At 36.1% G+C, this 144179-nt stretch overlaps 1 protein-coding gene across 1 annotated transcript; it reads left to right on the plus strand.

Annotated features, from left to right (window-relative positions):
• Positions 1–11861: 11861 nt before the first annotated feature.
• On the plus strand, positions 11862–100194 carry CDH7 (cadherin 7). Its single transcript, XM_027723117.2, has 12 exons — positions 11862–12436; positions 21282–21677; positions 52461–52755; positions 60046–60165; positions 62725–62892; positions 64118–64305; positions 77466–77719; positions 81488–81624; positions 83508–83629; positions 84988–85105; positions 87124–87375; positions 95886–100194. The coding sequence occupies exons 2-12, from the start codon at positions 21468–21470 to the stop codon at positions 96377–96379; spliced, it is 2358 nt and encodes a 785-aa protein (XP_027578918.1). The 5' UTR covers positions 11862–12436; positions 21282–21467; the 3' UTR covers positions 96380–100194.
• The last annotated feature ends 43985 nt before the right edge of the window (positions 100195–144179 follow it).

Raw genomic sequence — 144179 nt, forward strand, 5'->3', positions numbered from 1 at the left:
TCATTACTGAAAGGAGCCCCATAAAGGACTAGAGAGGGATGAAATGAGCATAATTTGCTCTCAGGGGTTCCCATGGATCCATGGTGGGCTAAATCTCTGAATTGTTGGCCAGTCTTCTTGACAGTCCTTGATTTGCCTGGACTTGCCCATGTACCAAATGTAGGCACTTCATGTAAACACAAAATTAGGCAAGTGATCATTCCTGCTTGCAAACTACTGCCAGTGAAAACTGAGGCCCTGTGGAGAAAGACACAACTTCAGATCTCAACAGTTTCATCAGCCTGCTTCAGATAGAAAGACTGCTAATCTTGAAATTTCCCTATTACTTCTTTCTGCCAGGTAAATGGTGAAGAACAAAACTATAACTCATGGTATCCTTTGGACCAGAAGATCACTGTATACCAGTTATAGTGAAAAAGGAAAGAAGGAAGTTTTTAAATAGTGGTTTGATTTGTTTTTCCTTTAATTTGTAAGGATACTGGAGAGCAATGAGTGCAGTTTTGTGCAAATAAGGCTTGCTTTGGCACTGCTGTGTAAAGACAATCACTCACTTCTGGGTTGTGAGCTGGAATACATTCCTACTCTGTGTTCTGTCTCCTAATTAGTTTTTAATCCATAACATGACTGTGCATCATCCCCTCTCATTGCTTAATATCCTCAAAAGAAGAAATCTTTCAAAAGGCTCTTGAAATTCTAAATCAGTTATATTGCCTGCTTCTATTATGTATTTTGTTAACTATCCCAAGTATTACTAACCCTTTAACAATGTAAAAATCTCTGTAACAATAAGCTTTGTAGTTTTTTTTCCTTTTCATGTTGTACTTACCAGATATTCTTATAGACCTTTGGTCAGTGATACCAATTAGGAGACATACAAATACAGGAACTCAGACTTAGATCAGTACAGTTCTTGCCTGTTCCATTCAGTATTGAAAGTGCCTGAAGTACAGCAATGTGATATGGGTAGTACCTTTATTAAAACATGGCAGAGCAATAACCATCCATGAATTCACTCTAATGGGGAGGTCTTTTAAATTTCTTTTCTTTAGTAGCCTATCTGCTTAAATTTTGAGGACTTGAGTATTTGAGTTTAGGCTACATTCTGCTGAGGCATATATAAAGATATATACCATATGACTTTTTTTTATATCACCAAAAATTTTACACACCTGAATATTAAGTCCTGTACCCTCGAAATGAATATGTTGGAACTGATATTATTTTTTAAAATAGGATTTGCTATACAGAAAGAGCAGGCACAAGCTGTTGCACACTCACTATTATTATTTTTTTTTTTATGCACAAGAAGAAACTGTGTAGTTCCAAAAGAGCACTTGCTTCTATCAAACATGAATTCAGTCCATACCCTTGTGCCTAGCTCATTAAAGCCTGTATCATGTCAGACTGACAAATGGCAAATGCCCAAACCTCTTCTACTGTTCTCCTTGGCAGTGTTTGACACTGTCAGTCATACATTCCTGCTTACATGCTGTATAACTCTGGTAAGTATAGGCAGAAGCATGCTGAAGTGACTCTGATCTTTTTTGTCAGATTAACCCCAGAAGGCTCCATTTCCATCTCCAGAACTTGCCACTGAAGAACTTGGTAAGGTTCAATTCCTTCCCTTTTCTCATTCAATATCTATATCTCAGGAAACTATGACTTGGCAGAGGCTTGGAAAAGGAGTAACAAGAACATGCATCCAACTAGCAGAATCAGATAAAATCCAGCTAATATAAGTGCAGATGTGCTCAAATACCTTTAACGTTAGGCTTCCCAAAGACATATGTATAAAATTACTGAAGGAAATTGAAAGTTTTAATTTGCTTTCTTCTGCCCTCTCAGTCCTACTTTTTGTTCTGCATAGTTACATATGGGCTCATCCTGTGAAGTTGTTCAGGAAAGCAACCCATGTCAAATAAAATGAATTTAAAACTTCTCTTTTTTTATTGCTTGATATAATTTCAATAATTGAACTGATCAATTTTGCAATGTACACTCTCACACATGATGTCACCCTAGCTCACAGGAGAGTGACAAGTAGCCCGGGGGATAAGAAGGAAGGAGAAGAGGAGTGTCTCAGCTGGCTTTGTTGCCAGCAACACCAAAACACACGATCCCACCCCTTGCCTACCTAAATTTTCTATTGAAGATACAAGCTGTTCCTGGCCTTCTTTTAAATTTTTTCTTTGAACATGGACCTTTTTTTTCCCTATATGACAACAGGAGCAAGTAATAGGATGAAATGCTAACAAAGGAACATTGAGATGTGCCTCAGTTTTGTGTCTGTAATTCTAGGAGATAAAAGATATTTTTAATTTTATTTTTGTTTTTGTGAAGCCATGTATCACAGATCCTAGCATACCATTTGGACATTTTTTTTTCTACATCTCAATTTTTCTGAGTTAACAGGTAGATTTTTGCATATATTTTCCCTTAGATTCTGTTTCTATACTGGCTACTTGAGTAAATAGTAAGATCTTTTACCTTTCTTCTTCAGCTTACTAAGCTACCTCTCAGATAACTGTACTTCAAAGGCCATGTGTTATACTCAGTCATTCCATCTAAATGCAGAGCCAGAGTAAATGCTGTAATTTCTAATTTCCCCTGATCTTAAATCCAGAGTTTTATGAATTAACATTAACATACATTTTTTGACCAGTCTCGTAAGATTACCTATATATCTGTAGAGATTTTGCTTTCCTTTCAGAGGCATCAAAGTGTGTTTCCTTTTGAAGTGGTAAGGGCTTTGGTATCGTGGCTTAATGCAGTACTGTATTGTTTTGCTTGGCCTTGGACTCAGAGAGCTGTTGGTCTGATCCTTCATACAGCAGAAAATATTGCAATTTGATATCTGGGACTGAAGCAAGTAATGCATGAGCTTGGCTGCACCAGGGAAAGAGGGAGGGATATGCCTTCATCTTTCCCTGCTAATGCTTGCTGTGTGCTTTTATCTCATTTTGTAGATTAGAAAGAATTTATAAAGACGTAAATACCAAACCTTTATTTTTTCCCTTTTTTTTTCTTTAGGTTTTTTTTTTGGATAACAGATATATAGCATCTTCCAGTCACTGAAACAGGTTGATAATATGGTTGGAAATGGTGCTGTTGATTATTCCTCTCTAAATTGATCATAGAAATAGTTTAGAGAACTTGCCTTCAATGTTTCAAACAATACTGTGAAGGGGATGGTGACACAACTTATCTTGAATCCCACTTACTTCAAGAATATTCTGCCAAGGGTTAAACAGCAAGATGTTCCTGAGCCTGAACTGCTAGTGCTACTATTTTAAATGTCCCCCAATTAAATAATTAGGTGTAACTTAATAAATGTTCAAACACCATTTTCTCCTTCCTTCTTTCAGTCAAAATGTCTTGTAGTTTATGTCACTATGGCCTACTTTTCAGCAAGAGCATGTCTTAATATTGAGTGTATCAAATCTAATCCTACGGTTTATTGTAGGCAGCCCCAGTTGGTCCTGTTCTAAGGCTTTCCCTCCCTTTCTGGTGAAAAGCACTTGCACCGTGGCCCTGCTGGTGGCCTGAATCACCTCAATTTGTTCTAGCAATCAGAGGCAGCTGCTCCATGTGAAAGGAGTGTGGACCACTGAACAGAGCATTAGGACTGACCTCAGGCTGAATGCAAAAGGCTCAGCCTTTTCTGTGAGGCCAGTCAAGCATGTGCAAACAGATTTGCTGAAGTACAAAATGGTCCAGTGATTTAAAGCAAGTTTTCTTCTCCCTTTCTCTCTTTTTCCCTTTCAGAAATGAAACAGGATAGAGGATAGCCTGGGTACAATCTTAGCAACATCTGTTGCCTTTCACTAGGGTCTTGGCCAAGGCCAATAGCTATTCAAAGAGCTACTGACACTTTACTGAAAGAGAAAAAAGCCTTAAATAGAGAAGCATTTGGACATGTTTCCCAACACACACAGTTGGGTCTTTTTGTGGGTCAGAATGCTTTCGGAGAAACACTTCTCCATCCCCTCCCCCACTCCCTCCTTTTCTGGTGAAAGTGTCAGAAAACAAATCTTCAGCAAGTTACAGAGCTCAGTGAGCTTACAACACTGAAGAACAGACAAATTTTCACTTCTTTGCTTTTATTCTCTGAACTAAAGGGTGCTCGACAACCAAAATCTTAACCACAGTTAATAAGAAGTGTGAAGGAATTTATGCTTAAGATTGTTTCACGTCTCTCACTTTCTAATTTTCACATTAATTTATCTTTTAAAGTAACTAGTAATAGCAGTGGAGCAAGTGTAGAATCTTGGCACTATTGAGATGACCGATACTGTATGAAGATATATTTTATAAAGTTATTTCTTATGTTTGTTTTCCTGTGTGCTCTCCCCCCCTACACCATAAACATTAATTTCACCCAGCACTTAGGAAGAGGCAGTTACCTGTTTCTCTCTCCCTTTTTTCTTCACATAGCTTTTCACAGGCAATTTTGCTCTGTCCAACCATGACATGTCTTCATAAAAATGACAGATGAAGCAGCTGAGTAACTGGTGGGTATATTATCCTCCTGCAGGCATCTGCTGCTCAAAAGGCACCTATTGGCCTTGAGACAGAGGATGTATATTGCATCCCATACGTGAAGTCATTCTTAACAGCCCTTCCCTATTTTGAGGATAATCACAGTAAATTAAATAAAAACTACTTAAAGGAAGACTAGTAGAGATATTCAATTACATATATTAGCAATAGAGCTTTATATAAGTACACATTGGTAGACACAGAAGATACTTCCAGAATCTTCAAGGAGAAATCTTGTGGAGCCTCCAGTTTTACTGAATTTTGTTTTGATCAGGCCATGGTCATTAAGTTCAAAGCAAGATGAACATAAGCTTTATGATATGGGTTGTCTTAAACTAGCTGACTCGTGTGTAGCATATGCATGTGTGTAGTACATTATTAATATTTATCTGCACGGTAGCACCTCATACTGAGATCAGGGTGCTTGTGCTCTGTGTCCCATGACTGACCTAAAAAACCCCTTGTATCAGAAAGTTTACAACAGAAATATGTATGACAAACCTCAGTGACTCAGAGAAAACAAAAGCAGTACTTCTGCTGAAAAACCAAGGCTTGCACAACTGGTAATACTAAGGCCAATGTTGCTGAATGATTAGACACAGCATCCTAATGACCAGTGCCAAATTGGAGGAAATATGCTGACAGTGAAGGGGATTGAAAGGCTTTAACTTCTGATGCTAGGGCATTATACCATTAACCCTGTTAAGTGTGTGAAGAAGCAAGTTAAAGAGAAATGCTATTTTTTTTTCACCTGCCCTCAGCCATTTTTTTTCCCTTATATAGACAGACATGGGTAGAAGTAGGAGGAAATAAGGATTGATCCAGCTCTTTCTTTATTCTTGCAACACAACCATTGGTGTAACATCTTGGAATCTGCATCTTCATACCAATGGGCAAAGATTTCCATCACTTTCTGTAGAAGTGGGACAAATTGCTGTTCTCCCTACCCTGAGCTGGTTTTCAAACTGACAATGACTAGATATTTCATAAAACTTATCTCTTATTGACTCGAACAATGTTTTCCTACTGATTTTAATGAATAGAGAACATATTCCAAGAAAAGGTAGAAGCTGAACAGGATCAAGGGATTTATAATGTTTTTAACATTTTAAGTATAAAAGTAATGCCTGGGTTGTCACTCCTAAAGAATAAAAAATTTGATGGATACATTAGTCGGGTGGAAAATTGACATATCAAATTTTGTCTCTGTCGGCACTCACACCAAGTAATTTTGAGAGTGGGCAGTTCAAGATGATGAAGACAGTGACATTTTTCTGTCTAGCTCGCTTAGAAGACATTTCCATCTGCTTCCTATACAACTGCTTACATACCAGTGTAGAATTTTTTCTCCATAAACATTCAGGTATAGGAGTTTAGCATTTAGGATAACATTCAGACGTGAAAATTTGATTGCCTGAAGGGGAAAAAGAAGGGTCAGCAGCATGCTCCTTGCTTGTACTGCTTCTTGTGCTTATAATACTCAGATTTCCTATTTTGAAAATCTATAGTGCTTTGGACTTGTTGGGGATTTATTGTCTTGTTTTTATCTTTAGTTTTAGGAGGGTTTTTTTGAAAGAGAGACCACCTGTCCAATTATTGCTGTGGTCAAGGGAAAAATATACAAAATAATAAAAAATATTCTTACTTAGCTAATGTTTTCACACAGGGGAGTTTATGAACATCTTGAATAGCAGTCATGATGCAGAAGTATACATAATTTGGGCCATTTATTCAGAAAAGACTTCTAAAATTACAGCTGTAGTTTCTGATTTTGTTTGTGCAAGTGTTCAAGCTTGTATTGACAAAGCACACTGGAACACTGAAATCTGGTTTGGGTTTAGAGGTCAGTGGAGGAGTTAGTTATTCACATTAATTTTGTATACTTGGTGTAGCATATAGAGTCTGACTTGAAGAGATACATCCTGATATGTACGGGCAGTTCCTGGTTTAATTGCATATATATTAGCATTTTTCATAAGTAACTTAGCTGCAGATTTCTAGATGACTGCTACACAGTAGCAATGCCCCTGAAGCATGCAAAACTCCCTGAAGTCAACTGGACTTCCTATGTATAGCTTTTCATAGGATGAGAGAAATGGTTTTGTTCTGTATTGTAATTCCTCTGAAAAAATGACCTTAGTTGTGCCACAGTGTGAATGCCCTGCCGAATTTAGCTGAATATCTGGCACAAATGTATCTAATCTATTTTTTCAGCATACATCAAAAAAGAGAGTGAGTGCTGATTATAAGATGCTTCTTCTCCACCAGCAGGATCTTGTTGGCATGAAGCATCAATCTGAGACCCAAGTGTTTTTTTTTACAATTTGAATGATTGCGTTCATCAAGAGATGCTCAAAAATGTATCTATGTGAGGTCTGATACAGAGCTACTGTTTAACTTAGTATCATTGCAATGTTAGTGCAGGTACAAGGATCTACAGGTAGTTGGCACTTTGCTTGCACTTCTCAGAAACTGGATTTTCTTCTGCTCCTGCCCCAGCTCTGCCTTTTCAATCATTTCTGTTTGAACAACATTCTTGAATGAAACAGAAAAAAAGAGGGTTTTAATCATTCTGCTTACCTTTTTATCATCTCTCTTATTCCTAGCCTTTTATTCTCAGCACCTTTCTTTGGCTGCTGCTGATTTTTTTTTTTTTATTCCCCTATTGGTAATCCATACTTCTTGCAGGGCACTCACTGCACCATACTGTTAGCTTTGTGATGCTATATCCTATCTCAGTGCTGGCCAGCTTGGTACATCCACTTATGATATGATGAATAGCATCTGAAGCCTGGCCACACAGTCTCCATTCTGGTCTTAGAGCTTTTTTAAGCTATCTATCCTTGCTTGTACAAATAGCCCATTCCTGTGTGGCCTTAATGAAATTCTCCATTTCTCTTCTCAGTCTTCTGACAGCCTACCTGCCATTTGCCACTATCGTCTTTTGATATTTTCAAAATTCTTTCCATGCAGTTGTTTTTCAATTGATTTATTCTTGTGCTGTTCTTACTGCTGTGTGACTAATAAATTACACTCAGTGGTAAAATATTTTTCTTTTAATTTTGCAGCTTCCTTGTGATTAAACAAGCCTATTTTCTATTTACAGTTTCTTAACTCTACAGGTTCCTTTCCTACAACTCCCTCTGTTGCTTTTCTCTGTTCTTCCTGACAACGTAAACTCCCATTTTTAACTGTATTCACATTTATTATCTTAGGCAACAGTAAGTTCTTATGACTTTTACAGTTACTTTGCCCTAGATTAACTAGATTTACTTTTGAAAAATACCATTCTTACAAATATATCGGTTACTCAGATTTGCCAAATATGTCATCAAAAGATTGTGGAAACTCAAGGGAACATACAGAGGAACCAAAGAGGAACAGATGGAGCCATGATGGCAATGTTGAATTGATAAGGTAACACTTCCTAAGCAGAATAGGAGGTTGTGAATATACAAAGAGACCTCATAAATACCCCAACTGAATCACCACTATTATTTACTATACTTTAGTTCATATTATTATGTCTTTCTGGCTGCCATACCTTCAGAGGATATTCTGCAAAATATATTCTAAAGAACAAGTTGTTGATCTTGTTACTATTAGGCAGGTCCCCATATTACTGTCTTTCCACGTGGGGCAGAAAAAACTCCTCGAATATAGACAACAATGTAATTGTCTCAAAAATCAGTTTAAACAGGGAATCAAGCCATGACCGTAAGGACACAGAAGGCAGAGACATTCCTGTGTTGAGTATCTTGTTAAAGGCAGTGAGTGTCCTCAATTTCAACAGGCCTTTTGTTTTGTCTTCTGCTATTTGTAGAAATGAGAAAAAAAAGAAGATTAAAGAAAAACAATGCTCAGTTCCAGATTGGAATCAGAATTGTAGCCACCTGTAAATAATATACCTGGATGGTTGAAGTCCTTACATTAGAATAACTTATAGAAGCATTAGCACTTGTACTGGGAAACCATGTGTTAATGGTGTTAAGAGGTGTTTTCTTTAAAAAAAAATCCTAAAATGTAAACTCTCCTATTTGCCTCATGAAAGACTAACACACATATAACTTTTTAAGAAAATTAAGGAAAAGTTAGCATTTTGCCTCTGAGAGTAATACATTTTCATATGGAAGGAACTGTGCAAGCTTTTTCTGAGTGCATAATGGAAGTCGTTTCTTCCCACACAGTGAGTTACCAGGACCCAGGTAGCAGTTACCAGATATTGTTCTTTTACAGAATGTATTTAATGAATGTATAGATAGAAATGGTAATGTCGAGAGACAGTCAGAGGCTCGGTGCACTGAAAACAGGCACGAAACTTTTTTTTCTGCTTCAGGTCAAAATCCTCCATAAGCAATGGCTACCAAAGCTCTCACTGTCTAAGAAGCATTTGAGAGTATGTTTTGAGAGAGTATGTATGGTCCTAAATCTGTCTATGGATCAGCTGTACAGAACAGCAACATAACTTGTACTGTGCAGAGGCATCCTTGATGCTTTCAGAAGTCAAAACATGGGAAAGGGTACCAATGCACCCTTTGATGCCTGCAGTCAGTCCTTACAGAGCCCAGCTAAGAGAAAACCTAGCATGGCCTGAGGTTTGTTTGTACAAAACATAGGCTTTCCTCCGGAAAGAGTACACCTGTACCTCTCAAGATGAGCAAATGCACTACAAAACATATTAGAAAGAAATACAGCATCACTGTAGGTATGGATTACTGCCAAAATGATCCAGTCAATGCACTGAAATGGACTGATTCATTGGCAAAACCCCACAATCGAGATAGTCAAGAACAAATTGTATTAAAAAAATATACATTTGCTTATGTTACTAAAAATGGTAGATTGCCATAAGTGACTAAGAATAATTGCTTCTTTATATTTCATTCTGCCTGTGCAATGAAATTAAATTGGTCTGCTTAGTCACACATTTTGCTTGGAGTCACTGTTTTGCTCCCACGAAAGTCAAAGGGTTTAATACATTTTCTTTTGATATGACAACATAAGCATTTAGAAAAAAAAAAAAGACAAAAATATCTATCCTATTTTCGCCATAGTAAAAATAAGTTCAAATGTTTTCATTGACGTACAGTTTAATGAAAGGTTTTGCTTGAGACTAGATTTTTGGAACATAAAGCACATCCTTGAGAGAGGTCTGTTCAGTTAGGAAGAACATCATGAAATACTGTGTGAAGGTCTACAAGTTTTTTAATTGGGTGATAATTGACTGCTCCAGTTCTCCATTACTAATATCTGGATCAGAATCAAAATTAATAAGAAACAGTCCTTCCTTTATAAAGATTTTAAGTGATCACAAAACTATTTATTCCCTATTTTGAACCTGAAGAGAAAAAAAAAATAAAGTTTGAAGATGTTAGGCAATGTTTATGAAGGTCATGACCCCTTGTAGATACTTTTTTTACATCACCCTATTCCCCAAAAAAGATCTTTTCTTCTGTTTTTAACTCTTCTGTTTTCACCATTGAAATAATTGCTACTGGATTAAGTAGAAAAAGGTAAGTTTTCCAAGTACTGGTTACACCTCCAAGAGAATTTGAAAGAAGACAAAGCAGAGGTGTTTGCGATATTTCATGATGAAGAAAAAAGATAATCTGTCCTTGAACCTTGTCCTCTAAGGATCAGTGCAGAGTCTTCTTTTGATTAACTTGTAAAAGATGAATTAGGGATTGGAGAAAGGAGAACAAAGGAAAGGCGAATCCTTAATTACAATCTTAAGCAACTGTGTGCAATCATGTTTCAAGATTTTCTTGCCTGAATACATCTTATTAAGTTGTACCCATGCACTCAGATGCTCCATAACTTGGAGAATGAAGATTGCTTCTAGTTGCTCTCTTTAAACCACTTCTTCAGTTCACAAATGCCATGATGTTGGGATTGCCTCGCTCTGATTAGAAGGGTGACATTGAAAATCAGGTCTGAAAGTGAAGCTAAAAGACAAGTAACATAGAGCAGTTACATATTACTTTATTTAAATAGTCATGCATGCTGCATTTGTGTATTCAAATAAATTCAGAAATTAAAATTATTTTTTAAAAATCCTTTTTGATCCAAACCAATTGTTTTGGGTTATTTTTAATGAAGTGTCTTTATCCTAACATTACTTTATTAGTGTTGACAACACATTTCGTAGTATAGTGTATAATAGGAATGAAAATTAATTATATATGCACGTTATTAGTTTGTTCACAGTATGTTGAGAATGCCTTTCTGATAAATATAAATCAAAAGACATTGGCCAAGGTTCATCTCTTACAGCTGTCCTTGGTATGATCCATTGTTCTAAAAACAGTATGTGTTAAAAATATTTTTGTCCTTGAAAAATGTCAGTTCAGCAGCTCTGCCGACATTTGGAACCTCTTTCTTTTTTTTTTTTTTTCCCAGGACGCGTCCTGACTCCTGGATGATCGCGTTTCAGTTGTAGATCTGTTTCGTTCTGCAGACCCAAACGGCTTCAGCACTGCTGAAATGAGGCAGAAAGTTTGTGCTGCCGCTTTCCCAGCCGGACCACGTCCAAACAAAGCAGGTACTCATTTCCCAGAGCGGCATCCCCGGCAGCGCCGGAGTTGCGGGGCTGTGCGTGGCTGCTGCCGGCCCCCAGCCCCAGCGTGACACTGCGCCTTCTCCTGCTGCCGGTGCGCAGACTCCCCTCTCTCCACCCTTTATTCTATGAAAGCACCTGGTTTAGTTATTCCACTTTTTTTTTTTTTTTAACCTTCCTCTCCTAGCTCCCCACCAGCTCCCCCCCACCCCGCGGTTTAAACAGTGGCCTGGTAGGAGTGACAGCAGCACTAGGGAGACAGAGGGCAGCAGGGGTGCGAGGTTTTAGGTCCCCCGAGCAGGTCGGTGGTGGGTCCGTGCCCTTGCGCCGGGAGAGCCACCCCGCGGCCAAGAGACCAGGAGAGGGGACCCCGGTCCGGCCTGGTGCCCCCGGCTGCCCCCCGCCAGCCAGGCGGACGGGCCGGGCCAGGGAGTGTGGGGTTCGCAAGTGTCAGGCTGTGGAGGCTGAAAGGGCAAAGCTGTACAGCAGGGACTCCGCAAGTTCGGATTAGTTTTGCGACTTTTGTCTCCACGCCTCGGGAGCTCAGTCGACTGCAGCTTCTAGGACAAATTGCGTGGTGGGTTGCGGGGGGAGAAATAATAATAAAAAAAAAATCTTAAAAGTCTCTCCCTTCAGCTCCGCGTTTCAAATGCAAATCGGGAGAGAGATTGGTTCCCGCCCCACCCCCTAGCCCGGCTCCTGATTTTTATCCAAAGGACTCCATCTGTATATCCTGTCAAGGAGGAGGAGGAGGAGAGGCGGGGGGGGCGGGGGGGGGAGGCGGTTGGAGCCGGGCAGGCTGCTTGCTCCCTGGATCCCTCTTCAATAGCCACCGCTGGGTCTTCGGGAGGTACAAAGAGTCCCTGTGCCGTCTCCGGGCGCCCTCGAACGGAGCTGGCAGCCGGCTCGGGCCGCCGAGCGGTGATATCCCCTGCCCTGAGCAGCATCCCCACCTCCTCTGCCTTCTCCCTCCCTCCCCGCTCCTTCCCTCCCTCCCTCCTCTTCCTCCTCCTCCCGCAGCCACGATCCGCACCCAGTCGGAGCTGGGCTTGGCACAGACACCCACTTCTCCCGCCGTGTGCCCAGCGGCTGGCCGCGCCGCGCCGTGCCGTGGTGGAGGAGGAGGAGGACCGGAGCGGCGGCGGCAGCGCTCCTTCCTCCGCGGGTGCGGGCGAGTGTGCGGGCGGGCGCGCAGCCCTCATGCCAGGCGGGCGCCCCGCCGCCCGCAGCCCGACCCCTTCCGCCCGGGAGCATCCCGCCAGCACTTCGCCGCGGAGGAACCGGTGGCCCTTGGGATTAAAATACTCACCGCGCCGGGAAGCCGAGGGAGAGAGGGAGCAGGTAAGTGCCGGCTGCACCTGTGCCTTTCCCTGCCTTCCTTCCCCTCCCGTGTAGGCAGAGGGCGGTCGGAGCAGTTGCGGAAAAGGGCTGTTTGCTCTTCGTCCGCACCCGCTCGCCCCGGAGCGGCTCCTGCCCGGAGCGGGGCCGCGGCTCCGCGGGGCCGGCGCGGCCGCGGGTAAGTTTGGCATTTCCCGCGCTGGTGGCGGCCCGGGCAGCGCGGCGGGGACCGGCTGCGGGACCACCGGCACCAGAGGTGGCGGGGAGACCGTGGAAAGTGAGAGCGCTGGGACTATAGGCGTGTGCGCACCTTGTGAGAAATTAGAGAACAATAGCATCACTCTTGACTCTTTGAAGAAGTCTCACAGACAAGAGGAGAAGTGGGGTGGGGGAAGGGAGGACCACGGACTTCTGCAAAATACAGGCAGCACAAAGTCCTGACTGTCTCAGTCCTTTCTGCCAAACCAAAGCGGCTGTCTTGCTTGGCCTTGAAGTCCGGCAGTGATGTTACAGTGCAAAAGATTACTGAGGCAAGGAAATTTCCTGAGTTATTTCCCAGAGCTTTCGTCCTTTTATGTCAAGGGTGTTCTAGAGTTTGCAAACGTTGAAATTATGGGAGCTATTTCTTTGATTAGTATTCAGCCGGTAAGGCTAGCTCTGCAGTGCTTGGGTGATACTGACCCTTCCCCCTCTGCCCCGTCGTCCCCCCCCCCCCCCCCCCCCGTCCCCCCCCCCCATTATCCACATCTCCACACACACGGGCATGTCCTGATGTCCTGCTTTCCTACAATAGGCTGTGTGCACCGATAGCAAGTGGTTTGTGATCTGGATCCTCAGACTTCTGCTTGCTAATGGAGCAAAAAAAAACCAACAAAACACTTTTTGAGATATGATTTAGCTTTTATACTCATGCTTTCGAAAGATGAGGTAGTTTGGGTAAGCCAGGATTCTGCAAACGGTGTCTTCCCCGGGATTTAGAGAGGGCTGGGAGATGGAGACTAGTGAGGTGCTCTGATTCTGGAAACTGAAATGCTGATACTTTAATTTTTTTCCCACTGCAAGGAAAAATCTTGTGTTCTGATAGATAACTTCTCAAGTCAGAGACTTGAAAGGGCAGAGAATGCTTCATAGTCTCTTTAACAAGACATACTGCCTTGCCATTTTTCAGCTAAAACATAGGTGATTGTGCAGCTTTGCAGAAAATAAATTGCTTTTCCAGGACAAATAAATAAATAAATACATAAAAGAGCCAAACTCTTAAGCATGCCAGTTTCTGAAAGTCTCTGGCATTGATGTGTGACTTGACTTTTCTATACTTATTACATATACTAATAGTTTCTGTGTTATTATATTTGAAGTTTGCAGGGAATTGTTACTGGTAAAAGCTGGGTACTTACTCTCTTTCTGAAAAAGATAGGTCTACATAATACCGGGTGCAGAGCTGTTCAGATGGGCAGTAGCATGAAAGTTGCATAACTAAATTAAGTTTGCTTAGAATATAGCTTCTGTAGGTACAACAGGTCAACAGATAAAGATCAGCTGTAAAGTCATGTTGATTTTCTCTCAGCAATATCATAAAAGTTTTAAAGATGCAGACGTGAAGTGAGGATGTTTAGACATTATATGATTGTGCCTCATTAGAACTAGTTCAGGGCAACGTGTGTATTATTATCTTTGGAGAAAAAAAAAAAGAGCAAAAAACCCACAAAACAAACCCAAAGAACTATCCAGGGACCAAATGTGTCATCCTGTTTAAAGTCCCTGTACACAGTTTTATAGCTTTCCAGTCTGTACCAACCAGGGCATCTACCTAGGCATCTAGACACTTTTTTTAGAATCATGAAGAAGGGCTAAGTGAGATTTAAAAAACAATTGCAATAAAATCCACAGCAAGGCAAGAAAGGCAAAGGAGCTAAAACCTGACTCTGACAACTTTTAATATTAAGTATGTACAATATATAGGGTTTAAGTACTTAATAAAGACTTAAAACTACCTGGAATACTAGGAAAATGTTAAAAGTAATTATCTGATCTACCATTGCATGTTATAAGTGCATGTCAGTTAATGTTAATGAAATTACAAACTTCAGTAATACAGACTATTTTCTTGCAAAAAGCCAATAAAGATTGCAGTTTTAATCAAGGGGCATTTCAACCTTATAATGGGAGACTTTACTGTAATTAAAAGCTGATGTAGGTCATTAGAATTGTGCTAAGAGTCAGATGACAGTCTCACAACTCTCTTAAGTCTACTTTCATTGATTTGATAGCAAAGCACTCTTGATTATTTGCTATTGATTTAATAGCAAGTAATTCTTATCTTTTCATATAAAAGGGTAATTGTAAAGCATTTGTATAACTGCAGATTAATTGTGAATTATCTGATGTGAAGAATGGATGTAGCATCCATGTAGATTTTCACCTATCCTTTTCATGTATGACTGCGTACGTGTGTGTCCACATTTTTCTGTGTTTCTTCAGCAATCAGAGAGTGACTGAAGGAGATCATTATTAATGCAAGACCTTACGTTGTTCTAGTCCAACTTAAGTTCCTACTTTGCTATAAACCTGGCTAAGCCTTTTCTCAAAGGGATTCAACTCATAAATTGACTCTGATGTGTGATGGAAATAGAAAATATTTTAAACTTCAAATGGTTTACAGATGAGTATACTGCTTGGGAGTCAGTTTGAGTGATGGGTTGGCTAGTAAGTTTCTGTGTGTGCTTTTTGGCTATTGCCTTCAGTATCTGATGTGTTCAGCAGTTCTTCAATGAAGGCCTTTCTTGAGGCATTCAGTTTCCTTTAGTTTATCACACACATTTTTTCATGCTACTACTGGGTATTGTTTTCTTGTGACAATAAAAATCATTAAATTCTAGCTGAGGAAGGGTGCATAAAATAGATGGTTACTTCGGTTCTTCCTGTCAAACCAAGTTTAACTCTGAGCAGTAATGCAGGAGTGCCTCCTCTGGGAATTCAGTGGTTCTGCAAGAAAATCATCCCTAGGCATTATGTGAAATTCCTCAGCTGAAATGAGGCTGCAGAAATTGAGCTTGTGCAAATTTAAATATTTGTCTTGATTGGTCCCAGATCCACAAATACTGCTGGCGTTTCTTTTCAATAACTGATCAAATTAGCATAATCCTTCTCAGCAACTTAGATGTTTCAAATATACTGTTGCAAGGTGAAAAACTAACAAAGCACTTTCACATGGAGAAAATGATATTAGAAAAGTATCTCTCTTTTGTAAATTTTTCTTGGGGGAAAAAACCCACCTACCAACAACCCAAACAATTTAACACTCTAGCCACATTCTGTCTTCTGATCAACTGCAGAGCTGTAAAAAAGACCGAAAGCTGTTGCCTGGGGGTTTTTTGTGCATTTTTTTAAGCCATATCATTAATGAAGTGTGCCTAGTGTTTTTCTGTTGCCTCATCAGGTCCTTTCACCTGAGTCAGAGGGTATTGGAGCCAGTTTAGTGTAACAGCGCCATATGTTTGGAGCAGTGATAGTTTTTTGCTTGATAACCAGATGCAGACTGCAGGATGTGCACTACATTTACAGATCTCCCATGTGAATATTTAGGCCAGTTAGCGGCAGGAGGTTGTGGTCTGTAGATGTAATGTCATCTGGCACAGGGAATTAATAGGTTTCGTTGTACTGCCTTGACTTGCAGAGCTTTATTTCATCGAAGGGTCCCCACTTCACTTGCTCCAAGGCACCATCATTGTTTGTTTTTTTTTTGCTTTCCCTGAAAGAAGTGATAACCAAACAATGGAACTGACACCATAATTAGATATGTTATCTTCTCTAAACCTTTTTGTCTCAAGGATCACATAATTCCTGTGCCTATGAAGGAGTCTCCTGTAATACTTAGGATGTGTAACATGGATGAGCTGCAGGCTTGTAACAAAGGGGAATTTTCTCTGCCACTGAATGTAACACCCTGTCCAATGGACATTGTAAAATTGAATGTCAAAACATAAATATTTCAGTGAGGCAGTTCAGCTGTCAGGAGGCTCACCTGCTGATTCCACTGTGTTTAAGGCACCGTGGTTCAAGATCCAGTGGCAACAGTCATCCTCAGAATTATTTGAACACCCAGGGTCTGATTTTACCGAATGACTAAAGTAGAGAAAAAACAAACAAGTGTGGGATAACTGTGCATTGTTGACCAAGGAAAGCAAGATTTAAGCAAGCAGGTGATGGCTGTGGTGCACTTTCAGAGTCAGCGAGGTCCAGATTTATGCAGTAAATTTTGCAATGGTATCAAATATTGAAGCAGTTTGATGAGAGGAGGATAACGCGGCAGAGGGAAGGAAGAGGGAAGAGTAGGAGTGGTAAACTCTTGAGTTACATCTTCAATGAGTGCCCTGGGCTGACAGCAAGACTTCAAAATAGAGAAATGCAATCCAGACTGGTGGAGTTCAGTAATGGAAAAGGTTTTGGATTTCCAGTTCTTCCTGAAGCATTTTGCATTGGAAAGACATCAGGACAAAATACGCTGAAGGGCAAAATTCCCTATTGGGTTGAGGAGATTGACAAGGAAATGATATGGTTCATAGATTAAGCTGGCACTGTGACACTGGTAGCAATGTGTGAGCAGAAGTCTGCAGGAATTTGCATTTTGGCTGCAAAGGTTAGGTGGTGCAAAAATGATCTCAAAAGCCTTCAGCAAACTGCCCCACAGTGCTGGGGAAATCTCAGCGGTGGGGAAAGAGGGCTTCCAAGAGGATATCTCTGAGACTGAAAACTTGTCCTTATCTACTGCTGCTCATTGCTACACACAAACAGGGAAGACTAGTCATGATGTGTTGTTTTAGGAATTATAGAGCGAAGCAAAATATTCAGAGAGATTTTCAGTGGGTGTAAATTACCCTTAATTGCTTGCAGTGAGGGGGACTATTCCTTAAAGCTGAGGATCTTATTCATGATCTGAATGTTTTCAACAAATCAAGATTGCCCCTCAGAGACAGTGCATAATAGTGTCTTAGTGTCTTTTTGACACTAGCAGATTGTTTTGGTGAAGTAAAGTAATAACATTTTTCAGATTAGCAGTGTACACCAGAACACTTCTCCTACTAGACTGTGGCTTAAATGTAGTTTAATTTTTTGTACAGCAGATGGAAGAAAATGTAAGTTTTATGCTATATATTGAATAAAGAGATTATTATTTTTTCAAATGTGTATATTTTCCATCTGATGTTTTATGTATCAGCCTGCTATTTGAGAACATAAATATGAGAGTTTAGATATCCAGTGGATTTTTTAGTTTTTATTCTTACAGCGGTTCACATGGACAGCATTTTACTGCTCAGCAAAGACATGCCATGTACACGATACAGATCACATAACATACTCTTCAAATTGCCCACCAGTTTTTTTGCTTTATATTTTTCATATTTTTGATTGCCAGGACTATATGTAAAGAAAGTAGGGAATACAAGCTCAGATGTGAAAGCTATAGCCTAATGCTTTAAACATACCAGCAGATAAATTAATTTTATTTTTAAAACCTAAATTACTTTTTAATGTTAGCAACATGTGAATGAAGAGACATGATTGAATTCTGCCCCTATTTGGGGAGGGGAGCAGCATTTTGGAGATCAGAAACAAGGTGTAAAGGTGCAATTTTGTCCTAGGGTAATTAATGACATCAATTAAAAGTGCAAATATTTCTCAGTTCTGTGTAATCTGAGTCTTACTTGTGCAGAAGTGATATCATTTCATAAAAAAGCATCTTTCAACAAAAAGTACAAAATAGTTGCAGGTCAGTTTTGCCTTCACTTGACACTCAAATGTGTAAACACAGATGGCAGTGAAGGCATTAGAATCAGAGCCCTGAATACCCTCTATCACTGTCACTGTTAGTCATATCCACTGTTGCAAGTGCATCCCTGAACGCTGAAGTTATGCCTTAATGAGGAAAAAATCACCAACAGTACCTCTTAGTTTTCAGTTTTATGAAGGCCGTGACATTGCTAATGTGGACTTGTGGACTTCATACTTACAGACTTCATAGAACAGGTGATGTTGAAGTGTTAGTTACGCTTGGACAAAACCCCAATTTTTTTTAAATTAAAAAAATCTGTAAAAATATGTATGTGTGTATATATACATACACACACACACACACATGTATATATATAAATATTTAAGTAAGAAAGGTAATGAAATGCAATTTAATGAAAAGTTATTCCCAAAACAGAAAAGGTTTTTAAGTACCAGAGACTTCTGCTTTTGGAGGTATCACACTCAAAAGGCAATGCTCTGAAAGAACTATAAATAAAAACCTAAAAAAAGGGCTCTAAGAGGAATAGAAAGACTTTTCCCGAAGAAGAGGAAGAAGGGAGGGAAGAACGTTTCAGAGCAGAAAGTGCTGCCACACAGCTGAATAAAAATAATTGGAATTTTGGAGTCTGTGTGGTGAAAGTATTTGAGAATGAGTAAACCACAACAATTTTTTTTTCCAGGAGGTGTGAGTATTCTGCTTTTCATCAGATTGTGCTGTCTAGCATATGGACTGTTTTTCAGTTGGTATTTTGGGTGCGTTTTTCAGTTCTGTGCTGTGGCGTGTGGCTGGGGACCATGGCACTCCATATGGTGGCTTTCATACTTTCCTGCAGGTGTAAAAGAAAGGATATAAGAGAACACTGTTTGAGATAAAGGTTAGAGCAATTCTAGGTTTGGAATGTCTGTTCAGAGCAAGAACAAGACATTTCAAACTGCTTAGTGAAAAGACTCTAACATATTGTAAATGTTTTACTGACATTTCTTAAGAAAATCCATTTTGTATTTTTATCTCCATTAAATAACAATCTGCTGCCTCTTTGAAATAAACTGACAGTTTATCAATATCAGATGTCTTTAACATGATGTAACTTAGACACAGAGGGGGGAAATCAAGGATGTGTAAACAGCCTCTACTACAAACAACGCTTACAGTAGTTGAACAGAGCGGTGGGAAGTTAACATATCACAGAGGAAGCATAGCTACTCTCCTTAACACACTCTCAGTAATAACTGTCATATGGTCATGATTTACCCAAAGGGCCAGATCAAAACTGAGCTATGACTAGTTGGGATTAATCATTTCAAACTAGGCTCTGCTAGCGAGGATGACACCTGCGTGTTAATCCCGCCGTGAAAAGTGTCTTGGTCCATGTTGGAATGATGTCTTTTATAACTATAGCATCCTGTTTTCAAAATTAGGGTCTTTAGGTAAGACATTGCCTATTCTCTTTGGTTTGCCTGTAGGGAGACACTGGATTTTCTCATATGGAAGCTTTCAAATTGCTCCTGCTTAGCAAACACGCTCAGTGGGTTTGTGGTTTATCCCACCAGCCTCTAAGCAAAGCCTTTCTGGTGCAGGGCAGTACCCCAGAAGGGATTACTATAAAAAGGCTTTAAATACAGTCTGTAATCAGAAGAGCTTTTTATTTGTTTCATGTTTCTGCCCTCTAGGTACCTTTGGCAGCACGATGCATAGGCGTTCAGCAGCTAAAAGAGCCTGACATGCTGAAAACAGATAGCAGATATCACATTTCACTCAGTTTTAATGGTAGTGGGTAGGGATATAATGGTAATCTATCTGGAATGTTTAATGTGTGTGTGATTTAATGTCTAGCCTTTTTAGATTAATTAAATGTAGAAAGGATGAAATCTTCTTTCTTCCATGGCTTCCTAAGTAGCAGCAGTTCACTCCAAATTAATGCCTTGTTATCTATTTTAATTTCACCCTTATTTTCACCTCATGTTTGGCCCTACATAAATGCTTCTTGTCTCCCTCATTGCTCACTCAGACAAGGAGGATGCCCGTTTCAGAGACAGCATTGTTTACCTGGCGATTTCCCCAACAGGCAAAGCTATGTTTGGCTCTGACAGAATTTATACTTTTAAAAACATTATACTAAGTATACATTTTTACTTGAGTAGAGAACGCTCACAGTTGTAAAAGGCAGAAAAAAGTGTCCTTTAAGTACTGAAGTTTGAGGGGTTTCTTTCAAAAATATATTTATATATTTAGTGAGTTCTACCAGTTATTAAATGATTAAATTTCAAAATAAAAACAGATGCACAAAAAGATAAAAACTGTATTTGTTAGTGCTGAAAAATCATTCGTCATTATATCAAGGTTTCATTGAAAACACAAAATCACATTACCTTCTGATCTTTCTCAGCATATTTCTATATAAATATACAAACTAGTGTAACATGTTTCTTACAATGTCTGACATTTGCTTTAGGAATGTAGTAAAAATGAGTGGGGAGACTCAGGGCTTTTTAGCAGGTCAGGTTCAGATCAGAACAAATCATAGCGTCTGGTGTGCTGTGACTAAGAATCAATCAATTTTTCTGATTAATCTTATACTCCTTTATTTTACTTTTGAGTTATATGGGAGAGAGTTAAGCTAGGATGTGTCCCTGCTGTTAATACGACTTCCTGCCTGTAGCCAGTTTGTAATTATGTTATAGTAATGACAAGCAAAGCAAACCATAGCAGACAGAGGAGAAAAAAAATAAAATCAAATGACTGTAAAGAACTACACTTGCTTTGATTATTTTAAAGAGAAAAAAAATTAGCATTTGTTCGGGGAAAAAATAGTGTATTAAGAGAACAGTCAGGAAAAAACTATGAATATAAATACATCTGTATCAGCAGTAGTAATGCCATCCAAAGAGTTTGCTGTAAACTCTGAAACTTCTTATGTAAGCTCATTGGTATTGATGATGAGAAAAGTAATAAATAAACATTTTTCATGAGTGACGTAAATGCTGTGAAGAATTATTTGCATTCTTTAAAAAAAATAAAAATTCTGACAACGGTTCTTATCTTTTTCCTGGATAGGTACCTGTTACAACATTTCTTTGGTGAAGGCTATTCAGCAGTGGTGACGTCTTCCAATCGACCACTCTGCAAATTATTATCTCTGGACTCCCAGCTGACACCCTGCCAGACGCTAGAGCTACTGAGACAACTGGAATTGTGCCCGCTTTGGTCAAGGTTTTTTCTTTCACGGAGGAAAAAAAAAAGATGAAGTTGGGCAAAGTGGAGTTCTGCCATTTTCTGCAGATACTAGCTCTTTTCCTTTGTCTTTCTGGGATGAATCAAGCAGAGCTCACAAGGTCCAGGTCAAAGCCCTACTTTCAATCAGGGAGGACGAGAACCAAACGCAGCTGGGTGTGGAATCAGTTCTTTGTGCTGGAAGAATACATGGGTACAGACCCACTCTATGTAGGAAAGGTAGGGGATTTAAACAAACTTTGGAGGGTACAGATGCTTGCTTTTTCATGTGTTTATATGGTGCAAACTGAAAATTTTAATTCCGTCAGCATGGTTGACTTAAGCCAGGATGGGACAAAGTTTTGTAGTTTGAAAAAGAAAAAAAGGTTTAATACTTCAAAACAGCAACACGCTACATTCCTATAAGAATGCAAGATTCCTCTCACATTTTTCTTTAAGAACTCTACATATTAGCACTACTTCTTTAATGCAATACAATAATGAAAGTGTTTTACCACCACTGACAGAAAGAAAATATTTATTACTTATATTAGATTTTATTTCTTTTACAGAGAAATAGAGAAACGTAATGATGAATATTCTTTTTTAAGAGCTAACAGCTAGTCCCAGAAAACAGAAGTTATATATTATTTTGTTTGCTCCCTAAAAATCGACATGACTGGAGGCAAGAGAGAAAGAATCAGGCATCTATGGGTATGATGAGTAAAAAGGAGGGCATGTCTGTACTACTGCTTTGCTTTGACTTTGCTTGGCTGGCATATTGGCACCTTGGAGGCCTTGCTGTCCTCTGCACATAGGACAGCTTTGTGGCTTTACCTCTGATGGGCACGGGTCCAGTACAGAGCAAGCCTTTACATCAGGGCATCCCAAATGGTTCATTCTGAGCGCCCGTTGCTGCACATGGAGCACTGTGAGCACAGCTGTGAATCTGGGACTTAGCTCATTCACTGCCTTGTGCTACTAGGTAATATGCTTCCTTCAGCAATGATGAAGGGAAAAAAACCACAAAACAAAAAACAAAACCCCCTCTGGTGTTTCTGTGTAACATTTATGTGTAATCATCTTACTGAAAGGAAAACCCATTTTTCTCTGAAATATCAGAATCAATAAATAGAGTTTCTTGTTAAAATATAGCAAATGCATAGAAAACTAGGGAGTGACAGCTTTTGGCACAACAGCATGCCTGCAGAAAAGGAAATGAAGTAATCTGAAATTCACCGCTTCAAATATGCAACTGCAATGAATTTCAACTTACTTAATGCATTCTACTGAGACAAAACCTTGATGTTTGTGTTAATACAATAAGCATTTAGAATTTAATCATGCCAACTGAATAATCAAGTTAAATGGTGAATTGCTTTCGTGATTGCAGCTATGGTTGCATTTAGGTGCTTTTCTGAACTGGGACTGATACTTTGCACAACTGAGCCTTTAAGAAAGATGTATTAGAATCACAAATGTGATCTGAAATTACAGCAGTCCTGAAAGTTTTGGTAAAGTTTTAGGTTATGTAGCAGTTTCCATTCTGATGCCATGCAGCTGCTGGTTATCTGTGTGAGTTTGTCTTTTAGGCAAATTTGTTCTCAGGTTGGAACTTCTCTTCTGCTTTTGAAAATGGCCTTTTTGGCATTCTTGCCCACTTATAAAATAGAAAATGTGGCTTGCAAATTTGAATTCCTCCCCTAGAAGAGAACTGTCTCCAAATATTCGAGTGAAGGCTGGTTTTGATCTGTAGTAATTCTCATATTCAGTCAAATGCTGTATTATGGCCAAAAATGCTGTGGTAGCGCTACAGTACATGATATTTGCATGTATGTCGTTATTTTTAGCTTCACAGTCTGCTCTTTCCTGTCCTTTACGAGAGTCCTAGCATTCATAAGCAGATATCTTTTGAAATGCAAACCTTTTTTTTTTTCTGAAACCGTCTGTGCCCAGCCTGTTTTTGTATCAGCAGTATGAATTGTTGGCTCAGGAACTCACAGTTGTACCAGCAATCCATTTTGTAGGAAAAGCAGATAAAAATTTGCACTTACAAGAGGAAGCCCATCTTCTTGGAAACAGAGTCCTTGCTGAGCATCTTATAAGATGACATGCCCAGTTCCTAACCCTCTCACTGGAGAGGCTTTTCACTGTGTGGCTCCTGAGGTGCAATCATGACCGAAGCTGCATTCCCACACGTGGAAGCAAAAAGGTGAAGAAGTGATTTTCTTTTCTGTGTCAACATAATATGTGTATCACCACTCTGAAGTGAGCAGCAGTTGCCTTCCTCCCCCTCTTCTCCCCTTAAAAATATTGCTGTTCTTGTTTCAAATCCTTTGCAGCTAGGTAGGGACTGAGAAGACTGAGATTTGGGTAGGAAGATTGGGTTTTTTTGGTTTATTTTTTGTTTTTTTTTTCCCCCTTGGTGAGGAAGCTAGAGGAAGCAAAAAACTGGCATAACTCACTTCTCTCGTCAAGTGAAGTGGAAGCAGCAACCAGACTCTGCCTCATGCTCTGCAGAGTGCTCTACTCCCAGGGAAGGCAGTTCTGCACTGCCTTACAATGCTTTGCAGGGTGCCAATCTAACTGCACATCCAGGAAGGAGGGACCTTTTTCCAGCTTTTAAGGGCTGTGAGATAAAAAGGCTTCAGAAATGCTCAAGCAAATGGAACTGCAATAGGGAATATTGTCTCCCCACCACTATTCAATTTTATAAAGCATTAGGCAATTCTGGTTGGAAGGCAACATTTGGAGAATATTAGGGTTACACAGCAAATCATTCAAGAGCTGTGAAATACCAATGTTAATTCCATGTTCAGCATTAACTCCGTGGTCGCGGGTGTCTGCATTCTGACACTTTACCTGATCATGCAGGGTAAAATCCTATTCCTTGTAAACAATGTAGCAGGATTCCTCTTCACCTCAGTAAGACAAGTCTTAATTTTTCAGTGCTTTCATGTTTTTTTAACAAGGTTTCAGATCCATACCTGAGGTATATTGCAGCCTTCCTTCTGGACATCCATTTATTGGTAGAATTTTTTTTTTTTTTTCCTAAATGCATATGTATTTCTTTTCTTAAGGTAGCAGGGCCTGTTTCTCATGTCGCTCTGCAGAAACCTTTGGAGGAGTTCCTTTAGTTTTACACTAATAGGAGTCAGAGGTGGCAGAAATTTTGTGCCTTTGCTTTTTGTTTTGTGTTCTTTTTAATGTAGGTCTTTCCTCTCCATGATACAAATTTTAATCATCTTGGCTGTAATTCTGAGCACCTCTTGGGAGGTGCTTGGCATGTAATCACGTTGTGGACTGAACCATATACAATTTCTTTCTGTCCATCAGCACAGCATATGTTATGTTTGCTTGAAGGGTTAAAGCGTTTCACTGTTTAGCCCATTTACCTGTTTGGATAAGCACTATTCTCTTCCAGACATTCTCTGTAGGAAATGAGGCAGTTAACTGTGGTGCTAATTGAGCTAGAAGCATAGTTGGCTTCTGATTTCTGGAAAATGTTTACTACTGCTTGGTAATATGTTTTGTGAAATGCCTTATTCTGTATTTTCCATATAAATGGCTTTAATACAATCTATTGGGCAAAAAAGTAATAGTATAGAGCAGTTTTAAATGATTCCATTTAAATTTAGGAAAAATTGTATTCTATTACACTAAATATTTGAAAAGCTGTATACAGTCTTGTAATTGAAGTTTCTATGGGTACACACTGGCAAAAAGGGATGCAGTTAAAGTAGAACTTGAAAATTTTATTGATATCTTTTTTGGGTTTTGTTATATAATGATCAGGCATCCAGTTTTGTTTGTTTGGTTTGGTTTTTTGTTTGTTTTTTTATTTGGTTGGTTGATTTGGTTTTGGAGTGGTTGTGTTGTGGGGTTTTTTGTTTGGGGTTTTTGTTTCGTGTTGGAGGGGGGTTCATTTCTTGTAATGTGTTCTGCTGCAAGAGTGTAAGTCTCCTCAAAAGCATTATGACACAAAGTCTCAACCAACAATACTTTCATTTTTCTTGTTAAAAAGTTAAAAAAAAATCAAAAGAAGCCACAAATAAACCTGAGGAAATTAAACAAGGCTGTGAACTCCATGTGAGATGCTGATTGATGGCTGACTTCTCTGTTTTCTTTTGGATCCAAACCAACACTCTTTTTCCAATGGCTCTAAATTTAGGTATAGTTAAAATGCAGTTTCAGGCTTTTTGCTGAGTTGAACTCTTCTTTTCCCCTGAGATCTCACTAACATATGAAGGACTGGAAATAAAAGACACAGACTTTTGGTTGAGCACAAACCCATTAAGCTGATATGTAACTTTGAGAGGCTCACTGGTAATTCTCAAAAATAACACTTGGAACTTGTAAGATGTCCTGCATGTAGTATTATTTATAATGTATGGGAAAGGAAAACGTAAATTCTAATTTGCATTTTCTAGATTGTAAATTCAAGAAAAAAGGTTAAATGACTAAACTGAGTGTATAGTTTCCTAGAGCTTCCAGTCACTGCCTTCCAGTACAATTTTACCTACCTTTTTGTTTTTACTCTAACTGTTTTAAGATAAAAAAGCTTGTTGGATTCAATTTTCAAATGTCGATAGAAGTGCATAGAAGCTAGTATTTGTATTATTATATCTATAAGATATATAGTGCAGAATGAGTGAAGCATGAAAAAAATGCAGTGAACTTAAACTTTTTCTATAAAATTGGGTCATTTAAGAGAATTTGCAGGTTTTACAAGTTTTAAGAGAACTTCAAGGCAGGATGGGGTAAAGGTTTTTAAAGTAGAAAAAATACCAAGAAGTGTATGTTATTGTTGGCATAGAGAGTGGGTGGGTTTTTTTTCAGTCTCATCATTTTGGAGGGAAGGAGGACAGACAGGGTGGGATACTGGGTTTTTGTATTTATTTTTTGTTTTTCAAAGGTGTTGGTGAATGTGTCAGTAGGGCAACATAATTATTCACATACTATATTTGTCTGTGCTGTGACCTTATATCAAGCCGTATCGATATAGTCAGCAGTAGAGTTCTTTTCACAGAATTGTAGCCTGACAATTTCAGATGTTGCTGATGAATTTTGACTGACTTGGATAATGAGTGCCTTTGCTAAAACACTTTAAGTCACTGAGTGCTGTGGAAGTGCTGGCCCCTCAGTCAAACTCTGACCAATCTGCGGGAGTATCGGCTGCTGAGAAACTGTGGGAATTTCATCTGCGATGAAAGAGCTGAGGATTTTTGCATAGAATTAGCCCAGACAGCTTTTCATCTCTCTACAGCAGTTTTACTGACACTTTGGGAAATGGAGAGGAGATAAGGTGATATTACAAAGGCTGAATGTAGGTAAAAAGAGGCTGGGCTGCCCCATTTGCAGATAGCAAAGAAGAAGGTGGGTTGGGTGCAATTCCCTGAAGGGATTTGTCCCTCTTGCTGCTTCTGGAGGCAGCCACAGGAACCTGGACTCCGCTCAACTTCAGCCCTGGGGTCTTGTCCCTCCAAACATCCTGCACAAATGTCCTGTTCATGTCTACTCTGCAGGTCAGCTCCTGGTTGAGAGTAGCTACAGCTTTTCCTTTTTTTTTTCCCACCCCAAGCAGTTTTGGAAAAAAAAAATTCCAGACAAATCAAACTCAAGCCAACTATTTTTTATCTGTCTTTGTGACCTCTCTGTGGAAAACGAAGATGGTATAATAACTCAGAAAGAAACTTCCTCTTTGTTATATTTTTTTCTCATTTTCTATTTGTGTTATCTTTACTTTTATCATAATCTTTGAAGCACTGTTGTTTTATATACTCCCCAAAGGCCGCTTATGAAAGGGAAGAAGCAAATCTGCTGTATTTCTGATATTTATCCATCTCAGGAACTCTTTGCTTTTCTGTGCTATGAAAACTGATAACAGTTGACCTTTTAAGTAAAATGGGACATGCCATTCCTGGCAAATGTTTTTATACCACAAGTGCTGTAAATGAAACAAATGAACAAATGACAAAATAGTCAAGTCCTGCTTACTTGCTCTGTGGATTGGATAGGTCTTGGTGAAGAGATGCTTCAGTTTTACAGCAGTGGTATGAATTTACCATCTCAACTTGTTCTATCCAGTCACTAGTAGCACACACTTTTCTTCACTGGATAGTTACTGGGGGCTTTGCATTATTCCATACTATACTTTATGTGGATTACCCCGAGTAACTGAGAGCTGACTGACAATCTGAATTTTTCCTACTTAGCATGCAGGGCTAAAGTGTCTCTGGGGAGAATGGTGAGATTAAGGCTCACAGGAAGAATTATCCAAAAGGATAACTTAAAATCTACTGCTTTTTCCTGGTTGATTTCATTAGCCTGCCCAGCTATTGTGTAATTTCTTCTTTCCCTCTTTACAGGAAGTCCTCACATAGCTGCATGGATACAGAAAAGGGTTTTATGCCGGGGATTTAAAATGATGAAAATTTCACATGCTCAAGCACTAAAAGACAGTTTGTATGCAATTTCATTATTAGAAGTGAAAATAGAATTGAGAGCCTTACAGTAGGATACTGAACCAGAACATGCAGCTTTTTGATCTCTTAATATGGTATAGAACACTGATCCTTAACATGTACTATTACAGAAGAGGAAGGTTAGTGAAGGTGATGACAACATCTGTAGATGAAGTAACCCTCATCGCAGTGTTTCATTCAATGGCGCAGACGTGCTATTTATATAATCCTGTAATACCACTTCTGTATTTCAGTAGACTAATGGGCTCTACCTGCAGTGCTCTGCTCTGAATTTATTTTAGGCATTATTGAAAACTATATTTTATGGGTCTCTGACAAAATAGAAAAGAAAGAGTAAAAGCTAATTTTACAAGAATATGTAGATGCAAGTCTCCTGTATGCTTGGCTGGTTATCAGAAGATGCCTTATTTTCATGAGAGCATGAGACGTACAGTTTTGATGTCAGTCAAGCTGATGCTGCTTGACTGAATTCTTTTGTTGATGTTGTGACATTCCTTCTCCTTTTCATCTCCTGAGGTTGTTCTTGGTCCTCTAGTTCTTACTATTGGCTGTCATTCAACATCCAGTTTTACCTCCATCGTCTGGTCTCACAGTTGTGTATTAACAACATTGGAGATAAAGTGCTATAAAACTACGGCTTGCAAGAACTGAGTATTTGCTAAGGAAATCCATTCATGAATTATTGTGCTAGGCAAAATTCAAGCAAACACATCCCCTGCTCTGAGGCAGTGGTCTTGTAAGGCAAGAAGCAATAGCAGGGTAAGAAGCAATGACAGAATTCAGAGAAATCTAATCTTAGTCAACATCTGAAAATAGTTTGAGAACAATAGGTCACTCTTGTTCTTTGTCATGGAGATAGAATATTATTTTTTCTGAAAATGAGATTCATCCAACATTTTAAAACATTATGAACAGATAATAGAGAGTTCTTTCCTGCCTTTACTTGCCAGTCTTTATGGATGACAAGTCAGTTGAAATTTCTAAGTACAGACCTATTCAATGTCTATGTCAGTACAAGGCTGCATCTCCTTTCAGACTAGTGAAGATAAAGGGTATTTTTCAATTGCTTTCAAAATATTGAACTGCATGAGCTTTAAAGGTTCATATCTTGTAGCCTGCTGTCACACTACCTTTTTCATGTTGCCTTTCTTATGCTCCTTATGTTAGCCATAAGTGTCTGTCTACAGACTCATTGGACATTCATTCAATATATTAAGTATTTTCCATGTGTCATAATCTAAAAGTGCTGCCAGGACTATTACTGCCTTGTTATAATTCTTCTGCTGAATTTCTTGAATTTCTTCTTTGCTCCACATTGTTTTTTAAATATTATACTGCACATCCTAAGTTCATTTTCCTTTTTTTCTTTTCTTCAAGTAATCACTAGTACCTGTGTACATAATGTCAGTGCCTCAGTGCTAACTTGAACCAGTTAAAGGAAGTACCCGGGACAACATATTTAGAGATTCTGAAAAAATCAGGGAATGGTTCCTTCACATGCAGTTACTTGGCTTTTACATAAATATGCTGGTAATAAGTCCTGGAAAATCTCTGTAGTATAATCTTTTTCTTTCAGCATTATGCATTTCCTTGGAAGAGATAGCTGAGCTAAGTACTAATGGTGGAACTGCTGAGAGAAGAAAGATGTTAATACACTAGGTTGCTCAGTTCTTTCAAAATAACTATTAGCTACCTTATACTAAGAGAATCTTCTCTGTCACTTTTGCACTGGAAGAGACACTTACTGTCATGTAAATTAGAGACAAGTAGCTCTTAGAAAAGAAAGTGAAGTTCATGCTGTTGAGAGAACTCTAATTCTGTCCCAGCTGTCCAAACTATGGTCATGCTATGAATACCAGCCTATACCAGGAGCAGAAGTTTGGGGATGTCAGAGTGCTTAATCTCTCCTGACTTCAAGGCTGTAAAAGGAGGATCAGCCAGTTAAAAATAGGGACAGGGGTTGTTAATATAAATAAATGCTGTGAACACCTAACTATAGATCACTTTACCTCAATCTGTAAATGGGAACCACCTTCGCATTTCCAGGCTAAGTGTAAACTTAACCAATAAAGAAACTCCATTGACAACAGAAGAATACATCATGAAATGAAACTGATCACTCAAATCAATAAATGTGCTCATAAAATTGTAGAATATATTTATTATTAATTCTTGCAGGTGTTTTTGACTCCACTAAAAAATTACTACCATTAATAGTTCTGTCTGTGTACAAGTATTTGCTGGTGTTACAAAAGTAAGATTGTTGTTTATGTGGGTGTAAGTCACATAGTATGGTAGAAGCACTCTTCAAGTCATAAACATAGAAAAGAATAAACTACTTTTTTTTTAGATAAATAGGAATACCAGGACAAATATAGCTCTTTTGCACACAACATTTCATGTGCAATCACTCATGTACCAGAAAATACAAAATATGCCTTACTGGCTTAGTCTTAAGCTGTCTTTTTCAGAGTGCTCCCCTGGGAGAAGAATGTAATTTTAAACATTCAAGAAGAAGGCAAAAGTTTTTTAATATGTTTTGATTATTAAGTTGTGCTATTTATAGAGTAACTGAAGATTTAATCCAGAATTTTGAAATCAGTTTTATTGACCCTAGGAAACCATTGGAGAATATTAATGTTGGAATACGATTATCTGGCCATTTTAAAATTGAATTTTAATGGCTATTTTATTCTATAGGTTAGTGAAAGAGGAATACTGAGGAATGATTTGCAACAAGTATCAACATATTCCACATTTTGACAGTGAAAAAATAGTGCCTTCCTTTCAAATAGTCATATAGTATTCTTGAAGCACTGAAGGCCTGCATTGTGGTGTTTCAACATGGGTGAATAGGGTGTATGCTAAGAACTGTTGCAAGTAAGAGTGGTCTGACATAATGTTCTACCTACATCATAGGTGATTCTTTGTCCCTCTCTGAGTAGAAAGAAATACATTTAATGTTATTTTCCAGGTGATATGAATTCCACAAAATGCTGCCATAGTCATATTGTCTCATTTAGTTTTCCTGTTTCTGTAAATCATGAGTAATTACCTTAAGGATTACAGAGACATGCAATTCTGTTGCCGTGGAGTATGTGTGAGAAGAATTGAACCCACAAGGTTATTTTCCTTTTGAAATGTTTCCAAAATATGGAAAATCTGGTACTTGGATACATGTGTAAGGGTGATAAGCTGCTTAAACATTTCATACTGAGGTACCAAATCGTAACCCTGCTGACTAGGCAATGAAGCAATTCATTTTCCTTACGAGGTAGGCAGGTGCTGTATGAAGCAAAGTTTAGCTTGTTATCCTGTAACAATGAAAAGTTTTCAGACACAGCTGGGAAAAGCAGATGGTCATTTCTTAAGTTTCCATAATCATGGTATATAAATGGAATGCCATAAACTAGCAAAATGCTTAACTTGTCTTTCTTATACAATTTATACACATTATATGGGCAGAGTAGGCATTTGGAAAAGTGCTTGGCATATTTTTATGTTTCTTTTTTATCTTGCAGGGCTATAATGTTGCATAGTGTTTATATTAAAAACTTAAATAATTCCACTTGCTCCTGGATGTTCATAATTTCATGTGTATGTAGACCGTTATCCTCCCCACCCATCTTTTACCCTTTACCATTTAACTGTTGCTTAGCCAAGCGAGACTTCTAAAAGGTTTCCCTTCTCAGTCAGCACTGCAATCTTGTGTTTATCCATACTGCTATTTTATTTGTTCCCTTTCTTTTTTGAGTATGTTCTTGACAATACAGAGCTGTGAACAAAAGCACTCTATTATACCTTCTTCTAAACAGGAAATAAGCCAACTATTACTTCCTTTCTCATTGTATGATTCCAATTCCACTATTCATGTTTGTTTCTTTCTTTGCAAGTTCTTGTCCACAACCACTCTGAGGATCTTAAAGACGTATTGCTTTTTGTTTTTTTCTTTATGCTGAATTCTGAGTGAGTATCAGTCCCAAAACAAAGGAAATATTAGTTGTTTGAAAAGTTGTTTCAGTTTATCTGACTGATAAACTAAATGAAGCCATGTCCAATGAGGTTTTAAGGAACAAACATGCGGGAATTAGAACAATAGCAGTGATGAAGCATATGCATAAATGTGTCCATAGGTATATATGTATAGGAAACAATGGAAGGACCTCACATTGAGGAATAATTGCTGCTTGTACAGACACATGTAATCAATTCAGATTTATCTTAAGGTTCAAAGAAAATGTAAAAATTCTAGTCTTAATGCTTTTAGTACAGGAAAATAGACATTGAAAAAGTTAAAGAGAAGAAAAAGTATCTCAGAGTGTCAGCGTGAGAAGGGAAGTGTAAGAAGGGAAGGATGAAGTATTTTACTGTGTTTTTCTCACTCTGGAGGTTCATGTAAAACTGAAAAGATCATACCAAAGCAATCAGTGAAAACATTAAGTTAGATTAAGGTATAAAAATCCAATCACAGAATGGGTAAGGTTGGAAGGACCACAGTGGGTCATCTGGTCCAACCTTCCTCCTCAAGCATGGTCATCCCAGAGCACATTGCACAGAATTGCATCCAGATGGTTCTGTAATATCTCCAGTGAGAGAGACTACACAACCTCTCTGGGCAGTCTGTTCCAGTGCACAGTCACGCTTACAGTAAAGAAGTTGTTCCTCATGTTCAGGTGGAACTTCCTGTGCACCAGTTTCTGCCTGTTGCCTCTTGTCCTATTGCTTGGCACCACAAAGAGGAGCCTGGCTCCATCCTCTTAGCACCCTCCCTTTGGATACTTATACACATTTATGAGGTCCCCTCTCTGTCAACTCTTCCCTAGGCAAACGGACCCAGCCCGCTCAGCTTTTCCTCATAAGAGAGATACCCCAGTCCCTTAATCATCATTGTTGCTCTTTGTTGGACATGCTCCCGGAACTCCATGTCTCTCTTTATTGAGGAGCTCAGAACTGGACACAGGACTCCAAAAGTGGCCTCACGAGGGTTGAGTGGAGGGGCAGGATCACTTCCCTCAGCCTGCTGACAATGCTTTTCATAATGTAGTCCAGGATCCCGTTGGCCTTTTGGGCCCCAAGGGCACACTGCTGGCTCATGGACAGCTTGTTTTCACACCAGGACCCCCAGGTCCTTCTCCACAGAGCTGCTTTCCAGCAGATCAGTCCCCAGCCTGTCCTGGTACATGGGGTTATTCTTCCCCAGGTGCAGGACCCTGCACTTGCCTTTGTTGAATTTCAGACTGTTCTTATCTGCCCACCTCTCCAACCTGTCGAGGTCCTTCTGGAGGGCTGCACAGCACTCCAGCATATTGGCCACTCCTGAAGTTTTGTGTCATCAGCAAACTCGCTGAGGAGGCCTCTGCCCTTTTGTCCAAGCCATTGATGGATAAGTTAAACAATACTGGGCTCAGTATTGAACCTTGTGGGACACCCCTAGTGTCAGGCCTCCAACTAGACCATGTCTCATTGATTATGACCCTCTGGCATCTGCAGTTCAGCCAGTTCTCAATCCACCTCACTGTCCACTCATCCAGTCCACGCTTCCTGAGTTTGCCTATGAGGATGCTGTGAGAGACAGTGTCAAAAGCCTTGCTGAAGTCAAGCAAGGTAGACAGTATGCACTGTTCTCCCCTCAGCCATCCAGATAGTCGTTTCACTGTAGAAGGAATCAAGTTTTTCGAGTGTGATTTACCATTAGTGAACCCATGCTGACTATTCCTGATCACCTTCTTGTCATCCACATGGATAGAGATGGTGTCCAGAACAAGGCACTGCATCACCTTTCCAGGGATTGGGGTGAGGCTTACCTTATGTGTACATCTTGACCCCTTTGCTCTTTGCTAAGGAAGCTATATGCACCTATATGGCTCGCACATTGGTTTAAGTTGCATCAGTCCACCACGTGGGTTCTAGAAAGAAGGCATTATAGGTACCAATGCCAGCTGACTTGGTTATGTTAGCACAGATGGAAGAGGAGGGCAGCTGGCCAGACATCCAGTAACACCCAGGTTTGAGAAATGTGCAGGGGACTAGGTCTGTTAACTAGATGCATTTGAAAGGGACAAAAAGGTAAATAAAGCTCATTTGTAATCGAAAGAGGAAGATACCATGTGCAGCAAGGTAATCTGTGACATAAGACAGCAGCAAAACCAAATATTATCAAGAGGAAAACTAGTAGAACTAGGTTTATGTTTCTTTTATGGGAACAGGGAAGCAATGGATAGAAAATGAAAGATGTAAATATTTCTTATAAAATGTTTCTTGAGAGGGCTAGAGAATTTGGAATTTGTTCAAAAAAAGCCTAAAACACAAGCAGCATAGTGCCAAACATCATAGGACAAGACAGAATAGCATTCCATACATAGAGGTTCCAAGAATTGTTGTGTCAAGGTAAAGCGTGCAATAGCAAAAAAGCAACATGCAGATCTGGGGGAGTCCAAGCAAGTCTGAGCTCTCAGAAGACGGATGGAAGGATGCAAATATGTGCAGCTGTCAGGGCAGCAAATGGATCATGTCCAGACTGTTTAAAAATAAGAAAATTATGAATTTCCTGGTCTACCACTAAAGAAGGCAGCTTTACAATTTGCCTTACAAAGCAAATTTTTCTTGGGAGTTAAAAGGATGAAATAATGACACCTTTCTTTCTAGACCGGTATTTTGACATTCATCATTTCATGTAAATATATTTCATGCCATCTGTTTGAAGAGTGCACGAGAATTTTTTCCTGCAGACTAATTTCAATGTCCTGTCAAAATTAGACATTGCTCCATACTATGTAAGTCACAGTATCACATTCAACAATTTCCATTCATCTATTATTTTGGTAAGTAGAGATGGGTAGAAGATGATGGTCCATTCTGCTAGTCTGATGGTAAAATCATCTTTCCAGATTTTTTTTTCCAATTTTACTTCTAATAGCACAAAATGAAGTCAATGACTGCTTTTCACGTGGGATGATACAGACTGAGGGCCCCAGGTGCTTTGTCATGCTTCCAAAATACATGCCAAGCAAGCAATGAGGCTGTGAGGAAGATGGAGAGATTAAGATGTCCACTTTGATGACAGATCCTTCTGATATCTAGAGATATAAGGGTCTGTGTCTGCATACTACACTAAAAATTAAGTGTACCTTTGCTTCTGAAATTATATTATCATCTGTGTATTAGATAGTGGCCCACCTTTTAGTTCTGACTATTTGATGCCTGCTTTGTACTATACTTTAAACTGGAAATACCAATTCAGAATACTGTTTTGAACTGTAGCTGGATGTGCTAACAGTGGATCAGATTAAATTCTTTGGAAAATTACTTCATAAAATAATTAGCAAGATAAAGGGGAAAGGCACTGCAACTTAACCATCAAGGTTAGAAGGGTTAAGTTTATTACAGTGAAGAAAATGATCTACAATATTGCAAATTTTCCTGCAGTCAAACACTCTTGTACCTGTAAATAACCTTTACTGATAACAGAACTCCAACAGAATCTATACAAGTGCCATTGTTGAGAACGATGGGATGAAACCAGATTTTTTTTTTCCCCCACATAATAACTTGCATCTGGTGAAAATATAAATACAACTGAGGATGAACATTACATTCAGTCTAAAACTCAAAGCACATTTTTGTTTTTGTTGGTGGCAACAGAACTAATGCAAAAAAATAAGATAGATTTTTTTAAAACATTAAGGCACTGTTTGATAATGTTTGGCAGAGAATAATATTACTTTTTGATTGATGTTTTGGAAGGCAAAGTAAGAGTTGTTCTGTTCATATTCCTGAAGTTGTGTGTCTCAGTAATCAATAGACCCTCTCTGATGTTTTGGTGTAAAGTTGGGCTCAAACATTAAATGTTGTTAAATTTTTATCTCAGTATTTAAATGCCTTCAGGGTGAAGTGTGGAACTGTCAGAAGCAGCAGCAGGTTGTCTCATGGGGAAGGCCACTCAGGGCCATGAGCCTTCACATTGGCATAGGAACTGTGTGTCTTCACTAAAAACAATGCGATGGTGTGATAAGTGTCTGATTGTTTACAGACTAGCAGAAAATTTACTCTGAAAAGTGACTGCATAAAATTATACTGTGTTACTCAGTAGATGAGTTAGTTCTGTGTGTGAGTCACACCTGCCTGTTCTGGTGATAATTTATTTCTACTTATTATTGCTATTAGTCCTGCTGAGTGAAGACAGCTGAGAGAGCAAACTGAGTGTTATCCACAGATGTGTTTCTTATGTTCCACTGACTTACACCTGCAAAACCCGGTTGTAAGCTATTGGACCATACATTTTTAAAATGAGAACAGAATCTGAAGATAGCAGGAGTTTTACTTCCTTATGTAACTAGAGGCATGTCCTTGAAAGAGCTTGTCTTTTTAAGGCTCAGCCAAGATTGTGGTATGAACAGCTTAACATATGACTTGTCCACTGAGTCTGTTTGAAATGCAAGTCAAAGAAAGGCATTGCTGGTTTTATGCTACTACTTTAATTGTGCAGCACATTAATAGAAAGTCTGTTTACTGTCCTAATGCCTTTCATATGATTAAATTTGTTTAGTTGGTTAATTCAATTTTTTCTTTGCCAGTTAACATTGAATTCACTAGATTTGCTATTGAACAGCTACTGTCCTTCCACTTGCACCACTCTTTTTGGGTACATATGGACATAAAAGCATGGTTATATTACTGAATTGGCATGCTTTACCTTTGAAGAAAATGACAGAATTTATAGTGTATTCTGGTTCCTTTATTCTCTTATAAAGCCACTGGTTTTATCTTCCCGTCTTCCACTGGGAAGCAGCTGCAGAGCAGAGCAGACTGAAGGGTATTCCTTATCTTTTGCTGTCAGGAACAGTGACCACCAGTGACTGATCACTTCTGTGAACAACATGGTTTAGAGTTTCTCATGTATTTTTCACTGAAAACAAATTTAAAAAAACCCCAAACAATCTTTTCGCTTTCTCATAAATTTTGTTGAGCAAATAGGAATAGACATTAAGGGAGAGAACAAAAGTGGAAGAAGTGATAAAAGGGATGTATGTAGCAAAAAAATAAGCCAATATTAGCCAACTACAGGTTCCCAGAAGAGCAGAGGTACCATGTGACAATGGATTCATCAGTTAGGAATGCATGGAAGGAGTATGGTTGAAGAAATGCAATGTCCTTTGAAGATTTATATAAGCTAGAGGCAGGTGGGGGATATAAATTCTACCTGTGAACTACAAGTGAGATTAGGGAGCAGAACTTTCAGTTCTCTTCAGAAAGTTTGATTTTAGTGATATATGAAATTTCTAGATCCTTCATTAATTTAACTAATTTGTTTGTGACTTTTCTTTGCAGAAGCTCTTAATTATTTGTGTTATTTTCACAAGGTAGATTTCATCTATTTGTAAACAATATAACTTTTTACTAAACTGTCATCATGTTTAAATGGCAATTTGCACATTTTTGAGCGGAAAAGGTACAGCAAAAGAACATAAATAAGAGATTTGTGGTTCATGTGCAGAAGCAGTTACTGTTTGGAAAATATTAATTTAAAATTTAAAATAAGATTTTCCTTTTATAATACATAAAAGCTTTGGCACTATCTGTTAATGTAAGAGGCTCAGAACTTTATGAATGGAGATATAATTAATTATTTGTCTTCCCTTAAAAATACAGTGTCCTCAATTAATAGAAATTGTACCCTTGTAGTACACAGAGCTCTGCTGGTTTACACCAAGCGGTATAGAACTTCCCTAAGGGAAGTTTGTGAAATTAAGTGATCATTTTAATGGACCACACAGAAGGTGTGAGACAAAAGTGAAAACGCCTTGAGTTTAAAGTTCTGAATGTTACAACTAGTGACAGAAGGCCTATCAATGAGACAGTAATCCTGTAAAAATACAGAAAGATCAGATTGCTTGTCGAATTATAATTGCTTTAATATGGATGTATGCAAAGGGATAGTAAAGGAGCTGGAAACTTTCCATCTGCTTTGTATACAAAGTGATTAGATTGTGATCATTTAGTCCAAGAGGATAGAAATGATGCACAATTCTGCCAGGATGAGACATGCAAATTGGATCAATTAGGCTTTGAGAGTGCTCAGACAATCTGGTAGAGAAGTTTACATGCTGTGTCAAGTGAAACTTAGCAAAGATCAGTCTTGAATGCTGGGGGCAAGCATTATAGTGATTTAAACTCTAATCTGCAAGAGCAATTCATTGTTTTGAGATTTAGTTATAAAATGGATCAGATACTCTAATATAACAATCAGATACTATAATAAAAGATCCCTTAAGGAGTTATTTGATGGTGTATACACAAGAAGTGTGACAGACAAATTAGTAACAGTCGTTTGAATTGAAATATTTGAAGTAGATGAAAGTAAATTCAGATGATTAATCTTGTTTGCAGCTAACGGAATGCACAATACTAACAACTCCTGTACCTTCATGTTCACCACAGTGCTTCAGAGGGAAGGCGTGTTCTCATAAGGAACCCATTGTGTGCACTGTTTTTACTGAACCAGAGCTCACTCAGAAGGGGAACAAATGATCATAAAAATGATCACTGGATAAGAGTGCTCTAATTTCATTGGGAATCACCTAAGAGTTTGAATTATGTACCCTTTTCAATGTCTTTTTTGTGTCAAATGGACATGTTGTTTCACATAATCAAGGGGGTCTTTAAGTAAATTGAAAATTTTCAATATATGTGAAGTACTGGAACCTTCAGAAATGAGTTTCTGAAGGCAGACTTTTAAATTTTCAATAGAATCCAAATAGCTTTCAGAATGAGAAATAGGTCTGCACAATTTGAATTTTAATTTAGATTTAGCAAGTATACAAGACCAATGTAAAATAACGCCTGCCATTTCACTATTTTCTAATAATTTTTTTATCAATTGCACATAAATTGACTGTATTTCCAGCATTTAATGACAGTGAGTAAGAAACACAGAAAGAATATGTAATGGTGAAAACATGAAGAACAGATGAAAACATCCTGGGTTGGCATCAGCACTGTACGTGGCAATCTCATATCCATGGATTTTATTTATTTTTTTTTAATGAATGAATTTCAATCTTAACTCATAAATAGCTTCTCACATAATTTGAAATTTAAGGAAACAAAGCATAATGACTGCATAGGAATTTGATGAGATTGTCTTTGTTAAACACGTATTGTACACACCAACATAGAAAAAGGCACTAGGAGAGCATTGCCCTTTTGATAAAGCTGTTAAAATCCTTCTAGGCTGGAAGGCTTTACAATTAACCTAGTATTGTTCATGGGGTTTTTATGGGTTTGAAATACTAACACATTATCCTCCCCTTCAAATATTTTCAGATAATCAGCACAAAACATGGACATTAAAAGCATTTATTTCCCAGCCTTTAATCCTGTGGAGTTAAAATGCCTATCAAAATATGAATTACTGTCTTGAGATCAGCCTGGTATGAAAGCCCTGGCAGACCTGCAAGTTTGAATGCTTAAAAAAAGTTAAGGAAAAATCAAACTTTTTAAAGTATTTATTCAAAAGGATCATTTTAAATGATCCAAACAGTTTAAAGCAGACTTTCAAGTGTCTGTACTTACTGTGCATACTCTGCTTCAGCTTGTTCTGAATGCTGAACAGCTACAGTGTGAATGTATATGATGGAATCACTTAATCTTTCAGTGTTGCTTCTTACAATTAGTCTGTGTGATGCACAAGTTCATTAAAGCAACCTTCCTCTTCGAACAGGAGTTAAGGCCTTATTTTAGAAAGGTACTTAGGCATATGTAACTTTCATGCCTGTTAAGTGATATACATGGATAAGGATGACTTCCTAACTTAGAAAATTCTGAAACAAAGATGTAGGTTTATGTAGCACACGGTTAAATTTCCCTAGGTTTTGAAGTGAATTTTGAAAAATGGGCTGTGAATTAACTAGCCAGTATATATGGATGGATGCATTTGTGAAACACTTTTGGGTAAAAATCAATGTGACAAACTATCTTGAGAGAAATACATAATAGTAGGGGAAAAAAGAGAAAAAAAAAAGTATTCATCCTATAGCCTGCTGAAAATAGAACATCTTATTTGTCATTCAGTGTTTTACCTTTGCTGAATTACAGTGTTAGAAATTGGTCATAGTAGTTAATAGAAAACACTACAGAAATGTTAGGGTGTTTAGTTAAGCCAGACTGAAAAAAGAGGTTCTAAATGAAATGTAAACACAGTAACAACAGTAACTTGTGCTTTAAGATAATAGGTTAACCAAGGGATTCTTCTGCTCTTTTTTAAGAGAAATCATTTTAAGGCACAAGGTAAGTGTCCACAGGAAGATATCTAATACTCCACTTTACTTGATCGTGCTGTATTTCATGTTATATTGTCATACTAGCAATGAAACTGTAATGCTTTACTATAGATATTCATTGCTGCCCTTTTCATATGAAATAATTTACTCATATTAAAATGTTATAGTAAAATTTTGTGTTCAAATTATCTGTTCTTATTTCCTTGACCCACTGTCAGCTCTGAGAAGTTCTGACTTTCTTCCCAACATGCCTTCCAAGGTACTGACTATGTCTGATGTGGGCATGTATCAAAATCTTAATATTGCACTTGAAGTCTAGGAGTAATCCCATTGATATTAGTGGGAAGACTTATGGAATTAAATTTGTGGAAATGCTTTGGGAAATACCTGGGTGGTATGAAATATTTTATAACATATAACCAGTTTGTTCATATGAAGAATTATCAATTTCAAGTTGACTGTATATCTTTCAGGAAAGTCATCACCAAGTATTGCATTATTCCAAACATATAAAACTTTATAAAGAAAAACAGTAGGAATTCATTTTTTAAGAAGCAAAACACAGTAATAAACACCTTATACTGACATCTGTATTATCATTTTTGTTAAAGGTTAAGATTTCGACCAGCATGGGAATTTTGCTTTGTTTCACCAGTTTCATAAATATTAATTAACTGTTTTCAGGACATTATAGGTTAGTGAGGATGTGAACCCAGATAATTAAATTTTTTATGTATTGTAAGTCTTTCATCACTAAAATTATCAGATCATACTCTCTTCTGTAGTGCAGTACTTTATAGGCTTCTACAGGCACAATTAGTAATTACTTAAACTGCTTTACAGTTATGTATTTTACCATTGTCTTCTAGTCTGTCAGGGTTTCAGCACTACAAACACACAAGGTAAGATTATGGGTGCATCTTTAGTAGCATTAAACTTTCAAAAGCAAATTAAATGTGAGGAATTGATACAACATAAAACCAGAACGAAAAGAGAAAAGCTCTACACCCTCTGGGTGTCTATTCCTTGGTACTAATGTTCTTTGGAAGCAGGTTCCTATGGGAAAAATCATTATCAACCAAGCAATGCTGCAAGCTATTTTGGATAGTTGAAGCAGAAAGAGGATAATCACTCTAAACTATAGATCAGTAGTTTGGCAAAGAAGAGACAATATTGGAGGTATAATTTCCACTCTAAAATAAATACATTCAGTGTAAGTACATGTCATTTTTGTTTATAGATTTGGTATTATTGATATGGTAGTCAAACCAGAAGTGTGTATGATTATTTTTCCTGCTCAGTGCTGTTACAGGTAATTCATTAGATTAGAGAGTTAGAGATGAAAAAATAGATCCTCTAAATGCTCTCTTTCTCCATGGTTGAAATCCTAGGCCCAAATTATTTTGACTAAGTAGAAAAGGCTATAAGGAAGACATAACTTTCCAATCACCATATTTGTATTCTAATTTATTATTTCTATTTTCGAGATCAGGTAAAAAAGTAAAAGCATTCATTTTGCATTATTGCAGGTAGATAAATACTGTTACTGCCTTTCTTGTTTCATCTCCATCCTTTCCCTTCTTTCTATGCCATAAGGGAAGGTACATTCATACATTGTCTGGTCCTAAACAAATGAATAAATAAATAAATGAATAGTACTGAAATAATAAATAATTAATAGAAATATGCACAGAAGAGAAAATATATTACTGTAAATATATATAATCATGCATCTATATATGTGTTCTGTTCAAGAAAAATGTATGCTCAAGAAACAGTTCTTTACTATATGTGTATCAATATTGAACAAGCAGAGACTGTTTCATGTGTAGTGGGGACGATATTTGAGAAAAAGAATGAGTGAAGTTTCTTGGAGGTTCTGTTTCTGCAAGCTGCTACACATACATAAACTTTTCAAGTCCGTGGACATCTGCTAGCCCAGAGATATTCTTCTATGAAGTATACTAGGTATACTAGGGTCTTCGGTATTTATTAGCTGTACTGTATTCTTTAAGTCTGAACACTTTCATAGAAGCCATACGTGGGGAATGCAGGCAGAAAGCATCCTCACACAGTTCTGTTACACTGCTGAAATAGAGTGTAGTGACTTTAAGAGAATTTTGTCTTACAGCTTCAGTGATTCTTGGCAACAAAATAAATCAAATCACTGGACCAGTAAATACATTGGTTTAGTATATAATGGCAAGTTGCATGGTGAATTATGAATAGATATGGATCATGTGAAAATACTGTTGGTATATATGGAGGGGAACTTAGTCCCTTTCCTAGAGAATAAGTAAGACCCAAAGTAGAGCTGGTAAGAATAAACATTCAGGAATTTGTAAATAGAATTTCACTCCAGTGGTGTTTTCACATGATTTAGTTGTTTTAGGCACTTGTATAAATGAGGTTTGAGTTATTGGTTTCTTTAATCAAAATTTAAATCTACCAGGTAAAAGCAGAAGCAGTTTTTCTGCTTCTGTAAGTCAGATAGCAAATCCACTACTCTATGGCTTGATTTGTTAGTGATGCAGTTTTGTTACTGAGATACTCAGAATGAGTACTCCAAGGAATAAATACTTATAGACTAAGAATGGTATGGGGAAAAATAGAAACAAAGCAAAACCACACCACCACACCCCCCCCCCCCCCAAAAAAAAAAAAAGACCTAAAGCTGAATATTGAGCAGGTCTATAAGGATTCCAATGTGCATATTGTGTACAAACACTGTGGTCTGTTTCCCCATTCTAAGAAGTTGATTTCTTAAAAGCTTGAAGCCTGAATGTGAGGGGAAAGTAGGTCTTTTTTTTCTGGAATGCATGTGTTATGTTGCCTGTAGGCTCTTGGTGGTGCTACAATACAGTATTGTTGTCCCCCCACCCCCAGTAAATACTATGCAATTAGTACATGATGATGCACAGTATACAGATGGTTTTTACCTCCCAAAGCTGCCAAACTGTCTTTTTAAGAGTCTGAATGACAAATAGTCATTTTGGAGAGTGACATGTCATGATGATGGCCCATTAAAACTCCTCAAGAATACTCAGCCCTCTACATATGCCCACTCAGCTCCATCTACAGCAGCAGCTGCTTCTGAGTTCCTCCTGTAGCTGCACTAAACTTAATGGGCTGGTTGCACAATTCCCTGTCGCCACAGGGCATTTCATGTTCTTATTAAAACTGGGGAGGGGGGAGAAGGCACAGATTTGTGAGTACAGAATCTGCAGAGATCGGAAAAGAAGAGGACAGACTAAGGAAGAATATGTGTGTGTGTGTCTTTGCATGCATATGTATGTATACATACATGGACTTAAATGTATACATATATACAGGCACTGTTTATGTAAAGAGCTACAGTATATAAGTATGCACAGGGAGAGAGAACACCATAGGCACAATTGAGTATTATTAAGGGGAAAAAAAACATTAAAATGTGACATAGTTGCTCTTATCACATCAAGTTTCCAGTATTTCCTATTAAGTATTCAACTCACTAGCCTTTAGATGGCAATATCTGTTATTCCTAGAGGAACTTTTCATCTGAACTTTGTCTTTGACTTAAAAGCCTTGAGGACTTACTTAGATACTAACTGAAATGTTATGAAGCGTAAGTTTTAGAATTTTAGTACTTCTGTTTTCAATTTTGTTTGCACAATAACCGTCAAGGAAATGAAGAAGTTTCACCGTTCTCTTTACCGTTTAACCCCTTTTTTCGAAAGGTTGGCAAAATTTAATATTCACGTCATGTGGCTGATGTGATAAGGTTGTTATCCTCCTGGAGCACTGATCTGTCAGGGCTGCATAACTAAAGTATAAGGTATAAAGTATAAGGGCTTTCACTAAACTCTTCCACCAATACTTCTGAACCTTTTACTGGGGAAACAACATGGAGGAAGGAGAGAAGAGTAAAACCTAACTGCTTATTCTAAGTGTGATGATGGGAGAGAATAAGTATGAGTAAATTAATACAAATTCTTACCATTTCGATTTCTTAGGCACTGAAACATGCATTCTGTAACATAAAAAAAAGTTCAGAAACTACATTAACAGGGGAAATAAGGATTTTTCTCTTTTTTAAAGTAAGATGCCTATCTTATTCGAAGAAAGCTGATGTTATGCTACTCTTCCTGCCCATCAGTCATGTTTGTTATGTTTGCTCCTCTGGTTCCAGGACTTTAAAATCAATGACATTTTAACTTTCCCCTAAACCCCCCCACCTCCTCCAGAGTAGTCTTTTTTTTTTTTGTACACTTGGAATAGTATTACACATCCTCAGTAAAATGATACCTGACTAGATTCAGGTTATCAGCTCTTTTAATTCCTGTTGCATTAAGTGGAGTATGAAAAGAAGATACTGATAAAGTTATACAGAGTTACTCTAAAATACTGTTCTCTCCTAACACCCATCACTTGAGATCAGCTCCACATAGAACTACAGTATTTTCTTTCATTTCTATTTTTTATTTTTTCCTTGCTGTTTCCTCCCATCTCAACTTGTCATTCTTCCTTTTCCCTGTCTCCTTTTGTCCCATTTCCATATTAATTAGAGGTTCTTTATTAGTCAACTTCTCATTCCAGTTCTCTCCTGGTCCTTCAGACTTGTCTGTGTTCCCATTCACGTTGATTTTGGTTTGTGGATATTTTTATCTTTTGGTTTTTTTAAAACTTGTTTCCCTGATGATCATTATTATTTATTTTATCTCTTATCCTATGCTTTCTTAATCATGCATCTGCATGAATACCTTGATTGTAGATGGAGCTTTGTTCTCACTGGCTTTATATACTGTTGAATATGAAGGTCTTGGAGGTCAAATTTTACCAAATGTCATATATTTTGCCTGCAGGAGGCCTATTGAGGATAAGTTGTGAGATAACACAACTGGTATACTACCAAAGGGGTATGCCTTGGTTTTACCTTGAATGTGAAATGTGGTCATTTGATAGGTAACTTCTCATTATGCCATTGCATTTTGGGTGATCCTGGGTACATATATATACACACATACATACATAAATATATATATGGCTTGTGGTCATTCGTAGGGGTTTAATATTACCTGTAGCAAGACAAAAGATAATTCAGAGACAGTCTGAGTTCAGGCAGCCTATGAGGTCAGTGCTGGATGTGAAGAGATCTCAGGAATGTCTTGGCCCTCAGTTTCAGAAGCTCTTAGGCCTTTGGTCATCTCTGAGCACTCCAGATACTATTTTGGATATTTTAAATCAACACAGAAGTCTTGTCTAGGCTGACTGGGTTTTTAGTAAGCCTGTCAGCCACTGCTTGTGCTTGATAAATATAACGTGGTTATACTGTGGTCTACAGCATGAGACCTTGTTATATTCCCACATGACTATCTCTGCACTTGCCTGACAAAGAGAAAGTCTGGAGGCAACAAAACAGTGCATGAAATTGCTAGTACGTCAGCGTGGCAAATTGTGCCACTGTGACACAGATGTCTGTGCTGGTTCCCTACTATACTGACAACACTGCTGAGACAAGGAAACTCTGGCAGCATTATAAGCATACTCCTTCTTTTCAAACTCTAATTAAATATGCTGGGGTTTTGGGTATAGCCATTTGTATTGACTGGATCTCTTGTCCTCACTATTATCTGTTATGCTGAAAGCACAGAATGTAGACCAGCATATTTCTTTCTGAGCCTGTACTATAGTTTTACATAAATTAATAAAACGAAAAGCAAACAAACGCCCTCCAGGAGCTCATTTATCACTTTCTCAACATTTCTTGGAAAATAGACTTTTATAAGAAAATCATTATCTACTGAATAATACTTTCATTGATGCCTGAGTATGAAGACAATTATATGAATCACAAACCTTTACTGACATCAATAAAATGTTGTGAAACCTGTTTCTTTCCCACATGACTTTTGTACTGAGACTGCAAAAGAAATCTAAAATGAGGTCTTAAGCTGTTGTTATTGAAATATGGTTTCAGTTTACAAGAGTGAGAGTTTCATGGTTCCCTCTGAAAACAACAATCACATTAATAACTAATGTGTTCGCGAAGCCCTTAGACACTGTGTGTGCACACTGGATTTTACTTAAATGTTAACTCCATTGTCTATGCTGAATTTTTAATATTAGTTATTATTTGCATTGAAATTGTTCCAAATCAGCAACATTGAACCCTTACTTATCCTGGTGGTTGAGAAACGTAATGGTGTATTTTAAACAACCAACCAATCAACCCTGTAAATATCGAGTACTTTATGAGTTATTACAAGTCAAAATACATACTAAGAGTGGTAATCTGAGAGGAAAGGGAATTTCAAAACTTCTTTGTCCAACCACAGTAAATACTGAATCCAAGAACAGAGTAAATGATGAATACAAGAACAGAAGTTTTAAGAACCTGGCTGTTTTAATGACCAACATTTAATAGAAATGACCAAACTATATTTTTGTTTCAAATCACCAGTTTTCTTTCATCTTCTGGAAATTACATGTTAAATCTCTATACAACCTTCTTAAGTTTTCCCAGAAAGCAGGAAGGGGAGGAGGCGGCATGAATACACGAGTGTCTTCCTCCCACAATCAATTCTCGTTTGTTTTGTGATAGTAAATTGTGGTTATAAAAGGGACAGGAATATTGCTCCTGTCTTGGTGTTCTTATTGGTGGTTTTTTGGCTTCCTAATGCTGCCTTGCTTCTAGTGAGAAGGCAGGAATAAAGCTGCATATCACCAATAACTATGGATGCCTGCACAGGCATGAGGAGGCATTTTTCATTCCTCTCCTCCCTTTCTAGTTACTTTCATAGCGAGAAAGGAAGAGGTGCATGCAAGGTAACTCCTCCTTGAGAAAACTCTTCAGTTCTGCAAAGGAGTGCACATTTCCTCTGATCTCAGGGAACTATGAAGCTAGGTTTTATTGAAGCATCTAATGTTTGCCCTGTCCATCTCTTTCTCTCCATTACCTTTGTGATCCTGCTGGTGTCAAAAAACTATCCGCTCCTCATGTTTTCAGTTTCATTTTCTTCTTCACCAAGAATCTATAAACTTTGCAATTAACCATGTTGACAGGGGGAGGAACAACTAAAAAGATAGATCTTTGGGAAAGGAGAAGCAGAGAAGAGAGGCATATGAACACTGCACCTGCTTTAAAGAAACCTGAACCGAAAATATGAAAAACAGCAAACCTTTCATTCAGGCATAAAAAAGATCAATCGTAGCCAGATAAACTGCTTTTAATACTTTAAATGCTTTTAATAATGCAGTGCAGTATCTCTGCTTACTGATAAAAATGAATGTCCTTTATTGGAAATACTGCATTAGCATACTTTATTGGCAAGTGATACAAAATGATATCGTCTTTGGTTCTACAGATTTTAACATACAAATGAACAATATCCACAAACTATTGAGTATTAGGAATTTTGAAGGAAATGTTTTATTTAGGTTTCCCTAGAATAATCCTCACCCTAAAGGTCAACATATACATAAATGCATTAGGGTAGACCCTATACTAAGCTATATTACTGCAGTGCCAAAAAAATGTGATAACAAAATTGGGTTTATTAAAAGAGTTAGGATAATAATATCTTTGCTGTTGAGTGAAGCTGACTGCTTCCTTCTCTCACACATATCCGAACAAGCACTTCTGAAAACTGAGAGGAGTTTTAGGAGTTGGACCTAAGATTAAGTGCCCTCTTTTTTAGGTTCAGTTCAGAGACAATATAGGGCATTCAATAAATTATCTTCTAAAAAACAACAAAAAAAGATGCACTTCTTATACACACTGTCCCTCTCTGCCTCCACAAGGCTTCGTGTTAGATCTCTTCCCTCTCTGCTTTTTCCCAGCACATCAAAAGTTATCATCTTGTTAAAAGATACATCATCTCTTTGTAGAAAATTGCTGTTTCCTTTTCCTGTTCTCATGTACTCCTTCTTGTACATGGTGTGATGCTGGGAACACCCAACCCCAGAACTTGTAAAATCTTTGTGTTAAATGTATGTGGAATATAACAAAGAAGCAACAGGATCAGTGTATAATAATTGAATCATGAATCTTATACTGTAAATAAGGTTACTTGATAGCCAGAGTAAACTGGAGTGTTACAATCATGGATATTGTGTGGAGGTGGCAATGGATGAAATGAATTGGAAACATGCAACTGTCTCTTATCATTCCTCTTTCCGAAAAAAGGGAGTTTTATTTACAGTATCTATTGCAAGCTGACTCTGAAAGAAAATTTGTCTGGAAGGATTCAGAATGGGATCAGATGAGATTTACCCGGTGAATTCTTTGTTTCTTGAAATAAGAATTTGAAACTGCTTTTGTCTTGATCTTCTCTACTTCAGAAGTCATAGTCCCCACGTGCAGCTACAGACTGAACTGCAGGTCTGTCTCCTGCATGAATGTCACTGCAGAAAGTGGGAGGAGTGATAGACAAGGTAGCAGATGGCACCATCATAGATGCTTTCTGGAATCTTCCTGTCAAGTACAACTGTCCTGGGGACTATCATCATTCCATATAATTGTCATCAAAGCAATAACAAGAACAAATAAAAACCCCACGTCTTACTCTTTAATGTATTTCTTCTATTAAAATAGGGGCACAATCACCCCCACCCCCCAAGTAACAACAACAGAATGAAACAAGAATATCCAACAATAACAAAAATGTACAAAGTGTTTTCTAAAGCCAACCTTATAAGGGAAATAGCACTTCTCACTTCCTAGAATGTTAATTTCAATAGCTGGAACCGCAGGTAGTTTGAAATCACATTTGATAGTAGCAGAGCTGTAAATATGGTATAGTACATTCAGAAATTTTTTTCATAGTTGCAAATCATTGATGCCTCTACAGTAGTGACTTTGAAGATCACTGGAAGAATTATATGATGTGAAACTGGAATATAGGTGATCTGAACACTGCACCAAACTTCACAATTTTTTCAGCTAGTATTTTTTTGCATTGTTCTATTGTATTGTACTTTTAAATTATATCAGATTTGCTTAAAATACATACAAAAATGTTGAAAAAAGCTCTTCAGAGTGCTTTACACTGAATTGACAGTACTATAGTGCCAAAGATAAACTAAATCTCAAGATTAACCTTCCTGGGGTTAAGTAGGTAGAGAATGGTACATTACTAATTTGAGCGTGGGCCAGCAGAGTTTTTAAAAGTTTAGTAGAACAAAATTTTAATAAAAGATTCAAAGAAGTTTTGCATTTTCAGAACCTTAACCTTGGAATAACAAAGATCCTCGCTAATCACTTTACTAATCCATGCAGTAGCAGTTTTCTTACCAAGGCATCATTCAAAAAAAAAAATCGTTCTCTGTTCAGCATTTCACTCCAGGTCACCAGCCACTGTAGTGTAATCCATGAGGAGATTTATGGACCTCGGAGTGGGACTCCTTAAAGAACAATGTGGTGTTAATCAGCAAGCCACTAAGGGAGCAAATGGGAAATGCTGAGGCTACAGATTTTTTTTTTTTTCCCTGGGATTTGAAAGCCTTACTCAGTGAATCTTCAAGGATTTACACTTCTGACCTCTCACTTGAAGGTCTCTTTTCTTTCCAAACACTGCTAGTTAGTTATTCAGGATAGGGGTGGACCTAAATACTAGGTGAAAGGTAAACTGTGCAACTCTGCAGCGTGAGTCTACTGTAGTGTGCTCAGCTTCATCCCCATGAGGCAGTGCTATGTTAATCTCAGCAAGTTGAGACATGGAAACCTTTCTCTGCCTAAAGAGATCTACTTGTATTTCTCTAACCTTCAGAAAACTGCTCTGCCTGATAAAGTGCTGGGTGTGCTCGTGTCATCTGCTTTTCTGTCATCCAGCATATCTTCAAGTATGCCACAAAAGGTAGAATAACTTTTACGGGGAGAATGTGAGAGTCTCAACCAGCACAGAAAGACCAGTACCCTGCCAGTATGTGGGATATGGAGAAAATTGAATCACTTAAGGCAATCACAAAGGCAGTGAATCTTTGTATCCTGTAGCTTCAGTTCTTGAGTAATGTGATGCTCAGCATTTCAGTCTAGACTGTAGGATTATGGCTATGTAGGGGAACCCACACAGTACCTCTGTAGCACATCGGAGACTTTTGCACGCTGAAGTATGTCTCAGAGAAAATCAAACACAAGCCAGACAGATTCTTAACTTACACGAGCCACTGCTTCTCTGTAGGGAAGATGGATACTTCCTCCAGTCAAGTTTGAAAAAGCACTGAGGGCCCTAGTGACCAGATTTGTCAGATGAACAGAGGTATGGTTTGTTCAATAACCCCCCAGCCATTAGGGCTGAGGAATATGTAGTGCTGTGGAAATTGAAAGAGCCTGAATGTGAGATATATTTTACCGTGACCTGCTCACAGTGTCAGCATTGACTATTCCTGAGTGTGCAGAGAAATAGGGTTTTAAATGCTTGGGGAACTCTACTAAAGAAATCTCAGGCTTGTTTAGGTATCTCTGGAGTTAGGTAGTAGGAGTATGAAGATAAGCCCTATTTTTAAATAATGTAGCTAATCTTAGACACCCTAGTTCTTTTTTTCTGATCCAGTCCAAAGCTCCAGATTCCATTTCTGTCTTAAAAGAAAGAGGGAGAGTACTGTAATTGCATATAGTATGAGATACCCAAACAGTGTAAGTGAAATAATGTGTAAGAAATAAGCAGCTTTTTATCCAACTGAAAAATTCAAAACTGATCACAAATACTTCCCTGTTGAAATAGGAAAAGGTTTTGCAGCTGTGCTAAGGTATGCCTGAGATAGCAATTTTCTGCATGCATTCTGGAAGTGATTACTATCTTGGCGATACTCCTACCTGAGAGAGAAAAAAAGGTTAGTGGGAGAAATTGTGATGATTATTACAGTGGAGTTCAGCACTGACATGGAGTTAGGACAGGTACAAAGTAGATATGAGATACAAAGAATCCAAACATTTTTAATATTGTCTTCAGCTATGTGTAGGTATTAATCTACTTTTAAAAAGCAAGAAGGTACTTTAAATTTTACTGATATTCTTTTCACTTGTATCAAATATATCATATGTGTGTGCTACTTTAACATGGTGTCCAGATGAATTACATTGCTGATACAAGTTTGAGAAGTATGTGAGAAGAGTCTGTGTTGTGTAAAAGGAAGGTGAAACTCAGTGGATATAAAAGAGTTGAAAAACCTGTGGAATATTGCTCATTAAGTTAAAATAGCTTGAGTGATGAGGAAGAAATTTTCTTTCTGTAAATTGGTCTTGCCATTCTAATGGAAGATATGTTTTGACCTACTGAGGTATATTTGTTATGTGCCTGCTATAAGTAGTCCCAGGGAAACTACACCTAGCTTTCAATGCTGTGTAATTCAGGCAGCGCCAGGACAACTTGGTCTTTCTCAGACTCTGCATTTTCTGAAATTAGATAGTGAAAAGCAAGATATGGAAGTGAAGAAGTGAAGTTACCGGCCCATCAGATAGCAGTGAGCAATTTATCAACCAATGCATTTAACTTCATTTTGTAGATTCATAGAATATGCTGAGTTGGAAGGAACCCATCAGGACCATCCTGGTCCTGCGCAGGACCATCCCCAAGAGTCACACCATGTGCCTGAGAGCATTGTTCAAATGCTTCTTGGTCTCAGACTGGCTTGATGCTGTGATCACTTCCCTGGGGAGTCTGTTCCTGCGCTCAACCACCCTCTGGGTGAAAAGTGTTTTCCTGATATCCAACCTAAACATTGTCCAACTCCACTTCATGCCATTTCCTTGAGTCCTGTCACTGGTCACAAGAGCAAAAAGAAGAGTACTTGCCCCTCTGCTTCCTTTATGAGGAACATTTGATATGTTTTACTGCTCCACACAGTAAACACTGAGAAAATTGTAAACACACACAGCAGCAAACACACACTGACATTAGGTTTATAGTGACATTTGTTTGAAGTCTCACCCTTCGGTAAGATAATAAGCTGAAACAAACAACATAGTTAAATTCAGAGAGGAATAAAGTCCCGGTTATGATCGTATCTGTGCATGCATGTGGATATATAATACTCTGGCATGAGAAGGTTGTAAGGAAATGAGACTGTTTGCAGGAAAGAATGAAATTTTCTTGCTTAAAAAATCAAATTGACAGGTTCTAATGGTCCCTCACAGACTGTGAATGATAAACATTCAGCTTATCTTTCCAAGAACAAGGAAATTTCATGTACTACTGCTCAACATAAGAATTATTTTTACATATCTCCATGCCACTGAACCTCTTGTAAGTTAATCTCATCTCTCATCAATTTTTCACCAGCTTCACTCTGATGTTGATAAAGGAGATGGTTCCATCAAATACATCTTGTCAGGCGAAGGGGCAAGTTCCATTTTCATTATTGATGAGAACACGGGGGATATTCATGCTACAAAGAGGCTGGATCGAGAAGAGCAGGCCTACTATACGCTCCGAGCACAAGCACTAGATAGGCTGACTAATAAACCTGTGGAACCAGAGTCTGAGTTCGTCATTAAGATTCAGGACATCAATGACAATGAACCAAAATTTCTGGATGGTCCCTACACTGCTGGAGTTCCTGAGATGTCTCCTGTGGGTAAGTGCAAAATACACTGTTGGTGTTGTGGGAAATTTGTTCCTATTGCCTTTTTAAAAGTTTCATTATTTTTTACTGTATCACACTCAGCTACTTAATTATCTATGAGGCACCTGCAACAGTTAGATATTTCAAGACTTAACTGGAAATAACATGCTAGATTAAGTATTTAGCCTTTCAAAAATATTGTGAAACTCAAATTGCTATGTAAGGATTCAGATAACCGTTTTATGGTGTCTTTCCCATTCCAGTGCCCAGAGGCTTTGTTTTATAATTCCCATTAACAGTAATAAGTTTCACACCTATGTTATGGTACTCAGAGGGGATAATATATAATTTTGTTCAGATAAGGTCTGTTCATAACAAACTCTTCAAATTCCTACTAGTGCTTAGCATTATTTTTTTGGAAAGTGTTGCATGTATCAGTAATAGCTTACTGAATATTTTTTTTCTAATGCTGAAATCCCATTTTCTGGGAAATATATGCAAGCAGCAGGTATTGGGGTACAACTTGAGATAGTTTCAAAGTTCCAATGGAGTGAGAGAAGAATGGGTTTTAGAGACTTCAGACCCTCTGTTGGAAAATGAGAAATGCTGATTTTTCCTGAGTTTGAATTAGGGAAGAATTTCAGCATCAAATCCACTTTAAAGAGACCCAATGCTCATTGGTTATCAGGTGCCACTGTTCCTTTGAAAGCTGACTCTTTCAAACCAGATTAAGGCTTGACCTAGAGATATTTTGGTAAATTTTACCTTAACATGAAATTATAAATGCAAGTATGAAGAAAAAAAAAAAAAGAGCAGAACTTAATCAAAAAATTCACTGGAAATATGTACATGTGAAGGCTCACTTTAGCTTAAGAGAGTTATATGGTGATTGAAATAAAGATTTTCTTTGCTTGACTGATTTTAAACCATATTAAAAATTGATACTCTTACAGTAAGTCTGCACATATAAATTTTTCTGTAGTTTCCTCAATATGATCTCCTGTGTTTTTGAACGTTAAACAATGCATCTAAATTGGATCTAGAGAGAGAAAAAGAATATTCCCTACCTTAGTGCCCTGCAGCAATTAGTAGTCAACATTGTTTTTGTATTCAAAACTCAGCTTAGGAGTCAATGGGAGATAAGTAAAATATTGGTAATAAGTTTCCTATACATTTATTCTACTAAACAGTGAACTTTGACACTGTTTCTCATTGATGCTTGGTATTCATTGTCACTCAAACGCTATATGGATGGCTGAAGAGGCAATAACAACCTTGAAAGAAAGATAGACATAGACACCACAGCTTCTGTGGAGTAACAGGAAGTACCTGAAGTCATCATACTTTGCTGAGAACTTTTTATTTCTGAACTTTGAAAAAACAGAGATAATCTAAGACTGTAAAACCTAAATAGTCAGCACTTCAAAAATATATTGTGTTAAGATATATCTGTTTTTTTAAATGAAGTTGCCGTTTTATTTTAGAATTAGATTATTTAAGATGTAGCATGCAGCAGTTGTTAGATTATTTTTCATTTTTGTCTTATGCCCTGAAAAGCAATTATCTCCATATTTCTCTTTTGCATGAGTTACTTCTGTCCTTTCTTACACTGGCATACTGATGTATGGACAACTCATACAGATATATGAGATTTACCTACACATACAAATCCATGCCTCTGTCCCTACCCATGCTCCATTTGTTCCAAAAATATATTGGAAATCTATCTGTGAGGAGTGCACTGTGTGCAGGGGAAAACATAAGGACTGTTCTTCAAAATGAGCTGCTTTTGCATATTTTGTTGAATCTTTGCCTTATAAATGAGTAAAGAGAATTATCTCCCATACAACACCAAATATATTTCCAAATTAGGTGAAATGTTGTGCAAAATTATGAACTCAGATTGTGCACTGTGAGATTTGTGTCAGCTAAGAGCAGTTTCTTGTTCATGTTCATGACCTTCCTGAAACTGCACATTTTAAACATCTTCATGGTTAGTATCACACAACTACTGAATATTGCATTGTTACAGAATTAAGGATTACCATGAAATGCCTTTGTTGCACTTGTCTTACATAGTTATAGCAATTCATAGTTTATTCATATAACATAATTTTTAATTAATCACCTAGAGCATTCATTAAATATTAAGGAGATACAAAGTATCTCTCTCCTATTTTGCTTAAAATTATATCCATGACAAGGATTTTTAATTGGATATTAAAGGAAATGAAAGAGATCACAGGATTATAAACCCAAATTAACTATAAAGCTAGGAAAACTATAACCTTTAACCTACAGGCTGGTTATGCAAGTATAATGATTCTGTATTTTACTTGACAAATATTTTAGGACATTATCTAAGGCTAATTGAAGTCAATCTTTTCTGTTATTTGAAATGACTTTGGGTTGGGTTCAAATTATATTTGGGTCAGGCTCAATTATATTGATTATCCTGGATAGGGTAAATATCTTGATGGCTTGTAAATCTATTCATAGCAAAAACCCTAAAGATATGGCTTATCTGAAAATCATAAAACCTTTTTTTTTTAACTGTATCTCTTACTTAAATCCAGCAATATTATATTTTAAACAAAAAGATTGCAAATTATAGTTCAAAGTCTGTTTCTGTGATGTTCACCAGAAAGATAGCTGATGTGAGATACTGGTCTGTTTGACTTACAGCCAAGAGAAGTGGGGATGAAAATTCTAATACCCAACACAGTTTTGGTTGTTTAATATTTTCTACTCTCCAACCATATCAGCAGCTTTGCTTGTTACCCAGCACAACATGCCACGTTTATTATCCCTGATTGAGATGGATAGAAACATTTGAATTTTATAACAAAGAAAAGGAAAAGAAAGCAAAAACATTGTGTCATGCTTAAATTTTTGATACAAGTATGTAGTGCATTTGGAGACCTCGCTGCTTGTCTGAGACCCGACTTGATCTTTGTCCCAGAGTGAAGGCGACCTAATGAGGCTCTGGGAGGGAAAAGAGGAGGTGAAGAGGATTCTGTCTGTCCCCCTTCACACTCCTGGAGGGGAAAGGCCGTGGAGGTGTTGCTGCATCAGTGGTGGGTTAGGGCCAGTGGCAGAAGCACAGAAATACCAGATGGTATTGAGTAGAACCAGGCTGGATTGTTGTATGTAAGGATTAAGCAGGAATTATGGATAACTTTATAGTAAAGGTGTTTAATGTTCCTGGTAGCAGCTGATACCATGTAGAAGTGTGATGCCTTTGGTTTGTGTTATACGTATTACACATCATTAATTGATATCAGTTATTACCTTTAATAACTGACTTCCTTTAAAGGTCTATTTTTTATTTGTTAATGTGGCTAAAATTCAATTGATAAGGGTTTAGGCTGTTTCAAAATTATGCATCTGTTAATATGCATCTAGTTTTAGGAACCATTTTTCCCATAAATGTTCTCACCAATGTTAAAACAGAAGTCATACAAGCATTTCTTATAAAAAATCTTTTTAAAGTTTGATAAAATACACACAAGGTACTAGCAAGCTTTTTGAAAAACTGCAGAGGTTTCTAAAACAATACATTCAGAGATTCAGAAATCCCTTTGAAGGATCGCCAACTCAAAATGAACTTCAGCAACTAGCTTTATCTGATACTATCCCTGGAAAGGCTGATCTCTGCACCAGGTCAGGAACATTTGTCAGTCTTGACTTCGGTAAATTAAACTACAGATAACATTCTAAGTTCAAGGTCCTCTCTGCAAATATCCTCCCTTCCTTTTGCCCTAATATCAGAATAAATAAGTCACATTCTGAGATTACTGCGATTTTGTAATATCTACCAATATATATTAAAGTGTAGGTTAAAAATTGTCTTAAGCATTCTGGAAAATAAAATCAGAAATCTGTGCCACCCTCATGGAATTCAGTGTGTTACTAGCTAGTATCAAAAGAAGAAATACGGGAAACACTTTTAAGCAGCACAGATTTTTCCTCAGTATTTGCTACAATTGCTGAAAAAATTTTTGAAGTTGCTACATGTAGAATTCTTTTTAATGAACTTTTGTTCAAGCTTCATTAGAAACATACTTGTAGAGGAATCCACATCTAAGAGGAAAAGACAGTTTTTAAATAAATAACCCCTATTTATTTTTTCAACCCATGTCAGATACACAAACTGTAAGTAATATTTAAAGTTCTAGTTGTGAAGTTGCAATTCATAATAAGTCACTAATGAGTGTGTGGGGTGGCATTAGTGTCCTGTCTACACTTGCACTATAGGGCTCTGAACAATGCTGACATAAATAAGATTTACTGGCACACTAGTTTTATTAGATGGAGTGGTGTCATTTGTTGACTGCCCATGTTACCTGTGAGTCCTAATCTTGGATGCATAAATGGCAGCTGACTGTCTGTGTTAAAAGGTACGGCAAATTTTTCACCAATAAAAGGAAGACAATTTCAACGCAGGAGCACAAACTCTTCTAAGATGGTGTAGTTGGAACTATGATGCAACTACCCATTTTTCCTCAACCTATAGGTTTAATTACTGTCCATGAGTATCCCTACAGGTTTCTGGGTCATTTTTTTTCAAAGGACAGTAAGTATTCGAATTTGATATCAATCCACTGCAGAAAGATTAGGACAACTGTGTGTTGCAATGGTCATCCTCTGAAGGAATTCCTGTTCTTCAAGAGCAGTCTGCTTCCTCTGGAAAAATCTCTTGAAATCTTCACATACAGATCTTTCTGTGCATTAGGTTTCCTTGGAACTGATTTCCTACACATAGGACTTTTCACATAGTAAGAATATCTTCTGTTATCTTTCATATTCTTTTTAAAAAATATATTGTGCAGAAATCTTTCTCTCAGCATGGGACTCTCAGCCTCTCAGAAGCTCAAATTTTTTTGTGTGCAATTAGTAAAGAAATAATGACAACAGCAGTTTTTTTGTTCTTTGGGTTTTTTTAAGATCTTTCACCCATTGAGATTTAAGAGAAGTTGATTAGCATAAAGGGACTAGAAAAATGTCATTGTTTTTTAGTTACTGATTACACTCAAGTGGAATTATAGCAGAAAGACTTGGTGTTAGAATTTCTATCTAAAAACCACCCTTTTCTAAAGGATCCATGTGTTTTAGAAGAGAGACAATTAGATTCAGATAATGGCTTTATTCATCTCATGGAATGTAGAGGGTTTGTTTGCTACATCAATATATTTTTACAGCAAACAAGCACTTCTAAGCTTGCAGCATTTCCAAAATGTCTGTGCTGAGATTGCAGAGCTTGTAATTTCTTTGATCTTGTATTGGTCTGGAGTCCTTGAAAGCAGCAAGAGCAGGGAGCAAAGACGTAACTTGTGTGAGGTTTATAAGCACTTTCGCCAATATTTGCAGATGTTGTAAGCTTCATTGGCAGGGCTTAGGGTCTGTGTAAATGTGGTAATCCTGGCTTTCACAAAGAACACAGGATGTCAAATAGTCATTATGATACCCTTGTTCTCAAAAGCTGGAGAGACTCTGGCAAGTTTAAAATAGGTCCCTGTATGAAATTACATTATAGAGTAATCTGTAAAATCAGTTTGACATACTGAATCAAAGCTCTTAGTTACTGGTGAACAGAAAATTGATGTATTTTAAGTCCCATAACTGATAAATGACTTGATGGATTAACTACCAATTTTCTTTTTAAACTTTCCATCTACTTAATAGTTGCATGTGAAATTTCAGGTTCAGAATAACCTTTTCCCTGTCCAAAAATATCAGACAGGCCACAAGAGAGAAAAATTGCATTTAAATAGAATTGCAATCATACTACTTTGTCATGGATACTTCAGGAATAGAGATCAGGAATGCAGGTTAGCTAGGCCATAACCTAAGTGAATAAAGCTATCTTATGACTGACCATTTCTGGTCAGAATTCTTTCAAGTAGGTCCCATCCTGTTCCATTTTATGGAGAGCTGCACTTAATCCTCTCTCCAAACCTTCAACCTAGTCCCAGGATCCATTTATGATGCTCTACTGAACTGAGAACTGAAAAGCTGAGGTAAATGGATGGGGGATCAGACAGGAAGAATTTCAGACTTTCTCCCACTATTTCCTGAAAAAATCCAAATAAAACTGACCAGAATACAACTTGGGTTAAGTTCACCCTGGACATTGCAGTTTGTTCTTAAAAAGAGATTTCAAGACTTGCTACTCTCATTTTCACATGTCAAAAATGTGTTCTTTCAGAAAACGAACACTGTCTTTAACAAATGCTTCTCTCTAATCTTGTGTCTAAATCCAGTCTGTGAAGCAGTCTGATCCTGTCTTGAAGACCTTTACTGAGCATCTGCCAAATTGCTACAATATTAATTTGCAATCTAACCTCCAAATGGGTCCCTGGGCTGTTGAATGGAAGGTCTGAATGTTCCAAACAATCTGTCAGTGAGAAAAAATAATCCTTTCTGGCTATCAAAGGGTGGTGACCATGGCCAAGGCCCTGGTTCCCAGGTGTTGTTTTATTCTGCTCTCAGCATACATCATGGAAGCTGTTGTATAGAACAAAACAAATGGGAACTGATGTGGAGAACATAATGAATAGAAACTGGATGCAGAATGAGGTTTTCACAAAATATACCCTACTTGCTAGCCAGTTAGACATTTTACTTTCTTATTCCTGTCAACATAGAGACATTTCTTGCTTAAGGAATCTTTATGCACTAGGTTATTACCACAGCTGATACTCAAGTATTTCATATTATTGAAGGAAATTAGTACCTTTTAAAGGACTTTTCACCAGTTTTTCTCTGAGTTGAAACAGAAACTCTTCATCCATCTCTTTATGAAGCAGTAAATAATTTTGTAGGCTAACATTAATTTTGTGTACAGTTATCAAAATGTATAAAACATCTATATGTATGTATGTTTGAATTTCTAATCATTCATTACAATTTCAGCATGCAGACTTCTCTTAAAAGGGAAATTATTACTATATTTCATACTCAAATAGATTTCAGGCATCACCATCATTACAGAAATATTCCTCTCATATCCTCCATCAACCAAAGGCAGAGATAGAGAGGGGGAGCTCCTGGGTGAGATGTTTTTTTATTGTTGTGAGTCAAAGGCTGAGATTATTTGGGAAGATGGAATTCTGTAATAGTTGATAATACTAGTTTGCAAAGAGAAATTTATACGCCAAGCTGAGTCAGCATGGAAATGATGAACAGTTGTGAAAAAGCCACCTCACACTGTTCCAGATATATATTGGAACAGCATATTGAGTAAGTGAAGTTCATATTTTTTGATTGTTCATGTACAATGGTCCTTTGAACATTTTACAGGGACCTCTGTGGTTCAAGTGACAGCCACTGATGCGGATGATCCTACTTACGGCAACAGTGCTCGAGTGGTATACAGTATATTGCAAGGACAACCTTACTTCTCTGTGGAGCCAAAAACAGGTAACTTTCCATAAACTCTTTGCAGAAATGCTTAGAAAAAAGAAAATGTGCATTAAAACTTGCTAGGAACTTACTAATATGACCTCTTGGTTAATTGAATACATTTGGATTTTGTGGATCTTTTAATCTCTTATTCTTTAGAATAGATTATGAAAACAATACATCTGAGCTATTTAATAAACAGACTTTGCTGGAATGGAATTTCTTATCTTGTCAATCTACCAGCTGCCTGGTCTGCTGCCTGTTGCCATCTCTCTGATCAATGAAAATTTCAAGATACTGTGAACTGTGATGACCAGTGACAGGACCGAAGGGAATGGCTGAAGTTTTCTCAGGGGAGTTTTGGGTTGGATATTAGAAAGAGGTTCTTCACCCAGAGGGTGGTCAGGCACTGGAACAGGCTCCCTGGGGAAGTGGTCACAGCACCAAGACTGACAGAGTTCAAGAAGCATTTGGACAATACTCTCAGGCACATCGTGTGACTCTTGGGGATAGTCCTGTGCAGGGCTAAGAGTTGGCCTTAATGATCCTTGTGGGTCTCTTCTGAGTCAGCATATTCGATGATTCTGTGAACAGTTTTTTTGCAGATGTTTGTCTTAGAAATATCTAAATGTCACACAGTCAGATTTCCATAACAGATTTATGGCACGATTACCTCTTCATTCTACTTTTTAAACTGAAGTTTTGTTGTGGGAAATGAATCTATATATTAATTTGAAGAAGAAAACACTGTGCTTCCTATCCTTATCTGATACAACATTTTGCTGCCACTTTCAAAATATATTACTGGTGAAATTTTGCTTTTACAATTTTCATGAAATTTTTTGAATATTTTTAAGTCACAACAAGATGCAATTTTTAATCCTTTGTTGCTTTAGTAAACATTACCCATTCTGCTGTATCATTTCATAAAGCAGGAAAATAGGTTCTCGCTGTGCTCAATTCAGTTTAGTGCCTGAGCCTTCACTTACACCAGCAAGGAGAAGAATTACAATCTTCATTTTGGAAATAGCCAAATTGAGACAAAGGAGAAAAAAAAGTATTTACCCTTTTTATTATAAATAGTCTTTGATGTGAATCAGACCTGTATCCCAATGCTATGACCAAAAAGCCACACTCAATTTAGCAACATCTAAGTTTGCAGAAATCAGTACTATAGTTATCTTCATATTGCAACAGGTCCATGCTCAGCAGGTATACATAGCACTACCTTTCTCCCTCCAATGAGTATGATTTATAGTGGTTTTCTCTCTGTTTCTCTCTCTGTCTCCATGTATATGCATGTACAATGTGTATTGCCAGAGTGAATGCAGTCAGCCCTTGAACAGTAATGCGGTAGTTTCTGCTAAATCAAAATCTTGATGAATTCAGACTGAAATGTTTGCATACATTTGTCTTTGATGTAATACTCCAATTTCCTTTGTTCTTGACAGGTATCTTCCAAATGATTGGGTAATATTGCCTGGTAATTTAACTATGATAGAAAAACAAGCAGGCCAGGAAAAGCAACGTAGAAACAATAACACTATGAAATTGTATATTAATTGTATTTTAACATGTCTTGTAAAATGGGTGAAATAGTGCCAGACAGTTCTGCTTGTGACATAAATGTTTCAACACAGAGGTGATTAATGGCAAGTCCTGCATTCGTAAGGGAAGAAATAAAACTCTAACTAAACATTCAACAAATAGCAGATGAAGAGATATGTGTCCCAATGTGCCTCTTCTTTATTTAGTTTGTTTATGTTTCCTTCACTGCTGACACTAAGTGCTGGTGGAGTAAACGGCTGCCTCTCTGGAAATCAGAGTTAGCAGCTGTACTGTATACTGAGCATGAAATATTCATAAAATCATCGTATTTTGAGAGGGCATATTTATTTTTTGCTCTATATCAGCATAACTGAAAGGATGAAACATGGAATTTTCTTCCAGTTTTCATTTCAAATCAATTAATTACAAATTGTGTGCAGATCATCAAATGGATATAACAAAAACTACTTCAGATATCACAATATTTCCATTAATAATTAAAAATTCTCTTGATTATGCTAATGATTTAGAAGTGGGTATTGTTAAATCAAATATATGGAAAAATAAGACAATTTCATATACCTGCAAAGTGTGGCATGATATCAGTATTAGTAAGAGTTAATGTGGTGAATGACTATTCAAAACATCATTAAATGAATCTTTACCTTGGAATGTTAAAAATTAATGCAGAATATTCTGTTCTTCCTAACTCTAAAAGAGTAGGAAATCAAATACAGAAAAGGACATCTTCCAAGAAAGGGAGTGTTACCCAAGACATTATGAAGTCTAGTTCAGGGAGATGTTATTTGGAAAACACAGTTATGCACAGCATTACACAGTGAATCTAGTGCTAAATAAAAAATGGTGGGTTTTGGTGACTGCTTAAAATAAGCTTGTGATATTAGTGTTGAAATTAATTCATTCCACTCTTGTTGCTGTCATCGATCTGCTGTTACCTTCTAAAGGCAAACTCAGCTTTCACAGTAGCATATTTGCTTGTGCAGCCATTGACACCTTGTCGTACTGCAGGTGTTATCAAGACTGCCCTTCCGAATATGGATAGAGAAGCCAAGGACCAATACCTGTTAGTTATTCAAGCAAAGGACATGGTTGGGCAGAATGGTGGATTATCAGGGACCACATCTGTAACTGTCACCCTGACTGATGTTAATGACAACCCACCCCGCTTTCCACGCAGTAAGTTGCTTTGTAAATACATAACTTGTAATATTATTCCTGAACATTGCTATTTTCTTTACACACCTTGCTATTTCTAAACAAAAAGTGCTTAGTTTCCACGTTAAGTACTTTGAGAATCACTGATCACAAGTTATAATAATTATTATTATCATTATTACATCATTTTTCTTTCCCTAATGTGTATCAGATCAGTTGAAAAGAAGTGGTGTACAGCAGGGACATTCCTCTCTATGAAAAAGAAGAGCAAAAAATAGATCTCTTAATAGATATTGAGCTCTTGCCAGTTAGACTTCAGGATTCTTTAATTTGACTCTTAATCCTTCATATTCCTTTGACATTTTAACAGGATTTCTCATATGCTTACAGTGTTTCCTAAAGAGTTAATCACAAAAGAGCTGGAAAGTCACCTTCCCTCTATTTGCTTTCTTTGACCAAGGTGTCTCTCCTCCTAACCAAAGAAAGGAGCACAGTCGTACGCTCAAATCTGAAGAGCACAGTTTATTCATAGCATTCTGTCTAGGGTTCTTTTTTTAAATAAAAAAAACATAATTCTTAAAGTAGAGTTAAAATAATGTGAGGAATATATTCACGTCAACTCGAACCTCACCTCCAAAAATGAAAAAAATAGATCTGTACGTAATAGATTTCCTGCTATTTCAAGCCACCAACTACTTGAAATAATAAGAGAATAAGTGAAGTTATTTTTGAAGGTGAGGGTGATTGGCTACAGACTGCACTCAGATACCCTTTTGACAGCATATATATCATTTGGTACTTGAATAAAGAAGCTGCAATTTTCAAGTTGATGCACTTGCTGTTAAAGAAATGAATATGTATCAGTTTCTAGTGATGTTCAGATTGCAAACTACCTAATCAAGATACACAGGTATAAAATAATAAGATTTTATATTGATATTAGTTTACTTTCCTCTTCTCTAGAAAACAAAGTAAAACATTCTCTGCATTATCATTTTTGCATCTTTATGTTATACCTCTCTTGTCACATGAAGAAATTATGCCTATAGTACTTAAGGAAGAGTCTATCACAGAGAACCTAGCAAAAAGGGCAATTCAGTTTCAAAACTGAAGCATATATTCTTGTAGCCTGAGTAAATATCCAGGCACATGATTTAAAGCAAAGTAAATTTAAGAAAGCTAGATTTTTGGTTTTTGCCTTCAGCCCCCAAAGACTCTGAATTCACTAAATTTTTAAATTTCACAGGATCATATCAATATAATGTCCCAGAGTCTTTGCCAGTGGCTTCTGTGGTGGCCAGAATAAAAGCTGCAGATGCAGATGTGGGACCTAACGCTGAAATGGAGTATAAGATTGTGGATGGTGATGGTTTGGGAGTATTCAAAATTTCTGTCGACAAAGACACTCAAGAGGGAATCATAACAATTCAGAAGGTGAGTCTGATTTTATCCACCAATTCTATTTGGATCTCTGCAAGATGAGGGCAGGTAATGAGAATATGGGTTTTTCTTCTTAAGAGTCTGGTCTGCTGTAAAGTTTTTTTCCATTGGTATATTTCATCTTGGCTTCACTGTATGATTTTGAGGGTTTTAATGAGTTACATTGAAAAATATTGTGCTTTTTATTTTTTGATGAGGATTTTTTTAAAGCACCTGTATTTGGATGGGAATATAAGCTTTAGTCTTATTTGTCTTTGTATTAAAGAGAAAATACAAAAATATATTTCACAGTGAAAATGCAAGCTCCAAATAAGAAACGGATCCCAAAATTAATTTTAAAAATAATTATCTAATTGTCTTTGGTTGATGTGGTTCTATTCAGAACCACATCTAACTTTTAAATTATGTAACAGTGAAAATAGTTGTTTTACAGGTTCATATATTATGAAAAATATTATTTTTAAAAAACTGAAAAAATTAAATAAATATTTTTTCTTCATAGATCTCTGTATGTACAGTTAAAAAAGTAACCTTTTAAAACTGAAAAATCGTGTTTATATAAAAATATTAAACCAGTTTTCTTACCTTCCTGCAACACATTTTAGACTACCCTCTAAAAAAATAAAAACGTGTTGAAATATTTTTCAAGAAAATTTAATTTTTGCAAACAGGAAAAAAAATGCGACACTGTAGAAGAATCTCTTAAATAATTTCCTACTCTGAATGTGTGAGTGCTTGGCAATGGCAATACCAAATCTATGGACAAACTCCGGTAGAGCAATTTTAAGGAAAATTCCCTGTCTCGCCATCCAGGAGCCACTCAGGCCATCACACTTGCAACACCTGACCTGGGCCCAAAGCCCATTCACAGCTACACACCCCATGCTCACACAGTCAGACCGGGTTTCCTTACTAGCTCGACCCCAGGTTTCCTATAGCAGTGTGTCAGGCATCCAGATCCTTAAAATGATTTCATTTTGGTGCAATAACAGTAACAAAATAGCAGCTCGAGCTGGTGCCTCCGGGGAGGGACTGGGAACAAAGGCACGCCCAGGCTTTTATCCCCTCACAAGTCTCAGCCCAGTAAGGTCAGAGGTTCTCAGCCCCTACCATGTTTCTGAGTGTTCGGTCCCCTGCTGGGCCACAGGCCCCTGTGACCGTAGTACTGCAAAGGGTCCGCATTTCAAGGCCTCTTGCCTGGGCCTCCAGCCACCTAGAGCTAAATCTGCAGCTGCCACTGCAACTCAGCTACCTGTACTGGATGTATTCCTCAGCAATTTAATATCCCTAAAATGTGGGAATCACTTGGCGTTTTAGAATATATGTGATTATGTTCCTAAACAAGGACTTAACGTTTGTACTTGATATGATTCTGTAATGAATTTTTCTTCCCTATATACTCTTTAATTTTTGTAACCTTCACCTATCAGTTGTGGAATTTTTGTCTTGTTTTATTGGGTTTTTTCCCCCTTCTCTGATGCATCAATTCCTTTCTAAAACAAAACTTCAGTAACATATCTCCTTTGAAAGAAGCTAAAACTGCATGATGTTGCAAAGCAATGGGCTAGTTCTCTGATGCCTTTAATAACTGTTGAGAACTAGTAAGAATCCACACGTCACAACAAATGGAGTATGTTCAGCACCATGAACATGCATATTAGATCAGGCTCTAATATGTGTAATGTGAATTATCTTTTTTTCAAGGTAAAATCACCCATCTTAGGTTTCTTACAAACTGTACTACCTTTGAATGAAAAGTTAGTAGTCTCTGTTCAACAGCCAGATTCAATGTGGCATCTTCAGTTTGCTCATTTAAGATTTTTGGCCAAAGATTTGAGAGAAATTTGCCTATCCTAGAGGGAGAGCATTTACTAGTGCCTCAGTGACCAACACTGAATCAGTCAGGTTCGTCAGTGATCTAATTTGAGAACTGGTGAGTTCACTTTAATTTTTAGTATACTTTTGTTCCTGGCACATCCTGATTGCAGTGCTGTACAGTGGACCAAATAATTGCCATTTATTATTTCTGTAATAACTTTAGCTGGGGAGCCGAACTGGACTTTTCAGTACTGAACATTTGTCCTAAGAAATACTCTGTGAAATAGCTATTGAACTACATTAAAAAGGTTAAAAATTGTTGACCTGATGAAATGATCCAATTTGTTAATAATCTTTAAACCTAGATGCTGCTATATTTTGACATAAGAATTGATATTTTTTTCTGTCCATCATTAGAACTTTTCACCAATTTTCCTACTATTATTAATTCACTTTACTCTGTGCAGCGGATTGACCTTGGCTGGGTGCTAGGTGCCCACCCAGTCACTCTATCATGCCCCACTTGGGGAGGGGGGGTAGAAAATAAGGTGGAAAAAACATTGTGGGTCGAGATAAGGGCAGTTTACAAAAGCAAAAGTGAAGGTCACATGCACACCAAACAAGGGAAAAAATACAGAAGATCTCATTCCTTATGGTGATGTCCAGCCACTTACAGGGAAGTAGGGCTTCACTTCGTGTATCAGTTGCTTCAGAAGGCAAATGCTGTAAATAATGAATGCCCCTTCCTTCCCCCCCATTATTTCCCTTAGCTTTTATATCTGAGCAGGCAGCCTATGGCATGGAATATCCCTTTGGTCAGTTTGGATCAGCTGTCCTGACTGTTTCTCCTCCCAGGATCTTGCCCACACCCAGCCTACTGGTGTGCGTGGGGAATGTTGGAGAGACAGTGCTGGTGCTGTACCAGCGCTGCTTGGCAGTGGCCAAAAATCTGGTGTGTTGTCAACACCTTCCCAGCTACCAATACAAAGTGCAGCACTGGGGGGGGCTGCTGTGTGGAAAATTAACTGCACTGCATCCAGACTCGATACACTCTGCCGTACCCAAAAGCAAGTCCTCATGCTGAGGGGCACCTCTCAAACCTTTGGATGTCCTTAGCTCTTCATTTTGACTCCAGAGAACTGAGTGTCTTGCCCAGGGCTGAAGGACCCTCCCTGCCAACCCTACAGAAAATACTGTCTAGGAGAGAAGTAAGTGAAGAGCTCAAGCACGGTGGCTACCGGGCAACTTGTTCTTCTCTGGAGAACAAATACATAGAAGACCATTAATAACAGTGTATGCAGGTTAAATGGGCTTCAACTACTGAGTCTTACCTGCCAGATCACTATGGAGCCAGGCAAGGGTTATCCCTGCGTGGTAATGTGTGCTCGTTGGTAGGAAATCAGGGAAGAAATTAAGTCTGTAGCCTGAAATCTGCCTAAACATTTTACTGTCCAGCACATGATGTTCTGTACTCCTCTGAGTGCAATTACCTCTCTCCTTTTCATGCCCTGAAATTAGCTGAGGTATTGAGAAACAGCTCAGCCTCAAAATGCATGCCCATCCTTTTCAACTTGTATTTATATGCTCAGATGACATGTCTGTGTACACATCAAGCAGTAAAATGCCAAGGCAAAGACTTCTGAAAAGGCACGCTTTGGTTCTAAATGCAAATGGATGCGCTAGCTTTGCATACTTTTGCTGCAATTGTACATAAAGCTCAGCAGGCTGGGCATGAAAATCACCAGCAGTAACTGTGAGCAGCTGAAAGCACTGCTCCATTCATTTTTGTGCTGGGTGTTGTGGATAAAGTTTGGCACCTGGTTATCCGAGTTCCACATGAACTGAGGATTTTTCATTCTGCTTTTAGAAGGATAACCGCTTTTGAAAAGTTGACTTCCTCACTAAAAACTAACACTTCTTTTAACACATAAGTAGCATTAAATAAAAAGAGTTTTTGTAAGAAAGAAAAAAAATTGTGAGAAGTAATATTTAAGAATTCACTGAGCAAAGCAGGTTTTTTATGCTCCAAGTGGATGGAATATGAAAGAAAATGCCCAAGAATGAGCGAAAATTGTAGGAAAATTATTTGGTTTCAAACAGAGAGATACCAGGTTTTGTGACATTAGAAAGATAAAAATGTTACATGATTAAGTATATCTCAAGATTACTTGTGTATGATGGACTTACACATGTATTGGTTTGAAAGGTGACAAAATTGGTGAATAAGATTTGGGTGTGTTTAATTTTTGGGTTGGTTTGGATTGTTTTCTATGCACATATAAACACATTTCTTCTCTGCACCCTATGACACAGAGACTTCAAAACATCGAAAGTCGGCAGAAAAAAAAAATTGTGATTTTACTCTAACAGGGTGATATGGTTTGAAGCTGGCTCCCTGCCAAGTCTCCAAACCTTACCACAAGAAGTCCCCCCCAAAACCTCAGGGAGAAGAGGGAGAAAAACAATCAAGAAAAACCGAAACGAGAGAGAGACAGCTAAAGCAATATATATATAAATATATTTACACTTATGTTACAGTTATATACAATTGAAATATATATACAATTTCACAAGGGAATGGGAAGGGGGAAGGGAAAAGGAACAAAACCAAAATAAAATATATATATATATATATATATCTCCCGATTAGTAGCCCGATATCTAGCAACTAAAAGAGTTAGCAAAGAAATACCTCACTACTCTCCTTGGGACATCCGAGAGTCACTCTGGACCGATCGCCGGCAACCTCTGCCTCCCAAGGTCAGCAAGGCCTTACCAGGCCTCGCTCCCCAACACGGCAGGGGGGGACTCAACAGCAGGGAACCTGCACCTCCAAGCCGCCGGAAGGAAAGAGAGCGAAGGCCTCTCCTCCTTTCTTCTTATAGTCTGGCTTACGTTAAAATCGTAGGGAATACTGGGTAAATCTGGACCCTTCCTTGGTTGCCAACTGGTCACCAAGGAAGGCCTAGCCCAAACTACTACACAGTGATATTCATAGAAATATAAGGAGAGTATTCTTTCCTTATTTATATCTCTTCTGCATTGCTAAATCCAGATATCTCTTTGGCTTGCACAGTCTATTGAGAATGGGTTTTTCTCAACACTTTGAGAAAAGTGTTGTTTTCTACAGTGTTGTTTTCTGGATAGTACTGGTAGTTCTGCTCATAGTTTTTATAGCCATGAAAGGACTGGCGATTCCAGGTTCCTCAACATGCTAGTACTGTTCTTACCTAGTGTCAGTATATATTAGCTACTTATCTAAACCTCAGTTCAAAGTAACTTTTTGATTGTAGTCTGGTACTCTTGCAATAACTCCCTTGACCACATGGAATCAGACAAGGGAGGAATGCTTTCTCTGTGTGTTTTTCTCCTTGATCTTTATCCTTCCAAGGAGTAAAGAATTGGATTGTACTATTTTATGCAGCACAATGAAGAAGCATGCATGCTGTATCATTACAGTGTTTGCTGCTATATTGCTTTTCACATGGTCATCACACCTTACTTCCATTTGTCCTGGTTATGATTTTTGAATTAGGATAAAATGAATGAGATGTGAAATTCACATATTCCAGGAAGTTGCTGAAGTTCACTCTAAACTAAACAAAACAACAATAAAACTCCCAAAGAAACAAACCCATACAACTTTTTCAAAATATTTGGGACAAGGGCTAATTTTTTCGTGAATTTATGACTTATATAATAACAGCAGGTTATGTCTGGGTAGAATTTTTATTTTGTGAGATCAGCGAAGCTAGAAGTTCACCTAATGACAGAAACACTACTGAACCATTTACTTGGTTAGTTGCACTAAAACCCAAAACCTACCCTCTTCTGCAATACATGAACTGAATTCATATGCAAAAAAATGTATCCAGTATGTGTCTAGGACAATATATAAAAGGGTTTAAGTTGTTTTTAGGATGCTACACTCTATTTCCAAGGTGCAGTAGGATATCAAAAATGCTAGAAGACAAACTTTGTGTTTCTTCTCCCTTGTCTTTCTTCTTCTTTCTTCAGAATTTGGTATAAACAAGTGAATGGGACCCATAAGAGATATTTTCAGCTTAAAGGAAGAGTGGGAAAGTGGTGGGAAAGCTAATTTTTTTTTCCTGTAACCTACTATATTCAAACAATTTGTTGCCCAGTAGTTTCAAGTTCCTGTGGAATTCTTCCCATTTTTTATTTACCCACTTTCTCTTTTGTTAAAAATAATAATAAATAAATGAAAAGTTTTCACTTGTCAAATGAAACAGAGGAAAACTCTATTTTTATCCTTTACAGAGCAGTCTAAAGATGCCATCTACTCAAACTTTGTGCTACAATTCTGATGTTGGAAATAATGTGAGAGTTTGGCTATTCTCCAAACTGTAGGCAGTCTCTGTAATGAATCACAGAATAGAACAGAACAGAATAGAATAGATTAGAATAGAGATCATACATTAGAATAATTAAGGTTGGAAAAGACCTTAACCTTGGGAAAGATCATCAAGTCCAGCCTTTGACCAAACACAGCCATGTCAGCTAGTGCCACATCGTTGTTTCTTGAACATCTCCAGGGATCGTGACTCTACAACCTCCCTGGGCAGCCTGTTTCAATGCTTAACCACCCTTTCACTGATGATGATGTCCAGCCTCAGCCTTTTCATGATGTCCAACCTGAATCTCTCTTGGCACAAGCTTGCGGTAGTTGTAGAGAACGATAAGTTCTCCTCTGAGCCTCCTTTTCTCCTGGCTGAACAACCCCAGCCACTCCTTTAGCCAGTACTCATATGACTTACTCTCTAGACCCTTCACCAGCTCCACTGCCATTCTCTGGACATGCTCCAGAGAACACCTCAATGTTTTTCTTATAGTGAGATGCCCAAAATTGAACACAGTACTTGAGGTGCAGACCCCTGTGGTGAGTAAAGGGGAGCAATCAGCAATCCCTTCCTTGGTCCTGCTGGCCACACTGTTTTTCATACAAGCCAGGATGCCACTCCAGGTGACCTTCTAGGTCACCTGGACACACTACTGGATCATGTTCAGCTGGCTGTCAACCACCACCCCAGGTCATTTTTGGGAAAGCCAGATCACTTTCCAACCATTCTTTCCCAAACTTGTAGTGCTGCATGGGGTTGTTGTGACCCAAGTGCAGGACTCGGCTTTGTTGAACCTCATACAGTTGACCTCAGCCCACTGATCCACCCTGTCCAGGTCCCTCTGCAGAGTTGTCTTACCCTCCAGTAGATCAACACTGCCACCCAACTTAGTGTCATCCATGAACTTACTGTGGGTGCATTCGATCTCCTCATCCAAATTATTTATAAAGATATTAAACAGGATTGGCCACAACACCGAGCCCTGGGGAACCCCACTAATGACTGGAGACCAAGTGGATGTAGCACCATTCACTGCCACCGTCTGGGCCTGACGAGCCAGCCAGTTTTGAACCCAACAAACAGTGCACCTGTGAAAGCCATGGTCTGCCAATTCAGAAGTTAAACTAAACTAGATGTGTAAGTTACCTTCAAGCTTGATTAAGGAAAATATACATCTTAAGTGACCTTTGCAGGAAAAGATCAAGAAACAAAATATCCTGAAAGAAGTATTGTACAGGTTTTGAAAAGGAATCGGGCATTTGTATTTCTTAGAAGTGTTTGAAAATTTTTTCTCTGTTCACACTGTGACTCAGTTCTCCATCTGTAGAGTAGGATCAATTCCTTCCTGTGGTTTCATTTGTAATTTACACTCTGCTATCAGTGCTCTGCTAGTAAAGGACTCACATAATTTGCATAGCTCGATTTCACAGTGGTGAGGCTGTTTGGAGAAAATGTGTAATTTTTCTGCATATATTGGAGTTTTAAAAAATGTGTCAGATTTGTCTCTACAGTAGCAATCTTAGAACTGAAGAAACATTTATGGAAGTGAATGATGATTCAGTCATTTAATACAACAAATTCTGAAGTAGCCATGCAAACCTACATGTGTACAATTTTGAAGTGAATTTGACTGTTCACAGAATTCTGATCGTAATACACATGAATGGAGTCTTGGTTTCACTTTCTAAGCAAACTGCATACACAAAACCTTATTTTTTGTGGTTTCCAAAGCACTGTTCCTAAGAATAGTATACTAAAAAGGGCGTCATATAAGTACAGATTTCCCTTTATTCGCAAAGTTGCAGGCTATGGTTAGACTTCAGTAATAGAAATAGCTTAGTAGCAAAGCATCATAAGATAAAAAACCTGATGCTCTTTATCCACCTACAACTTTATCAAATACTTGGTGCTTAAAGTAGCAATGGTAATTTAGTAATAAACTAGGCTGTAAGATATATTTTTATTTTATGTATCATATGTGACTTTTTGAAATGTTATGAAACCTGATTCAAGTCATTTGGAAGTCTATGGAGAGATTTTAGTGGATTTAAGAGGAAAAAAAAGATCAAAAAAAGCCTGAAGACTCTGTAGAGAGAGGAATGTAATGTCTTGCTGCAGCAAATGACAAGCATTAAGATTTCCCATGGTACAGTTCTTGCTCACTTTGCCTTCATTTCTCCCCCCAGTGCACAGCCCAGCCACCAATAACACCAACCAATTTGAATGTTAAAGGAAAAGATGTGAAAATAGTGTTGCGAAGTACTTTCTGATAGACAGTGACTGCTAAGAGATTATTTTAAAACCTGAGTTCATTCTAAAAGCAATACTGGCAATTATAAAATGGGAGGGGAGAGGGTTTGTGCATAAGCTTTTGAGTGAAAAGGTATCTTTCCATTACTGTTAACATTTTTTCCTGCTGGAAATTTTTCTTTCAATTCTGTATCAGAGTTTACAATGTAAGAACATGAGGCTTCCATGGTTCCTTTGAGAGATGGTGTGCATTTGTTTGATGTACTGCAGTTTTCAATATAAAACCTCAACTGAGCTTAAAAATGGGATTTTCACCCCTAAAACGTACCTTATTACAAAGTTACCATTAAATAAAAATGAAAATTACAAAAATGAGCTTTCCATGACTTATAACTTCATATTCAGCCTCTGTAACATAGAAGACTTGTTTTGTAATTTTCTTTAGAGAGTATAAAATTCTTACCCCTTAAAAGGAAAAACTAATAAAACCAACAGAGTTCACAAAGGGAAAGATTAATGGATCCTGCACAAGATCCAATCAGATAATATTAATGCACAGATATTAATGAAGCCGTCAAGCTCTATTCACTGTACTGAAGGACTGAAGTATACATCGTCCATTTAACCTTCAGCACTGATGTAGTGATTTGTAGTCAGTTAAGCTGGTGTTCCATTATTGGAATCCTGTGCCTTTTTTTATAGCAGGAAATAATAAAGGCATGATCCGAAGGCCAGTTAAATAATGCTGTCTGTTAACAGATGTCAGTGATAATTAGATAAGAAGAATTAAAAATCTTTTCAGTTCACTTTCTCAGTCTTTCATTAGTGTTTGTAGCATGAAGTGTCTTAATTATATTATGTAAGAAATGTTGAAACATTTCCACCAGGTCAAGAGCTCTTGCATATTAATCATACCTTAGGGGTTCTGTTTGTTTTCCAGAGTATATTCTGCCTTAAAACCTGATACCTCTGTATTCACCACAGGATCTGAGGTTGTGTATCTTGTAGAAATAGATTGAAGATGATGACTGTAGCTTTTGTAGACATTGCCACACCCCACAAGAGACAGGCTCTGCTACAAAGAACTGAAGTAAAACAACATCACTGCCACTACATAACACAATAACACTAGATATTGTAAAATTCCTTTGCCAATCCATACTTACCTTTTTCTAAACACCAGCTGTTCTCCACTGTGTATGTACATAAGTTAGATTTTTTTTTAATTTCTTTATTCATGTTTCATTAACAAGGATCCTTATAGCTTTTGGATATTGTCAGCAGCATTGGGTACCAGAAGATATCTGAGTAAATCCTAGGGCAGGATACATGTTGCTGAGAGCAGATGTTTACTTCTTCCAATTACTGATACTCCATTACTAATGACTGGTGAAAAACAGGCATTCATAACTAGACCAGTTGATTTTTTTCCTGGAAGAATTTTGGTACAATCACACTAAGGACATCATGGTGTATTTCTTAGATGTATACAGCTAAGTTTAAGATTAAACCTGCTCTTATTAAGGAACGCTGTTTAGAATATGAATCTACACCATTGATAGTTTTGCATCCTTCTCTATGAGGAAATACTTTTCTAATCACATTGTATTTTTCATGTATTCCCTACTAGTCTAAAACTCCTGTAATCCAGTCAAATGAAGAGTGTTCTCTTTTTTTATTACAAGAATGAAATATGATTATTTAAAAGTGCATCTCAGCCCTCATGATAAACATTCACATAAAAACTACATTTTTATTATTTCAGTTAATAAAGTTCTAATTTAGTCTTCTTTAATCATTATAGAAACATAGAAGTATCTTAAAATTAAGTAAAATAATATTTCTTCATTATTTTGCTAGTCTATGAAAATTAGAAGTTATATAATTTGTCCAGCTACCTATATTGTGCTGTATGACTTTGTCTGTTAAAACAGAATTTTCTTATTCTTTTTTACTTAGAATGACTGTGCTGTTGACATTAGTATATCAGAAGGAGATATCTTGTCTGCAGTCTCAGGATGTATTTCCATGTATTTAATTACGTATCACTGTAATCTCAATCACTCAATTTCAGCAGATATCACTGATTAATGAGAATAAATTAGCTTTCCCTTCTCCACTACATACTTTTGTACATTCTGACTGAAAATATACTGTTTGCTAAAGGTTTGGCGGTTTGAGGGTTTTTTGAGGGATGAGTGGTTTCTTTTTTAATTCAACAAATATTGGCCTTTTGTCTTTGACATTTTTCAGGTTATCATTTCTTTAGTTAATAGTTTGCTTTTATGGGAAAACGTGGAGTCTTAAGATATTTGTGTGCTTGGTTGTCTTCTCTTTAACCTCGCTGCTCGTCTGGTCATATCAGTTATCAGTTGTTATCACTATAGAATATAGTTTCTGAGACATTTTTCATCATCCTAACATCACATTACATTTGCATTATGGCAATGGGGTTTGTTTCATAACATATATATTGTACTTTAAATACAAAACCAGAGTGAAAATAAAAAATATTAAACACGCTTTAGTAATAAATACTAATTGTATCCAGTATAGTGACCAGTATGCAGACAAGCTTTCTTTTATGGCATATCTGTTTTAGAGAGCTATGGATACTACAGATGTGATTCAATGCAAGAAGTAAGCAGTTGCATAATGTGAGGATCACATGTATTCCCATTCAGAGAAGCCTTTTGCTGCCACACAGAGTTTGTAAAAGTTCAGTGCCTTTCTGAGTATGATGTGCTGCAGTTCATTTTTCATATTTAAATCTAGGCTGTTTACAGCTGTTTTATAGCATCAGCATAATCTCTGACTTTAGGATGCTCATTTGGGATTTATCCTACTGTAACTTGATGGAGAATGTAGGTCCTTGTAGGTCAACAGATGTATGTTTCACCTCTGCTGCTCCTTTGAGTGAATACTGGAATGTTTTGCAGATGCTGGCAGATTAATTTGCAAGCACATCTCAGATCCCTCTGATGTATTCAGTAGCAGAACTGCAGAAAACCATTTTTAATCTGTTTTATAGACTTGGAATTATAGTTGAGTAACCAGACTGCAGCTTTAGAAGTGTTTGGGTCTTTTGCTGCTGTTCTTAATGATTAAACTTGGAATTGAAAAGGAATAGTTAGCTGAATATTGGTGCAAGCTGACAAACTAAGACTATAGATATGGGGTAAATGGTTGTAACATTAACTTGATACTTTCTTTCAGTAATTGCTTGTGAGCTAAGATGATTTTTTGTCTCTAAAATAATTTTCTTTATGAGACTGTCCTCCACATTGCAGATATCTCTCTAGTTTTAGGGTAATTTTTGATTCTAATGCAGTATTTATTTGAAAAGAAACTGTAATTTTTTGCTGGTTTAAAGGTAAACCGGCAGGGGAAATGAACCCAACTCAAAAGAGAGATTATAAATCAGAATAACAATTTAATAAAATAATACAATAGGTATGATTATACAGACAAACAATTGGTTTTAACCCACAAAACCCAAATGTATAACCCAGCACCCTGGGGCATGAACAGAGTGGTGTTCTTTGGCCCCCCTGAGTCCAAAGTAAAAGGAGAGGGGAAAACCTGTTGGTGAGAGTGCTGTTGCAGTCTGGTTGAAAAGTGGTGGTTGCAGTCCAGTCGAGAGGGGTGGTCTCAGTCTGGTTGAGAGCGATGATCTGCAGTCTTCCTCTGGATCCCACGAGTGGTTAAAAAAGTCCCAAGACCCCAAGATTATATATCCTCCAGTTCAGGCAGGAATGCCCAGTACCTCCCTCAGGGCGGGGAGCTCCACAATGGGTGTGAGGACAGGAGCACCCTCCTATCTTGCAGGCCTCTTAACACCCAGTTTATAGCCTGAGGAGTCAGGCTGCTCTGGGCAGATGGTGTAAATAGTCTATTGATAACAGTTTCTGGGAAATGGCATGGAAGGCTATAGAATACACAGTTTTGGGTTACACCCATACAGTGATGAACTGGTCCCAGCTGTTCTAACTAGGACAAATTTCATTAAAGAAAATTATTGCAGAAGGAAGGTGTAAAAAAATAATGTACATTTTGCTTAAGAAGCAAAACAAAAGAGAACAATCTTCAGGATGCATCTCAATACAAAGTATTATCAGCTTATATAAAAAGTTTATAAGCAATGTCATTTAAGCAATTGCCACATTTTCTACACAAATTTATACAGAGCTTGGAGTAACAATTATTTAGTTAATCCCAATGCTATGCAAAAAACCCCCCAAAACACCAAAACCAAAAAAATTTTACCTACAATTTTCTGAACAAGATGCTTTCACCTGTAAATAACCTGTGAATATTATATTGAGTTCTTATGTCTGGGTACTGTGGCACGTAGTATTTACCGTGATCTTAGATAAAATATTAAAAAGACAAAACAAAGTATTCATTCACACTGGTGAACTAAAGGTGAGAATTTGGTCCTCAAAGAAGTCATAGAAAGTTTGGCATTATTTCAGAGAATTATTTCATTCACAGGGTAAACTATCTTTACCGTTAAAGTCATTGAGGAATATTCATTAGTGAGACACTGCAAATTGTGTTTTGAGAAAACTAAAAAATGAGCCAGCAACTGTGCTCTGTCAGTTGAAACTGCTGGTTGTATACAAATGGCAAAGTTCATTTTGTACTTACTAAAAATTGTAAGTGAAACAGTTTTGTGTCAACTTCACTGGATAATAAAATTTCCAAACAACTTTACCTGCATAGGAGCTGGATTTTGAAGCTAAGACAAGCTATACCCTGAGGATAGAAGCAGCCAATATGCATATTGATCCTCGTTTCCTGAGTCTGGGACCCTTCAGTGACATGACAACAGTGAAGATAATTGTAGAAGATGTTGATGAGCCACCTGTGTTTACTTCACGTTTGTACTCCATGGTGGTGTCTGAAGCAGCAAAAGTTGGCACTATCATTGGAACTGTAGCAGCCCATGATCCAGATGCCTCAAATAGTCCTGTCAGGTAATTGTAAAATGTCTTATTTATTTAGCCTTTGTATTGAAGTTGTTCATTTTGTGGTGGGAGGGTCTTTGGTTACGCTGAATCAATTAGTAAGCTTTGTTCCCTTGGAGAGGGAGATTGAGGTTTTCTATGAGTTTGCATGGTTTGGACTTTTATATCCTGAACTACAGAACCTTTGAAAAAATTATGTATTTAAATCTTTGTGAAACAAAGAAGAGAAGATATAGTTTCAGGATTCCAAGGGAAAAAACCCTCAAAATACTGCTCATATTTATTTTTCCCTAAAGTTAGGAAAAGCCTATTATTATCTTTAGGGAGTAATGTTCTCTTAAATCAACCAAGATCAAAAATTATGATACACATGTATGTGTATATGTGTGCGCATGTGTGTGTGAATAATGATTGTGCGTGCACTAGAAATAAGAACATAATAGGACATAGACTCCCACGTGGTAAACTGGAGCTGAGGTCCCACAGAAGGAAACATTAGTAAAAACTCTTTACATTAGAGAAGTGGATAGGACAAGATGCATGTTGTGCTAGTCAGGATGGCTAAAGACAATAATATTTTGGGTTTGTTAATTTTGCTGGAACCAAATACCTTCCATTCGAATGGGAAGAGATACAACCATTAGAGATGCATGAACTGTCAAGGCCTTCTTTCTTTGTCTTCAGTGTGTGAAGAACCTGCAAGTTTTCCACAATATAATGTCCAGGATCATGTTTTCTTGTATTTAAGGTCAAAGCTCAAGGATAAAGACTCACCACCTAAGTTAAACCACTAATGAGCTACTTGTTATTTTTCTTATGCAGAGTAATAATATTAATTCTCAAAGGAACATGCAAAGGGTCTCAAGAGTAGTGGTTATGACTCAGGAATTTTGTTAATTTAAACATCTGCAGGAGGAGGAGAAATGCATACACAATTAGAAGTTAGTACTTAGTTTCATTTGTTATTGTTGTTCGCTTAGGGCATACGTAGGAGAGGCCTTCGCAGGTACAGTACTTGTTTGAGTGTCACCTGTTTTGGTTAAGTTTTTACTTTCATGCATTGAAAATGAACTTGGGACTTTAGAGTAGCTCTCTAATTTCTACAGCAGGAATTTTAAGTTGCAAAAATAAAGCATGTTTCACTCCTAGAGATGATGCACATGTTCTCTCTATTTCATTATATACTTGCAACATATTGAAAATAGCTGATTCCTATAATGTATAAACAAGTCCTAGATGGATGCTTGCATGTATTTACTTGTGAAATTTATCTTTGCTGAGCTCTTCCTTTGCTGTGACACTGTTTTCTGGCACTGATGTTATCATCTGGTGTATAGTATGATTTAGCAGAGTCATTTAGAATAGGATTAAACATAGTTCCATTAATGCAGGCCGTGCTCAGAATACTTTTGACTCCTGCATAAACATAAAAATGAGTTTATTTGTCTTGATCTGGTTAATTTTTACAATTCCAGCATAAAAAATTGTTACATCGTCAGTGTAACTAACATCCTGAAGATTTCTTCTACTTCAAAGTTTTTTGGCATTTGAAGGGGAGGGAAAAGAAAAGTAGTGAGGATTTATCTATATGCTTGTGAACCTGCTACATACATTGTTGAAGGTTCTGAAAGACCACATAATTTAAAGCTGTTCTGCATCTGCTATGATACATCAGAGCCAGATTCACCTAAAATTGGAATGTGTTAAGGAGGATTAATGCATAAAACTTTTCAGGATCTGTTTAAGAAGTTTAAATTATAATCTATAAATAACTATTCCAACTTCCTCATGTTTGACTATATTCATACTGATTAAAAATTAGATTTGTTATAATTCAGAAAATGTTGAAATTACAAAATCAGATACAAAACCTTGACAATACTGGGGGTTGGGAAACATAAATACATGTTTTGGAAATAGGAGGTTATCTCGTATGGACCAGAGAACTATTGATGTTTGAACTAGCTTAAATAAAGGATTTAAAACTCCTGAAGCTCAAAGATTTTCAAGTATTAATGGCTGCAAGGAATTAAAGGATTAAAAGTATTTAAAATATTTTTTTTAGAATTTGAGTATGGATACAATACTTGTAAATAAGTTAAGGAAAACCACTTGCTTCTGATGCATAAAAATTATTTTTCTTCTTGTTTCATAAGAATCGGTCATCCAATTTATGTAACTTGTTTGCTTTCCCTCTCCCTCCCTCCTTTTATTGCTTTCTTCCTTTATTTTCTATTTTTGTCTTTCTCACCTCTCCATCTCCTCATTCTCCTCCTTCTCCTTCCCTTTCTTTACTATTCTTTAAAGAAAAGTCTTTGACTCTTCAAGTTGCATAGTGATAGTGTCAATAATTGTAAAATCTAAGGGCTGGCAGGAGATTGAGTCCCAGCTATGGGGCTGCCAAGAGTGACTACATAGCAGAGATGACAGGCACAGTCTCATGGGGAAACTCGCCAACCACAAAACAGCTGTAGAGCACTGCTGACCAAATAAACAACAGTGCTGGCACGAAATTAAGTGAAAACGACCTTCAGTTAACGTAAAATGGAAGAAGAAAAAAAAAGTGAAAGAGGGAAAGCCGTGATCCACAAAACCTGCTGTTATGGTTTCTCTCTTTGTTCTCTCTTTTACTGAGACATAATACAGTAAAACAATTCTAATTGTGTAACAAGTCTCTGCTCTTAGATTATGCAGCCAAGAGGGATAGATTAAAAAGACAGTAGCACAACAAAGAAAAAGCTGGTATATTACAACACAGAACAAAACGAATAGTTTCATGAGATCATTATATCTAGGAAGTCCCATTTTTTATCTGTCGTCCATAATTCTTCCTTGCCACGTCATTCAAATAATTTGGTTACTGTTATATCAATAATTTAATATATCATCAGTTTGACAGTAATTGTAATGATCACACTTGATCTGATTCAGACATTTTAACTCATCTCGAGTGTAGGGAAGTGCTCTGGAGTACATACTTAACCTAAATGAGAGTGCAAGAATCTGACCAAATATTAAATCAAATGTTGAGAGTATTCCAGTTGTAAATCTAAATCTGCCTAATAACTGTCCCTTTCTCTCAAAAAGTTTGTAAGCAAATCACCCACAGGCATTTTTTGACCTTTTCTCTTATGCTATATTCTGTTTGCTAAGGATCTCATTTCCCCTTCCTAAAACAAATTGAGAAGTAAAGATATGTTGAACCAAAGAGTTAAGGGCATGAGCCTGTGTTTGTCTAATGACAGTAAAGCATCGGGAGCTGACAGTGATGACATGTAATCCCTTGACCCTGTTCTGCATCATCTTTCTTTTTTCCCTCTGCCTGTTCAGCTCTGGGTGACTCAGGGGCTCTTCTGCTGGTGACAGAAAGCTCTGTGCTCAGACTACCAGTTCCCATGGGATCAGTGTTCAGCTGGTACAGCCTTGTAGCAAACTTCCAACTCGCTTTCTCCTAATCTGGCTTTCAGGAGGATGCTATTTCATTAATTCCTGAGTTTACCTTACAGTAGAGGAAGAAAGAAAAGACAGAGGACTGTGTCTCACCTCACTTAATAGGACACCGTGGGAGTGGAGCCTGCCACTGTCAGCACAGGTCACTGTGGAACTCTCAGCTTTGCAGATGGCTTTGCTTCCCTCAATGCCCCAGAGAAACTGGAGTGAACAATGTCAAACTAGGGAAACAGGAGAAACACTTTCCCTCAAATAAAAAATCAGTGAAATATTTTTACAAGCTCTAATTGAACATAAATAAAAGGTTTTCTTTCATCCTTTACCTAGGTATTCGATAGATCGAAACACAGACCTGGAGAGGTATTTCAATATTGATGCCAACAGTGGAGTCATTACGACTGCTAAATCTTTGGACAGGGAAACTAATGCTATTCATAACATCACAGTTTTGGCCATGGAAAGTCGTAAGTATCAATTGAAAGATTTTATTGACTGTTTATGTGTAAAACTTTAGGCTTGGTTGTGATGAGCTGCATTGAGAGAAATTCTGGCAGTTTCAAACCATGGCAGATAAAAATAGCTAATTCCTCAATGCAAAAGAAACCTATATGGTAAAAATTGAAAAATACAACACTTTAGGGATTTGCTCATTCTTTTACTTCACACCTTGTGTATTCTTTTGACTTCTGAAAAACGAGTACAAAGGAAGATGAAATATGTTAAGTCAGCAGTCTCAGACCAAGTGTCATTACAGGAAAGGTGATATGGAATATAGAGGACAGCGGTTACCCAATCTTAGTGAGGGCACTCAGAGCTGATTGCTGTTGGTCAACCACAGCATTCTTAGAAGGTATGAAGGAAAGGGGATGTGAATGCTTATGTGGTTTAATTTTCCTGACTCTAAAGTACCACTGCAGAGATTATTTTGGACTCGGTATTTTTTCTGGTGTAAGATGAAGTGTTAGAGAATGCGTACAAGAATTCTACTAATGCAAGTTTAAATCTAAACTTGTTCAGCTTTGAATACATTCAGTGGAGAACAATATATTTTCCCATTTATACTCAAAGAATTTATTTCTTCAAATTTCATCCTTATTAGTACTCTGTTGGGCTGTGATAATAAGTTCTCTGGCCTGCTGTTTTAAAAATCTTCTCTTTTTGCTTTCAGTGAGCTTAATTTAAGCTTAACCTGAAAGCTTACATTTATCATTTAGTGTCTGTATGAATTTCTCTTGTACTATCAGTAGAATTTGGGTCGAGGAGCCCAAAATGGAAAACAAAAATATTTCTGAGTAGTAACAAAACTGATGAGTTAGACAAGGGACATACCTGACACAAGCAAGAGTCTAAGAGCAAAAGCAAAACCTTACACTGCTTTAATGTATGTTCATATCCTGCTTGGTTTTCAATAAGCTTAGATCAGCAGAGGAAGACGTTGATATCAAAATTGTATTTCACATGTGAAATAAAAAAGAAAAACAAATGACAAAACCACTTTGTGATTTACATTTGGATGCATTGCTTTAAATACTTAAAATATTTACTGAAATGTGGTTGCAATACCCTATAAAAAGATAGATACATATAGAAGTTTTGTACAGATTTTAATTTGCCCTGCTCTAACACTGTCATCACCACTTCTGGTACAAGAGAAGCAAAATAAGTATTGCACTCCCTGATACCCTTTATACTTGGCTCAAAACACATATACTGTTTAAATTTTGACATTAGACCCTGAATATATTCATATTTTAGCTAGAGATGTGCATCAGTTTATGAATGATTCATATTTAAGGTGTTAAACTTGTTAATGACAGTAGTGAAATACTTTATTGTTTATGCACTTTAAATGTTTTGGGATTTGCTTGGCAATGAAGCCTTCTCTTTTTTTCTGTTGCACATAGCTGATAAAATTCTTGTTTAAAACTTCATAATAGCCTGATCTATCTGAATTGCAGCAAAATAAAAATATTTAACCCATAATAATCATGCTATTCCCAGTATAAATAGTGATGTTCTGGCTGGCCGTATGCCTTGGCGATGCTTTTACATAATTTTGCTGTTATCTGTCCGTGCGATGTGATTCAATGCTGTGATTAGTGAGTTAGATTTTCAGTTTATCCCTGAGAGTAAAACCTTAGTTTAATTGCAGTTGTAGGAACACATAAACATTGTTTCCACTAGGTCCAGAAGACCAAGCCAAGAGCTTCCTTTGTCTTTGATGGGGGGATTATAATTGATTTGACATGTATATACAAACGAAGAATGCAAATGAAAAGGATACTTACCCAAAGAATAACTTGCAAGGAGCTCTTCTTGATTGTTTTGTTGGATGTTTTTACTATAGAGAATCCAGCACAGATTGGGAGAGGTTATGTAGCCATTACTATCCTTGACATCAATGACAATGCCCCTGAATTTGCCATGGACTATGAGACAACTGTCTGTGAAAATGCTCAACCTGGTCAGGTATGGCTTGATAGGTTTAATGTTTATTTTTACAGATAGGCAGCCAATCGTTATGAAAGTCTGCCAGCTTTAAGATAAAGAAAAATCAGCTTTTGACAGTAAAAATGAGACTGATGTACACAGTACAAGCAAATGATGCAGGTGTAAAAATTACTAGTTGAAGGCACTTTTAAAATCTCTGTCTTTTTTACGGGTATAACTGACAGATTTTGCTGAAGTCACCTAATTTTGAATAACATTAAAAACACATACTTCCTCCTAATTTTGCTGTGAAAAGCAGAGAGAATAACAGAGGTTATTTTGAGACTAAAGGCCTACCCTCAAAAATGAGTATACACTTTATTCCCCTTAGGAAGTAGGGACCTTAAGGACGCAGTTTTGCAAGGGGGATGTATTCCTAGTGTTTTTAGTTACTCAAATATATTCCAAATAGTCTTAAACTCAACTAAAGCTATATGTTGTTATTTTTCCTTGGTGTCTCTCATATTTGACCTTTCCTCTCTACTTTGTAAGACCTCACAAAATATATATATTTTCTCATTATCTCTCTCTCATTCTCCCAGAAAACTAGTAGATGTTGTGCCTGCACAGATCCCACATTTTCCCTGGAAGACTTTGCACTTTTGTGCCTTCTTCCAATGTATTGGCCTTCCTGTGTCAGGTGTTGTTTATTGTACATTTCAAGATCACATTATAATTTAAATTCTTAATGGAAAACACTACAATTACTAGATTGTGTTCATGAGAAACACAGAGTATGTGTGCTCTTATACTTGTTTGTTTTCCCTGTGCTCTGGTCAGAACTGTTAGATTGGAGTATTAATTTTTTATGGATTTTAAGCAATGGTGAAACTTGTTTTAGAAATTTTGTAAGAATTTTAAAAAATGAAATCGAAAAAATAATAATGATAATAAAAATGAAATTCCAGAAAATATGAATATACTTATTATGTGCCTTTTTGGTTTTCATTATATTAAAAAGTATATATATTAATTTAAATGCTCAAAAGCATAATGGTTTCCTTGCAAAAGTTTACAGCATTGATTGCAGCCACAGATAACTACATTAAGAGCCATCCAGAAGATACACTTCTTTCACTTCTATGTAGCTCTGGTGAATGACAGGACCTAACTTTCCCCCAGGCCCTGTGGATCGTTACTTTGGCCAATAAATTTGGTACAGATAAAGTAAAAAGTCAGGTCATACTTTAATTTTAGTAGTGTTTATACATGCTTAGGAGATTGGAAAACCAAAATGAAAGATGATCAGGACTCAGGGGAGTATTGATACTTTGATAGGTAATAGAGGGGTTATTCAATGTATACTTACAGTGAAACCCTGATGTATTTCAAAACAGGTGATCCAGAAAATTAGTGCAATCGATAAAGATGACCCACCAAATGGCCATCAGTTCTACTTCAGTTTAACGGCAGAGGCAGCAAATAACCACAATTTTACACTGCAGGACAACAAAGGTAAGAAAATTTCATTTCAGTAAATATTCAACAGTAACACCTTTCATTTTCAATGCAGCATGCTCATTATGACCTACATAAACTTCTGTTCTAGTAAGGACATAAATTAAACTACAGTCAGCCTGGAAAATAATTTTATCTGTAGACTATTTGTCAAGGGAATTAAGCTGTGTTTTGAATCATTTAAAGCCCTGAGCCAAACAGAGTGGTTTCAAATCTTTAAATCTTTCTTTCTTTTTTTTTTTCATCAGTCACTCTTCACATTTTTTTCCCTGTATTTATAGGTCTTTATCTAAATTAGATTTTACCTTGGGGCAGTGACTGAAAAATGTCCAGGAATTCATGTTTTATTAATATAACTCAGGGCATAAAACAGGAGTGCACAGTCAATGGAGAGGTTTTGTGATTTGGTTTAGGGTTTGTGTTTTTTTAGAAAAACACGTCTTTTCAGTAAGTATACCCCCTTTTGAAGTATGCTTTTGGTAATGAATGCTGCCTGCAATATTTGCACAGACTTCTTATGACTGTTTCCTCAAAGACTCCCATTGACATCACATTTCAGTTAAAATATCTGAGAACGCATTTCTAATTAGTGCCCTCATTAGTTGCACTGCATAGTGCAGCAGCTGGGCATGTGTCAGTAAGTTTAGCTATTAGCTGAAGCAAATAGAACTAAATAGACACGATATTGCTCTTGCACTGCTCTTTTATGGATCAGTACTAAACCAGAGCTACAAAGTCATCCTATTAGTAAAACAAGAAAAACAGACGTGGTGGAGTAAAGGACACTGTTTGTAGAGCCAGACTGAATAATATTCACAAAGTATAACATGTGAACTAATAAAGTTCTCTCACTCAGGTCTTCATTGCCTCACCTTACAATGTAGTTACTGAAATGCTTAATTTTCTTCATATAAACTGCTTGCAGTTAGAAACTGAACACTCTAACAGTAATAATCATCGAAATAATAAAATTGCATTAGAATAAGACTATTCAGAAATCTGACATTACAAGTACTGTAAAGTACTTAATGAAAGTTCTCTTACAGAGAATTTATAATTTGAAAAAGTAATAATAGATTTGGGCAATGCCAGTAAAATCAGTGGAGTTGCAAGACAGAACAGCAGTTGCCTCTTTTGATGTTAGATATAGTTAATATAGTTAGATATTATTAAATGATGATACTTAATTCTATGCATATCTCATATGATGCTATAGGAAGAGGTGGTTGCGTATTTTGCCATAAATAGATAGGTAAGCAGATAGATAGACAGACCAAACGAACGAACTTTTTGGTACATCCTAGGAGATATAACTCCATACCTTGCAGGAGCTGTCAATACATATTGAACACAGTGAGTTTTGCACATATCTTCTAAATATATGGACTTTTCAATCACACAGCTCAGAGCAGCATCAAACTGTACATTTTAGGCTGATTGTGTTAGTCATCTTGATTCTTAGAAGAAACTGAAAACAACTGCATATCTTTGCTACATGCGCTATTACCTCTATTTGCACTCTTACTGGATTTTTTTTTGCATTCAAAAAATATTTTACTGATCTTCAGAACCTGTTCTATTAGTATTTTCATCGCTTTCATTAATATATCTATATCTTTAAATAATTAATATAGATGTGTGTAAATTAACCTGAAATATGTATGTAGATAATTAATCTGATCACTGAAGGATAATTTTTTTCTTTTTTATGATGATTTCATCTTCATCTGTCTATCAAGAGTGGGAAACTGTGAGCTTAACTAAAACCAGATTGGCCTCTGTTATTTTGAAACAGTCTTTCATGGAAAATAGAAATCTTTTTGGTTAGTCGAGTATCATTTCTCAGCTGTTCCTACCTCTACACCTTCAAAAAATATATGACCATGAAAGACAAACTTGCTGAAGTAATATAAATATGTTAATAAAGTTTTTATGTGAAAGACTATAGCATTTATAGGATTGTGTTTTAGAAAAGTCACATATTTTACAATTTGTCTTTTTATTCCTTTATCTAGATAACACTGCAACAGTATTAACCAAAAGAAATGGGTTTCGAAGACAGGAACAGTCTGTTTTCTACTTGCCAATATTCATAGTGGACAGTGGATCACCTTCACTTAGTAGCACTAATACCCTCACCATCAGGGTCTGTGATTGTGATGCAGATGGTATTGCTCAGACGTGCAATGCAGAAGCATATATCTTGCCTGCAGGACTGAGCACTGGAGCCCTGATAGCAATACTGGCTTGTGTCTTGACACTGCTAGGTACGTCTTCTTCCTGTTACCCTTATTTTCCATTCAATCCATAGTAGCAAAATATATGTGCATATAAGCTTCAACGTGTCCCTTCACCTTGATTTCTGTAAACAAGCACAGATAACATTCTAGGAAGAACAGCATTTTGTACCATAACCCACAAAAAATCCTTTATATTGGGACTTTCAGTTTCAGATACTTTGTTTCAGTTTCAGATACTTTGTTTCAATGTCAAACCTCCAGACATATATAAGAAATAATAGTAAAAGATAGCACTTGTATCAAATGCAATTTTTAAGAGATCCTCAATGCAGTGTATGGAAGCACTTGGTTTAGCATATTCACCCTATAGCCAGTATCAGTGTGTGTCCCTTTTGCATAGGCATAACTGTTTTTAAACATTTATTGATTTGCATGGAACAAAAGACATGCAACAGATATAATTTACTGATGAGAAACATAATTAATTGGCTTCTACAGAATGATCTTTTGTTTCTTCCATAAATGCTAGCACTGTTGAATTTTATGTTGAGCAGTGGAACTGCAATTACATAAAAGACAGTGGAAAGTAGTGGAACAGTGTCAACATCCTAGTTTAGTTAGCATTACTCATTTACTGCCTAGTCATTAAACGGAATGGTTACATGGGAGAGTAAAGGGTTGAATCAAGGAGTAAAGATGAAGGATCAGGTGAGCAAAAGTGCAGTTTTGCTTATTGTCTGAAAATTCATGTGTTAACAATGATACCGATCCAACGCACAAGATTTTTTTTTTTAAATGTTGTTATCATTAAGAGATTTTTCTATTCCCTGGCTGTACATATCAGCCTAAGGAAAGGGAGAAGACCACAGTCTCCTTATGTTGATATAATCCCAGTGGTGCTTTATCTGTCACTGTTATCCAATTATCCAAGTAATTTGGATAGGTCAAATCAAGAAACTTTTTTCCATACTTCTGTTCATGGCAGTATTTCCACCATGTGTAGATATCTCTTCCTTCACACTCTGATTCACATCACTGTAAACCACTAGAAGGAAATGTTCCCTCTGCTAAAAATATTTCTGTAGGACTCCAAAAATAAAAACCTGTTGCATATTTTTTTACAGAGTAAGAAAAATCACCACCTCTGCAATGAACCCAACCAACTTACTCAGTAGCTATATATAGGAGGTGGCATTTCTAAAGTTTTCGATCTGTGTGGCAAAAAAAGCTAACTCCATAAGACTGTTAAATCTCACTCAACACATGGTTAGGTTTAGGTTTAAGGGGAAATGGAAAGGATTGATTGCCAAAAGTTTTACTGAACATTTTTAAATGCCATTTTTCTAGTAGTATTTCTAGGCAATTTATATACACATGTGAACTTTATTTGGACATGAAGCTAAATGGTAGAGTTCAAAAAGATATGAAAATATCTCTCCTATCAACTGGCATTAACATCAGTGGAAAAACACCTATTTTAAACTTTAGTCCAACTTTTTTCCAAAGTTTGGTAACAATAGCAATTCATTTGATCCCAAAATGAAATGTCTCCATATCTTATATGTAAGAAGGGACTTTCTGAAGGTTACATAAGAAACTACTGTAGATACTACACAGCCTGTCTTGGTTGTAAGCTTTCCTTAAATAGAAGGAATATGACTTAAAGAAGACCATTGAATGGAGACACAGCATGTTACCAGTGGATAACTTGCTGGTTCTACTCAGTACACCACGGTTCAAATGCAACCAATAAATCAAGAAATGGGAGCTTTTGTTCCAGTCATTTTTAGAGTGTGCTGAACAAGTGTTTGAAAAAGAACTGAGAGTAAGTTCTCTGAACACAGTGTTTGAATAATGGGCTGCGCTATCATCACTTCCAACCTAAACTGTTCCTTTTGGGTACAGTTCAAAGATGCAGGCACAGTTTAGGTTGCATTTATGTGATAACCCTGCCTTTTAGTCCTGCATTTTGGTACTGTGTCCTGCTTCTGTTTTGTTCCCAGCCACGTACCAGTGCCTAAGCTTCACTGCTGCCCAGTGAAACCGCAGTCAAGTGTTGCTGCTTGTCTGGTCCCAGAGCCTTTCTTCTTCTATCATTTGTTCCTAGAAGATGTTTTCTGGAACCAACTGCATGTCAGTACTGCTAGGAATTTACTTTTTCCCTTTTGCTCTTCACATTCATTCCTGAGAAAAATCCTGAAGATCCACCAGCACAGCATAAAAAACAGGCTTCAGCTGTTGCCAGGTGGTTCCAGGACTGGGACCAAGGGATGCATGTATTTCGTAAGAGTTTATCAGTGAGAAGTGGATATAGGCTACTGGATCAATATCTTTTTCTGACTCAAGATTAACACGCAGTGCAAATCCAGTCACATTCATCAATGTCATCTTAATGTGAGTGCCAGTTGTAAAGCAGAGGAGGCATAATATTTGCATAAAATGAATGACTACATGCACTCTGCCACCAGTATCTTGAATTCTCAACTAGCTCTTATTTTCTTCAAGTTAGTATGATATACTTTGATAAGTGATGTTTTCTTGCCCCATACATGAGTTCGTCTAATAAATAACCGTTTGTCTTGACCAAGGCTCAGATTCTCTCAATGGGATTTCTTAGAGTTACTCTTTTTACTTAAGCCACCATTATAATTGCATATAACATGGTATAGACTACTTTTTCAAACTAGGATAATTTTGAAAAGTTATAAACATTCTACCAAAATCTTTTTCTATCCTCATGCTGACTGATAGACATTTAATTGTAAATTTTATTTCACAAGAAAGTTTCAGTACTTTTTTAATTATTCAAAACAGCTTTGCAATTATGCAGTAAGGCTATGTGTTACAGAAAAAAGAAATTAAAAAAAAAATTAAACCCAAATCCTAAAAAAAATATGCTTGTATTTTGTTCTGTAAAAAGCATGTGAAAGGTAGTTTGATTAATTCTGGACTGTACACAATTTTTAGAGAAGTAAGTAGAAATTTTTTGACTGCTCTGGAAATTACATGGTAATTTAATTCAAGATAATTTGTTTTTCAGTTAGCATCTTCCGGACACAATAAATGCTTTTGAAACAAGTGTTTGTAATAAAATACTTACATAAAATCACACACAAAAAAAAGAATACTCACCTGTAGATAACCTAATTGTATTTGAGAGGTTAAATATTTGTTTTGCATGGAAGCAGTGGAAAGCTAGATTGGCATAATACTTTGTCATGATTTTTTCTTTCATATTTCTGAATATAATGTATTGGTACCATCCATTTACTTATAAAGACTGAAGAAAGCCTCCTGTTGGTGTGGTACTAGAGTTTATAATTAAATTATACATTGATTTGACTTCAAAATACAGCTTTAAATAATTTTTTTTAATTGAAGACAACAAATTTTTTATTATTATCACAATACCTACAAGAGCTGAATTAAATCAGCACACATAACTGTGTGATTTGTAAACAAGAAAAACAGTAGTAGTCATAAGTATCTTATTCTCTAAATAGGTAAAATCTGTACAAAATGTGACTATGTAGTATGTGTGGGTTTTGGTCTTGCAGTTGTAAAAGTGATAAATGTATAACTCAGGATAAATGTATAATTGGGGGTACCCAAAGCAACATATTCAGAAGGTGGTTGAGTATGCGATGCAGAAGCTGTTTTCTGAAAGTTATGAAGCTGATTAGGGTCACTGAGTGTGGGCATTTAAAGGTCACAGTCACTTTGCAAATATCAGTCCAAACTGATTAAACAACAGTTACGGACGAAGCTTGTTAACTGGGAATTAAATTCAGGTTTCCTGAGTCTTGGCCTCAGTAATCCTCACATCTCATCTGACTGCAGTGTCAACTGCAAGGTATAACTAAATAGTTTATTAGTGTGCTGCTTAGATGACTGAGGATCTCCAATCATGAGCTTTATGAATCGTGGCACACCTAAGGCATAAACCAATGTGCACATCTATTTGCAGCTGATGTGTCTTACTGCTATAGTAAATGCCAGGCTTAGGGGTGTAGTGTGTACAAAGCATAGTAACACTTGTGATTTAGCTCTATTCCTTACTGTATAGCTATGCATGTCGTCTTCTCCCTCAGGTTGTCTCATGACTTTTATGACTTCCTTACAATTATGTTGCAGTTGCCTTGAGTACAAGAGGAAAGATTAACACTAAAATAGAGAAATATGTTCAGGTGACCTAAACCTGACTTTTTACCAGATCATGCCAAAATGGAAATTCAATGATAATTCCATAAAGCACACTGCAAAATGGCAAAGCAAAAATCCACTCTTGTATTCAAAGGTGTTTGTTAAAGACTGATTTAGGTGAACTGAAACTACCAATATTAGAGTTAAGTTTATACTGACATAAGGATAAAACTGTGTATTACCACAGCTAATATAAAGACAAATTACTTTTTTTTCTTGGCTATCATACCTGTTAAACAAAATCAATATTTCTAACAATTCAGGTAAATCAGAAGAAATAAAAGGTTAGTTGAGATCTATCTTTGCTAATTCTGGTTATTAAGTCTTTAGTTGTTTCTAATATCGATTGCTGTTTATTTGTTGTATCACATATGAAATCAGTATTGTCATTTCATCTCTTTAGCATGAGTTTGGTGTACCAGTATGGAGCCAAATTAGTGCTCTCAGTGTGCCTAAAGCTTTTCCACTGAATTATTTTTTCTCTAAAAATCATGAAATTAGGTTTTTAGAAGTTCAACCAGTCACTAATTACTGACCTAATCTCTACTTTTGTCATACATGTACTTAAAAACCCCTACTATGACTTAATGAGAGATGAATAAACTTTGAAATCATTTGCATTTGATTTAGATATTAGTGAAAATTGTTTAGGGCTTGTTTTCATCTCTGCAGCTCCTGCAATGCAGCTAAAGCTTTGTTCATTTAGAGGTTAAACTTTATTGTTCATAGCTGTTGGAAAGGCTAGAAATTAATGATCTTGTATAGTCATCTAAATGCTAAAATATTTAACCTTTAGAAAGACTCCATATTTTTCTTGTCTTCAAGCAAGTGTGAGAGGTAGAAAGAATACTATATAAAAAATTCATTGAATCTTGATTTTTATTGTACCTTTAGGCAGACTTTCCTACTAAGTTTCGTATTTTACACTTATTAGCAGGTCTTTAAGTTTCAGCATAAAGTATGTTAAGAGGGACAATGGAGTGAAAATGTATTTACACTTGAGTAAAATAAATGATTAGCAGCTTAATTATATGGCAGTATAATTTTACCAATAAATGTTAATAATAAGTTATGTGAATAGAAATCTTGGTTTAAATATATATTTGTATTGTGAGGAAGCTAATTTATCTTGCACTTTAAAATATATCTTTTACAATAAGGAAAAGCATTAAGAGTGGAGTGCAGTTGTCTCTGATAACACTTTTATGTTCTCTGCTGTATAATTTACAGTTTCATTTGTATTATACAAATATCAGAATGTTTTCAAATTTCATAAAAGCCACTTTAAAGGTCAATATCTTATATTATTAAACTGCTTATGTAAATATTGTTCAAAGCAAAATGCCCCAAACTACTGACTTCTGAATTAAATACATAAAGCATGAATCAGGTAGATGCCAGTGGCAAAAAAAGTGAAAGGTGCTGATTATGCAGTAATATAGTCACAACAAATCTCTTAGTAGATGGATAATTAGGTGTGCACCTGGTAGCTACTCAAAAAACAAAAGATTGCTGTCAATAGATTTGTCAAAAAGTTTAGGGAAAAAACCCACCTTGTTCAATTCTATTTTTAGGCGTGTTGCTCTAAAGGAAAATAAAAATAATACAGAAAGTCATTTCCAACTTTAACCAATTCCGAGTAGTACCATGATATCTGTACACTTATGAGATACAATTTTTTTATGTGTACAAATGACTGGTTCATTCTAGCCAAGTGATCCTAATATTAAATCATTCCTCAAAATGACTGGATTGGTACTGATTTTGAAAATTCCTCCATGAAAAGAAAGGCTTTCAGGAAAGGTAATCCAACATTATTAAAAAAAACTTGAAAGATAGCACAGCCATTGGTCACAGACAGCACAGCTTCATGAGAGGAAAGTCCTGCTTATTGAACCTGATTTTCTTTTATGACAAGATAACTCACCTAGTTGATCAAGGGAAGCCTGTTTTTGGATTTCAGTAAAGATTTCAATACCGTCTCTCATAAGATCCTTCTGGACAAAATGTCCATCACACAGCTGGATAAACACATCATATGGTGGTAGAGCAGTTGGCTCACAGGTTGAGCATAGAGGGCAGTAGTGAATGGAATAACATCAGGTTGGTGACCTGTCACTAGTGGGGTTCCACAGGGCTCCGTCTTAGACTCTGTTCTCTTCAACATCTTCATAAATGACTTGGACACAGGACTGGAGGGGATACTAAGCAAGTTTGGAGATGATACAAAATTGGGAGGAGTTGTTGACTCCCTCAATGGCAGAGAGGCCCTGAAGAGAGACCTTGACAAATTAGAGGACTGGGCACTCACCAACCATATGAAGTTCAATAGGGGAAAGTGCCTCATTCTGCACCTGGGGTGGAGCAACCCTGGGTGTTCGTACAGACTGGGAAATGAGATGCTGGAAAGCAGTGCCACAGAAAGGGACCTGGGGGTCCTAGTCGATGGCAAGTTGAATATGAGTCAGCAGTGCCCTGGCAGCCAGGGGGGCCAACTGTGTCCTAGGGGGCATCAGGCAAAGCATCACCAGCCGGTCAAGGGAGGGGATTGTCCTGCTCTGCTCTGCACTGGTGCAGCCTCACCTTGAATACTGTGTGCAGTTTTGGGGACCACAATATAAGATATTAAACTCTTAGAGAGTGTCCAAAGAAGGGCAACAAAGATAGTGAAGGACCTTGAGGGGAAGTTATATGAGGAGCAGCTGAGATCACTTGGTCTGTTCAGCCTGGAGAAAAGAAAACACTGAGGGGAGACCTCATCACAGTCTACAACTTCCTCTTGAGGGGAAGAGGAGGGGCAGACACTCATCTCTTCTCTGTGGTGACCAGTGACAGGACCTGGGGGAATGGCCTGAAGTTGTGTCAGGGGAAGTTTAGGTTCAGTATTAGATAAAAGGTTCTTCAAGCAGAGGGTGTTTGGGCACTGGAACAGACTCCCCAGGGAAGTGGTCACAGCACCAAGCCTGACAGAGTTCAAGAAGCCCTTTGACAATACTCTTGGGCACAGGGGAATAGTCCTGTACAGGGTTAGGGATTGGACTCGATGATCCTTGTGGGTCCCTTCCACCTTGGCATATTACATGATTCTGTGTGATCATGCAATTTATGGAGGCCACTCTTGAGACTACCTAGGGAATCTCAGGCTCAATTTTATCTATATTACCTTTTAGTTTTTGCTTTTCCAGATGTTTCCACAGCATTTAATTGGCATATCAAAAAGCTGTAGGTAAAGATTGAAAACCTTATGAATGCATATAATAACATAATCTTAACATTAAAAATAAACATAAAAGCAGAAGAGATTAATTGAATGTGGAATGACACTTTTCAATGTACTGTTATTTTTACAGTCATAGTGATTCCTGCTATTTTCTAGGAGTATCATTAACTCAGCAAATGTTATCCAGATGCTACAATATAGTATAATTATTTTCTAGGAGGATGATTCACACTCCATCATGTCCCACAGATGGGTGCAATATTCATATTATTGGTTCCATGTTTTGTGTGTCAGCACGTTTCCTTACCAAGAACTTCTGACGTTTCTTTACCAAAACTGTATTTGAACATGAGGAGCCTTGAGCTAGTTTCTCCCAGTGCTTTTGGCTGTCACTGCAGTTTAGCATTAGCTTTCAAGTTGAAAGAAACTTTAAGGATTAAAATTAAATAACCATTTACATTTCTAGCACTGGTTCATCCAATAAACTCCAACCCTAGCAGTTCTCATTAGATATAATTCATAAACCTTAAGTACTGAACTTTGCACTTTTCAGGAAAGCAAGATCTTTTATAGATGTGCTTTTAATCCATGAGCTAAGACAATCTCATTTTGTACATTGCTACACAGTTTTTTCCAATTTATAATTTTTTTACTTCATTTTTGTTCAGCAGAGATTGGTCATATACTTTAATTCAGTCTCTTCCCAAACTATGGTTGTCGAATTCTGTTCCATTAGTTTATGAACGTGTTTTATCACTTGGGCAATTAAGAGTTCAGGAAAAAGTCTTTTTTTTTTTTTTTTGCAATTATTTCATGACTGATTGTCATAGTCAGACTAAACCAGTCTTAAAATTTATGTTTAGCAGACAGCATAGGATATAGTGTTAGAGATGAAGATGATAATCTGGAATGATTTGGGAAATAGATTCTTTAATGTGTAAAAAGTTTATGGTTTAAAAGCTGTTTCAGAACATGCTAGGTTTCATATCTAACTGCATAAATTGCCTGCTATTTCCTTCAGTCTTTGCCATATAAATTAATGAGTACTTCCACCCCTAGTGAAAATATGAGGGAACTTCAGCACTGCTAAAACTTCAGTCTTTCTTTGTTCCAGTTCTTGTCTTGCTGATTGTCACCATGAGGAGACGGAAAAAAGAGCCCCTCATTTTTGATGAAGAGAGAGATATCAGAGAGAACATTGTCAGGTATGATGATGAGGGTGGTGGAGAAGAGGACACAGAGGCTTTTGACATGGCTGCCTTGAGGAACCTCAACATCATGCGAGACACCAAGACCAGAAGGGATGTGACGCCTGAGATTCAGTTCTTGAGCAGACCAACTTTTAAAAGTATCCCAGATAATGTAATTTTTAGGGAATTTATCTGGGAAAGACTAAAAGAAGCTGATGTGGATCCCTGCGCACCACCCTATGACTCCCTGCAGACATACGCGTTTGAGGGGAATGGCTCAGTGGCAGAGTCGCTCAGTTCTTTAGATTCCATCAGCTCAAACTCTGACCAGAACTACGATTACCTCAGTGACTGGGGCCCTCGTTTTAAAAGGCTTGCAGATATGTATGGGACTGGACCAGACTGCTTATACTCATAGCCTTGGAACCTTTCTCTGAAAATGCACTGAAGAATATTAAAATAGAAAACTCAACCTTTTGGACTGAGGAAAGTTGTAAATATTTCTCCATTTTTAAACTTTTCAGTTGTTTGTTTTTTTTTTTGGCCTTGGTGGAACATATCTTCATTAGACTTGTCCCAGGGACTGCACTGACCACACAGAATATGAGCATTTGGTGGCATTTTTGATAAAATGAAATGCTCAGCCACGTTCAGATAGATAGCAACACTCAAATACCTACAGAGGCATCTCACTTTCAGGAGTATGTTATGTACTGTCACATCAACGAGCTAGGGGTACACTGTAGATGCCTTCACAGTATTGCTATATCTAGAATACAGAGTCTCCCATATAAGAAGAAACAAATTTGCAAATATATAATTCAGAACAACATAACAATATATGGTATTTACATATGCAGAGTTTTTTCAGCAGATTTTCTTTACAGTGGGCATGAAGCTTGCTAGAACAAAAGCAGAAGGGCTGACATGAAAACAAACAAAAGCCCACGAGATACTATTTTTGGGTTTCTCTGTGTTTGTTCTCAGAGCTATTTAATTAGAAGTCTCTGTAATTTTCTGGGTAGTTTTTGAGAAATTATTGTTTGTACTAAGAAATTCCACAGTATTTGTCATCAATTTACAAAATAGCTTATAAACCACATAAAATGAGAACGATTTAGGTGTAGTCTTATGGTTGAAGAGTTTTGTGATGCCCATGTAGGTATAGAAAAGATGTTGCTATCTATTTGCTATTTTTTTATTCTCTCTTCTGATTTGTACAGGAGAATTTATCCTTTTTTATTATTGTTTGACATAAAGTGTTATATTTATTTTGGAGCTCCAATCTCCTCTAAATTCAGGTCCATTTTACTGCCTCATGGTATTAGACTTGTCAGAACATGCTGATTTTTCTCCAGTCTCAGATAAATGTAGGAAATGAAGCATGGAAATGGAAAAATTACAGTAAAGCAATGCCACCCACCATTCATCCCTCAGAAAGGAGAGCAGCTACAAGGATGTACAGTTGTTCTTCTGAACCATTACAAAGTCTGGGACATTTAAATAAAATATTTGTACATGGAATTTTTTTGACAGAAACCTACAGAGGTAGCTGGGAGTGTCTTTAATCCAAGATTTCATTTTCAAGGTTAAACATACTGTAGGCTTCAAAGACTGTAAACACCTTGCTTTTCTCCTTTCCCTTCTCTTTTGCTGCTGATGAATCACAGTAAAAGAGTTTTCAATTTCTTGAAAACATTGCATTGCTTAACATAAGACAAGCAATGTAATACTATTAACTTCAAAAGTTGTCTTTATATCCTGCTGCTCATAAGTATTTTTTCCCCAAAGGTGTAACCTCTCTACACATAATTTCTACACTGGTTCAGGAGTGCCAAAACAGAAGGACAACTGCTGTTGGTTAAAATGCTGTATGGTTTTGAAGTAGGATTTCTTAGAATAATCTGACAGGTTTTTTATGATTCTGACAATATTTATACTTCATCTTTCATGATTTATTACTAGATAATAAGGCATATATTCAAGTTAAATAGTGGTTTTAGGTCTATTACTTCAGATTTTTTTGTTTTGGATAAAATGTAGATGAGTTCCTAAATTAGAGTCTGCTCCTGCAAACTTTTTTTCTTGTACCTAACTTGAAATTACTTGACTTGCCTGCAATTACTGAGAGGTATACAGAATTGTTTGCAGAACTGTCTTTGTGAATAGAAGGTACTCCATAGAGAATGATGCTCACTCTAAAAGTCTTTCTTTCTGAAAGAAGGATCCTTGTACTGAAATCCTAATGTATGAGTGACATGAGGCTGGGAGATGGGAAAGTATCATTAAGGCTTTGTAATTTTTGCAGCCCAGCATTATCAATTAACTATGTGGAAGTGGCCTTCAGCTCCATCAAAAAAAGAAAAATAATTTTAATCATCTGCAACACATTCAATTTGAGTTACATTTTAATAGACAATCATTGTTTCATAATTCAGTAGATCTGCTTCTAGTTGTATTAAATATATATATATAGGTATATATATATATATATATGACAGATTTTGTAATGGAACTGAAAGATATCGTCCATGACTTTTAGTCACACATGTAAGATTTTCAATAAAAAGATTAAAAAAAAAAAAAAAAAAAAGAACCATGTGTATACAGTTTAATGAGAACGAGATATGCTGCAGAATTTAAGCAGGTATTAAATCAACAAGTTTTTAAGAGAACAGTTTTTTATTAATCTCCTTGTTTTTCAGAAGATAATTCATGCATCTGGATTAAGATGTCAAAAATGCTGATTTTAGCACATAATACTCAAAGGAGATTTAAATGTGGTTTAGAGTAAACATCCCAATTCCCTTGCTTTTCCACCTTCTATATCTTTAAAAAACACAAAAACCTCCACTACTAGGAAACTACATTAGAGTGGTTTTTTTGGTGTGCTTTCTATGGAAAAGATGCTCTTTATTCTGATGTCATGAAAACTCATTGCCTATATAAGTTTTTTGTTGCACAGTTCTAAAATAATTGAATAAGCTTGCTGTTACATTCTATATTCTTACCTACTGATTGTATTGTTGCAGTAAGAAAGAAAGGTGGAAATCCGTTATGTTTGATGACAGATGTTCCTATAGTATATATATAAGGTATGCATAGTACACGTAATAGATAATGCTCTCCATAAGTTACCATGACTACAGGCTTTCATTGTTCAGAATCTGATTCGAATTCTTTCTTTATATTGCACAGCCTGAAGTCGTAAAGTATATTCTGCTGACTAAATAGTGTAAAATGTAAGAAATATTTTCTCTGTCCTAGAAAGGTGATGAAATTATTTGTGCAATTTAATTAGAATGGCCCTTTAAAAAGATTTGCAATCTTATTTATTTATTTAACTTTCCGAAGAGTTTCAGTATCTAACTAGAGGCCACAAATCCTAATTAAAAAGTATATCAAACATTGCAGTCACTCCCATCTTATATATTGAAACATCTCTTTCCTTCTACCATATGCCAGTTGAATAGGGTTATTTCAAACTGATATTTCCAAAAGTTGGAAATACATACAATATTGAAAAGTACACAGTTTTAAGAGTCTTATTAAAAAAAATCAACATAAAATTAATCTATTTGATTAAGATTTATGGTAAAGACTCCTTACTCTGCTTTGACCAGTATGAAATCCACTGAATTTAACATTGGACATTCTGGCTTACATTTTTGATTCAAAAGAATAAACTTAGTGTACTTACTTTAAGTTATATCCCACTAAGACCTAGCATGAGCCTTCCTAAGCTTACTAATTCTGATGGCTAGGTTAATACAATCACTGTAGGAGTCAAGATATTTGATGCTACAAACTGAAAGTTCTCCTTCTCCCTAAAAATTAAGGGAGAATGAAAAAAAACCTTGCTTTTTACTGCTGCTTTTATATGTTATTTTGAAAGGGAGCAGGAGGATTCATTGTAATGTCCTTTAAAGTTGGGGTCTTTTCTCAATTATTTTTTCCTGTTTACCTTTCAGGTGCTGGCAGTAATCGATAAATATTTCCTGTCCTTTTTTTCTTTAGAGATTTTGGATGAAAGCATGTTATGAAATACAAAATAACAGCATCTTATTTTTTATGGGCAAATACTCTTGTATGATACAAAGAAAAGAAGTAGTTTGTCATTCTGAAAAGGAAATAAATGTACTATAAAGCATATAATCACATTGACTTTAAAGATCATTAAAGAGTTGAAAGAGAAACACAATTACCTATATCAAATCTAGTATTAAATTCTTGGTCACAGTCTGTCATGTAGTTGATTTAAATTTTTTGTATGTAGATTTTTTTCCTCTACTTTGAAATCTATGTAGAATAATAATGGTTTGAGACATCCTTGTATTCACCTCATTTGTGATATATGGGGTCAAGTATATATTTATTGGTCTGTGGCTCTAAAAATTAATTGCAAAAGATAAGAATATCACTTTATTTATTTGACAGAAGCAGGAAAGTCTACAAAATAACCAGAGCTCTACAAGTTGTTGTCTTTACTATAGCATTGCTAAGTTTGCCAGATCTATATCTAAGTTTTTGAGATACATCCTAAGATATATTTTCACCCCAGGATCATTCCTTCCAAACCAAGAACTCTTCCTCTACTCATTTTCAGTGCAGGTAAAAATGCATTTTGTTGTTTACTGAAGGTTTTTTTATGGATATCTGCCTGAACTTTTGTTCTTTGAACTAGGAGATTCACAATACACAACAGGTATAATCTATTTTCTAGACGAAGGGAATATGGTAGGCTATACTTTGCCTTGTTATGATAATATATCTTTTCTCACAAAAGAAAGAAAAAATGTTCCCCTGTGGTACATAAAATCTGCAAAACATTAGACCATATAGAATTGCATATAGAAATATATTGGTTGAAAAAACTTGATTTACCTAAGCATTACATGATACAAGATTGTCTTGAAATCTTTATGTGAATCTTTATATATCTAATCAAACACAATGAAAGAAGAAAATAGCATAAGAATTTTCTGGAAATCAGAAAAAAAATGTCATTTGAAGCCACAGTGATGTCTCACAGAGACAAATCTTATCTCATGTTAACACATATTTCCTAAAATTATATGTGTATTTAAATATACCACCCCCACAGTATTTCTTTTAAAATACCTTTTTTTAATCAGAAAATATCTACAAAAAGTAATCCTACTTTCAAAAACTTTTTCCATCTTCATCCATGTCTGATATAGAAGAATATAGTTTAGACTCAGACAAAACTTTTAAGATTGCCCCTACAATGAAAGGAAATTGGTTTCAAATTATGACCCAAAATAGTTTAAAAGCTGTTAGAAGCATTGCAAGGACTGTTACTTCCATGATTTTTTAAAGCCACGTGTTATGTCATAATAAATGGTATCAGATTGAAATTCCTATTCCTAGAAATAGTGTCAAGTTAAATAGAGTTTAATAATTGATTGATTAACTATGGTCATAAACCTATTGTGCAGCATAACAGCAAGCTGAATGCTGAATCGGTACTACAAAAAAGGTCAAGCATTTTATTTTCTCCTTCTACTCACCACTGTCGTGGCCAATGTCAGAATTTCTTTTCATTGTACAGCAAAGCAAAATCATGTTGAGTCTAAGTTGGCCACAGCAGGGAATTAGATCTTTCCTCCTCTTCACAAAGGCTAAAAGACTATTTACTCGGTCATTCCATTCAAATATTCTTGTCTGATTATGTCTGGACTCCTAGGTCATGCTACCTGAAACCTGTGAAGTTGTTGGGGTTTGGATTTTTTTTTTGGGGGGAGGGGGAGAGAGGACATTGTTTGTTTGTGGGTTTGGTTATTTTTAAAATTGTCATTCTTGTTGAAATGCTTATGTTTGAATGAGTTGACCTTTTTCATTGATTTTTTTTGCGTTTGTTTTTCTTTGGTCAAAACCATACCAGCCACCCACCTTTTTCTTTACTGTTAATAGCACAAAAGAAAGTCCTGAGGTACTCTCTCTCTTTGATGTCAAGAAGCTATGGAGAAAAAGATAAACGTAGGATCAACATACTGCAATGAAATTAATCTGTCATTTTCTTTCAACACAAGCTCCCAAACACCATAGTTAAGCTGCCATTAACACCATTCAAATCATGGCATGGATCTAATCTTACAACTTTAAAATATATGGTCCTTTTCTGGCACTACTACAGCAATTTTTACACATTTAATGAAATCACATTAGATAGGATTATCAAGGTTTTTACCTGTAACTCAGTTTCATCATTATTATTTATATCATGGTCTTGATGCACAGAAAAAGAAGGAAAAATTACAACAGTAAAACAGAAGAAGTACAAAATGCCTCTATGCAGTGTTTTAATTATTACTCTACCTTACTATTTTCAATACACTGATAACTTTTCATCTGTTTGAGACTAACTGCTAGTAAATTAAGATAAGTGTGATATTGAACCAGATATTCAAACCACATTAGACCTTTTGAGTCTGACAAGAATGGACAGTCTGAATTTCAATGCCCTATTTCCTTAATGATCAAAACAACCTTTATTATTATCATCACACTCTTGAAATTATGTGGAGAAAGAAGTGTTTATTGATGCACCTACAAAATGCTTGGTGAAATCTTGATCATATTGTAGTACTTGGCAGATCTCCCTCTGGTTTTCAAGAGGTGTCAAGATTTATGCATTGTTGGAAGAGACAAATAAATGATCACTTACAGCATCAAGATGAGAGATTGTTGCTTTGAACTGGATACCCTTTCTTTTTACACAGTCTCTTCTACCGACTTTCCCTTTTTGGAAGTCACAATCTGCTTCTTTTAATGGTAATGCAAGTAGCTTAATAAGATGTTTTTGTTGGCATAAACTACTTACTTAGTATCAGCATAGTCCACATAACCTTGCTGTAACAAATAGTATTCTTGCACGTAAAGGTCATTTCTGTGCACACACTAAATACAGACAGTGTATTTACATTTGATGAAGTACATATGGTAAAATACTCTCTGGAGAAAAAAAAAACAAAACCAAAACACAAACAACTGTTTCTCCTTAAAATTAACATACAGAATTTCCAAGATGTGAAAATTAAATTATTATACCTTTCCTCAGACTGTGTGACTATGTGTAGCTTTACCGATTTCTGTGACTGTAGGTACAATCCAAATTAACCATAATCATCTTGTTTTGGAAAATGTCATGCTGATGCTTGAGATTTTGTTAACATAGAAAGGGGCAGTAGCAACAAACTGACAGAGAGAGTAAGAGTATTAAGCTTTTTCAGGTGTTTTTATTGTTTCATACATGATCTAATCATGTGAAAAATAATGTTTTACCAGATGCTACTGGAATACAATTTCCTCTGAGCTGATAATGTTTCCATCCTGTGGAACAATATCTTCCGACAGTCTGCAGTGCTTGACCTGGTCTCATCTTATTCAAGTATAAAGAAAGAAGCAGTAAGGGGAGAGATTAGACACCTAAGTGATAAGCTTAATAAGAAATTTGTGTCTTTTCCCCTTCAGTTTCTGGTGGTTTGTGACATATCAAACACAACTACAGACATGAGTAAGTGTGGTGTATTTAGTTCCAAGGATATTGGGAAAATTCAGGTAGTATAAAAAAAAATATTTTTTATAACAGGTTAGTAAAAACATAAGCATTTTTGTCTTACCCTTTCTCTTCTTATCTCCCCTTCTATCTTCTGTCCCCTGAAAGATAATATAAGACTCTAAAGCTTTTGCTAATGTTTTGGGTACACATTCAGCATCTTTTGAAGTAGTTACATGTAGAAGATGAATGGAGAACAAGCCAGTTCTCAAGTCAAAACTTGAGAATTAGGAAAGAGATTTTTGACAAACTAGCTTTGAGGTAGAACTGTGATTTATCTTTCAGTGTAAGTTATTCTATGATAACAAAATAAAATTTTGTTATCATAGGGATTTTTAATTCAAATAGCTACTGTAAAATGTGGGGTTATTTCAATATTCAAAAGCCACCGTTCCTTGGAAATAAATGCAGGTAACCAGCACCCAGACTTCTTGTCCTTCTGAGAACAAGTAGATATACGCAGAGAAGACGGAAAGGGCAAGCTTTTAAAATTTAACACCTGTAGTGAATATGTATGAAAGTCCAGTTGACTACAACTGAAAGCAAGATAAAAGCACAGGAGGCATGTTTCATTGGCATTCATTCTAATCGGTCTAATTTAGCCAATTCTTGTAATCTGTATTAACAGTTGTCTTATTTTGGTCTGGCCTTTGTTAACTACAAAAAACATGAGATTCATGTTGCCTTCTGGTGAATTTTGCATTCATGAAGAGGTAAAGCAAATAACAGACCGAAACTGTGTCTGTCTGGCAGTTTGACCTCACCTACAATATAGATAAGACTGATGGTATGTGTAGACCATGCTGAATGTCCCGGGAAAGGGGATATTTTCTCAGACCCTTTGTTCTTGGTTAGTCTGTCAGCACCTCAGGAAGGCTATGACCCTTGTGCTTGATCAGTCTGTCAGTGTCCCGTTATGGGGACACTCCAGTGAGCAGTCCACTGGATTGGAGAGCAGTTCAACTACCTTGTTCACACACCAATAGTATAAGGGTGACCCCCTTCCGGGTCCCCACAGGTGAGTATGTTACCCACTGCCAGGGACTGCTACTGCCCTTGAAGGACTCACAAATAACAGTTTACAGAATAACACCGTTTGTTAATATAATAGAAAACTGTTACAGGTTAACGTTCAAAGATTGTGAGTGATACTGCCTGACTGCAAAAACTTATTCAAAGCAATATACAGATAAACTCTAATCCGTAACAAAAGCTAACTGGAAATAATAATTCAGTATGCATAGAGTATGGTTCTTACCCAACAGGCATCCCTGTGGGGGAGAAGACTGATTCAGACTGATCAGCTGATCCCAAAAGTTACAATGGAGTCTTCCCTAACTTCTCCTCATTCTTAACTTACTTTTATAATAGTTCTTTTTGTTTAGGTAGAGCTTGAGTGACTCTACCTATATATCATGCTCAATGAGGGGTGATTGTACCTTGGAGGCAGGTAACTTTGGGTTGGAGGTGCACATCAGGATTACATCTGAGATAACCATGGGATGGAGATGAGTGTCAGTATTACCTCTGAAGAGAGTGATTTCACCAGTTTCTGGTTCAACAGCAAGACATCTTCTTTTATCTCCCTTGGTTAAAAGCTGCTATGTGGCTTATCAGATAAAAAGTATGACTGAGTTCCCTCCTCTGCAAGGATTTCAACAGAGCCTGGCTGCTGTGTCTCCACTCTGCTCCACTCTCCATTTTATCCCCCCTTATCATGTATTGTGTGCGGGAAGTTGGGCATATTGACTGCATTCCATCCAGGGAGCAGCAGCTGTGTTTCCTCCTATAATTCCTATACTTTTATAACTGTGTCTATGACTTTCCAGTTTTCTCTTATTTTACACCCAGTCTTTTTCCTACACTGAATGTCAATGTCTTACTGTCTCATTCTTTGTTCTTTCCTGTATATATCCACTGCTCATCTCTTTCTCTAGCTGGTATTTCCTAGAGGAACATTTTATCCTTGTGAATTCTCTCTATATGGTGCTTCATACCTATGGTCATGGATGTTGATTAAGCTTATAAACAGAGCTGCAGTACTAGTGTTACTCTTACTACAAAAAGCAATGATACTCCAAGACCAAAGAGACACTGTTGGTCTTGGAATCAGACTATCAAGTTATCTGCCCAGCTTTGTTGGTGATATACTCTGTGACACTGGTAGATCTATCTCTCTTTGTCATCTCTTGGTATAAATGCCTGAAGAGGAACAGAGCACTTTCAATATTTTGGAAAATGAAAATAGTACAGCCACATTTATGTAATAAGTGTTTGGTTTTTGTTTGTTTAATTCAGTCCTGGCATAAGTCTGGAGTAAACCATTCCCGAGGCAATGACATCAACAATGTAATTTCAGTGCTGCATATGAGATTGCAAGGAAGTATAAGGAAACAACAACGAAGTCTGAAAATGATTTTGCATTAGAAAGGTATACAAATGCAATATGATATTCATACCAGTGGGATGGAATGTTGTAGGGGGAAAAAAGCACACTAAAAGACTTCCCGTACTTTAGTTTCATACATTTTATGTTCCATAGAGTTTCAAAGAAAGAGAGACTGAATTAATTAGCTTAGTTATTCTGCCTCTGAAGTGTTTTAGCAAACCCACAGTGAAACAATGGCATACAAATATATTGGAGGGCTAGTAAACTTTGCTCTGGGGTAAAACTTAACATCCTTCCATTGAGTATGCAAGTAGATAAAGACAAATACTTGATTGATATTTTAATATGAAAGAAGTCATATTTGCAAGTAACCAGAGAGGTTTTGAGAATGTACCTTCTCAGTTAACTTATTTCAGCAGCAAAAACTGGTTAAGATCTGCTCCTAAACTAAAACATGTATCTTTAAAACCTTATGGGTTAACTGAGGTTAATAAACAAAAACTTTGTTGACATGGAAGATCCATCTGTGAAAGGATAATTAATTCATCCTGTTTTCCATTCAATCATAAGAAAATACAATGGCTTTGTAAATTCAAAAATCTGTCCTCTCTTTGGAAACATGAAACTAAAGACCCTCACTAGCAAGTTGATTGACAAAGCAAAGTGTGGGAGAAGCTAATGGCCTTGAACAGGCTACCTCCTAATGATATCTAAAGTTAATCTGCCATGTGTTTAAGGAATCATCAGGTTAGAAAACAAAAATCACTGCTCTATTAGAAAACCAAAGTGAAGGCAGCTCTGGTAAGCTCTCATCAACCTCAGTAGAAAATCAGGCTTTGCTCTATCACTTTATCTCTTTAATTTGATGGTGGATGGAAATAATATAAACCAGTTGATACAGGAAAAAATTAATACATTATTCATTGTAAAGGTGACCATGCTGTCCAAAAGTAATCTGTGTGAGATGATTCATCAAAATTCAGACAAATAAATCTGGACTGCTAATATTTTTACTGAGTGGATTAAAAAGGATACCAATACTCTGACAGCAAAATTATTTTCTAAAGTAAATGGGATCTCACAGAACATGTGTTCTATTGTTTTCTTTCCACATTTAAGAGAAAAAAAACAACCACAGAGAAATAGAAGATGTGAGTTCAAAGAGCTCAAAGAGGACCTTTTTGTAACTATAATAGCTGTTTTATTCATCTTGCAGTAGCTCAGAATTCATGTAATATCATGGCAATTATTTTGTCCTAGTACAGCAGTGAATTGACCCAGAGAACAATATAATTTTCAGTGAATGAGACCGGGTTCAGATCTTCAAAGGTATTTAGGTACATGACCAATGACAGCTAAAGGACTCTAAAGGCCTAGGAACAGAACGGAAGGTGATAAGTTTCAACTTTTTTTTCAAATTTTAATGTTTTCTTATTTTATTGAGTCTTTTATCTACAAATAACCAAAGCATTGTATGAAACTTTATCTGCAAAATTCCCATTAAAACTGTGTAAGCTAAATTCTTTAGATGACCTCCTTAATTTTTCATGGGAATCTTTGGTAGTTCAAAATGAAGTATTTTAAAATTTCTAATTATCCATGGCTTCTTTCCCCATGTATTGGATTTATGTGGCCAGGTTTTGAGGTCAGGGGTGTGGCTTGAGGGGTGGCTTCTGTGAGAATCTGCTGGAAGCTTCCTCCATGTCCAGCAGAGACAATGCCAGCTGTCTCCAAGACAGACCTACTGCTGGCCAAGGCTGAGCCATTTAGAGATGGCAGCAACACCCCTGTGATAACATATTTAAGAAGGAAAAAAGTTATTGCACATATATAATTGAGCTCTGAGAAGAGCGAGTGAGAATATGTGACAGGAACAACTGTGCAGACACCAAGGACAGTGAAGATGAAAGGTTAGAAGGTGCTCTAGGTGCTGGAACAGAGGTTCCCCTGCAGCCCGTGGTGAAGACCATGGTGAGGAAGGCTGTTCCCTTGCAACCCATTGAAGTCAACATGGGTGCAGAGATCTATGTGTAGCCCATGGAGGAGACTCACACTAGAACAGGCAGATGCCCAAAAGAAGGCTGCGAACCCACGGGAAGCCTGTTCTGGAGCAGACTCCTGGCAGGGACCTGCAGACCCATAGAAAGAGGAGCCCACACTAGAGCAGGTTTCCTGATAGGACTTATGATCCTGTGAGTGACCCAGTCTGAAGCAGCATGTTCTTGAAGGATTACATCCTGTGGAAAGGGACCAAAGTTGGAGCAGTTTGTGAAGATACCTGTGGAAAGGGACCGAAGTTGGAGCAGTTTGTGAAGAACTGTTACCTGTGGAATGGACTCACACTGGAGAAGTTCATGGAGAACTCTCTCCTGTGAGAGGGATTCCCATTGCTTGTCTCCCTGCACCACTGCAGGGAGGAGGTAGAGCCCAGGAAGGAAGAAGGGGTGCAGGGAAGGTGTTTTAAAGATTTGTTTTACTTGTCATTATCATACTCTGATTTTGTTGGTAATAAATTCAATTAATATACCTAAGTCAAGTCTGTTTTGCCCACAGCAGTAATTGGTGAGTGAATCCCTGTCCTTAATCTCAACTCATGAACCTTTTGCTATATTTTCTCTCCCCTGTCCAGTTACGGAGTGATAGAGTGCCTTTGGTGGGCATCCCGCCAGGGTTAAACCACCACACTCCACCTGCTGGCTGAAGAACCATACATCAATAAAGCTGCTTTTTTTACTATTTATTCCTTTATAATATCTAATCTTTTGACAATATGAGTTGAAGTATGAAATCAGAGTACCTTGTGTTTAGAAGAATAACAAGTTATCTGGGCTTAGGACAAAACTGTAATAGCTCCTGACACATTCTATTCTTTTTATTTTTTTATTATTTTTTTTTCTATAAATAAGAGCCTACTGACCTTTACATTACAAGACAGAGAGCAAATGTAATGTTTTTTAAACATATTGTCCAAGGACATAGAGATGTGTTATTTACAGCCAACAGGCAGAAGTGTGAGTATGTGCAAGATGACATGATGTTGGACTAAAAGAATGTAACTTTTAACCAGTTTAGAAACAAGACATCATGTTTACAATTGAGTGTATTCATCAGAGAGCTGTTAAGTATGAATTATTAAACTTAGTGCACTTCGGAAAATGTAATTGAATGTATAAGACTAAAAATACAAATTATAGTCTGCAAGAAAATAAATGTAAGTTACTCCTATTTCTAAAATATGCATAAAGTATAAGATTAGCATACAATTTAAAGGTCAGTTAGTAGTGGTAGTACATTGGTATTATGGAGGTTAACCATGATGGTAGCTTGAAAAATAAATGACTAGTCACATGATTTCACAGACTTCTGTTGCAATCATACTCCTTCCATGTTTCTGTTATTTTTTTTCTCCTCATTCCCCTTTAATTCTTCCTTCCTTTAATAAATGTATTTTGTTATACCAACTCTCAGTCTCTAAAAGATCTATCTTAAGATATAGCAGGTAGTCCCACTACTTGGGTTACAAAATTAGGTTGCAGGAATGGGGTTTATAATCAGTGTTTCTGGTAGTGCTGCCTTCCAGATGCAATCTGTAACAAAATTCTCTACCAGTGTTTACATGTGGTCAGAATTTTTCCTATTTTTATAAAAGGCAGGCAAAAGACTTAAAAGCAATACACTACCTGATGTTTTCTTCTTTTACCTGTGTATTCTATGAATTCTAAAAGAAAAAAATTCAAGAAACTGTGGGAAGGGTAGAGTAAAATGTTGGACTTCATGTCTCAGGAAGTTAATAGTGAATTAGTAAGACCCCATGCCTATATAAACTGAGTTGTGAGTGGGAAGGCGTTACTGGTCAATGATATTTGAAAGACATTACATCAGGGAGTCTATGTCAAATGAATTGTGTTTTGAAACTAGGTCGTAGAGTATAAGTCTTCAGATAACTGCTGACCATTAATTTAACATCTTTTTCAGCAGTCTCAATAAAGGCAAAAAGTACTGAATTAACACACACGGTAAAATACCTTCTCTCTTTCTATCTGATTTCAAAATGTTCCCTTCAGGACATTTTTTTGAGTCACACTAGTGAAGAAAAGCTGTATTAGCCATCACAGAACAAGATCAAGAAAGCTTTAGATGTTAATGGACTGTTAATTCAGCATTTTTATTATAGCATTGGAAACAAAAGAAAATAGTTGACTAAGCAAAGATAATTCAAGTTAAGGTCAGTCATAAAAAATTTCTTATATTTCATATGCTACCATGCTCAACTTTCAAAATCTCTAGCAGTTATGCTTAAATCAGGTCATAAGGAATCATTAAAAGAGGTATGTAGATAGAATTTAAATCCAGTTTTTGACAAAGTTCCAATGTCTTCCTTTTTTCTTGCATATTTTTCTTTTCTTTTAACCTGTAAGAAATTGTAGATGTTCTCTATGTAATAATCTCAGTAAAATCCTGAAAGTAACAAGTAACATAATTCTGAAACACTACAATTTTCTAGGCATGTATTGTGAAATAGATATCATAATAACTTGGGGACAAGATATTTTTGTACATGGAGAGGGCAGATATCTCTATGAAGTACTGAAATGAAACAGGGAAGTACCTTCTTTTAGATCCGAAAGAATATTTATAACAGTTAGCCACAGAAAGTAATTCGATGTATTGAAATGTAAGACAAAAATTAGCCTCTGACTTTTGAGTTTCTTACTTCTAACTCATGATGTTGATTGGCTTGAATGAGAAACACAAGTATTTGAATGGAACAGGCAAAGAATTATTTTCTGTAAAAAGGGTAAATTTGAGCATGATCTTTAATTTAAAGCAGGAGGGCACAATAACTCATATGGAAGAAGTACAAGACTTATTGAATGAAAAGAAAACCAACACAAAACAACCTCAAATATATCCAAAAGATTATTAGGAAAACAAGCATAAAGTATGGAAAAAGACTGTATAATAAATTTGCCTAGCATGAAATTGCAAGGAGTTACAGAAACAAAGTGAAATTAGTCAAAATACAGTTAAGATGAATCTTTTAAAGAAAATTACAACTGTCAGTGACAGAGATAAAAATAGAAAAGGGTCAGCAATGATAGGAAACAGAAGAAAAGTGAGACATGCTCAGAAAGGAGAAAAGATCAAGGTTAGTCTATTCCAGTTTCCAAAGGAATATTTTTGCCTCAGATTCCTTTTTTTACTGTGACTGCTATACAGGAAGTAAAGGTAACCTATGACAATAAAATACCCCAAAAAACAACAATGAAAAGGAAGTAACAGAAACCAGGATATCTGAAATGGAACCAAAACTTAGAATTCATATTCTAAAAAAATCAGGATACTCCATTAGTCTCTGTCCTGAAGAATCTATTCCTTAAAAGAATCATCACTTGAAATTGAAAGTCCAGTACTATGAATGCATGATGGCAATACTCTCTGAATGAAGAGAATAAAATACAGCACTGTATGTACATCAGATCTATGTACATAATAGGCCTATAGGCTGCATAATGGCCTTGAAACATATTTCAGAGAAAAAAATTACCAAATCCATGGAACTCTGTAGACCTTTTAGTAAGTTACAAAATTATTATCTAGCACACTAAATTCACTCCATATATATTTTTTTGCAAATACATGTGTATGGGTATTTTCTGGCATTTAATCCAATAAATCATCATAGTCAAGTCAATTCCAATATATCTAGACCTACAAAAGCACTTCATACAGTTCCCTTTCAGTTATATTTCAAATGGACATTTATTAGAAATTATTAATAACTAGGCAACAGGAACATGACAAAAGTTGCATTGAACAGATCAGACTGGGACGAGATTAGACAGTGATTTTCCTCAGTCATTTTTCTTGGGGTAGATATGCTTAATATTTTCATTAGAGACTTTTACACAGGAAGTAAATGGGTAGCCTGAGATGTGCAGGTGTTAAAAAGTGGAAAGTATTATCCATACTCAAGAAGACTTGATCAGTAAGTGGAAGAGTGGATGAACTTGTGAATTGAAGAGATGGAAAAAAAATTAAATTAAATAATAAAAATTCTAAGTATATATATTTCATGAGAATTTAAGCCTATAAATGTAAACCATATCCATTGTGTGCAGCAAAAGAAAGGAAAATTTGAATACATTGGTGTGGTGGGTTGACCTTGGCTCGATGTCAGGTGCCCACCCAGCCACTTTATCACTCTCTTTCCCAGCTGGACAGGGGAGAGAGTAAGGTGAAAAACAACTCGTGGGTACAGATGAGGCAGTTTATTAAAGCAAAGGAAAGCTTGAGCACACAGAAGTGAAGCGAAAGATAACACGGTTTATTCTCTCTTCCCAGCAGCAGCGATGGTCGGCCACTCCTGAGAAGCAGGGCTTCAGCACGTGTGATGGTTCCTCAGCAGGCAACCATTGGAGACAATGAATGCCTGCCTTCCTGCTCCTTGCCTCAGCTTTTGCATCTGAGCTGATGTCATATGGTATGGAATATCCCTTTGGTCAGTTGGGGTCAGCTGACCTACTTGTGTCCCCTCCCAGAATCTTGCCCTCAATTGAGGAAGGAATGTTACAGTGTTGATGCTGTGCTCAGCAGTAGCCAAAACACTGGTGTGTTATCAACACCCTTCTAGCTACTAATGCAAAGCACAACACTGTGAGGCCTACTATGGGGAAATGAATTCCAACTCAGCCAGACCCAATACAATTGGTGAGTAATAGGATGACTGTGACACGGCTGTGAAAATGCTAATGGTATCCTGGAATGCATCAAGCAAGGAATTCTCAGTACAGATAGGAAAATATTGCTCCCATTTTGTAACATATTGTCAGGATCTTACTCAAAATATTCTATATACCATTACTTATCTGATAGGATGAAATTTACCTGAATTAGATGCACAAGAAGACAATACGGATGACTGACAATGGACAAATCCCTACGAAATCATTAGAAAGTAAAACAGATGTAGAGGAAAGATTACTTTATAAGTGTGAAAATATAAGAAGGACAAAAATTATCTGCTTTAGGAGACAATGCTATGCATCACCATATGGATATGAGACGGTCGTGAATAATGCTGTCATCACAATCCATTAGATGTTTCTAAATAAGTCCTTGAGTAGCCTTTCTAATATTTTGGCTTTAATACTGAAATTGAAAAGATTAGAGAAAAACAGATCACGTTAGACAAAAATACATCAATCCTATTTCTCGTGATAAAAGATTATATCTATTCAACTCATTTAAATTTTTGAAGTCTGTTAAAATAAACTTAAATGATTCATTGATCAAAAATGCAAACCCTGTTTTTTGGTAATACACAGAAGTTAAATGTCAAGAAGTCATTGCAGACTGACCTGCAGAAAGCATTTGAAATTTGTTTTTGTGTTATCAGTGTCCTTACTTATATGGTTTCATTTAACAAATGCTCACATTCTTCCTGTAATCTAGAACAGTGTCAATGTCCTTGATATTCTCAGCTATATTTCTGTACATTTTAGTAGCTTTTGATCTGATGTTGAAATACTGAAGTCTTTGGTTAGTTGAAAAAACATAGTGTTGTGACTTTGAGTTAAGGTTTTCTGGTGCCTATCCAAGAAGATGCTTTTCAATCTATAACTAGTGAACACTGGCTTCTATTACTATAGATTTTTTTCCCCCTGCAAGCTCTATTTCTTTATTTAATTGCATTTATTTATGAGTTTAAGATTTATTATTGACTCTTTTTCCCTACCTCATAGCAGAAGTAATACCACATTTTGTTTACTCTTGTTCTTTGAGATCTGAAATTCTGAGTCTGAAATTTATAAATTTGATATTTTAAAGAACAAAATTCTAGATGTTAGTGTCTTAAACACTGCAAATGCATATAGCTAAAAAATCACTGGTTTCAGTTAAGTTACTCCGACTGACTTGTTTTGGGTTTTTTTCCCCTTTACTGACACTATCTCACCTTTCCCAGTTTCTCTCATTTCTGACTGAATGTCTGAAACTACTTGTTATCATTCCCCTACTGTATGTCACTCAAGACTATTTTTCCAGTAGTTAATTGGGAAAAGACAGCTCACCCTGGCAGGAATAGCCTCATGATATTTGCACACAGGAGTCTTTATCACTAGGTTATCATGACTATGATGCTGCTCTATATATATCACTGTACAGAAAAGAGCAAGAAATTCAGAAGACACCTCCAGTATTTTTCTGTGCAGCACTCCATAAGAGAAAGGGGGAAAAAAGAAAAAGAGGTTTTGTTAGATAGAAAAAAAATGGTAAATTGAGATTAAGGAAAGAGAAGTTCATATGTTACTACTGAAGGAGTAAATATAATTTCAATCAACAGTTTTACTATTTTTATATGCAAAAATAAACAAGTGTAGACTAGTATGGAAACAGACTGGTATGACCATATTTATTTTTTCTTCTTAATCTTTTTCTTCTTCACTGCTTTCTCTGCTCTATCATGATAAAAAAGTAGCAGAAAATTATACGTTATATCTTCTCGGTTATTTTGTTATCTGTTTTAAAGCACTAATTTTTACATAAGAGCTTGACAAAATACATATAATTCATATACAGAAATCAGAATGCCTTATAATACTAGGTTCACTGACAGCAGAATCATACTGCCTTTAAATCAGTAATGCAACTTTTTCCCCTAATTAGGGAAAGGTCAGTGTAAAACAAAAATAATAATCACAGTGATAAAATTTCACATTTATATTGTGTGATGTGTGTGAAGAATTCAAAGTATTTTTTGAAGCTCAGTAGCATTTAACCAACTATTAGAGCTGTATTGGTACAGGGGAAGCTAAGAATCAGGGCACAGAAAATTTAAGTGACTTACCCAAGGCCACACAACAATTCAATTCCAGTAACAAAAATAAGATTCCATAATTTAAGTCTCCTTCTTACCTAGGTATACCTCATCCTGCCAAGCACCTGTCTTACAGACAAATACTCTTGTTCTCAATTGGGAAGTGAAATGAAAGGAAATGAAGTCACCTTGTGTGATTTTATTAGCTGACCTGTCTTAATGAAATATTGAATCCTCTAAAGATGGTGCATAGAATTTATCTTTCTGGTCCTAAATATGTTAATAGTATTCTTTTACTCTTTCTCCTGTAGAAATTTTGGATATAACAGAAATGTGGCAGTGTCAGCAAAGGTGCACCCTTACAGGACCATCTTCTGCAGCTGGGTAGACTTCAGAGTAAAAGAGAGCAGATGTGATAGCAAAGGACTGACTGCATTAACAGCTTAAATAAAAAGTAAATGGCATATCAGACAGAAATGTTAAGGAAGTGAAATACCTTCTATCTAAATATACACATGCAGTCGCAGCTGTTTCCGAGGTAACACAATGTGCCTTTCCGAACAGTAATTCCCCAAAGCAGGTGTAACTTTCAAGGGATGAGTCAGTGCAGAAAGACATTCAGAACCACAACATTTCTACCACTAAGAGTTAGTTATTTTAGGTGATTTTTTGCATTGACACAGGCTTTTTTAATAATTACTAGTGAAAGTTTACCAGGAAAATAATGCAGTCTGCAGGCAATCTTTATGTCTGCTTCTTGTAGACTGATCTGTCCTTCTGTGTGTTAGTAAAAACAAGAACAAAAATAAGTTGATAAGAAAGACAGGAGGAGCAAGAGGGAGAATGGGATTAAAGTTTCACTGCCTGACAGAACAACCATCTATAAATCTTCTGTGCATCTTTTACCTTTGCAAAACTGGGTACTAGCCAGTAGTGTACAATGAAATGTAGGCAGAAAATCCAAAATCCAAATTTTTACTGCCTGAAGCCTGTGTAATTTCCTATAGCTTTTCAGTTTGCATGTAAAATGCTACTATTCTGATCATATTCACACTTTGCCCACAAGATAGTGATTACTTAAGGCGATGTGGGATCAGACCAAGAAACAGTGACCAGGATTCTTTTCTTATGCTCAATATATAAGCAAGAAAATACAGAATAATAAGCAACACAAGCATTTATATGAGTTTTCACTTTTCTCCCCGGTGTTTGCAATAACATTAATAATTTTTTAATTATTAATTCCGACAAGTGTTAAAATATTCAAACTGCATAAAATTTTCGAATGGATTACCAGTGCATTCAAACACATTTAAAATTACACTTTTGTAGCATACCTGTAAAAACTGATCATCTCTGCAGTTGATCATCTCTGCAGAGGACCTATCTAAAACCTATACACAGTTTTAGAAAACTAGATTCCCTCTGTATAAATTTTCGGTGCTGTAATGTACCTATTAGTAGTACTTTGCTCAGAGTGCTAGTGCAATAAAATATCTAACAATGCATGGAATTAATATGAAACATCTACCTGTTAATCTTTTATAATCTTTGAGTACATCTTGCTGCACCTTAGGCAATTTGTCACATACTCAAAGGGAGGTTTACAGTGAAGGAATGCAGGTTTACAATTTTAATGGGGTTTGTGTGCTTGTTAAGAAACCTAGCAAGTATGGGATATGCTGAAAGGTTCTCAAAAAACTTTCCCAACCTTGAGTTGAGAATTACTGTTCCAGGACAGCAGCTGACACGTCCTTGTCTGTACAACCCAGATGAAAGTTGAGAATGGAAAGTGCTTTCACATCTCTAGGCATATATGTTGTTCTTACCTTTTATCCCAGACAGACTTTGTTTTTCTCAAAACAATCTGCCTATTGCTGTATAAAGATACTGCACTTCAGAGACTTCATATTCTTTGGTAATGATTAGTTTATTCATCAGAGAACCAGGGACCATTAAAAGTTTATGCCTATTCCTCAGCTACCACATTTGACCAGGCAGTAGTGCTTACTGATTTGCACAGTTTGCTTAAAAACTGCATGTTGAGAAAAGACTTTAATGTATTGGTTGACACAAGAGAAACAGAGGAAATTGGTTCTACCACTTTCATTTGTATGGAACTGCAGTAAAATCATTAAGATTGGTGTGAATGGAGAATGAACAGGATTTTTCTGCTATAGAATCAATGGAAGAAAAAGCAGAAGAACACCTCTAAGTATAGCATGTACTGACAGCACATAGATTGTCAGGTGAACATCAAGACCCACACACACTTATGTGTTGATTTTCAGAACATCTGTATCAATAGGTAAATAACTGAGTAAATTCTGAAGGCTCATAGGGTTGAACAGGATGGAGAGATTAATCTCCAACAGACATATGCAAAATGGGCATGTAGTCATCAACCTAAGAAAAACTGAGGTAGTGACGGATTTCTCATGTTCATTAGAATCTGTGTCATCCTGGGACCAACTACTGTTGTACAAGCACATTGGTCATGCTGAAGAGGGTGGTAAAGCACAAAAATCTTGGTGACTGTGAGTATGTGAGTCTGAGTATTAATGTGAGTTAAAATAGTTGGGGTTTTTTGTTTAAAGTTTTTATTTATTTATTTATTTTCATTTGGTTTGGTTTTTAATAAAATCCTTTTTCCTTTCTAGAAGGCCTGCACTAAGTTTTTCTGCACTTTTGCTACCATGTTCAGACATTACTTCCTACTTTGTCTATTTCTGTTTTGTTCTTATTTTCTACTTCATCATATGTTCTCCTTCTGCATGAACTGAAAACAAAATAAGACAAAACAAAAAAAAAATACCCAAGCAACCCAAATAACTCATCAAGATGTAGTTCCTAAAATGTGTTTCACGGATAGTACTTTGCAGCTATAAAAGTTTAGAAGAAAGAATGCCAAAAACTGAAGCACAACCAGATTATGAACAAGTTTCAAAAATGTCTCACTTAACAGAAATTAAACAAGATGCCTTCTGTCAGGAGTATACAATTCAGTCTAGTTCTTGGTACTTCGTAAATCTTGCAGAACTCCCGAAAATTGTGTGGAATTAAGTAGAGGTTCAGTGGTTAGTTTTACTTGGTGGTTACATGATTTCTCCATCAATGAAAAACTGAAAAACTGAAAGTGTATTATCAAAGGCATAGATTTGAGAGAAAAAAATTACCTTTTTGTTATAAAACCAGAAAAATATGTGAGATAAAATACGTGTACAGTGGCTTTCAGAGTGTGAAATGCAGCTCTTCTGTGCGCAGTAAGCCAGGTTGGAAGGCCAGTGCAAAGGGGTAACAAAGGTCACTCTTCCAATCAGCTTTTGGGGACATCTGGTTTCTAAAGAGGGATGCATAGATAATGTAAATTCTGATATTAGGGGTAATTGTATCAGCTCATGAAGGCTTGACTCCAAAAGAGGGCTATCTGATCCTCTTGAGCATTGCAACATGCTGGAGGAAGTAGACAAAAGACAGAAGTTCCATGCTAGTTCTGGGAGTATAAAGTGAGAGGATGTAAAAATTAAATAATTAAATACTTTCTTTTGTTAAAAAAACCCCAACCTTACAATTTCTAATGAGTCAGGTAGTTCAAACTCTACAAGCTATAAATGAAGTCTGTATATGAATGTCTCACATCTAGTTAAGACTGTTAGCCACCTGGTGCCCATGGGTCTAAATAATTTCAAAGTAATTAAAGCCTCCTAAATATTAGTTCAGGTTAGCTGTTTATCACTGCATAGTTAGGATTCTTCCATAGTGCCCATTAGTTTAAACACCACTGGTATTTGCTCAATAAAAAAGAGGGAAAGAGACAAAAAGGCAGGAAGAAGGCATGCAAGGCTTAACAGATAACTCCAGTTTTTTATTGTAACAACTAGGAAATTTGAGGCAGTGGAGGGGTGAGAGGGAGAGAAGTGCTGTTGCTTTCAGTTTCAGCTTTTGCTTAGATACGTCTGTGATTCAGTTCTGAATAATGTCCAGGGCTTGATCCAAAGGCACAGAAGCAGTTGTACTGACTCCGTTTCCACTGCCTTGGAACATGCCATTGACAGCCAGATGTACGGACCAGGTACACATTTAGTGTGATGTCCTTAACCTGGTTTTTTCCATGTAGAATAAAGAAGCAGATGAAAACTAGAGAGGACCTGCAAATCTGAAATTTAGCTTTGTAGCCAAAGAAACAACTGCAGCAGCATTCTCCAGCTGTGCTTATTACTACTGCACAACAGTGATAATTACCAAATTTCTATATTTATAGAAAACTGGTGCCTCATGAATATCCAGCTGCACTTGTATCTAAGTACAATATGTGACCATTTTCTATAAATATGGACATTTGGTTGAAGAAGAATTACATTTTTTAATTGTTAAAATGCTGGATTAAGTTATGGGAATGTTTAATTATTTATTTATAATACAGGAAAATTCTGCCTTTCAGGAAAATCAATATGACTCATTGCCATTTTCAGTGAACCCATCACTGATCATTTACTGATTTTTGACCATGAGGGCTACAGAGGGAATTTTTTTAGCAGTATATCTTGACAGGAAACAAGCAGATTATCAAAGTTTTCGATCATGATGACTAATGTGCATAATAAATGACTATGCAGACTATATTGCTGGAAACAGTGGCACCAACAAGTCTGTCAGTGGTGTGGAGCTGCACAGGTAGAATGAAACAGAGACATTGATTCAGATGAGATAGGTGGAACATTTCAATTATTTATCTGCAAACAACTGCAGAAGCAGCAGCAAACCCCTGACATAGCATAAGATGGTTAACTTTGAACTTGGAATAGATCTTATAGTCACCAAGCTACCTCAGAGGCAGAAGGCAAGTTGTCGGTAATTAATGGCTTGTGGATTTAAGAAAAGAGCAAGGTGTCAGCATTTACTTAGAAAGGTATGTGGGACCAATCTAGCTGACAACTGCAGGGAGTTTTGCAAATGTTTGCAAGAGGCATCTTAAGAAATATTCATCTGAAAACGACTATACTTATAAATGGATTATGATATCTAAAACTCCACATGCCTTTTATTGTCAGTTCTGGCTGCTGGTCTTCTTCCATCTTGTCTAATAAGATTTACCTTAAAATGTTTTTCCTATTTTAATAACAGCAGCAGCCAAAGAGAAGAAAAACAACTAACCCCCTTTTTATGGCAGAAAAACATCTTTTTTTTTAGTAGTCCAAATGCTTCCAAAGGCTGTTTTTGTATAGTGCATGATGTGTATGTGGTGTCAGCGGCTGTATATAACAGAAATACACAACACTGGCAAGGTGGATTTCAGTCTACTGCTGATGAGCTGCCTCCCTTTATCCCTCTTCTCTCCTCAAAATAAACTGCTAAGCTTTCAAATGCTATCCTGTCTCCATGTAGCCACTTGACTAAAATGGATTTTAAGCTTTTCACCTATTAAAGCTCTTCTTTTTCAAACAGCACTAAGGGAACCTAAAGCAATAAAAAACTAGCAGAAATCACAATGTCATCCAGAGAGGGGGAAGGGGAGAACTTGGGAAACTGAATTGCTGCTTAAAATGTCAGCAATTAAAATTAATTGAAAACAATTAAGAACTCTAATCTTCTTATTCCTCTTCAGTGTTTATTTAATTTTGATAACATTACTATAGTAAGTTCATACACGGGCTGAAAACATGTTGAAAATTATCTGTAGTTTTGTTCCTGATTCTTTGCAGAAGGGTGTCAGGGCTGTAGGAGCTGGGGGCCATGAAACAGCAGAGTCTGGCAGCCAGGGCTCATCCTACCACCTCATTCACTAATTTACTTTTTTTTATTATTTTTATTTTTTTTTTTAGATTTCTTTCTTTTTTTGGTTTTCTTCTATAGCCAGTATCTTTCTCCAGCTTCTCCAGCTGCTATTTTTAATGTTATGCCTGTGTTGGAATCAGAACATGGAGGGTTCCTTAGCAATAGATTATACTCTACTTCTTACTTTTTTGAGATGTTTGTGCAATGAATTTTCTCTAGTGGATATTTGCTGTATCATCAAGTCTTCCTCACTTTTAAAATGCAAACTACTTTCTCCTGTCCTTTGATTCCTTTAATTTATTTTTGAAATTTCATTCTGAGTCAGAGCATTTCCTCCAATCAGCTGGTATGCTGCTGGGCTTCTATTTCTTTTGTATATTGTGCCAGGTACAGACACATTTAAAGTTGCTCTTGTCAGCATAACTCTGAGCATTACAAGACCTAGTTGTACGGCACAAGACTTTTTATTTCACAGTATAGGTTGAAAGCTAACCTAATCCCTTTTAAAAATGAATTACAGGTATAGCAGATTGGTGAATGTGGACTAAGCACTCAACCTGCCTCAATTCACAAAAAATATAAATATATATAAGTACATAAGACTTGCTAAAATTTTGGCTTTTTAGCTGTCAAAATTCATGTTTATATGTTTGGAATTTCCCAGTCTGTCTGCTATCATTATTGACAGTTTTTCAAGACTCATCAGGACAAGATTCTGAGCAATTTGAATTTAGCCCTGCTTTCAGCAGAATGCTTGACTAGGTCAGCTTCAGAGTTTCCTTTGAATCCAAAGTTATCTATGCTTCTATGAATCATAATGAACTTGGTAAGGACATATCTCTCTTCAGTAGTGACTTTACTGTTCATTCTCAAAACCTCATAACCTTTACTCATTTTAATTTGTTTTTATCTCAAGTTTTAAATCACTTACTGAAATTCTACTACATCCTATATTTGGTATTTTATCTGATACATTGTTTAATTTGCTTATAAAGTAATATAAGAGTATGAGAAGTTGAGCAACAATTAGTATATTTACCACTTTTTTCTTCTTCTGATTGCCAGTAACTGTATGATTTGTGCATTTTGCCACATTTCTTCCTTTGCCCCTCATACTGCCATTACTGTTCTGTAAGCAGTCACCTCTGTTTCATCAGTTACTAGTGAGAGCTGTTATTTACTAAATCTTTCACAAAAAGTTATCCTTCTGGAAACTAACTGACATCCCAACAGTTTTCTTAACAAACTATTCGTTTTCTTGTGCTTTTCACTTCACATTAGATGCAGAAACTTCACACTTTTGAAGATATTGTAACTAGGAAGGCAGTGAATTAAGTATGCTTTGCACCAGATTTCCTCTTTCATCACATCATCTTTGTGTATCTGCAAGCTTTTCAAGTCCTTTTTAAAGTTATCTTTGCCAAGCAATCAAGTCTCTCTTGAATGCATAAGTCTTTAGAAGCCCTAGCAATACTGAAAGAACAGTAGCAATACTGAAAGACTTCTGCTCTTGGGACACACCAGTAAATCAGTTTAAGATTATTTTGTGAATTTGTATTAAAATTGGAGAAAATATGTGGCAGAATTAGGTTAGGAGGAAATAAAGACATAAAGAGCTCATTAATTAATTTCCTCAGACAAGACCGTTAGGTAATCTCATTTTGTATGTTTTCGTATTCTATCACACAAGGCAGGTAACTATTGAATGTTTTGATGCACTCCTAAAGCTATGTAAGAAAAAAAGGCATTTCCTTTTTTAGAGATAAATATTGAAGAGGTTCTTACAGATGAGCTGAGTATGAAGAAACCCTTGTTGTATATGGAATTAGTAGACATCAATGTCATGTTTAGTTTTCAGTAAGAGGTATGGGATTAATGTTAATCTTCAGTGAATATGAAGATTAATAAGTTTCTTGTACTTCCCAGTAAAATCTTTGGAATTCAAAGATTTTGCAAAGAAGGCTGCTTGTTTGGGCGAGTAAATACACGTAGGAGCCCAAAACTGTAAATGCTCTTATTTTTTTGCACTGCCTTATTCCTTCATTATTTTTGCAAGTGTCCATCCTTTTACCAAATAACCATCCTCCTACATGATCACATGAAATAGTTGTATCGACAATGACACATTTTTGGTTCAAAAAATAAACAAATATTTTAAATTACTGAGGGTTACAAGAAAGGTTATTGTTTTTTCTAGATGCAAGCAATAAAAAATAATAATATGATAAAGCTGAATGGAAGTGTTGCAAGTAATTTTATCAATAACTTTCACTTTCCAATTTCAAGATGCAGCATGTACATGTGGAGAGCAGAGAGTATCATCTCTTGGGCTTCTTAAAAATCACATTTTATTTATTTCTATTCCGATCTCCTGTTAAGAGCATTAGAAAATCGCTATTCATTTGATATATCTATAAAGCATTAGATATATTTTTATAAAATATAAAAGCTTGTATTTGACTAGAGACATGTTTTAGAGAGGGGTTTTTTATATTTGTTGTTATATTTGCTTAGATTTCTAGTCTTGTAAAACAGTTCCCTTCCAAATGTGTGGAAGCTGTGAATGCTACATTGTTTCTTAACAGCACCTTGAAGTTCTCATGCTCATAGTCACTGAACCAAAATTGAAGGGCTTCTTATGATCTTGAAGGGATAAGGCTCATATGATATACATTAGAAGGAACACTATGCAAAGATTTAAATATTGATGTCTTGTGAAAGTGATGTGAGGTAGATGAATGTTGTTATTAGACAGCATCAGCTTTTAATATAGTAATAAAATTTCCTGTGTCTAGGTGCTGTAGTAAATTCCAGCAAGGGATATTTATATAAGTGACTATTGATTAAAAGCACCTTCCTTAAGTGTTAACAGTGGTAGGTCTGCAGCAGAAAATTTTACACATTTTCTATCAAATTTCCCCTACTTAACAAGTGTTGATATTAATTTTTTAAAACCATTTTCAAGAGATATCTTGAACAGAGTGGGTAATAATTATAAGCTGAGATAAATCCATATTTGTGATTGAATCCCTCCTCTATTCAACCTCTGGACTCATAACCTCTCCTCATTTAGCATATTCCCTTTCTTTATCACTTACAGTTTTCTAGTCAGAAATTGTAAATCCTTTGATTCAGTGTTTCTGAAAGAAAAAAAAAAAACCTTTAAAAACCTTTAATTGTTGATTATTTAATTGATTTTATACATACATTTTAAACTAATTCATATATACACTAATACAAAGTAGACAGCTTCTCATCTCCAGGTGCACTATGGGATCTGCTATTAAAAAAGGAATCATAGAGGAGAGGAGACCTCAGGAAATACACACTTTGATCATTCCTTCTGTTTCCAAATGCGTCTCATAGTCATTTAACTTTCAATGACCCCACACAGCTCCAGCAGAGATTCTCTTCCTAGCTAGTCTTATTTCTCCTCATTCATATTAAGAGTCTATATCCATGTCATAACTGAGATCCTTCTTAATCACATGTACTGTAGAAAACTTTATTTGCTCCTTTTGAGTTACTCGGTTTTTCAAACCCCTCAACAAGACTATGAAGTGTATAAACAGTATAGGTCAAAAGTTTATGATTCTCCAAAGGCAGAAAAGCTGGAGTTATTGAATGAAATAGAGAAAATAAACATTGAACATAATTTCTTAGCAGTTTATTGAGAGAGTGTTTCAATATAGCTTTCTTCTTTATCTGTATCTAAGAAAACGGAAAAAGGGAATACCCACACCTGCACACACACTCAAAACCACCCAAAAAGCAAACAAAATAACAAAAAAACCCTACAACCCCCATTGGTGAATAAAAAAGGAATGATAACAATTATCAAGTTGGAGGGAATTAAAAAAAATGGTGTAAGCATTACAAGTTTTCCCCAAAGACCACAGATAAAAAGGTTTGGGAGCTGGTGACCTAAATATAAAATGAATGAATACAAAATGTTCTTCTTTGAAGGACAAGATAACCTAACATGATGATACGGTATTTTTTGAATCCAGTGATTAGGAAGTGAAAATAAGCTGCTTCTGGGGCTGCTGATTGTAGAGAAAAATATATGTATATATATGTGCCCACAGTTTGAAGGAACAGAAGCAATTATCCTGTAATGGATACATTTTTGAAGAATAAAGGTTAGTATCAGGTAAGACATTTCTAACTAGTCTGTCATAATTTTTTCTTACCTTTCCCATGAAGAAAAGTAACATCCCAAAAGTTCCCCAAATCATAGACTCAACAAAATTCCCAGGATTCAGAGGACTATGAAACATCTCTTTGAGAGCAGGTAAAACTTTAAGTGTTTTCTGTTCAGAAAAACTTCAGTCAGTGAAGTCTCTTCATTTTTATGCCAACTGTTGAAATACCCTTTATAATTTCATTTGTGAAATTTCATAAAAATGCCTACAGTTTTGCTTTAAAAACTTAAACAACTTGGGCTCATTCAATAGGAGAGCAGTCCACCAATACTATATCCCAGGGCCTGCATCACAGCATGAGATTAGTGCCCAGCCTCGAGGCTTCAAGAGACGTTAGATTGTGTGGTCTCTTCCTCGTCAGGATAAGGTGTATTTGTGCATGAAAAACTCTAAGAATGATCCTCCTCAGCACTCCTTCCCAGAAGACATTTAGACCTTTTTATTATCTCTCAATTTGCATTTGTTCTGTTTCAGTGATTTTTTTTGATTTTTTTTTTCCAGGGTGCCCAGTGCCACCTATTTCTGCACAGCTCCTCACTCTTTCTGTCTTGGTGATATCTTCTCAAGCTGCTATAACCTTTCATATTTAGCCCACACTGATTTTAACTCCTCTACCATGTTCCAGTTAAGAATGTTCGCTTGAATGGAACAGTCACTTGTCCTTGTCATTAAGAGGCACCCTGTATAAAAGATGTTAAAGTCCAAAGAGCAGCATATCAAAAAGGTTAACGGCAAATGAAATGGTGCATTTCAGTGTTACTTAGGAACTTCATTAAAATTTAGTACCCATTATTGGTCTTTTTAAGATCCCAACTTCCATTGAATCATCTGATTTTGTCCTTGTAGTTTCGTTAATAATTCAAAAACTTTTGTTTCAAACACCTCGTGTCAGCATCTCTGTCAGTGTCATGCTAATAGTTTGAACTTCACCTGAATATAAAAGGAAGGAGATCAGCATAGACAGAGAGAATGAAACCTGAATTCCAGCCTTGCAGTAGCGATCAATCAAAGGAAATGTATTTTTCACTGAGGATATGAGCAGGCTAAAGAGATTTGGGGTTTTTTTAAATTAATATTTTATTGTATGATAAATAGAATCATATGTTTATACTTCAGGGAATATTCATAGAAAGCTTAGTATAAAATGTGAACTACAGATTATCATGGAGGCATCTTATAGTGTCTCATTGCCTACTAATTAGCATAATATTGCCAAACATGTTCCAATTATGAGAAACAGAGTGAGGAGGGGGAAACACACAGACAGAGGAAGGGATGAAGAGAGAGAGACAAAAAGACTGCATGTGAATTATCAGGTTTTGATTTTAGTTAGGTTCAAATTAGGAGAATAATTGTATAGGAAAGAGTAATATAACTTTAAAATACATTCCTACGTATTCCTTTACATTTATAAAATGCATTTATACATGTTCTTTCTGCAGACATGCAATCCATGCCTCTCATATTTTCTCTCTGTAAAGTATTTTTTAAAAGATAAATACAAACATTTTAATAAACAGACAAATTGTTTGCCATAGAATCAGCAGTCTCCAGCAACCTTTTCTCGTCCTTTGTGCACTCAAAATGGAAACCACTTTATATTTAAGCAACATCTAAAATATTCTTAGGAATGCATAAGACACACATTCTAAGATAATACAAAGATTAGTTTCATTTAATACTGTAAAGGGGTCATTCAATAAATATGAATCTTGCTCACTGGAGGCTGATTTGTGTTGTTCTTTAAAAATATTTTAACAGTTATTGTTGCCTTGTTATGTCAATTATAGAGAAAAAGTGTTCATCCACATATATTTACATTTTTTGGTTTGCAGAACATGAAAAAAAATAATTGAAGATTTCTTGAAATGGTATCATGGTGATTACTCATATAATATTGTTTAATTTCATAAATATAAAAAAATATTTTTCTAATTTTGGAAGCTTTCATTTGAAGAATAAATCTTTCTGAGTATCTAGGTTAGTCTGCTTGACCATGGATTGACTTTTTCGAGACTTTTACAGTTAACTGACATTCTAAAAACTTTCTTCAATATTGTCACTATTACATTTATCAAAACTGCTGAAAATTTTAATGTACATAAGAAATTTTACTAAAACAATAATGAGCGGAGAAAGTCTCTTTATTTCCCCTTCAAATAAGAAATGCTTCTCCTATCAAATATGTTTTGGTCTCATCTACATTAAAAAATAATCTATTTAAAAATCTGTTTCCCACATATCCTTGACTCATATATATGCTGAGAATGACTATTGAATGGCAGCCTCTCAAGCCCTATAAAAAAGACTAACCAATCTGAACACAAGGACTTCTTCAACAAACTTGTTGGAAACAAGATATTTTCTTTTAATTTAGCTTTCAGCTTGTGTCCACATTGCTTGCATCTTCTATATAACCCCAATGTCATCACACCTCAGATACAGACATCACATTCCATTGCATTTGAAAGTACATAATCTGCTGTATATATCTTAATTTATATCAAATGGAACAATTACCTGTGGAGAAACTGTCTTAAATATACATTACAAATCACATATATAGGGTGATTAAACAGGAAAGGATGATTAGGTCAAATCCTTCAAATAAGGAACTCAGAGACATAATTTCTTAAGATTAGTGTACCTTTCTTCACTCTATAGGAAATGGTTTATCTTCACTGTGTTTGAATAGATACTAGTGAAATTTCCGGGGTAAGATGAGGAGCAAACTGTTCCATTCAGTGTGATATTAACTGTTGATGAACTAGTATTTATAATGAAGGCATGACATGTTTTCTATGTTGGCCTGAGTTTTGCAAAGAGAAGATGGGAAGTATCCCCTGACTAATTTCTGGGAGTTTTGTGCAGGACCTTTGTGTATGATTTTCACTTCCTAATCATTCTCTGCATCAAACTCTTTAGTTATTATCTTTTACTTTTTGTTTGTTTGTTTTCCCAACATACTTTCTACTGTATGAGAAAACATGAATCTTAGGGATAAAATCAGTGGCAAAATATGAGAATCTTTGAAATTATTCAAATGTCAAATTTTCTGTTAGAAAATGTAAGTTGATCATAACTGAAAGTTTCCATGGGTTTGTCTGATTTGTTGACATTTTTTAATTAGCCACAAACAGACTTCAGTAACAGCCACCAGTGTCTGCTACACTTAGGAAATGCCTTTGATTTGGGTAGCTGTGGCTTGCATTGACAGTTATAGGTAAACAGTCCTGATGTCTAAGCTGTTTACAGAATATTAGCCAGATCCACTGTGCCTCCAAACATGTCAATGAAAAAAAAAAATAGTCAAGAGTCTCAGAGTTTAAGCTATATAAAGAATTTTATGCCAACAGTTTTCAAAATGACACTGTTTTTTCAGACATAATTTTCAATGTACTTTTTAGAAGTATTTTTGAACTTGACTCTAAGAAATTACGCATTTTTCTCCCCATATTTTTGAATATTGTAAGAAAACAAACTCAGTGATTTTGTAGTTCTCACGCTGCTTTCTTTATGTACTGATCTGAACAATTCCAAATATTTTAATTACTTTCTAAAATATTATTGAAAAATATTTCCTTTTTTTTTTCTTCATAGTTGTAAAAAAAATCTTAACAGTTACTCAGAATGCTTTCAAGAGTGAGTAGGAAAGCTGGAGAAGCATTTAATGCCTACATGAGTATACTTTTGGTGAGAAGCTGTTGATCTTTTCCAAAATTTTTTTGTACTTCTTATTACAGCTGGAACAAGGCTACACACTAGTTCTGATCCTTCAAGTACCCGTTTCATCAGCTTACAGGAAAATAGAAATATTCACACTGAATTCAATTTTAGAAAAAGGTCAACTCTCAGCTGATGATTACATCACTAAGGCAATGTTTACAACTTGTACTTTTTGATCTTTTTCCCTACTTTCTTGTACAGGAAGGAGAGATGGGACAAAGACATCAGGTCTTTTTGAAGAGGGAGTTTTGGGAATTCTGCCTCAGGGACTGGGAAATCAGAGTGCTCTCAGAACTACTACATAAACCTTCAGGAATTAGAAAGAATTCGTAGGCATCCATCCAGAAATTATGTTAAGAGGCAAATATCACTGACAGCAGAATTTTTTTACGCAGAAATTTCATGGGGATCTTGTCACAAGGACAAGAACAATCCAAATCTTAGATGGAGTCTGAAAGTTGCGAAAAATGAGCAAATGAACTTCTTTCAGAGATTCTTCATCTAATCTTGAAAATTTTCTTAAAAAAAAAAGCTCTTTATCTAAAGAGAGAAACCAGACACTTTTTTGACGGACACCGTATTATGGGGAAATTAGATGCTAGCATTTAGAAGAGAGCTTATGAAGTGATTGATTGATTGATTGATTGACTGGAAATTTTTCACTGAAATGTTTCTGACAGTAAATGATTTGTCAAAAGTAAAATTATTCCCAGAAAATTATTGCCTTGATTAAAAACTCAGTAAAAAAAAATTGAACAAAAATTTAAAATTGACAAAGCATTCTTTTACATCCTTCAAGTAAGAAATTCACATTTTAATTTGTACAAGACCATTTCCTTATAAAGCTGGTTTCAGATTCTCTCTATATTTTAGATTTTAAATTATTCTCAGTGCTGGTATTTTGTTGCCTCTCATAATTAATATTCCTTTTGATTTACTGTATTAGATTTGATGGAAATAGTAAATATTTGCATTGGGAAGAAATTGTCATACATATTCTAGTTTTTGTGCTATAATGTCAACAAAATATTTTAAGTGTCACTTGTCAGGAAAAAAAAGGTAAAATGGCAGAGAAGTCTTTAGAAGAATTGGCTGAAGATCAGTATTATGAATTAATAAGTTTTCCATGGAATCATACATTACAAAGGTAGTTTTCGTTTTTAAATATTCACCAGTGACCTGCCTAGCCTACGGCCAGGCAAAGCCAATTTTTCCTTCAGGCTTTTCTTTGTTGTAACTTGATATTGATTTCTTTCAGAGAAACTTAAAAATAGTCAAACTTAGTTACTTCCAAAAAAAATGTGTTCAGCATTCAGACAGTGTGTTTAAAATTTTTAGGAAAGCGCATTCCAACAACAGAAAAAACAATTATTTTAATAATCTAAACATGTTGCAAACATTACGTTAGCACATTAGTGTTTGGGGTCAAGGATTTGTTTTAGTTTACTTTTTTTCTTTTTTTAATTTTGTCTGTATTTAGTTCTGATGCTGCACTGAAAAGATGTAATTTGAAGCTATAAACAACAGCTGGACACACAGGTTTTTCATGTTAGACTGTTAGTCATCTGTCTTTTCTATAAATGGTCAAATTGGTAGAAAAATGAATCAAGAAACACAATAAACAATATAAGAAAAAAGGAAGGTAAGTACCAGAACAAACATATAGCTTTCGCTAGCAGGCAATATTCATTGGAGAAAATAATGACAATTATTTTTACATATGAGTTACTAAATGCATTTCAAATGCTGGCAGTTGGAAAAAAATTATCGTATTTGCAACTACATGGTATAGTACAATTCTTGTACTATTAGATGTAAAATTATGAACAAATCTTAGCACCATTTTTCAATCCTGTATTATATGTAATCCAAAATAAGTGCTTTTTACCCATAATATGTTACACCTGTATAATACTAAATACTTTTTTGACAAAATACCAGATTTGTGTCCACTGTAAGTTAACGTCTGTTTCATTGTCTGCTGGAAAACTGAATTGCAAAATCTAGACTGATGAAATATTCTTTCACATAATCTTCGGTTACTTAAAATTCCTACATAGTTCTAAACCAAATCAAATAAAATGCTTCTAATTTAAGTTTCAGGAATTTTGGAGGAATATTTATGATTTCTTTAAATTTGGTTTATTGCTTTAAGGTATGATTTTACTAGTATGGTCTGTTGGAAAATATTCCAAAATGTTTAGAATTCAAAGGTATCTCTTATTCAAAGATTTACTTTTTCAAGTAAGAAAGCTGAGAGAAGATAAAAATGGAAAAATTCTATGGCCTTCAAACTGTCATCACAATTTAATACTTAGCAAAGTGCTTAGAAAGATCACAGATTTCTTTTATTGTTGCACTATTTTCTTCTATTCCATCTAGATTAAAATAAAGGATATGGATGGAGATGTGATCACTCTTTATAAGATTTCTTATGGTATTACTTATATCATGGGCACAATTTTAGGGTCACAGTAACAGATTTGCTCTTGTGATTATTACTCATGTAAAATGTTAAATCTGTTTGTAAAATTCATAGCTATCAAAGCAGCTTTCTACTCCTTTTTCTTTAGCTATATAATAGAACAAAATTCATGTGTTTCTGTACTTTCTCTTATGCCCCGTTCTTTGTAAAGTGAAATTAAAACCTCATGCTTGATAAAAGGCAAGCAGTTGTTTCTATACTGATTGTCTTATCTCAGCTGAAATAGTACTTTTCAAAAGTGATTTCTCCTGCCTCTTTCCTGCAAGTTAGGCTTACAAAAAAGTAACACCACCAATAGTTTGGAAAAATAAGATTCTATAATGTGACTGGGAAAGCAGCTCCCAGCATGCTATGTGCTGACTGACTTTTTACCTTGCAATCTTACTGAATATATTCCTGAACCCTTTGTTTTCCAGCCAGTGCCATCTTTTGCAGAGCACACCATCAGTATGCCTTATTAATACATCATTTGCATGACAGATTCAATGGCATGCTGAAGCAACTGCTCATCAGAGCAGCAGCACACTGATGATTGATCGCTGTAGCATATCATCAGAATGAGGCACACTCATAATATATGATTAAAAAATATATACAGGGGTATTATACAGAATTTAATTCAATTCAGGTACCAGAATGAAGGTATAACTTATAAATCTTCAGCCATTGTCACTGATGTAACAGTATTTGCATTCTTGCAGAGTGTCACATTATTGTCTCCAAGATACCTTGTCCCTTCAGCATGAACCCTGAAGTTCTACGGACATGTGAGGTGTTAGCTCACCATTTTAACTCTGGTCTGTCTTCGCACAAGACAGTGGTTAAATTGTTCCCCAGGGTCCAATTTCACTCCCTTCTCTGTTATGGCTAATAGAGGCATAAGAATATGTCTCATAATGTACTGGTAATGTTCTGAGAAATGCTCTTAGAGAGTATGTCCTGAAATATGATGCTTTCAAAGAGGACTGTGGCATTTATTACCATTAGTTTACAAGGTCAAAGTAAATGGCATACAAAGCGTGAAATGAAAATTGGATACACAGAGAATGAATTGCTTAAAGATTGTCTACTAAATATGCTCCTGCTATTGAAAAGCTTTACTACAGAGGAGGATCAAATAAGCTAAAAAATTTTGCAAGAACATCTTCTAAGAAACTTCACAACACATGAGGCAGTAAATAGTCCTCATTTGGTCTCAGTTTTAGGAACTTGGGAACTCTGCTCCTTTTATGCAGAAGACGTTGAGGTAATCAGAATTCTACAAGTATATCTATAATCTTATTGAAGTGTCTCATCCTTTTTCATTACGTTATTACATTAGTACAGTATCTTTGACTAATACAAAACAATTCCACTATGTGCAAGGAATTGGATGTTTCCAGCTAACCAGTTGATTCATGCTAATTGAAAGCATCATAAAAATGAATCTGACAATTACTAAAGATGTGTTTATTAATTTAAATATTTATGTAGTGTTATATGTTAGAAAGCTTAAGCAGATGAAGAAAACAATAACTAAAGATGTTAAGAATAAATCACAAGATTTATATAAATATATGGTCATAACATACAAACAAACGTGCAGTTAGGCACATACAGACACACAATTCACATTATACCTAAATCAAATTATTCAGTACCCAGGAATGGAATCATATCTCATTAGTCAACAGACTCAGAGAACAATATTTTCTGCATGACTTATGAAGTCTATTTAGGAACAAGTATGAAGCCTATATATCTTCAAAGTAGTGTGCAAAACTTGGCTAACTAATCCATTTATGCTAATCCATTTATTTAAAGCACTTGAATCTAAATGACCTTTATGAGTCAGGCAGAACCTTTTTATGTTTTCAAAGATTGCTTTCTACATAGCCTTTCTGTTGGGTCATTTTCCTTTTTTTCAAACCACTTTGTAATCACTGAACGAGGTAAAACTGTCTGGATCTACCTGCATGTTAACCACGGTGACAGCTTAAAGTCTAAGACTAAAAAGAGACAAACCATACAGTTCCACCTGCTCTCATGATTTGGATATTTCTGTGTACCACCAGAAACATCTCTTTTAATTCTAAGAAATCTTGATAATTTTACCCTGAATGTAGAACAAAATCAGAAATAGAGGAGGTATGAGGTCTTTCTTCTCAAAGGATACCTACATCTGTACATCCGTAGATGGACAACAGAATTTACTGGGCTTGAGTTGTGGGTTTTTTGTGGATAGGCATTCTCCTTTTGCTGAGACAGTTTTTTATTGAACAATTTCACTTTTATTTCACTCCAAAACCAAAAAATTTCATAATCTCTAACTCTACAGATCTAATCTTTACAAAGACTATAATATATTGTTTCCTTTTGTTTAGCATCCAGTTTATTCTCCCCTTTGTTCCCACAGTTCAAAATTATTTGTTTGTCACTTTTCTTAAACTTGAAAAGAAAAATGATGCATTAAAAAACCCCTGCCCTGTCATGTTATTACTATTTCATAATATATTTTCACTGACATATTTGATAGGTAGCAAAATGTTTGGTTAAGATATTTCACGCTAACAGTATTATGGAAGGAATTTAAACAAGTGTCAATTATTTTTTTTAATTCAGTATGACTTTTGAAGGTGTGCTTTATTTTACTTTGCTTGTATTGTTAGGATTGTTAAGCATATTTAATCATGTGACTTGTATATACTACTTTATTCTTGGGTAATCCTACTGAAGAAAATAATCATTTGAAAGGAACTGAAATTATCTAATACAATCCCCAATAAAACAAGGCATGTTTTCAAGTCCCATCTTTTCTAGCTACTTAACAACAGAATTTCCAGGCCAGTTTTAGAGGTTGTCATTGGAGGTGATTTTTCTCAGATTCAGTGATTCAGAGTGGTTTAAATCTTGGTATACAACAAGAGTTTTTATTTTGCATTTCTGTGCAGTGTCCAACATGTATTCAGGTATCCCAGGGGTTTTGTTATAAGTTTTCCATTCTTTTTTGGCTGTCTGCTGCCTTTAGCCACTCTGGTTTAACTGAGTACTCCAGGCTTTCATTGCTATCCAAAAAAAAAGAAAAAAACAAACAAAACCTGATTTCTTTGTCTTTTTAAATATCTAATAAACTCATTATTGTCCTACTGTCTTTTATATGTCCAGTAGCACTAGATGGATTAGCTAAATAAAAACAACACTGAAAGAAATCAAATTATTCCACTGACGTTGGCACTTTATCAAAAAGTTTTTAATTAGTGGTGAACTAACAATACCCAGGATTAGGAACATGCTGATGACAAGGAGAAAGGACACCTGATATTTATATGACAATGAACAGTAATATATAATAAATGTTTAACACTAATTATTATACTTGCCTAGTATACTTATTCCCTGCTATGTCTGCCATGATTTAAATTCAAACAAGATACCAACATTTCATAAAATCATAGAATGGTTTGGTTTTAAAGGGAACTTAAACATCATTGAGTTCCAACGCTCCTGCCATGGGCGGAGACCTCTTCTACTAGACCAGATTGCTGAAAGCTCCATCCAGGCTGACCTCATGTGCTTCCAATCAGGGGACATCCACAACTTCTCTGGGTGACGTGTTTCAGTGTCTCATCACCCTTTATCGTAAAAATTTTTTCCTTATGTACAATCTAAATTTACCCTCTTTTAGTTTAAAACCATTGCCCCTTCTCCTGTCAGTACAGACCCTGTTAAAAAGTCTTTCTTCAGTTTTCTTATAATCTTCCTTTATATATTGAAAGGCTGAAGTCAGGTCTCGTCAGAGCCTTGTCTTCTCTGGACTGAACAATTCCAACTTTTGACCTGTCTTCATGGGAGAAGTGTTCCAGCCCTCTGATCATTGTGCCTGTACATTTAACCATGTGAGTTTTTCTGTATATATGTTTTTATGTGTCTAAATCAAAAATGTAATTTTGCTAGACCAGGATATCTTTAATTATAAGTTTCTTATTGGTCTTCTAGTGCCACTAAGGACAAATTATTTTCCACATACATAAACATTAGAATTGAGATGGCTCAGCGCATTTTTTAGCTTTTTCAGCTCACTCTAGTGTTATCCATGAAGGTTCAGTATCAATCTTAAAATGTTTCTTGCCTCACCAGACCTTGTTTGCCCTTGAATTCTCTTTGCTTAACAAGCTGTTCTTTCTTCATATGCTGGTTGAGTTCTAAGTGCTCAAGATGCCAGTCTGCTGATTGTGCCAAAATTGAAGCTGAATCAGCCAGTGAAATTGCTTTGACATCTACAATGCTGGAAACATTACACTTTTCAAATCCAAAGTGAAAGCATTTCAAGATTATTTTTAGTTCCGTGAATTTGAATTATTAAATTAATTAAATGTACATAACGTTTCATTTGGGAATGTTATCTGAGAAACTCTCTCCAGTTTTGGGCTCCCCACTAGGAAAAAGACATTTATGTACTGAAATGAGCCCAGTGGAGTGCCACAAAGCTGGTCAGAGAGCTGAAACATGTGGTGTGTAAGGAAACTCTGAGAGAAGTGCCTGTTTAGCCAGAAAAACAGATAGTTTTGGGAGATGGTTACAGGCAGCAACTACTTCAGTTATGGGCACAGACAGGAGCAGGGCAAACTCTTCTCAAAGTGCAAAATGATAGGACAAAAGATCATGGACAGAAACTGAAATGTGGGAAATTCCAAGTGTGTATTAGAAAGAATTTATTTATTAGTTTGCTTGTTTATTTTACTTTTAGGGAAGTCGAATTTTGAAGCAGGGACCTATACAGTTTTTGTCTCCAACTTTGGGGATGTTCAGAGCTCAGCTGGACAGAAGTCTGAGAAACCTGAATATATTTGCTTTAAGCAAAGAATCAGAGTAGATGACTTCCGGAAGCCCTTTCTGACCGAATTGTTCTGTGATTTTACTAAATGCATTCTGCGCTCTCAGACACCTATGATTTGTAATAATTGTATTCATTTGTAGCATGTTTCATACTGTACTGTGTATTGTTATTTTTCTCTACTTTCTGTTTGAATCAACTAGCTTCACACAACAGTATGAGATCAGAAGAGTTCTTTCATTTGTGCTTGTAACATCCAGGGGAGTAAGTGGAGTGAAACAACAAAAATTACTTGAATTAGTGGTAGAGAAAGAAAATAAATGAAATATAAAGCTTGATGAGAGCAACTTTGTGTCACTTCCTGGGTAGCAAAGGTTGTAAAAAAATGGGGAAGGAATGACACCTCCAACCTTTGCTTCTGGAATAACATCTGAATCAAAAGCTGTGACTTGGACAACCCAAATCGTCAACTATGGGTTGAAGTCAGCTAGCAAGAGCTGCTGAAACTGGTATGGCTGAGATCACAGAGGTTCCAGTTGTGTGCCCAATGCAGGTTCCTTCTCAGTGTTGCAGGAGAACAGAAAGATGTGCCATTAATTTCCCAGCTGTTTCTAAAACTCCCTTATTTTAAGGTACTATAGCTTTTGCTAGAGGGAAGGCTTTAGAATGGAGTTCATACAGAGTGGAAGGGTCGATCACAGTGAGTTTATAAAGAATTAGGATTTTCCTGTTTGCTTTTGTTTCATCTTCATATTTTATCTTGTGACATTTGTGTTGCACTATGGCAAATTATTGAGAAGTGAACATAAAACACTAACTTCTTGTTTCAGTAGCATTTTACATTTGCTTTAGGCTCACCTTCTACTGATAACACAAAGTTAAGGAAGTTATTATACAAAGTGAATGAGAATTTTGGTTTGGGTTTTTTTAATAGTTACTATTAATAAAGTCAACATTTGCTGATATATCCAAGGCAATTATTGTAGTTAGGGCAATTGACTCCAAGGTTGAGTAAATGGGATAAAATTTAGTGGCTGACATTACTCACTTTTTCTGGTGACCAAATTACCTTATTTGTAATGTAATAGACATAAAAAGTACCATTTTTTTAAGCCCAGCAACAGTCTTCATGCCCTTCAAAAAAATGCAGATACCATTTCTAATATCTACAAGTTATATTTGCTGTTTGCTGTTTGTTATATCTCCTGCTCAGAGATGTGGCAAAATTATGACAACTGCTACATATTACATGCTGATTTTATACTTAGGAATGCAATAAAAAGAAACATACTATCTTCCACTTTTCATTTTTTGCTTTTAATTCCAACATTTGGAAAATTATGTTCTTAATCAACTTCAGTCACAAGTGTTTTCCAGGGATTTCATCCAGATATGTTTAAAAGCATGACAAAATGTAGCTCCAAAAACATTTGTTGCCAAAAATGAAATTCTGAAATGTAATTATAGTTTACCTAGTATCTTTCAATGCGCAGCGTGGCACCGTGCTATGCATGAAGAAATACGGAACATAAGAGAACATAAAGAAGGAATGTCTCCTGTAATGAGATTACAAAATCAAATCAGACTGTTATGTAAAGTCAGTGATTGCTATGAGGCTTTCCTAAAGTGGGATGTTGAAGGAAAACAATAATTACATATTATGAGTCACGTTATTAAGTAGGGGGTGAATGTGAAATTTTTAAAACCTGTGTAAAGTCAAGGTAGATTAAGTTAAACTAAATATTTTGAAATTAAAATAACATCTCAGTTTTTTTAATGTCACTGATCCTCAGGTCTGTTATTCTACTCTGAACCTATATCCACAGATGTCCTGCTTCCCACCATTGAGAGAGGTGGCCATGCATCAGAGGACTGCATTTCACAACTGCAATTATAACGGTTGAAATGTTTTGATACTTTAGTTATGTATGCACAAAGCACTAGCTCTGTAAGGGAGAGTGGGCTGTGACATTTCTCCCCATGACAGGCTAAATCTACATGATGAAGTCTATTCCATCCTACTCCAACTTAAAAATTCTGCCCAGACACACCAACCTCTTCAATGTCTTCTAAATGACTTCAGATGTGTCACCACAAAAAAAGGTATCATTAAAATGCTCAGATTTCAAAAACATACAAAAATATTTAAACAAATTGATGTTTCCTAGAAATATTTAATACCCATTGCATTCATAAATAATGAGGCCATCTCCAGTCACGAAATCTCAAGCTAATTAGTATAAAGCCATTAATTATTTATACATTTAATTACATGAAGACTGTTACTTGTGTGTTAAGAACTATACATCCATGGCTTTCAACACCTGAGGTACATATTAAAGGACAACCAACATTCATTTTCTATAAGAGATAAGAAAGAATGGATTTTTACACAAGTGATTTTCTGTTTAAACAAAGTTAAAACACCATCAAAGTGGAATATTAAACTTGTTCTTTAAGAAGAAGAACTGCAAACTAGTACAATATCATATTTTAAAAATTAATAATTTTTTTATAGTTACTCATAAAACAGGAAAACAGTTACATGGTATGCATGGAATTTCTTAAGGCTGCTTCAGGGCTACAACTATTTACATTTAATACAACACTTAATAATCTTTTTCCCCCAAGGCTATTCCTTCTCTCTACTTCTTTTTTTTTTTCATTTATCCAGGAACATCATATCCTTCATAGCTAAAGTGGAAGATCAAGGATCCAAGTTACATTAAATTAAACATATTTGGGACCTTTCATTTCTATATTTTTCTTAGACAGCCAGAACTGAGCTTTATTTAAGAACAGCAAGAATTTTTTCTGGATGGAATAAGTACTGTTGAAAGTATTCTTCTCCATCTATATTATTTATTAGTTTTGAAAGAACTGACATAGTATTCGGCAATAACTTCAAACATGTGGAAAAATTGGCTTTAATGCATTCCTGACAAATTTTGTGATTTCTATAGCATGATACATATTTTTGTGAGTTCTGTCTCCCATGCTACTGTGTTTGAGGCTTCAGCATGCTGTAAAAATTATTTGTGACTTCTGATGTGAGAGGGTTTGTACTGTTTCTTATAGATTAACGAAAATTAATGGTTGCTATACAGATGTTATTGTGTTTCAATATGGAGACTCCTCACTTCTGGTCATATATTTTGTGACAAAATATGTTGCTGAACATAAGCTAAAAATGTATCAATTTTTTAATGAAAGGAAGTGTAGGAAGAATTTGAGTAGCATAGTAAATTTGTTGGAGTATACACAGTTGTTCTTGGAAAGTTCTTTTTCCTACCCTTACAATTTGTTTGTAGTTTTGGTGATTATTTTGTGTTATTGTGTGGGTCCATAATCAAAATAAAAAAATCAAATTCAAATAACTGCAATTTAAACTCAGTAATTCAGTTTTGTGGTTACAACATTGTTGATTTTTAAAATTTTATTCCCATTTGTATTAATGACTGTATTTTATTTATAATAAACTTTGAAATTGAATGTTGGAAACTAAATATAAAATTATCAAATAAATATTATTTAAAAATATAAATATTTAGTCATATTAAAACAAACTTCATGTGGAAAACATAGGTTTGACAAATTGATTAATTTCAATGATGATTCGGAAATGTTTTAATTAGTTCCATTATTATTATTTCTAGTAATTTGGATTTGGGGAAAAAAAGTCCCATGAAACGTTAAACATATTCTTGGCAATTCATTAGAAATATTTAAAGAAGTTTTAGATGGAAACTACTGTTTCCTCCATTTTAAAGTTTCATGCTGAGCCCTGTAACTAGTAGTATAGACATTTTTACTTTATTGTAATATAAATAAAAATGTTTTTCCTTAAACCAGGATTGGATTAATGCTTGACAGTAGAACAAAGGCTCATTAAAATTCTCAAGTAACCTTCAACTGTATTAGCAGTTTTAAGATGCAAATATATTTGAAAACACTGTCAAAAGGGCCTTATTCATTTGTAGATAGGAATTTTTTAATTACCTCATCTTAGGGGTGATCTCTTTCTGGAAGGCAATATTGTCTTGAGCTGTCGTTTGTGATAACTAGATTGCAATGTTAGTTCCCACATGTTACTGTTGATGTTGCAATGATCTCTCCATGATCTTTTACTTCCTCTTGCGTGATCTAGAGATTTATTCCCATATCTATTTTGAGAATTATTTAGTTATTTCATGGAAATGGTTCTTACCTCGTGACATTGAATATATGCAGACAAGTCTCCTGTTAGAAATAAAATTGTAACCTTAGATATTTTACACATCTTGAAAGTAGAATGGATTAATTTCTCTGACATCGTTTAAGTTTTCACACTGTCATCTATTCAAAATATAGTAGAAACATGGTTAATATCATTCTGAGTCATATTAACTGGAAGTGATTTTCATACTGGAAGAACGTGTACTGGAAAATACAATTTAACTCAACGTAGAAAGGGAAAATATTTGAGTTATTTTTAAAAAATAAAATTACATACTGGGGAGGGATTGACAATCCTTTTCTTGATAAAAATCTATATATAGTTGCACTATATTCTACACGTATTTATTAATTTTGATTTTATATGAAAATAAGTTGGGAAACAGCACCCTCACTGTAACTAAAGAACACAAGAGATTTTCCCTGTTTCCGGATGAATATTCAGTTGCGCATGATGTTGTCATGTGTTTTGTTCTGGCTTATTGATATAAAATAATTTACTGTATCATTCTGTCATTCTCGTAAAGCATTTTAATAAAGAAAAAAAAGTAAACATTTGTGCTAAGAGAGTTGGGAATTTTAATTTTGTAAAAACGACAAAACCCTATAAAGCAATTTATGGCAGTGAGAGGGAATGATGCATTTGAATATATAAAAATTTCCTGTTGATATATTCAGTGGGAGATGTATTGGCTTGCTGAAATCCCAGCAGTGTGTTAGGTAGTAACATGACAGCCTCTGCATGGTAACTAACTTTTATTATTAACTTTTAGTCTATTAAATAAGGAAAGAAGTTCTTAATGTCAATGTGATTGTTTTGGAAAGAAAATACCAAATGACTGTAAAATTCCGGATATAGATTTAAGACACTTTTCATAATGTTCACATATTTCAGATAGTACTTAAGCTCATTAACTTTTTTTTTTTTTTCAAACTTAGAATCAAATGGGTTGTGCAGAAAGGGGCACTTTGATGATATAATTTAGATATGTAAAATCTGATCATTTTCTTCCTCACTAGTTCATTTCCACTTAGGGCTCAGTAAAAGTAGAACTGCCTATCAAATATTCATTGTACAGTGAACAATTCTATTTTTTTGCTAATGTTTAAGCAAAATTGATTGAGCAAGGAAGTGACACATTCCTTTCTCAATGCAAATGGCTTGCTTCATCCTCTCCAAGAGAGTATAAGGGCTTCCAGATTTCTAGTTTCATAATATATTATATTTTATATATAATTTTTAATGAGATTTTTTACTGCTACAAACTTGATTGCAGTTTTTTCTATTGAAAAAAAATAGCAGCAAAGCCACATAAGCTGTCTCATGTATGATCATCAGTCAGACACATTAAAACATATGATTTTCACCCCTGTAGATGAAAACTACAAATTAATCATAATCTCATTTAAATTTTTTCTGGAAAATCTTGGAAATACTTTCTCTCTGCTTGTCATCTGCTTTGACATCCAAATAATGTCAATATCATTAATTTAATCAGTGTTATGGGTTGCTGCCCTGCCTTAAGTACCCCTCTTCATTTCCCAGCATGTTTATGCCTTTAGTAATGCAATTTGTTCCTTTGATCTCTTTATTGTCTCCTTCTTGATTTCTGTCCAGTAAAAGTCTGGTTTAGCTATCTGAACAAATGTGACTTCATGATGTATTTTAGCAGTGCCAGAGAAGGTTTGAACCAATGATTCCTATAGCTTGATTTGTTAGCTACGCATCTCTCTTCCTATGAGCTTTGTTTTGGAAGATACAATGACTGGAAGTTGCAACTCCTGAAAGAGAAAAAAAATTCTTTTAACTTATAGATTGCTCTGCTATGACAGGGAAGAATTACATCTTAGATGGTTAGTAACTGAAGGTTATCAGACCAATACCACTATATTCAAGCACATCTAGGTAATTTTCTATAAGTAATATTAATTTGTTAGATAAGAGGGACATTTAATGTATTCAGAATAATGCAAACCCAGGCATGGGTCAGGAATCAATGAGTAAAACTGGAATAAGATTGATTTCTGATTGAGAATAGTCAATATTCAGTACACTCATTCTCTGTATTTTAGAGTGACACTGGTAAGGAACAACTGTTAACTTGCATTCAGAAATGATGAGTTTGAAAACTTTTAACTGCTACATTTCATTTACAATGCTAAATTCAAGTTGAATAATAAAATTTCTGAATATTTCATCCAGTAAGTATATTACCACTCAGGTCAAGAGTATAATATTGGAGTTCTTTACTTCATTGCAGACGCGTTGCCAGCACTTTGAATAGATAAAAATGGATGTGTTTCACTGCATTCAGTAATCCCATGAAGATGCTCACATGAAATAATGAATTTAATTTAGAACATGTCTTGGAAAACAGAATTATGGTAGAGGACTATACCCTTTAATAACACACTCGCTTTGCTTATAAAACAGATATAAGAAATATAGGAAGGAGATGATTCAGAGTTAACACCGGTAAAAGTTTTAGCAATACAAACAGTTGGAGAAAAGCCTCATGTGAAACTATTGAGCAAACAAGACCACAGGACCACAGGGGATCTTTTGATTTGTCAGTTCCATTTCTTCTTTAAATCAAGTATCGTTTCATATATGTTTGTTTTTCTAGATTAAATTTTAAATATCAGAGTATTGCCAACCTTGCTGAAAATACTTTTGTCCACAGTCTCCATAAGCTGTAAACCTTCTGATTCCCAGCCTAATTTTCTTCAGAGCCTTTTTATGGGTGTACTTTGTTCTTATGACAATACAGCCCTTTGCTTAACAGTTCTGGAAAATCAACTTTCTTGAACATCTGTCTTAGATAACCTGTACTATGCACAATAGTCCAGAAGGAGTCTTCTACAGCACATCACATAATATTATATAACTAGACAGTTTCTATCTCCATGAAAATTAATTCAGCAACCTACAAACATGTTTTGCATGTAAAAAACAAACATATATTGCATGCATCAGGTTAGTGTATTTTAGACATGTATATTCAGCTAGCAAGGCTGTGCCTTTTTCTTCTATCTTCTATCTTCTTTCCAGATGAATAGTTCCCAGTTTAAAGCTAAAATTTCTGTTAATCCCCAGGGTTGCTTTATACTGTTAAAATTAATCTTCATTCTATTCCATTTCAAGATTTTTTCTTACATTGCTTTTCCCTGGTGGTATCCCAGACTTCTTTTTGTATTAGATAAACACCCCTGTTGTTGCTGTTTCTTGATTGCATTTCATCTACTCATTCTACTTATTTATATTATATTAAAAACAATATATTAAGAAATATTCATTAGGATTTTATAGCAATCTGTAACTTTCTTTCTTAATGTTACCTCTTAACCCTATGAATTTTTTGAGTTCTTGAGATCTGTTGCATGTTATTTTCCTATATGGCAGTTTTTAATTCCATGTAAATGGAACTCTTAGCTTAAAATATTATTGTCTTACAAAAGAAAAATTATTCAATTAATCTAGAGGTAACACTTTGATAAACCCATATTGCATTTTATTCTACTTTCCATTTACATCTGTGTCTTTAATTGTTCTAGTCTTTGAAATCCTTTCTAAAGCTTGATATACGGTTAATGTTAAACTAATGTGCCTTTAGTTTCATGGATTACTTTTCACATTTTATAAATTTGGAACAGTCCCCCTAACAGACCTCAACCACAATTGGACAGATTTATGTTAAATACTTGCAATAAGTTTTATATTTTGTATATATTCCTTCTGAATACTGAATACAAAGTATTATTTGATTCTGACTCTTCGAATTATATTCAACTATCTTTAATATAAGTATTTTTAATCCTTTATTTTACTTAATTTTTATCGTGATCCTGTTTGTTCTTTTCTTATTTTTTTATATTTATGTCTCAAACACTTTTCACTTGCTTCTATAGTTTTTGAACTCATGTTTTCAGTCTCAATTTTTTTTTTTTTTTTTGGTGAGGGAGGCTTCTAAACAGGCTTTGCTAATCAGTTCTTTTTATTTTGCTGTGTCTTTTAAAGTTTTTTTTTTCTGTGACAATGATTGAATCACTCTTTTCTGTAACAATTATTCATTCAGAGGCTCTTCATATAATACTTTTATCTTCTTTTAAGTAGAGATACATAAAACTTTGTATCCCAGCGTTTCTCAGTCTCCTCCATAACTGAATCCTTCATGATCTAGTAGTAGTTCATTAAGGTCTTGAGACTGTCAAA

Source organism: Pipra filicauda, unplaced genomic scaffold (assembly GCF_003945595.2).
Source record: "Pipra filicauda isolate LSUMZ 115617 unplaced genomic scaffold, ASM394559v2 scaffold52_size3558583_pilon, whole genome shotgun sequence".
In the NCBI taxonomy this organism is placed as follows: Eukaryota; Metazoa; Chordata; class Aves; order Passeriformes; family Pipridae; genus Pipra; species Pipra filicauda.

Coding starts and splice junctions, on each gene's coding strand:
- CDH7 (XM_027723117.2), top strand. CDS start 21,468: ATGAAGTTGGGCAAAGTGGAGTTCTGCCATTTTCTGCAGATACTAGCT. Junction 62,893..64,117: donor CCCACCCCGCTTTCCACGCA/GTAAGTTGCTTT, acceptor TAAATTTCACAG/GATCATATCAATATAATGTC. Junction 83,630..84,987: donor AAAATGCTCAACCTGGTCAG/GTATGGCTTGAT, acceptor ATTTCAAAACAG/GTGATCCAGAAAATTAGTGC.